The sequence below is a fragment of the Nycticebus coucang genome, chromosome X (genome assembly GCF_027406575.1).
Source record: "Nycticebus coucang isolate mNycCou1 chromosome X, mNycCou1.pri, whole genome shotgun sequence".
Lineage (NCBI taxonomy): Eukaryota > Metazoa > Chordata > Mammalia > Primates > Lorisidae > Nycticebus > Nycticebus coucang.
In genome coordinates, this window is record NC_069804.1 from 187,142,092 (window position 1) to 187,286,270 (window position 144,179).

At 39.2% G+C, this 144,179-nt stretch overlaps 1 protein-coding gene and 1 non-coding gene across 3 annotated transcripts; both read left to right on the top strand.

Moving 5' to 3' along the window:
• Positions 1-1,687: 1,687 nt before the first annotated feature.
• On the top strand, positions 1,688-96,686 carry VAMP7 (vesicle associated membrane protein 7). 2 transcript variants are annotated; one of them, XM_053579730.1, is made up of 9 exons: positions 1,688-1,856; positions 9,415-9,569; positions 13,950-14,007; positions 16,474-16,611; positions 19,520-19,610; positions 22,297-22,344; positions 62,695-62,762; positions 92,636-92,728; positions 94,797-96,686. In XM_053579730.1, the coding sequence occupies exons 2-9, from the start codon at positions 9,424-9,426 to the stop codon at positions 94,863-94,865; spliced, it is 711 nt and encodes a 236-aa protein (XP_053435705.1). In that variant the 5' UTR covers positions 1,688-1,856; positions 9,415-9,423; the 3' UTR covers positions 94,866-96,686. The 2 variants fall into 2 exon arrangements, with proteins under 2 accessions (XP_053435705.1, XP_053435706.1); XM_053579731.1 differs by lacking the exon at positions 22,297-22,344 and having other exon boundaries at positions 1,692-1,856.
• LOC128578902 (U1 spliceosomal RNA) lies at positions 48,982-49,142 on the top strand. Its single transcript, XR_008377993.1, has one exon. It is a non-coding gene; the product is annotated as a U1 spliceosomal RNA (small nuclear RNA).
• Positions 96,687-144,179: the final 47,493 nt, after the last annotated feature.

A 144,179-nucleotide genomic window follows, 5' to 3' on the forward strand; every position in this document is an offset into this window, starting at 1 on the left:
TAGTAGCTATAGGAACTGAAATTGCAAGTGAGACCTTTTCTCCATAAACTCAAACTATCTAAAATCATGGCTTACAGAGATTACATTCTTTGGTAATGTGATGAAATGGTAACAGGGGAGGCATTATGTGCAAAGGCCTGAAGTAAAGGACATTGTCTGTCTTGTTCACTGCTATATGTTCAGCATCTGGAACAGGCCCTGGCTCATTGCCGGCACTTAGTATATATTTGTTGAAGGAATGAATGGATGAATGAATGAATGTCTCTGCGTTAGTCATAATTCTCCAGAGAAACATAAGCACTAGAAAAAAATACACACACACACACACACACACATATGGTTGGACAATCCTAGAAAAAGAGCTACATACCTTGTTGCTGAATATTACTATGTTCACCTTTGAAGTACTCCCCTTGGTCATCTGGCATTTAAAGACTGTCAAAATTTTTCATATATATGTATGACATATACAGAGTGGCCATAAAATTCATGTGTCTAACGAGAGAGAGCGAGAGAAAGAGAGAGAGATTGAGATTGATTTAGTATGACGTATTGGCTTGGATGATTAAGTAGGCTGTCTCTACTTAATCACAAGTCCCACAATGTGTCATTTGCAAGGAGACCCAGGGATATAATTCAGTCTGAGTTTGAATGTCTGAGAAATCAGGGGAAACTACTGGTGTAAATCCCAGTCCAAGTGCTGGAGAAGATGAAATGAGATGTTCCAAATCCAGTAGTGAAGCAGAGGGAAAAAACGGAGCAGAACCCTAAGGAACACAAACATTTCAAAAGAAAACAAAGAGCTGCCACAGAAGTGGGAGTTGAATCTGGAGGGTGTAGCATGTTGGAAAGAGCTAAGAAAATAAAAGGTTTCAAAAAAGAGAGGATAATCAATGTAAAATCCTTTAGAAACTAAGTGTGGTAATGGCAGGTAATGGTATCCTATTTTGTTTCAGCTACACTGTTGAAAATTTGGGCTGGAAAGGTGGGAGAAAGATCACTAGCTTAATCCTGTGAGTGGTAAGAGGGCTTTGGGTGTGGGGTTGAGAAAGGTGACTTTGGAATGTTTTAGATGAGAAAAAATTTGACAGTCTTTAAATGCTAACAATAAAGACCAAGTCATCCATCCAAAGCCATTGAAGAGTCAAGGGACAGAAGGGTTCATCAGAGAAGCCAGATTCTGAGTCAGCAAGACTGAATAGGGGTGTAAGGGGGCGGGGTAGATGAAAGGAAAGTAATTGTTATCATTGTTGTTGCTAAAGAATGGGAGAAAGGATTGGTGAGGAGTACAAAAAAGTTAGAAAATTTCATGGCGAACGTGGCGTGGGTTTCCGTCTTAATGTGTCTGTGAAGTAAAAGGCAACGTCGTTACCCGCTGAGACTAAGCAGGGAAGATGGACAAACTTGGTTATGATTTATGTCTCTGGCTCAATTCTGGTAGATTCTTTTTGTAGCTCTGCATCCTCTTGTCTTCCCGGACTACTCTATGGTGTTTGACGTTAAAGCTACTCTATGGTGTTTGACGTTAAAGCGAGTGTAGCTAACCCAACGTGTTACACTCAGAGATACTCCAGTCATTCCAGTCGGAACTACCACTCCCGGAATGCAGTACGGCTCCTGGGACGTGTATGTGGGTTTAGGTGGGAGACTTTAAATGTGATAGGCCCCGCCTCAACGCCTGCTCACCATTGGAGGAGAGCTCGCACTCCCAGGAGGCCACGCGTAGGCGGGGCGCTTTACGCGGAAGTCAGCAGCGTCGGGTACTATCCTCCCCTGGGAACCCGCACTTGGGGACCCGGCACTGACTCTCGACCCTCGGTCCACAGCCCACGCGCCTTTAGAGGGTACCTGGACAGGTAAACAGAGCTGGATGCACTCTGCTGAAGGCAGGGAGACAACGGCGGAGGGAGGGCGGAGGTGTCGACGGGAAGGTGCTGGGGTGGAGCGAGGAAGCAGTGTTAATGGTGACTTGTGCTTCTCTGGTGTGTACAGTTCTAATTGTCTGGCAGGTCCAGCTTTGGCTAAGTGCGTTTTATGCCGCTGAAAAGGCCTCCACTTAAAGAGTGTCAGAATGTGTCAATTAAGTTCTCATTACAGAAGGGAAAAAATGATAACTTTTCCTCAGTTTGCGTTCTGCAAGACCTTTCTGTGGCTTTTGAATCTTTTGAGAGATCGACTGAGTCTCCTAAAAAACTCCGCATCCTTGTTCGATGACGTAACTTTCTGCTTCACCATCTGCTTAATGTTCCTTCATGGGTTCCTAGCCCCTGTTCGCCCTACCGCCACCTCCCACTATTGACATTGCGCCTCTTCCTTAGTTAGGGTAGAAACTGTATCTTCGCCCAAACCTGTTTCCTCAGCTTCAGAACTGTTATTTTTATTACTAGCCAATGTTTATCAAACTCTGACAATGCTGGCTGGACTCTTTGGTAAATGCTTTACATATCCCTCTCCCATAACTCCCACAAACAAGTCCTTTTTATTCTGTCATATTAATTGTTCTCAACTACCTGTGTACCTCCTTTCTCACACCCTTGATCCCAGAGGATGCTGTCATGTTTGGAGCATTCTTTCCCTGTCCGATACCTGTGGTAGAGAGCAGATCCATTCGTATATTTAACAGATATTTATTGAACAGCTAACACATGCTATACACCCTTCTAAGTGCAGGGGGTACAGCTGTAGAGAAGACATAAGAGGTTGCTACTCTTACAAACATATATTTGGGGAGGGTGCAAACAAGAATAATCAAGACAATGTTTTACGTTGGTTAATGCAAAATAAAACGGTTGAATTGACAGGTTAGGATCCTATTCTGATACAGTCAAAAGGATTGAGCTGAGTAGGTCTAAGAGCATTGCTGCCCCCCTAAATATTTGTAGTACCAATAAGAATAATCTTTATCTGAAACCTGACTTTTCATAAACACCTCTTCTTTCCCCTTGTTATAGCAGTTTCTATTCATCATTCTCCTTCAAGGTTATTGCATCAGAATTAATGGTTTATTTGTCATTGGCTTGTTTCCTTCTAAGACCCAGACAGAAGAGTTGCAGATTGGATTACTATCAGCTCAGCTCAACTGCTTTATCTTACTGAGAAAAACAGTTTTATAGTGAAAATATTCTTACTATGCCATACTGAGTATATAATTATCATATATGTAAATCCAAAGTATGCTTAGTGTGTACTTATTTATTTAAAAAATATTGAAGGCAAACACTGGAACTTTAGTTACTTTGCAGGACAAAGGGCCACGTACTGTAGGATGTGGGGCCTGCCCACCATGGGAACATCCACAGAGTTGGACAGTGTGGATAGCAGGAGACAGAGGAAGGGGGACAGGGTGTGACAGCTAAGCGGGGAGGTGCTTCTGTTGTGGGTCTTAAGATGGACTGGGATTAGAGAGTGTTAAGGGGTGTATATACCCATAAATGTGCTTAAGCCACTGAATGACACATCTTTCAGTGGTGAAATTTGTGGAATGTGAATTATACTTCCCTCCAAAAATATAAAGGGCTGGGGGCTTTCTGGATGCAATATACTTTCAAGTGATTCAGAAAATGAATAAACTTTGTATGCACGTGGAAAAAAAAAACAAATATTGAAGGAATATTACATGACAAGCCTTATGCTGAGCACAGGGGAAATAGAATATAATAGTCACAGGCCTCTCTTCCAAGGAGAAAGAATCCTGACAGTATTCTGAGAAGACTGCTAAGGGCATACATAGGCTGACATGCACATTTCTTTCTTCCTCCAAGATGAGATAATCACAAAACTTTAAGAAATCCTCTGAACAGTTGTGAACATTTTGGCATTATTCACTCTTTTTACTTTATTGCATTTCTTTTTAATCTGTCTTCTCCACTGTACTATGGCTCCATTAAGTAGAGGAGTCCTTTCTTCAATTTTATACCTCCAGTGTCTACTTTGGTTATCATATAGTAAACCCTCAATATGTATGTGTTGAAATGTGTTGAAATGTCATAGACTCTCTGTTTGATCAAATTCAAATGACTTAATTTATACAAGGCCTTTTTTAGGTAAAGCCATCAGCCTTATTCCTAAGCTTTCTCATTCACCAGATGTGGACCATTCCATTTAATCAGGCTAGTTTATTTACCTTTCTTAGCTTGTTCTCACCTCTTTTCCTTCCTTGTTTTGTAAGTTTCTTCTAAAATGAGTTCCCATCTCTTTCCCAAGCACCTGTACACCCCCCTTTAATTTAATGGACCAATTAATTTAATAGTATGCTGATGATGTAATGATAGAAAAAAACTTAGTTTTCATTGTGTATTTCCTATGAAAAATTCTGTTAATGAAGTTTTGCAAGAATTAACATAATACAGCCCCTTACAATAATATAAATAATGATACGGAATGATTTCTTTTGATTTTTCACTATTACCATGTGCTATGTGATGAATTAATTCTTCCACTTCTTTATTTGAACATTCGTACAACCTTTGTTCATACAGCATGTTATGGTATCATTTGGTTTCCACTTGGTACAAACATCTTTTTTTTTTTTTGTTGCTGTTGTTTTTTTTTTGGCCGGGGCCGGGTTTGAACCCGCCACCTCCGGCATATGGGACCGGCGCCCTACTCTTTGAGCCACAGGTGCCGCCCTTGGTACAAACATCTTTGAGTATTATTTTCTCCTTAGTCTGGGATAATTTATGTGTTAATGTTATTCTGTCACATTGTCGTTTTCAGAATGTCAGAAGTCTCCGTTCTTAAAGTGTTATTCCATACAGGTATCTTTCAGTTGTAAATCATTACTGCAAAAAACACTGTCTTTATAGATCATTAAAAGCACATAGGAATACAATAGTGCTTAAGTAATGACTATCATGACTTTAGGATATGCCAATCTAATATCAGCCAGATAACTTATAAGACACTAAAAAATAAACATCATTTTAGGGGCGTTCTTGACCCCCATGCCTTCATAGACATGAATGCAAGTGCAACACTGAATTGTGTGCCATTGCCCATTTATAAGATACACATGTAGATGATCCAAAATATTTTTATACATTTTTGGTGTTATCAAATAAAAATACAGAATTCAAAGATGTCTCAGAACACTTGGACTTGAGTGTGAGAAACACTGAATTGACCTTTCACCCTACTTAGTTTCCTGAAACTATCTTTAACTTCTACTCGAAGATGGTTCCACTGAGGAGGAACATTTTCATCATTGCTGGTCTGTTTTATTACCAAATTATTTTATGCAAGCAGCCCTTACTCACAAAGGGGCATATTCCAAACTTAATTTTATAAGCTTATATGAAACTCTGGGTGCATCTTCCTCTATAAATAATGCTATCCATGACAATTTAGATTGTTATGACAACCAGTAGTACTTTTAATTTTAATTTAGTGGATTTCAAGATCTTCCCCACAATTTATAATCATTCCTCTATTAAAAAATGCATCTAGAATTCTCATTTGAATTCCCCTATTCTTTTTTTGGAATTCCAGCAACTGGAACAAAAATATCCTTTTCTTAGAACCTTAACACAGTTAAGAGACAGGCTTTTCTTACTCCAAGCTCTTGTAATTTACCTTTCTTGTTTATAGCTCTAACGACAGGCCTCAAATATCAGTGACAAAAAAGATGAGATAGACATTTTGAAGAGGAAAGGGAGGCAAGTTGGGGTGATGAGTATATGGAAAAGGAAAAGTTGGATTGATTTGGAAAGAATGGTGAGTTCTAAAATGGAGTTTTGCATTGCTTTCCAGCTTTTGGCCAAAGTCAAGTGTATTATCTGTTCTTATTAGTTTAAAATGGTGGTTTGTTATGAGTCAATTGTTTTCTCCAAAGAGCTGTGTTGAACACCTAATCCTTGGTGCCTGTGAATGGGACCTTGTTTAGAGATAGGGTCTTTGTAGATGTAATTGAGGTATAATTTAAAATGAGGTTATACTGGAGTAGAGCGGGCTTTTGATCCAATATAACTGGTGTCCTCATAAGAGGAAAAGAGACACAGAAAGAATGTTATGTGACTTAAAAGACAAAGGTTGAAATGCTGCAGCTCCAAGCCAAAGAACACCAAAGATTGTGAGCAAACTATCAGAAACTAGAAAGTAACAAGGAAGAATTCTGTCCTCCAGGTTTCAGATGGAGCAGGGCTCTGCCCACATCTTGGTTTTGGATTTCTGGTCTTCAGAACTGAGACAGGAAAGTTCTGTTGCTTTAAGCCACCTAGTTTTGAATACTTTACTATGGCAGCCATGGAGAAGTAATATGAGATTCTTAGTAGGAATGAAGTAGAATTGGGATGATGGCTCTTGGGAACAAGTGGGGAGTGAATAGGAGAACAGGGAGGAACATTGTGGAATCAGGGCTTTCCTTTACATTGCATTATCTTTTTTTTCTTCTCTGTGGCTTATCCTTTTATTTTCTTCTGGATTATTATCTTTATATAGAAGTTTATGGCTTAAATACTGGTGTTCACTTACTGCTAATAATTAGCAGAGCCAGGTTTTCTGACTTCAAATGTAGTGTTCTTTCTACTGCAGTGGTTTATATTACCCCAGTATTCATCATGACATTAAAAATCCTATTGCAAGAGAGTTACAGTGGGGGCAAGTGAGACTTTGATTATAGGCAGCATTTTTAGTAGTATAGAAGAGAGGAAAGAATTCCTATTAGTGACATCTGGGAGGATAATAAAGTTTCTGTTTCTATATACCCAGTGTTTAATAGACATTTTACTTGGGGACTACTTTTATTGAAAAAAAACACTGCGTCTGTATAACTTACAGCCAGTGTTCCTAGTTATACTCTGAATAATGTGCTCCCTGTTCCAGGTGACTATACTTCATGTAAATTTGAAAAATTTGAAAACTACTGTCATAAACCTTCTTTGACGTTAAATATTTCTAGCTCCTCCAGCCATTCTTCAGGTGACACTGTCTCCATGTCTTTCAGCCATAGTGTCTCCTTCAGTCTAATCTGAAAATATTATACCCAGAATTGAATTTATTATTCCACATGTGTTCTAACCAGCACAGGGTATAATGGCAGTAGTACTTAACAAGATCAGAACACCCTATTTCTTAATATAATTTTAGATAATGTAAGAATTTTCATCAGTATCTCATGTTGTTGGTTTATAAAGATCTTATGGTTCATTAAAACACTGGATCATTTTGTATTAATTGTTGCCAAGCTCAGTTTTCTTGAAGCTGCTCAGAGACTTAGGTTGATACTTTTTCATATCTCTGGCTCAGGGACAGATATGATTTCTTATCTCTGTTTCTCTTTGTGTGTTTGTTACCCTCCACCTTATATCTTTTTCAGCCTAAGCCTTCTTTGTTATAAAACTTCATTGCCTAATTTGTAGTCTTCATTGTCTGCATGAGTAAAGACAGTTAGGAGCTGATACTTGTCCTTCATGAGGCGAATTTCCCTTTGGCTTCTGGGCTACCACACTTACCTAGCCTTTTTCACTTTCCTAGTTGGAAAGAGTCCTCCTCACTCTTCTTTGTGAGTCTTTATCTGTCTTTCAACTGTTGGTTGTGCTTTGGGTTTTATCTTTGGTACTATTCTATTTTTATTTATGCAGTATATCTTCAGCATATAATCATGTTTAAAATGGAAGGTCTAGATGAGTTCACCTGGAAATAAGAGTGCATAGAATCACTGCCTGAGGAAAATCAGCAGTTAGAGGTCAGGAAGAAGAGGAAGAATGAGCAAGAAGAAAGAACAGCCAGAGATGTAGAAGTGTTTCAAAAAGGAGGGTTGGTCACTGGAGTTGACTGTTACTGAGAGATTGAGTAAGGTAAGAATAGAGAAGTGACCACTGTACTTTGCAACGTACAGGCTTTTGATGATGACATGGTTTTGTGGAGTGTTAAGGGAAAAAACATTATATTAAGTTGAAGAGTTAAAAGGAGATAGAGAAACATAGCTAGTGTGTAGACAATGATTTTAAGAAACAGAACAGTATGATACATGGTCAAGGGAGGCTTTTAGGATCAGAGGAGTTAAAGTCTCAGACAGTGATGTGGAAACTATAACTTGCTACATATGTGTAAGAATTCTGGAAAGAAGATGGCTGAGGACATGACCCTGGTTAGCAACCTAATTCACAGAGAATAAAGACAAGACTCTGAGAAGGGTTCGCCTCAAGAAACAGATGAGAGCCTTCTGCTCTGTGTGTTTTCTTCAGTTCTGGGATTCCAATAAAGGGTCAGCAAATTTCCTGACCTCATTAACTTTATAGTCTGGTGCCATGTTTCAGAAAGTATTATTGTGTCAGTAACCTTCATCCAGACAGGCTTGTTTTAAATACAGATTCCAGGACCCCACCTTAGGCCTACAGAATCAGAATTTTAGGGGATGATGCTAACCAAGCATTTGCATTTTTAGCAAGTAACTCTTACTCTGCCACCTAAAATGATTCATATTCTCACTATAATTTGAGAACCACTAGTATGTTGAGTAAAACTGAACATGTTAACCAATAACATTAAGTTTAGCAGTTAACTGAAGACTAGTAAGGCATTTTGTTCATCTCTTATAAGTTTATTCCATTGAGAGAAACTGGGATGTTGTGTGGAGAGGAAGCACATATTCATAGCCAAACATAAGGAAAATAATCTTAAATTGTTTTAGTAATGTTTTGTTTCTAAAGGGTCTTACCATAATTTTTAAAACTCTCCCTATCTTGTGGAAAGTTTGGGTTATTTTCGCTTTGTTTCTATTATGTATAAAGCCTTAATACTAGAGAGTGTATATAATAAAGGGATAAGAATATGGATTCTAGAACCATACTGCCTGGGTTTAAATAGCAGGTCTGTCACTAGTTCTGTAATTTTGGGCAAATTAAAGTCATCTGTAATAGAAGTGTCATAATAGTGTGTAATCTCATTGAGTTGTGAGGAGTAAATGAATTAATAATTTTAAAGTACTTAAAAGGGTGGATGATATATAGTAAACAAATATAATAGACATGTTAAATATTGGCTATTATTATTGTTAATAATTATCTTTGTGAATCTAGAGTCTTAACTTCTGTTGAACTATTTCCCTAGGATAAATTTTCGGAGTGGCATTAAAGACTGAGGACTTCTATATGTCCCTTTGCTATCTGTGGTTATTGCTTTTCAAAATGTGACATCACTTAGTGCTGTATAATTTGCAAATGCAACATATTTATCAATGGTGTGTGTGTATGTATCTTGAGTATCTCTTTATATGTATGCATATTTTCACAGCTTAGGTTATAAGCTTGTAGAAAACTGTGACCTTCTTGTTAACCTGTTATTAAGTATGTTGTTAAGTTCCATGTTATAGTACCTTGTTTGATACCACAGGTAGATGTTGATAAATGATAGTTAATTTTTGAAGATCATATCAAATAAATTTTCTAAATCTGTGTCTTTTTTTCCTTTTATTAGATTGAAGCCATGGCCATTCTTTTTGCTGTTGTTGCCAGGGGGACCACTATCCTTGCCAAACATGCCTGGTGTGGAGGAAACTTCCTGGAGGTGACAGAGCAGATTCTGGCTAAGATACCATCTGAGAATAACAAACTAACATACTCCCATGGCAAGTGAGTTCTGCTTTGCATGTGGTAGGGGCTGAAAGGAGGGCATTTTATTATTATAGTTAGAATAGTAGAAAACTAGAAAATAAGCCTCTAGGTAGATAATTTGAATAATCTGACAGAATGGTAACATTCACCAGCCTTGAAAATATCTGGTTTTATTACTTATAAATTTAACTTGTAATTATTTTATTCTGTCATTGAAATTATATTATTTTAAAGAAAGACAAAGAAATGTTAAATGTAAAAATGACTTAGCTCTAGAGCTTTAGGATATGGAAAATGATATAGATAATATAAATAATAGTCCTTTCTTCATTCTTTTAGTAAATACTTACTAAGCACTTATCTATTGCCAGACACTTTGCTAAGTGCTGAGGATATAAAAGAAATACAATATTTGTCCTCATAGAGATTATAGTTTAATGAGGGAGAGTGTCAAATCTATAGATATTTATTTATATGTGTAGTAGGGGGTGGGAGGTAGTGGGTACAGGGATGGCATTCCAGGTAGAAGGAATAGCACGTAGAGAAGTATGGTGAGATCATAGGACATATTTGGGTAACTACAGGTTGTTCTCTGTGGGTACTGCCCAGGATGGTGATGATAAAGCTAGAGAGATGGGTAGAAGAAAAGTCATATAGGGTCTGATAAATATGTTAAGAGATTGAACTTTATCCTGTGGACAGTGGGAAGGCATTGAAGGTTTTCAGCCAGAGTATGATGTGGTGAGGTTTTGCTTTCAAAAGATTACTCTGGTGGTTGATTACAGAGGGCATAGATGGGAAATCTTAATAATCAGATAAAAAATACTTCAATCTTTCTGATCAGTATGTGAAAATCTCTTGTTACATAAGCCATCCTTATTCCCTTAGTTCTTATCTTAGAATAAGGTCCTTATTTCTTTCTGGAGCTAACCTGTTATACAATTTAGGGTCTAGTCTAAGCTATTATGAGAAAGACCCCAAAATACAATGTTAAATTAAATGAGATAGTCTAGAGGTGAGTGGTTTGGCGATTTGGGGGTGGCTCTGCCATTCTCAATTAGAGCTTCCCAACTCTTTCTAAGGCAGCCTCTTCAGTTCTTATGATATCCCAGTGTTTGCCCAGAAGTGGCCTGATGTTTTATTATTAATTATAAGCAGAACTTCCTGCTTATATTTTATTATTCACTATGTAGTCATATAGATAACCTAGCTAGAAGGGAGGCCAGGTCATCTCTGGCTATGTACTCATAACTCTGTTACTCTGGAGGAAATTGTAGGATGTCAAGGGATCATTTGTAGTCTTTTACTCGACTCTTCTGGCCATCCAAATACTTGGAATAAACTATTTTTCACAAACATAGAATATGTCTCTTCAATGAGGAATGAAGCTCCAAAAACATATCTTGTCACATATTCTTCTTAGTAAAGTATCTCAAGAATGGGGAAAAAAGTATCCAGTGTACTCAATACTAATATGAAACCAATATATAACGAACTACATGTTCACAAGAAAGAAAAAACCACAAATATAGTTTCCCAAGGGGGAGGGGAGAGGAAAGAGAATAAGTGGGAGAACAGTTAGTTGGGGGAGGGAGGGCAAGTGGCAGGATCTCACCTAAGGTGCACAATGTGAGGGTGTTCAGCATACTTCCTGGGTGAAGGGCTCAACTACAACTTGAACTTTACATTAGAATTAAAAACAATGTAACCTAAATATCTGTACCCTCATATTAATTTGTAATAAAAATATAAAGAAATCTAGTAGAGAGAAAAAACTTTCCAGAAGAAGGAAGTGGCTAACAATTATCAAATAGTTCAGAGGAGTTTATTGGTGGAATTGGTGTGAACAGTTTCAGAGTAGTAGAGAAAGATATTTGGCCTGAGTTTCTGTACTTCCTCGTAATTTATGTCAGGACTCTATGTGGTCATTAATATAATTTAACGGGTTGCCCCTGTCTGTTCACTTGCTCAAAGTAGAGATCTGGGAGGCAAAATTTAGTTATCCTTCTGTCTCTTCCCCAGCAGCCAGTCACTAAATGGTATCTCCTATATCTCTTCTGTCTCTTCTTCATTGCCCATATGACTTTAGTTTATTTCCCTCATTATTTCTTTTTTTAAATTCTTTTTTAAAATCATAACTGTGTACATTGATGCATTTATGGGGTACAGTCTGCTGATTTGATACACAATGTGAAATGCTTACATCTAACTGATTAACATAACCATCTCCTTGCTTATTTGTTGTGGCAAAAACATACTCTATTCTTAATAGCATAGAAATGTATCATTGCATTATGCACATTAGGTTGGATACCCCCCAAAACCCTCCCTCCTCCCGAGTTCCTCCTCCTCTCCCCTCTCTTTCCTCTTCCCTCCATCTTTCCGGACTGTAGTTAGGTTTTACCGTTCCTATGAATGTGTAGGTGATTATATACTGATTTCATAGTAGTATTGAATACATTGGATACTTTTTTTTTTTCCATTCTTGAGATACTTTACTAAGAAGAATATGTTCCAGCTCCATCCAGGTAAACATAAAAGATGTGAAGTCTCCATCTTTTTTATGGCTGCATAGTATTCTATGGTGTACATATACCACAATTTATTAATCCATTCATGGGTCGATGGGCACTTGGGCTGGTTCCATGACTTGGCAATTATGAATTGGGCTGCAATAAACATTCTGTTGCACATGTCTTTGTTGTAAAATGATTTTTGATCATCTGGGTAAATACCTAGTAGAGGGATTGCCGGATCAAATGGTAGCTCCACTTTTAGTTCCTTGAGTATTCTCCAAACTTCTTTCCAGAAAAGCCATATTAGTTTGCATTCCCACCAGCAGTGTAGAAGTATTCCCTTCTCTCCACATCCATGCCAACATCTGTGGTTTTGGGATTTTTTTATGTGGGCTAATCTTACTGGAGTTAGATGATATTTCAAAGTGGTTTTGATTTGCATTTCTCTGATGATTCAAGATGGTGAACATTTTTTCATGTGTTTGTAAGCCATTCGCCTGTCTTCTTTAGAGAAGTTTCTGTTCAAGTCTCTTGCCCAGATAGAAATGGGGTTATTTGTTTTCTTCTTACTGATTAGTTTGAGCTCTTTGTGTATTCTAGTGATCAGACCTTTGTCAGAAAGCATAACCTGCAAATATCTTTTCCCATTCTGAAGGCTGTCTGTTTGCTTTATGTACTGTGCTCTTGGCTGTGCAGAAGCTTTTTAGTTTGATCAGATCCCAGTAATATAATTTTGGTGTTGCTTCAATTGCCCGGGGGGGTCTTGCTCATAAAAAATTCTCCCAGGCCAATTTGTTCAAGCATTTTCCCTGCATTGTCTTCTAATATTTTTACAGTTTCATGTCTTAAGTTTAAATCTTTTATACAGTGAGAATCAATCTCTGTTGTAGTCTCCTGTCCAGACTTCCTTTCAGCCAGTTCTCCACAGTTTAACCAAAGCATCTTTTGCAACACGCAAATCTGATCATTATTTTCCTGGGCTAAAACCTTTTGATGCTTAGTCATTACTTTTAAGATAATGCACAGTGTGGTTTATAAAGTCTTTATCACCTGGTATTTGCTTACTTCTCCAGCTTTATCTGTCCAGGCAATTATCTTTTCCTCATATGGTATACCATAAGTCATGTGAGCCAATTTTACTTTCCTATGTGCTCTTTTATCTCAGGCCCTTATGCTTTCTGATTCCTCTCTAGAAAACTCTTTGCTCACTCTTCACCTTGATGTCTCTGACTTATTCTTCATGACTCAGATAAGATATCATTTATTCTAGGAAGTTTTTTCTGTTACCCTTTGGCAAATCTCCATTATCTGCCTCTTTTATGTCCCCAGGGCACCATGTACTTTTTTTCTCTGCTATCCCATTTGTCACACTACATTGTAATTCCTTGCACTGTGATCCCTGTGAAGACAAGGACTGATGGTTTTTCTTCTTCCTATCTTTGGCGTCTAGCACAGTAACTTGCTAAAAGTAGATACTCAAAAAATTGTTGGTAATTTGGTAGAAAAGGTGTTGGCTTTGAGATCTTAGGTAAAAGCAAGGAAGACTATATGGCCTCTTAGGGTTAATCTTAATTACATGCACCTCCTAAGATGTCATCTCTTGTTTAGGCCTTAAGAGTCCTATTATTTTTTTGCGGCTATCATTTTAATGGGTAAGGCACATGCTGTTATGCTTTGTAGCTAGGGTAGAGACCTTCTTTTAATTTCTTATTTATTCCTATCAGTTTGACTTGAAAGAAACAAGTATATGGGGGAGAATAGACTATATCTGTAAATAATACAATGATGTTGACAGTATCAAACTTGCTTATACAAAGACAGAAGATAGAAGTAAAAGAGATGTTGCTTGTAACTACAGTAAGTTTTATCTTTTATTCTACAGTTATTTGTTTCATTACATCTGCCAAGACAGGATTGTATATCTTTGTATCACTGATGATGTAAGTAACTTGAAGACATATTGCTGTTTAACTATGTCCACTGTTAATATAGTCAGTTCATAATTATCTATACTTACGGTGGGTAAAGGTTATACAAAGCTTTTTATAGCTGCAAAATTTTTATGTATTTTGGATTTGCGCTAAAGAGCAGCAGATAACAACAACAACAACAACAACAACAAAAAAACATGGTATGTGGGTATGTGTGTATTAGCTTTGTTTTGGTAGAGGTTTAGCCTAACCTCTTGCAACTTCTACATTTATCCTATTATGTAGTAAAAACTGATGTTCAAAAATATGATTCTTTGGTATCACAGCTTCTCAAAAATTGTTTAACTGGAATTAGATAAAGTCAAATTATTTCTCCAATCAATAGTTAATGAACTTTTTAATGTGCAAGGACTTTGGAAAAACAAAATCACAATACATTGTGATCAGCTGTGTGAAACTGTAGTTTACATTGGTTGGATTGTTTTTTGAATATTTGTAGTCTCTGCCAGGGGTCCCCAAACTGCGACCTGTGGGCCACATGAGGCGGTGTGATTGTACTTGTTCCCGTTTTGTTTTTTTACTTCAAAATAAGATATGTGCAGCGCGCATAGGAATTTGTTCATAGTTTTTTTCTTAAACTGTAGTCCGGCCCTCCAACGATCTGAGGGACAGTGAATTGGCCCCCTGTTTAAAAAGTTTGAGGACCTCTGAAATGCTCAATAACTTGATGATGTCATCAAAATCCCTTCTCTCTACTGCTTTCCTTATTGTTGACTTCTCAGATGGGTTACCTTATTGTGTAGAGCTATGTTCTTATTTATTCATGTCCTGGGAAAAGGGACTGTGTCTTCTTAAGTCTCTTATTGTAGAAATGAGGAAACTTCCCAGACATGTGCTCTCTCCACTTTCTTTCATGTCTTACTAGCTACATGCTTATTTTTAAACTGATCACTGACAAGAGGTGTGGAATTGGCATGATTTTCATAGATCGAGGTTCCTAATTTTTATGATGTCACAGACCCCTTTGTCACTCATTGGCCCCTCCCAGAATATTTTTAAGTAAAATACATGATTATAAAAAAAAAGTTATATTGAAAAATATATATGTATAGTATTTAAAAAATTTTTAAAAATTGATATAGTAATGTATATGCTTCTTTATGAACTCAATAACATCTAATCATGGTCTAATAACTAATAATTTTGAAATGGTGATGAGTATAAACAGTATTTCAAATATCTGTGATGGTATATGAAAAAAGACATATTTTGGTGACAGAGTTACAATACTGTTTAATACTCAGGTTGTGAATATACTGTCTATATTCACAATTCAAATTTAGGTAAAAGATTGGTAAAAATAATTATGTGATTTTTTTTTTTTTCCTATCCGAGTACAAAGGCCACTTGAATTGGCTGACCACAATTTAAAAGCCCTTGGCTTAACTTAAACATCTTGGATGAAATGGAAATGACTGTCAGCCATAGTGATCATCACAATGATTTTTAAAAATTTCAGATTAATATAAAGGTACAAATAATTAAGTTACATTGTTTGCATTTGTCAGGTTAAGTCCAAGTTGTAGTTGAGTCCTTCCCCCAGGAGCTGTACCATATACCCCTACATTGTACCCATTAAGTAGTTTACAAACCCCTCTCCCTTTTCCCCCTGCCTTTTTCCTCCTTGAATTTAATTGGATCACAGTGGTTTTTATTCCTGGCTTCACAGTATTCTCTAAAATCAGGAAAAAATTCTAGCTATATCTGATATGACTGATATGAAAGCTTGGAGTAGATTAATAATATTGTGAAATCTGGGATAGTCAGAGTTAAGCCTTATATTTCTAATTTGATACACACACGTATACATAAACACACATATATACCTACTTTTTGACTGCCTGGGACTAGACAAGTTTATGTCATTTGATCTTTTCAAATGTACTACCACTTTTGAAAAAAATCAATGTTTATGTCAGTAGCATTGTCTTTGTGTATGAAAGACTGTGCTATTATTAGGGATTTATTGAACATCTTGTGCTGGGCCTTCTAATAGATCCTAGGAAAGATATGTAGGAAGTGAAACCCAATTTCTGACATCAAGAAGTTTTTTAACTGGGCGGCACCTGTGGCTCAAAGGAGTAGGGTGCTGGCCCCATATGCTGGAGGTGGTGGGTTCAAACCCAGCCGCAGCCAAAAAAAAAAAAAAAAAAAAGTTGTTTAACTTAGGTACCATTATCTTGCTAGACATATCTGGATTAGACTTTCAGCTCTGTTATTTATGAGTTGTTGGACTTTTGGTAAGTTAGTTACCTTTTCAGAGCCTTTGTTTCCTTATCTTTAAAATGAAATCAATGCTAGTTCCTTCTCAGAGTTACTGCTCAGTAAATATTAGCTGTTTTTATTATTGTTGTTGTTAATTATCCACATCATCTTTACTTTTTAAATGGGAGCTCTGTTTTGGTCTCTTCCAAGGATTTTGAACGTTCCCGAGCATTTAATTTTCTGAATGAAATAAAGAAGAGGTTCCAGACTACTTATGGTTCAAGAGCACAGACAGCACTTCCATATGCCATGAATAGTGAGTTCTCAAGTGTCTTGGCAGCACAGCTGGTAAGATCTTTCTCAGGATAAAGTATTTTGATTCATATTTCTTTTTTATTATATGAAAATATGAACATAGGGGGCCCTAATCTTTTTTTTTTTTGTAGAGACAGAGTCTCACTTTATGGCCCTCGGTAGAGTGCCATGGCCTCACACAGCTCACAGCAACCTCCAACTCCTGGGCTTAAGCGATTCTCCTGCCTCAGCCTCCCGAGTAGCTGGGACTACAGGCGCCCGCCGCAACGCCCGGCTATTTTTTGGTTGCAGTTTGGCCGGGGCCGGGTTTGAACCCATCACCGTCAGTATATGGGGCCTGCGCCTTACCGACTGAGCCACAGGCGCCTCCCGGGGGCCCTAATCTTCCATATACTTTTCTGATTATGTTACTGTATGCCAACATAGTATATGTAAAACTTCCCTGATTTAAAAAAAAATGTAAATGGGCCATTTTAGGGTAGAAAGCAGTGATGTTCTCTATTAATAGTGGTCAATGTATCTCAGGAATAGGAAGAACATTAAAGGTAATCTAGTTCTACTCATGTAATCATAAACGCAGTCAGCATGCCAAATGGCCTTTTAACCTATACATAAACTTTCTACTTTTCCTTGAGGCAATTTAATGTTTGAAGAACTCAGTTTAATCATTTGAAAGTCTGTTCAGGCTCAGGGCCCATAGCACAGTGGTTACGGTGCCAGCCATATACACCAAGAGTGGTGGATTCGAACCCAGCCTGGGCCAGCTAAACAACGGCAACAAAAAAATAGCCAGGCATTGTGGCAGGTGCCTGTACTCCCAGCTACTTGGGAGGCTGAGGCAAGAGAATCGCTTAAGCCCAAGAGTTTGAGGTTGCTGTGAGCTGTGACACTATGGCACTCTACCGAGGGCGACATAATAAGATTCTGTCTCAAAAAAAGAGAGTCTGTTCAACTGTATGAATCCCTAATTGTGAGCTCAATGAAGGTTTACATAGGTGTGTGTGTGTGTGCGCGTCTATGACTGTAGTCAAGACAGAAAGCATTTCTATGACCCTAAAAATTCTCTCATGTCCCTTTCCAGTGAATTGTCTCCCCTATACTCCACCCCAGGCAACTGCTGATCCGTTTTCTGTCACTATAAATTAGTTGTGTCCTCTCTATGGTTTTCTATAAATGGAATTATACAGTATTTACTCTTTTTATGTCTTGTTTTAATTATTGTAAGACTTTTCATATTTCATCCATGTGTAAATCAGTTTTATTCCCTTTTTTGCTGAGTAGTATTATATGCATATACCACAGTTTGTATAGCTATTCAACTGTTGGTGGATATTTGGGTTGCTTCCAGTTTTCAGCTACCACAAATAGAGCTGCTCTGAAATGCCACATAGTACAAATCTTTGTGTGAATATATGTTTTTATTTCTCATTGATAAATACCTAGGAATGGAATTGCTGGGTTATATGGTAAGTGAGATGTAATTTTTAAAGAATCATCACACCCTTTCCCAATGTGGTTGTACCATTTTACATTCTCACCAGCAGTTCCAGGCTTACTGCATCCTTACCTATACTTATTGTGGTCTTTTTAATTTTGTCCATTCTAGTGGGTGTGCTGTGGTATTTCATAGTGGTTTTAATCTACGTTTTCATGATGACAAATGATGTTGCATACCTTTTAAAATGCTTACTTTTGACCCACAAAACCATTTGATTACAAAGACATAAGCTCTAGCTGTGATTTTGTTGTGAATGAAAATAAAGATGTATTGTAATTGATTATTTTTTATTTCTCCTGTATATTTTTAATTCTTTTTGAGTATTATGCTTAAGTGTGTGTGTGTATATATATATACACAAGTGTGTGTGTGTGTATATATATCTCCTTTGAAATGAAGTTCATTTAAATTGGTAAATATAAACCTTTATTATTAAGCAATTGATTTGTTTCATGCTCTTCATTTAGGAAATGTTCATCTATGTGAAATTGTATGCAACATTACCAAAAAAAAAAAAATACCAATGCATAATCAAAAGTAAATAGGTTCAGCTGACAGCAAAACTTTTAAATTATCCAGTTTGTCATTAGCTCCAGATCTGTGTGTGACCCTCTGAACAAATCAGTGCCAGTTCCCTCTATAAATAGAGATAATGATATCATCTTTATCATAGAGTTTGGGTTTAGATTAAATAATATCCTATTTGAAATACTTAGTACAGTGAAGTGATTGGAACATTGTGTATTAATCCCTTTATAATTGTTAGCTGTAGATAATAACTTCAAAATGTTTATTACCAGTATCTTAGATTCTAGATCCTGTGAAAAGCTAATGAAAATAGGATGCATGCTGTGATCCCAGAAGATATAATAATAGGTGCAAAGAAACTGGGCCAGCTCTTACCTCACCATACTCAAGAAATGGAGAAAAAATTTTGGAAAGCCCTGCCCTGTCCTCCATGTTCCAGCTATAGTCCTTTTCTCATTTCTTCTTTGAGCACAGATTATGTAACCTATGTTTCCAGAACCTCAGGTGTATATTTGATACATTATAATACATTTATCTCTATTTTATTTAAAATAAGGTGACATTTTTAAACCACATTTATAGTTCATATGGAAGCATTTTTTTTGAAATTTATGCCCTTTTTATTAGATCATAACTGTGTACATTACTACAATTATGGGGTACAATGTGCTGACTATATATACAATCTAGAATATTCACATCAAACTGGTCAATACATCATCGATACAAAAGAAAATGTTACCAGACTTAGGAAAAAATATGGGCAGCATAAAAAAATGCTTCGTCTCCTACTGTGGAGGTATCAATAGAGACATAACTTATTATTTCTCAGTGTAAGTTGTCAGTCTTCTTATTTTTGTTTTCCTGTTATAAATAATGTCTAGGTACCATAAGTTCAAACTTGTTTTCTTATAGAAGCATCACTCTGAGAATAAGGGCCTAGACAAAGTGATGGAGACTCAAGCCCAAGTGGATGAACTGAAAGGAATCATGGTCAGAAACATAGGTATGTTCCATGGCATAGTTTCATGTGTGTGGGCAAAAAATGATAGCAGATACTTGATTGAGGTCAAATTATTCTAGAGAGGCTGAAACAGAACTTTCTTATCCTACTATTGGCAATTGTCAGCTGAAATATGGAGGTTACTTAACCTATGATACGGTCTGTTCGGATGAATGGTTTCTTAGTACTGTGACTGTTCTTTTTTTTTTTTTTTTTTTTTTTTTTTTTGTAGAGACAGAGTCTCACTTTATGGCCCTCGGTAGAGTGCCATGGCATCACACAGCTCACAGCAACCTCCAACTCCTGGGCTCAAGCGATTCTCCTGCCTCAGCCTCCCAAGCAGCTGGGACTACAGGCGCCCGCCACAACGCCCAGCTATTTTTTGGTTGCAGTTCAGCCGGGGCCGGGTTTGAACCCGCCACCCTCGGTATATGGGGCTGGCACCTTACCAACTGAGCCACAGGCGCCGCCCCTGTGACTGTTCTTCATTCTAAATTTGTTAGTGCGCTTAGCAAGGCCAAGTTCCAAAAACTTTGTGATAGTTCATTAGTGTAGAATAATTTGGTCTGTTTTGGCTGGAGATACCCAGATAACTTGGAAAGTCTATAGCTCTTGATTGAAAGAAAGAATTGGACCAAAAAACTATTGTATACTTCAAAATAATAAATAATAATTTCCATCTAATGGCCTATGTTAATTTTATCAAAAACCTAGCTAGCACATTCAAATAATATAGAAAATTACATTAAGTTTATTTTTAATTGTTTTATGTGGTGGTATATAGATTTAGAATGATGCTAGTTTTTTTTTTTTTTTTTAAAGCTCTGGTTCTTCCAGTGTGGTCTCTAGACTAGTAGCATCAGCATCACCTGGGAACCCGTTAAAAATGCAAGTTTGGGGGCCCTACTTTAGACCTACTGAATCAGAAACTCTGGGAGTGGAACCCAACATTTTTTTTTTTACAAGCCTACCAGAGGATTCCAGTGTATACTCAAGGTTGAGGACCACTCTTTTAAATACATCTTCTGAGGGGTAATAACTTTTACAAAATTGAATAAAAATGATTATATAATTGCTTTATGAGATATTTAGAGACATTGTTAAATTTCATGTCTGTTTATAATCTTAGATTTAGTATTTGAATTATATTCTTAGAACAGTTAAAAATCATAAGACTTTTTAAAAAATTTGCTTAGTTTCACCATCCTAAATATTCCTCTCCATTTTCTTTAAGTTTTTATCTGTATGTATACATACATAGTTATGATCATGGTTTATATTCATTTATTTGGAGGATGTATAATAAAGTGATTAAGATTTAGATTTTTGTGTGCCTGAATTTGAGTTTCAGTTTCACTTCCCACCTGCTCTTAGCTCTTGAGCAATTCTCAAACCTCTCTTAGCTTTATTTTCTAATCTGCAAAAAAGAGGTAACAGAATCTAAGGTTACCAGTATATAGGAAGTAATGTGCCTGTCACATAGTAAGAGCTGAATAATTTTTAGATATTATTAGTTCATTTTATGCTCATATTATTTGAGTTAATACAGCACAGGCTACCTAACCATGTCCTTATTTTGGACACATAGGTTATTTAGGGCAATGTTACTCAGAGTGCTGTTTTGCAGCCAGATAAGGTATTTGCTGAAAAAAAAAAATGTAAATCAGTGCTGTGCTTCCTTCATTGAGAACTTCTTGCTGTGAAAATATGATCAATTGGACTGAACAGTATGCTTAGAGACTTAGTTGAACCAGTTGCAAACACTATAATAACAATAATACATAAATAATGTAATAATACAATAACAATAATACAATAAACAATAGTACTGTTAAGTTTTTGTGTTTGTTATGTTTTCTTATTTTCTTGATATTCTCAGGAATGGGATTAATAATCAAAATGCAGAAACATTTTTATGGCTCTTGATACATATGTCTCTTGGCTATTGAAAGTGATTTCCTTTGATTAATTTTAGTTTTATATATCTAGATGGAAATTAGAGAATCTATTGAGAAAACCATTAATACTTATTTCAACTCTTTTTTGTTACCAAATTCATTTATTTTGCCTGAAAGTGGAAGAGCCAACTGCTACAGTATTATTTATTGCAGATGCATAAAGTTTCTAGAAAATCAACCTTTTTATAATCAACTCCTTTTAAATGACTCATTTATTTGTAGAATTATAGAAACAGCAAATTTAAGATGTAAGAAAAACATTTTCAATTATTTCCCTTTGATTTGGGGGAGCTTAATTGAAATATAATACATGTGCCATACAATTCACCCATTTAAAGCATGCAATCCATGGTTTTTATTATATTCACAGAATTGCACAACCATTGTTGCAGTCAATTGTAGAACATTTTTATCACTCCAAAAGGAAATCCTGTGCTCACTTGCAGTCACTCCTCATTTTCCCTCAACTCTGAGACCTAAGCAATGATCAATCTCTTTTTTGTCTCTATAAATTTGCCTATTTTGGACATTTCATGTAAATGTACTCATATAATGTAGGCCTTTTATGTAATGTGTGGTACTTTATGTATTCTGGATACTAGACCCTTATCAGATACATGATTTACAAATATTTTCTTCCATTCTGTGGGTTGTCTTTACTTCCTTAATGGTAGCCCTTGAAGCAATAAAGTTTTAATTTTTATGAACTCAAATTCATTTTTTTTTTTTAGTTGCTGTGCTTTGGATGTCATTTCTAAGAAACTGTTGCCTAAGCGAAGGTCGTGGAAATTTTACTCCTATCTTTTCTTTCAAGAGTTTTATAGCTTTAGCTCTTAAATTTAGGTCTATGGTTAATTTTGAGTTAATGTTTATATTATATGTGAGGTAATAAAAGGGTCCAACTGAATTCTTTTTAGTGTATTATCTAATTGTCCCAGAACCATTTGTTGAAAAGATTTTTTTTTCTCCATTAAATGGTCTTAGCACCCTTATCAAAAATTACTTATCCAAAGATGTATGGCTTTATTTTTGAACTATGAATTCTGTTCCATTTATCTTTATGCCAGTATCACACTGTCATGATCATTGTAGCTTTGTACGAGGTTTAAAAATTAAGAAATATTAATCTTCCAACTTTGTTCTTTTTTTAAGTTTCACATGATGGTACATTTATGGTATCCCTTGTTTCTCTGAGGTCCTGTTTGGTTTTCTTCATTCCTTTTTTTCTCCCTGTTCTTTAGACTGGATACTCTCAATTGACTTGTCTCAAGCTTGCTGATTCATTCTTCTATCTGCTTCAGTCTACTGTTGATCTCCTCCAGTGACTTTTTCATTTCTGTTGGTGTGCTCTAGAATTTCCATTTTCTTTTTAATAGAGACAGAGTCCTTCTCTATCGCCCTCGGTAGAGTGCCGTGGCATCACACAGCTCACAACAACCTCCAACTCATGGGCTTAGGTGATTCTCTTGCCTTAGCCTCCCGATCCATTTTTTTCTTTTTTTTTTTTTTTTTTTAGTTTTTGTGCATTTAAAAAGAGATATTTATTACTTTATAAACTTTTTAACTGTTTTTTAAGTAAATTGACTTCAGGTTAATGTGGGAATACTAGCAACCAGGTCAAAATAGTTGATTTAGTTAGGTAGAGTTTGCCTTGTGGTTATGTCCCAACCCCCCACCCCATGTCCATTCAATGAGAGCACTCCAACCCTGTCCCCTTCCCTCGTTACTCCTGCCCCCAATTTGAACTGAAGTGAGTTTTTCTCCTATTTGGGCATGCATTGGATTGTCTACTGCCTTCATATTAGTATTGAGTACATTGGATGTTTGCTTTTCCATTCTTGGGACACTTTACTAAGAAGAATGTGTTTCAACTCCATCTAGGATATTACAAAAGATGTGAAGTCACCATCTTCTTATGGCTGAATAGTATTCTGTGGTGTGCATGTACCACAATTTATTAATCAAATCCTGAGTTGATGGGCATTTAGGTTGTTTCCTGGCAATTTTAAATTGAGCTGCAGTAAACAATCTAGTGCAAATGTCCTTATGGTAAAATGATTTTTTTTCTTCTGGGTAGATGCTTAATGGTGGAATTGCGGGGTCAAATGAGAAATCTAATTGGAGATCTTTGAGGATTTTTCGTATTTCTTTCCAAAGAGGTTGTATGAGTTTGCAGTCCCACCAACAGTATAAAAGTATTCCCCTCTCTCCACATCTGCGCCAGCACCTGCAGCTTTGGGACTTTGTGATGTGGGCCATCCTTACTGTGGGTAGGTGATATTTCAGGGTAGTTTTGATTTGCATTTCTCTGATAATTAGGGATGATGAGTATTTTTTCATATGCTTGTTAGCTATTCATCTGTCTTCCTTAGAGAAGGTTCTGTTCATGTCTTGCCCAGTAATATATGAGCTGTTGGCTCTTTTTTTGTTGATTAATTTGAGTTCTCTAGAGATCCTAGTTATCAAGCCTTTGTCCAATTCATAATATGCAAATATCTTTTCCCATTCTGAGGGTTGTCTATTTGCTTTGGTTGTTGTTGCCTTAGCTGTACAGAAGCTTTTCAGTTTAACTAAGTCCCATTTATTTATTTTTGTTGTTGTTGCAATTGCCATGGAAGTCTTCTTCATAAAATCTTTGCCCAAGCCATATCTTCAAGTGTTTTCCCCTCTCTTTCTTCGGAACCAAATAGAAAACCACAAGATGAACGTAACATCTTACAGCCACCTGATCTTTGATAAACTAAACAAGAAAGTACACTGGGGAAAAGAATCCCTATTCAATAAATGGTGCTGGGAAAACTGGATGACCACACGTGAAAGACTGAAACTAGACCTACACCTCTCACCACTTACAAAAATTGACTCAAGATGGATAAAAGCTTTAAGTCTAAGGCATAAAACAATAAAAATCCTTGAGAAGAAATGAAACAGGAAAGTATGACCCACACACAGGAAAAATAACAGGAATAGAAACTGACTTTTGAGGGGATTCAGTTATTGGACTTAGAAAAAACTTCAAAGCAGTCATAATATGTTCAGTGAACTAAAGAAAATCTCGCTTAAAGAACTAAAGGAAGTTATAAAGACAATGTCTTACAAAATAGATCAATAGAGGAATAGAAATTATAAAAAAAGAACATAAAATATTTCCCCAGGCTGATATCTTCAAGCGTTTTCACTGAAATCTATTTCTCCCAGAGTGTGTATCCTCTAATGTAACTCCTCAGAGGCAACAGCCTTGGGCATGCTTATAGTCACCCTGGAATTACACAGTTCTCTTTGAGTGTCTCCTTTTTTTTGTTTTTCCTGTTTAGCTTCTAGCTGTTCTGCCTCTGGTACCTCACCCAGCTGCTAACCTGCACTAATTGCTGGCTATTTTCTCTATTGTTTTAGTGCCCCAGACATAAATTGCACCATTTATATCTAATTAGATTTGGGCTTCATTGTAAGCAGTCCTGGAGACTTGCTCTGACCCCAGGAGAGCTCTTCTTAGCTACCCTTTTCCTTCATTCTTTCCATTAAACTTCCGTCAGGCCTATAGTTTAGCTTGTTCTTAATGAAGCTGCCAGTCTCATTTTACTTGTTTATCTCCAAAATCTCCACCGTTTTAACAGCACCCTTAGGATTGAACTTCCTAATATTCTATTCCAAATAAAGTTTTCCCCTAGGGAAAACTCTTTGTTCTTAAAGTGTACCCCTCCCTCTGTGAAAAATCTCAGAGCCACTACTGTAGAGCTGTGAGTAAGAACAGTGGACTGCTTCTCTTATAATGGTACCCTTGCTTTACCAGGGTAAAGGTGAAGAGAAATCTTGTTCTTCTTGGCTTTCTTCTCTCAGCATGGAAACTCTTTACCCTATGAGTAAGTTGGAGTAGGGACAGTCAGGACCCAGTATTCTTGGTCTGTCACCCAAGGTAGAGCTTCTGTTCTGTACTAGGAGGAAAAAGGAGTCCTAGACCTGTCAGCTAAACCTTAACAGAACAGAGCTTCTATAATACAGAACTAGGCGAGGGGTGGGATGAAAAATGCTAGTGACCTATCCCTCCTGGGGAAGAGTATAACCCTCAACTCAAGCCTAGGGGATCAGGATGCTCCAAAACTATACTTGCCAAGGTTAGAGCTCCCATCTCACTGAGCTGAGGGAGAGAACAGGTCATGACTCAATGTCATAGATTCACAGTTCTTGCAGAGAATTAGCTCACTTTCATGTATAAATGTTTCTCTATTTGCTGTATGTCATTAGGATAGGGCATATGCAATTTCTAGAGACTTTTTTTTAATTTTGGGTTAATATAAAGGTACATATGATTAGGTTACATTGTTGGCATTTGTAAGGTAAAATTCAAGTTGTAGTTGATATACCCCTCCCTACGTTGTACCCATTAGATGGAAACTTACTGAACCCTCAGTGTCGATGCCCACTGTGGCACCCCATCACTGCGTGAATAAAAACAGCGCGGACATGGATTGAAGGTACATCCAAGAGGTGGACTTGCCTATCTCCAGGGAAGCCCTGAGTAACCTCTGCCATGGCCATTTATTCAAGCATTATATAACAGGTGTGGGGGCCCACATACTAGGATCACATGTTTAATGGTCGCTACATGCTCTTTCCCCACGGGCTCGACTCCCACCCTGCTGCACCACAAATGTTGAAAGTATAACACCTGCTTGCTAACAAGCGACTTATCTTATTAATGCCTGCAGCTGCTTGAGGGCTTGTCTCCGGGCTGCAAAACCTTTCCATGCGGGCTAGGAGATTGTCTCGCTCCCAGTGCCTTTCTCAAGAACCAGTGGCCGCTTCTATAAGCCTGGTGCTCAGTCTCCTACATGTCCCCCCTTTTTTTCATTTAAGATATTCTTGTACGAGGTAAGGGAGAGACCCAGTATCGCAGTTGTCTGTTTCGTCTGTTGTTCTTATCAAATAGCTCTCCTTCCAGTTAAAGAACAAAACAGCTATGATTTAATATTAATAAAAATAAATTTAAAAAAAGAACAAAAAGCACAAAATAATTAACAAAGCTATTCCAACAAAACCGGTGAGGGCCCTCAAAGAAGAAAAAGGAGAAGGAGCAGCCACACTGTTGACAGTATTTAGAACTTCCATTCTTGTGACAGATTACACTCTTAAGGGTGAGAGGACTGGGGATCACTTCCATACATGATAGATTCAACAAATGAAATTCTCTCACCTTTGCCAATGTCAATGCAGTTATTGCCAGGAACAAGAAGTTTGCTGGTGGGGATTTACCTCGCATGTCAACCACCTCAAGCTGCTTGCTTTTGTTCATGATCTTGTTAGAGCCCAGAGGATGCATGCTGAGCTCACCCAGGCTTAGATAATGGGGAGCTCCCTAAAGGGTGGAACCCTGTATCAATCCTTCCTCTCTGAACAGAAGCTCTAACTGCCATTGAGAAAAGGATGCTGACCACTCCAAGCTACTTCCTGCTGAAACTGGATGATGATATAGAGGAGCAGTTAGAGGTTCCTCAGAGGAGGTCGATCTAGGCTTCACAGTAAATGGAAATCTGGGTTGATAATTTGGAGTAAAGTACTAGGGTATTCTTTTATTGAAATTTACTCAGACCCAGGAGATTGGAGTTCCCGGTTTAGGCTGGGATGAGGGAACCTTGTATCAGTAGAAGGGGTCAAAGCACTGGTGAGGTCTCTTGTTCATAATGAGGTTTAATCTGGCAGGCAGGAAGTCATTGCTTTTCTTGTTGTTCTGTAATGACATGAGCAAAACCTTTACCCCACTGAAGCATGTAGCCAGGTTCCCATTCAGACATATCAGGATTTTTATAGAAAATGGGTGGTTGTGGGCAATGCCTGTGGCTCAGTGAACAGGGTGCCAGTCCTATATACCAAGGGTCGTGGGTTTGAACCTGGCCCCGGCCAAACTGCAACAAAAAATAGCCGGGCATTGTGGTGGACACCTATAGTTCCAGCTACTGGGGAGACTGAGGCAAGAGAATTGCCTAAGCCCAGGAGTTGGAGGTTGTGGTGAGATATGATTCCCCGGCATTCTACCGAGGGTAATAAAGTGAGACTCTGTCTTTAAAAAAAAGAAAATGGGTTGTTGTATCTGACAAGGTGGTAGCTGGGTAAGAGATGTCCACTGACATTTAGCAGCTTTATTTCCCTCATTGTTGAGATTCAAAAAATTAAGGGTGAACAGAGCTTTAGTAAGAATATATCTAGGACTGTTATTCAAGAAGAGTATACAATCTCCCCCTTTCTGTTTAAATATCATGTCTTTTAATGTTTTGTGGTGGTGCTCAATAATGGCTTGACCTTGAGAATTATAGGGAATACCATGAGAAAGTTGAATATTCCCAAAAGATAAGAAGGTATTTTATCTTTGAGCAGAATATGAAGGTGCATTGTCAGTTTTAATAGATGTAGGGAGTCCCATAATATTAAAACATTCTGGTAAATGTTGAATGACATGGTGAACCCTTTCTCCCAATAAGGTGGTAGCCCAGGAAAAATGAGAGAAGGTATCTATGGAATGATGAACATATTTTAATTTACCAAAGGATGAGACAATGGTCATATCCATCTGCCATATTTGGTTTGCTGTTTTCCCTCTAGGGTTAGTACCTTCATGAGAGGAGGGCATGTGTATTTTTTTTTTTTGAGACAGTCTCGACACACGTATTTTTGAACAAGGACAATTAGAAATAATTCGTTGTGACTGCATTTTTGTAAGGTGAAGTTTCTTGCAAAGCATTTTAGCATTAGCATGTGTATAGGAATGAAAAGTAGATGTTTCTTGGCTTGATCTATTTGAGAATTTATTGAAGTCACAGGACCCGGTAGAATGGTGTGTGCTCTAAATTGAGTAATATAAGGGATGAATATGGTGTCTAAGGAGTTTCTGGATAGACTGGAAGGGGGAAGAAATTTCATCAGTATGAGTAATAGTTGCTGTTTCAAGCTGTCTAAGAGCCAAGCTGGAATATTGGGAGTCAGTGACAGTATTCAAAGGGCAATGAAAGTCCTGGAGTAGAACAAATATAGCAAACAAAATATCCAAGTAATGAATATTTCTTTCTAATGAACTGTAATGGTTGATCCACAAAATGCTGACACAAGGTGGGGCTATTTAACATGCCTTGTGGCAGAACTGTCCACTGAAAACACTGGTAGGGTTTCTGGTGATAATAAGAAAAAATATAGTTCTCTTTATAGAGATCTTTCACGTCTTTTGTTAGATAAACTCCCAAATATTTCATCTTCTTTGGCACTACTTTGAAAGGAATAGAGTCCTTGACTGTTTTTTCGGCTTGGCTATTGTTGGTATATATAAAGGCTATAGATTTATGGGTGTTGGTGGAGACTTTACCTCTTTCATGCTTACATGGATGGAGCTGGAACATATTCTTAGCAAAGTATCTCAAGAATGGAAGAAAAAGTATCCAATGTACTCAGCCCTACTATGAAGCTAATGTATAGCTTTCATATGAAGGCTATAACCCAACTATAGCACAAGAATATGGGCAAAGGGCCAAGGGAGGGGGAGGGAGGGTAATAGGTGGGGCCACACCTATGGGCATCTTAGAATGGGTACAGGCGAAACCTACTAAATGCAGAATACAAATGTCTACATAAAATAACTAAGAAAATGCCATGAAGGCTACGTTGAACAGTTTGATGAGAATATTTCAGATTGTATATGAAACCAGCACATTGTACCCCTTGATTACACAGATGTACACAGCTATGATTTAACAATAATAAAAAGAAAGAAAAAACAGAGAAGGCAAAGCGAGGTCAGTCTTCAGGATGTATGTATATAGTGAAAAAAACCATCCTTTAAATCAATAACATACAAATACCAATTGGAAAGGATCATAGAGGGTAAAGGGAACCCTAGTTGTAGGGGACCCATGGGAATAAGGATTTCATTGACTTTATGAAGATTGGTAAGGATTCTCCATTTACCTGATTTCTGTTTTATAACAGAAGACTGGAGAATTCCAGGGGCTGGTAGATGGTTCAATATGTCCTTGCTCAAATTGCTCTTGGATCAAAGATTGTAAGGCATCCAGTTTTTTAGTTAACAGCTCTGCTCCACCCACACTGGATTATCGCTCTTCCAATATAACTTGAGAGCATATTTCGGGGCAGTGGCCTCTATGCTAAATTTAACGCCTGAAAAGAATTATTATGAGAGGAGGTTATGGTAACCACTGTTCTCCATTGTTTAAGCAAATCACGACCCCACAAGTTAATGGCAATATCAGCTGTGTATGGTCGAATTTGAGCATTTTGATTATCTGGTCCCAAACAGGTTAAAGGCAATGTACTTTGAAAGACTGAATTTAAAGTTCCTACCCCTATAAAAGTAACATCAACTATCTATTTAGGTCATTCCTTAGGCCATTGATTCAAAGCCATGACAGAGACATCAGTGCCAGTATCTAATAGGCCAGTAAAAAGTTTAACTTTCAAGGTGAGTGTCAATTGAGGCAGATTCTTATCAATAGATGTTTACGAAAAAATACTGTTTGTACTGCTGAGATCACTAGTAGGTTTTCTGTCAGGGCTTTGTAGCTTAATGTAAGGTAGGAGCAGCAATTGGGCAATCTTTTGTCCAGCTAAAATTTGAATTGGCTGAAGTACCAAAATCATGATTAGTAGTTCCCCCAAAAAGTCACTATCAATAACACCTGTGTGGACAAGCGCCCCATGAGGTGTTAAATAGCTTTTTCCTGGCAATAATCCAATAGAATCCGGGGGAATGGGACCACATATTCCTGTTCTTAATTTTTTTATTCCCATGTTGGGAAGTAACAGGACATTATCACTTATCATATGCTGATAAGTCTAAAGCAGCACTACCTGGGGTGACAGGCGAAAGGGATTGGATGCACTGAAGTTGTTGGTGAGTATAGCCCCATACCTATATTTTTTTGCCTGTGGACCCCGAGTTGGGCCCAACTGATAGTTTCCCTGCTGTAAAGGTGTTCCATTCTTATTGCGAACGGTAGTCTTTTGCCCAGTGGAACCCCTTTTTACACCTGGGGCATATACCTGGCGGTTTACCTTCTCTTTGTTTCCTTTGATTACCAACTGAAAGGTGGCCATTCTGATTATTCTTCCCTTTCCAACACTGCTTTCTTACATGGCCCAGCTTCCCTCAGCTATGGCATTTAACAAAATCTGGTTTGAACCCAACTTTTAAGGTGGCAGCAAGAAGATTAGCTTTACAGAATTAGGTTCCTATATCAGAGCATGCCCATATATGTTCCTTGAGAGGAGCATTTTGTGCCCTCAGAGGACACAAAACTCTTTGACACTCAGAATTAGCATTCTCAAATGATAAGGTCTGGAAAAGCATGTCTCTAAGTTCTGTCTGGGCAACAGCTTTATCTACTGAGGTTTTTAATTGAGCCAGAAAATCAGTGTAAGGTTCATTTCCAGAGCCTGAACCCTTTCCCAGGCTTGGAGATAGCAGAACCTTGTCTGTACTAACACTATGTCATCATATTGGATTTGCCTCTGGATCCCCATCCACTGACCCACACCAGTGAGCTGTTTTGAAGTTATGGGAGCGTTCCTCTGTTGGTTCTGGTGACTCATCAAATCAGCCTTCTTCTTCCACCTGGTCTTTTTTTTTTTTTTTCTTTAAGAGACTGAGTCTCACTCTATCGCCCTTGGTAGAGTGCCATGATAGAGTGTCACCACTCACAGCAACCTCCAACTCCTGGGCTTTGGCGATTCTCTTGCCTCAGGCTCCCAGGTAGTTGGGACTACAGGCACCTGTCCCACTGCCCTATTGGGCTATTTTTTGTTGCAGTTTTGCCGGGGCCGGGTTTGAACCTGCCACTCTCAATATATGGGGTTGGCACCCTACCCACTGAGCCATAAGTTCTGCCCCTTTCCACCAGGTCTTAAACTGCAAATATTGTCCAGATTCAAGAACAATTCTGGCTATAACGTCCCAGTCATAGGAATAAGTCACTGCTCTTGTGCAAGTCCCTGTAATAGGCCTCTAGAAAACGGAGACTGCGTGCCATACTGTGTTACATCCTGTTTTAAATCTTTTAGAATCTTAAAAGTATTTGTATGGTGATTAAAGTGTTGACCCCCCCCTTGAGAATATTGTGGGCTAGGAGGAATATCAGTAACTGTAACAGGGAAACCCCCAAAGTATCTTCAAAAGTAAAATTACCTGTTTGTGGACCCTCTAAACAGAGCCTCCATAACCGAAGTCGTGGTGGGAATATCCTCATAAGGGGGTGCTGTGGGTAGTGTTGAGTGATCTGTAGTGCTTCTGTCTGTGAGACTATTCACCTGGTCTTCCAACTGTTTAATCTGGTTGCCATAATAGTTATTAAAGTATCTCCTTGTTCGTTAGTATGTGTAACGTCTACTTCCTTCTCAGAAGTGTCATGTTCATTCTTTACAATTATGCTAAGTTTATTATCCTGTTCCTCATTGATGGTCAAAGGTGACAATGGATGAGAGGACACAGAGTCTATATACTTGCATGCTTGCATATCATTACCTTCCTCATCAGTTTCGTCCTGTTGCAACTCTGTGGTCAGAAAATTACCAATTGTTTCTTACTGTTTGCCAAAGGTCCTGCTTACTCTGAGTGGCGCCTCCCCTCCAGTTGAAATGGGCTAAAGATCGCACTTAGTCCAAGTGCCACTTCCCTTTGGCTAAAAGGGGCCAAAGGTCGCACTTACTCCAAGTGCTGCTCCCCTTTGGCTGAAAGGGGCTAAAGGTCGCACTTACTCCATCTGCTGTTCCCCTTTGGCTGAAAGGAGCCAAAGGCTTCACTTACTCCAAGCGCAGCTCCCCCTTTGACTAAAAGAGACTAAAGGTCACACTTAACCCAAGTGCAGCTCACCCTTTGGCTGAAAGAGACCGAAGGTCATACTTAACCCAAGTGCAGCTCCCCCTTTGGCTGAAACTCCCTCTTGCCATTTGCAAAGGTTTCACTTACTCCAAGTGTAATTTCCCCTTTTGGTCTGTGACCTGGTCCAGATTCTGTCAGATCCTGCTGACTTACGCCATTTGTCGATGCCTGTTGTGGCACCCTGTCACCGCATGAATAAAAGCAGCCGGGAAACAGATTGAAGGTACATGCCTGTAAGAGGTGAACTTCCACTATCTCCTGGGAAGCCCTGAGTAACCTTTGCCATGGCCTTTTATTCAGGCATTATACAACAGGTGTGGGGGCCCCACATGCTAGGATCACGTGTTTAATGGTCACTACGTGCTCTTTCTCCACGGGCTCAACTCCCACCCTGCTGTAACATCAATATTCTAAGACTAACACCTGCTTGCTAATGAGCGACCAATCTTATCTCATTAACGCCTGCAGCTACTTGAGTGCTCGTCCAGCCTGCAAAACATCTCCATCCCAACTCGGAGATTGTCTCGCTCCCAGCGCCTTCCTCAAGAACTGGTGGCCGCTTCTATAAGCCTAGTGCTTGGTCTTCTACACTCATTCCCTCCACCCTTCTTAAATTTAATTGTGTTTTTCCTCTCATGTGGGCGTGTACTTGTTAATCTACTAGTTTCAGGTTAGTACCAAGTACATGGGATGCTTTTTTTTCTCCCATTTACAGATACTTTACTTAGGAGAATGTTTTCCAAATCCATCTAGGTAAATATGAAAGATCTTAGGTCTCCATCTTGTTTATGGCCGGATAGTATTGCATGGTATACATACAACACAGTTTATTAATCCATTCATGGGTTGATGGGCACTTGGGTTGTTTCCGTATCTTTACAAGTATAAATTCAGTAGTTATAAACATTCAAATACAATGTCCTTAGGTAAAATTATTATTTTTCTTCTGGGTAGATACCTAGTAATGGTATTACAGGATCAAATGGGAGAGATCTACTGACAGCTCTTTGAGGATTCTTCATACTTCTTTCAAAAAAGGCTGTGTTAGTTTTCAGTCTTACCCAATGCTGTATAAGTGTTCTATTCTCTCTGCACCCACAAAAGCATCTGCAGTTTTGGGATTTTGTGATGTGGGTTATTCTCACTGGAGTTAGGTGATAGCTGAGGGTGGTTTTGATTTGCATTACTCTGATATTGGGGATGATGAGCATATTTTCATATGTTTGTTGGCCATACATCTGTCTTCCATAGAGAAGGTTCTGTTCATGTCTCTTCCCCAATGACTAATGGGGTTTTTTTCCTTTTCTTGTTGGTTTCCTTGAATTGTTTGTAGATTCTGATTATCAACCCTTTGTCAGATTCATCACATGCAATATCTTCTTCCATTATGAAGGTTGTCTATTTGCTTTGTTGATAGTGTCTTTACCTGTGCAGATTTTTTTAACTTGATCAGTTCCCATTTATTTATATATCTGTCTGTCTGTCTGTCTATCTACCTACCTATCTATCTATCTATCATGATTCTTTGAGGGTACAAATAATCAAATAATACACTAATTGTATTTGTTAGATAAAGTCCCTTTTATAATTGTGTCCCATCCCAAGAGGTCTGTCACACCCTGTGACTCCCCACGCCCCTCCCTCCTTACCTCTCCCTACACCCCCAATCATGTACTAGGTCATCAACTGTCCTCATATTAGAATTGAGTACATAGGATTCTTGCTTCTCCATTCTTGTGATGTTTTACTAAGAGTAATGTATTACACTTCCATCGAGTTTAATACAAAAGATGTAAAGTCTCCCATCTTTTTTTAATAGCTGAATAGTATTCCATGGTATACATATACTAAAACGTGTTAATCCATTCCTGGGTTGGTGGGCATTTAGGCCATTTCCAAATTTTGATGATTGTAAATTGAGCTGTGATAAACAGTCTAGTGCAAATGTCCTTATGATAACAGGACTTTTTTTGATTCTGGGTAGATGCCTAGTAATGGGATTGCAGGATCAAATGTGAGGTCTAGTTTGAGTTCTTTGAGGATTCTCCGTACTTCCTTCCAAAAAGGTTATATTAGTTTGCAGTCCCACCCGCAATGTAGAAGTGTTTCCTTCTCTCCACGTCCACGCTAGCATCTGCGGTTTTGAGATTTTGTGATGTGGGACATTCTCACTGGGGTTAGGTGGTATCTCAAGGTGGTTTAGATTTGCATTTCTCAGATAATTAGGGATGATGAGCATTTTTTCATATGTTTATCAACTATTTGTCTTCTTTAGAGATGGTTCTCTTCATCTCTCTTGCCCAGTGATATAAGGGATTGTTGTCTCTTTTTATGTTGATTAATTTGAGTTCTCTGGAGATCCTAGTTATCGAAGTTTTTTGTATTTTTGATACAGAATCTCACTACGTTGCCCTAGGTAGAGTGCTGTGACGTCACAGGTCACAGTAACCTCAAACTCTTGGGCTTAAGTGATTCTCTTGCCTCAGCCTCCCAACAAGCTGGGACTACAGGCGCCAGCCACAATACCTGGCTATTTATATTTTTGTCATTATTGTTTTTTAGCTGGCCCGAGCTGGGTTCAAACTCACCAGCCTCAGTGTATGTGGCTGGCAGCCTACCAACTGAGCTATGGGCACCACCAGTTATCAAGCTTTTATCCGATTCACAATATGCAAATATCCTTTCCCATTGTGTAGGTTGTCTATTTACTTCTTTTTTTTTTTGTAGCAGTCAGTATTCACTTTTATTCTGATATCTAAATGTTAGAACATAATTTGGTTGAAAAAGTTGACATTTGAGCTGAGACATCCGTTTGTATGCCAAAGTAAAAAAAAGCATGAGGTACACTGATGTTTTTCACTATCCATACATGTTTAAAATGAATAATCTTAGAAATGTTTGTGTGGCATCAGTAAAAAGATAAATGTGTTAAAGAACATATGTGATATGTCCATACCACAAACAATAACAAATTTGAGAATATTTGAAAAGTCAAATTTATATTTTTCCACCTGTATTCCAAGCAGAGTATCATGTTCCAGTTAAGAAATGTGGTATAACTTAGCCTATATGCGAAACTTGGTAAATGTGGAATGTAAATGTCCCAGCACAGCAACTGAGATAATGCCAGGAAGGCCATGCCAACCAATGTGATGAAAGTGTGTCAAACGGTCCGTGAAGCCAGTGCACGATGCCTGATGATCATATCAATGCACACAGCCACGATTCAACAAAAAAATAAATAAATAAAAAAGCTTTTCATTATAAATTGTGTTTTGACTTTGTATCCATTCAAATTATTTTAACCTCTAGTGCAGACGATTTTATTTTTTTTTATTAAATCATAGCTGTGCACACTAGTATGATCATGGGGCACCACACACTTGGTTCACAGACCATTTGACACATCCTCATCACACTAGTCAACATAGCCCTCGTGGCATCCTCCCAGTTATTCTGCCAAGACCTTTACATTCCACATTTACCAGGATTCACACATACCCTTGTAAGATGCACTGCAGGTGTAATCCCATTAATCCCCCTCCCTCCACCTACCTCCCCCCTCCCTCCCCTCCCTTTCCCCCTTCTCCCTATTCTTAGGTTGTAACTGGGTTATAGCTTTCATGTGGAGGTCCTACATTAGTTTCATAATAAGGGTGAGTACATTGGGTACTTTTTCTTCCATTCTTGAGATACTTTACTAAGAAGAATATGTTCCAGCTCCATCCATGTAAACATGAAAGAGGTAAAGTCTCCATCTTTTTTTAAGGCTGCATAATATTCCATGGTGTACATATACCACAATTTATTAATCCATTCGTGGATTGATGGGCACTTGGGCTTCTTCCATGACTTAGCAATTATGAATAGGGCTGCAATAAATATTCTGATACAAATATCTTTGTTATGATGTGATTTTTGGTCTTCTGGGTGTATGCCCAGTAGAGGGATTACAGGATTGAATGGCAGATCTATTTTTAGATCTCTATGTGTTCTCCATATCTCTTTCCAAAAGGAACGTATTAATTTGCATTCCCACCAGCAGTGCAAAAGTGTTCCCTTTTCTCCACATCCACGTCGAGATCTCTGGTCTTGGGATTTTGTGATGTAGGCTAGTCTCACTGGAGTTAGATGATATCTCAAAGTAGTTTTGATTTGCATTTCTCTGATGATTAAAGATGATGAGCATTTTTTCGTATGTCTGAAGGCTGTGCGCCTGTCTTCTTCAGAGAAGTTTCTCTTCATGTCTCTTGCCCACAATGAAATGGGATCACTTGTTTTTTGCTTAGTAATAAGTTTGAGTTCTCTGTGGATTCTGGTCATCAGACCTTTATCAGCAGTATAACTTGCAAAAATCCTCTCCCATTCTGAGAGCTGTCTATTTGCTTTACTTAGTGTGTTCTTGGCAGTGAATAATCTTTTTAATTTGATCAGATCCTAGTAATGTATTTTTGATGTTGCTTCATTTGCCCGAGGTGTCTTCCTCATGAACTATTCTCCCAGGCCAATTTTCTCAAGCGTTTCCCGTGCACTCTCTTTAAGAATATTTATAGTTTCATGTCTTAAGTTTAAGTTCTTTAACCAGTGAGTCAATTTTAGTTAGAGGAGAAAGGTGTGGGTCCAGTTTCAGTCTTCTACAAGTTGTCAGCCAATTCATCTAGCACTATTTATGGAATAGGGAATTTTTCTACCAATTTATAATTTTAATAGACTTATCAAAAATCAAATGACGAGGCTTGGTGCCTGTGGCTCAAGTGGCTAAGGTGCCAGCTACATAAACCTGAGCTGGTGGGTTCGATTCCAGCCCAGACCCACCAAACAACAATGGCAGCTGCAACCAAAAAATAGCCAGGCGTTGTGGTGGGCACCTGTGGTCCCAGCTACTTGGGAGGCAGAGACAGGAGACTCGCTTGAGCCCAGGAATTGGAGGTTGCTTTGAGCTGTGATGCTACGGCACTCTACCCAGGGCAACAGCTTGAGGATTTATCTAAAAAAAAAAAAAAAAATCGAATGACGATATGTGTCTGGGTTCACCTCTTGGTCTTCAATTCTGTTCCATACATCTTCCTCTCTATGTTTGTGCCAGTACCATGCTGTTTTGACCACGATTTATAATATAGTCTGAAGTCTGGAAGCGTGATTCCTCCCGATTTGTTTTTATTTCTGAGTAATGTCTTGGCTATTCGAGGTTTTTTCTGTTTCCGTATAAAATGACGTACTAATTTTTCCAGGTCTTTAAAATATGAGAGAGGTGCTTTAATAGGGATCAGGTTAAATCTGTATATTGCTTTAGGTAGTATAGATATTTTAACAATGTTGATTCTTCCCAGCCATGGGCATGATATATTTTTCCATTTGTTAACATCTTCAGCTATTTCTTTTCTCAGAGTTCCATAGTTCTGTTTATAGAGATCCTTCACATCCTTAGTTAGATACATTCCCAGATATTTCATCTTCTTTGGCACTATTGTAAAGGGAATAGAATGTTTGATTTTTTTCCCCCTTGACTATTGTTGGTGTATATAAAGGCTACAGATTACGAGTGTTAATTTTGTATCCTGAGACGTTACTATATTCCTTGATCACTTCTAGGAGTTTTTTCGTTGATTCCCTGGGGTTTTCCAGATATATAATCATATTGTCTGTGAAGAGTGACAGTTTAATCTCCTCTGGTCCTACTTGGATCCCCTGGATTGCCTTCTCTTGCCTGATTGCAGTGGCTAAGACTTCCATTACAATGTTCAAAGGCAGTGGAGACAGTGGGCATCCTTGCCTGGTTCCTGATCTGAGTGGAAATGATTTCAATGTTACTCCATTCACTATGATATTGGCTTTGGGCTTGCTGTCGATGTCCTCTATCAGTTTAAGAAATGTTCCTTCTATACCTATTTTCTTAAGCGTTCTGATCAAGAAAGGGTGCTGGATATTGTCAAAAGCTTTTTCTGCATCAATTGAAAGAATCATATGGTCTCTGTTTTTAATTTGTTTATGTGATGTATTATATTTATGGATTTACGTATATTGAACCATCCTTGGGACCCTGGGATGGGTCGTGGTGTATAATTTGTTTGTTGTGTTGTTGGATTCTGTTTGCTAGGATCTTATTGAATATTTTTGCATCAATATTCATTAGAGATATTGGTCTATAATTTTCTTTTCTTGTTGGGCCTTTTCCTGGTTTGGGGATTAGGGTGATATTTGCTTCATAGAATGAGTTGGGAAGTATTCCTTCTTTTTATATGTTTTGGAAAAGATTAAGTAATATAGGTACTAGTTCCTCTTTAAAGGTTTGGTAGAATTCTGATGTGAAGCCATCTGGTCCCGGGCTTTTCTTCTTGGGGAGATTTCTTATAGTTGATGCTATTTCAGAGCTTATTTATAGGCTTGTTCAACATTTCCACTTCTTTCTGGCTAAGTCCAGGAGGGTGGCATATTACCAAGCATTGATCTATTTCCTTCAGATTTTCATATTTCTGAGAGTAGAGTTTTATGTAGTATTCATTAATTTGTTGAATTTCTGAGGAGTCTGTTATTTGGCCTTTCTCATTTCTGATTGATGAAATTAGGGATTTTACTCTTCTACTTGTGGTTAGGTTAGCCAATGGTTTATCTATTTTATTGACCTTTTTAAAAAACCAACTCTATGATTGGTTGATTCCAACTCTTTGTTGTATGATTCTTTTGTTTTCAGTTTCATTTAGTTCTGTTCTAATTTTAGTTATTTCTTTTCTTCTGCTGGGTTTAGGGTTGGAAAGTTCTTCCTTTTCCAGTTGCTTGTGATGTCCCATTAAGTTATTGACTTCTTATCTTTCCATTCTCTTGAGGAAGGCTTGTAACGCTATAAATTTTCCTGTTAGGACTGCCTTTACTGTATCCCAGAGGTTCTGGTAGTTTGTTTCTTCATTATTGTTTTGTTCCCCAAATTTGGTATTTTCCTTCTTAATCTCGTCTATGATCCAGCTATCGTTCAGCATGAGGTTATTTAATTTTCATGTTTTTGTATGCGTGTGGAGATTCCTGTTGTTACTGAGTTCAACTTTTATTCTGTGGTGGTCCGAGAAAATACAAGGAATGATTTCAATTCTTTTAAATTTGCTGAGGTTAGACTTGTGACCTAAGATGTGATCAACTTTGGAGGATGATCCATGGGCTGATGAGAAGAATGTGTATTCAGTTTTGTTAGGAGGAAATGTTCTATAGATGTCTGTTAGATGCAAATGTTGAATGGTTAAGTTTAATTATAAAATTTCTTTGCTCAGCTTCTTTTTTGAGGATCTATCCAACACTGCCAGAGCGGTGTTAAAGTCTCCAACAATTATGGTGCTGGGGGAAATCAAGTTGCTCATGTCAGTTAGAGTTTCTCTTATAAATTGAGGTGCATTCTGGTTGGGTGCATAAATGTTGATAATTGAAATCACCTTATGTTGAGTGTTGCCCTTAACAAATAAGAAGTGACCATCATTGTCATTTGTTACTTTGGTTGGTTTAAAGCCTATTGTATCTGCAAGTAAAATTGCAACACCTGCTATTTTATGATTTCCATTTGCCTGAATTATAGATGAGCATCCCTTCACTCAGAGTCTATGTTTATCTTTTAAGGTAAGGTGAGATTCTTGAATGCAGCAGATTTCTGGCTTGAGTTTTTGTTTCCAGTCATCCAACCTGTGTCTATTTAGAGGACAATTTAAGCCATTCACATTAATTGAGAGTAATGATAAACCAGACAGGGTTTTGAGTATCGAGTTTTTCTAAAGTCCAGTGGACATTTTTAATCCTTTTGCCACTATGGAATTTAGAATTTGATCAAAAGTTTCTGAGTGATTTTACTTTGGTGGTGGAGGATTGTGTTGTTAATTATGGAGGATAAGTCTGAGAATATCCTGGAGAGCTGGTGTAGTTATGGAAAATTTCTTCAACATGTAAATGTCATTAAAGTATTTACTTTCTCCATCATAGATGAAACTCAGTTTAGATGGATACCGGATCCTGGGTTGAAAGTTATTTTGTTTAAGGAGATTAAAGGTCGATGACCACCCTCTTCTGGCTTGAAAGGTTTCAGCAGAGAGATCTGCAGTCATTCTAATGTTCTTCCCCATGTATATAATGGTTTTCTTACATCTTACAGCTTTCAGAATTTTCTCCTTCATATTAAATTTAGCAAACTTAATTATAATGTGTCTATGAGAATTTTTATTTGGGGTAAGTTGTGCCAGTGTTCAAAAACTGTCTGCTATCTGAATTTCAGAATCTCTGGGCATATCTAGAAAATTCACTTTAATTATTTCATGAAGCAAAGCATCTGTATCCTTCACAGCAACCTCATCACTTTCAGGTATTCCTATAAGGCGAATATTAGACCTCTTTGAATTATCCTAGAGCTCTCTGAGAGAATGATCCATTTTTCTTCCTCTGGAGTAAGTAGTCTCCACTTCCTACTGCTCTCACCCGTGGGTTGAGACAAGAGATCCTCAGTTCATTGCACGCCTGTAGAAAACCCACAGGAGCAAACGAAGAGTGAAAGGAAAAGGAAAAAAGAACCCACAGCTTTCTTGGGGGAGGGGTCAGGCACTTTTCCTTTCTATTGAGCTTTGTACCTGAAGATTGTTGTCTTGGAATCGCAGCTTGCCTCAGCAGGGGTGACCTGCAGTTATCTCTCTTCTCTCTTGCGGGGGGTCCCTGTTTTCAGCTCAATTGGATGCTTCCTGGACGTTATCCTTCTCTCTGGACAGGACCTTCTGTCGGAGGCTGCTTCCAGTCAGCCATCTTGCACCTCTCTCCCATAATTTTCTTTATGTAGGTCTTTCACCTCCTTTGTTAGGTATATTCCTAGGTATTTCATTTTCCTTGATACTATGGTGAAGGGAGTTGTGTCCTTAATTAGCCTCTCATCTTGACGGGTTTTTTTTTTATTTGTTTTTATTTGTATTTTTTGTTATTAAATCATAGCTGTGTATGCAATCATGGGGCACCATACACTGGTTTTATATACCATTTGACATATTTTCATCACACTGGTTAACATAGACTTCTTGGCATTTTCTTAGTTATTGTGTTAAGACATTTATATTCTACATTTACTAAGTTTCACATGTAACCTTGTAAGATGCACCATAGGTGTAATCCCACCAATCACCCTCCCTCCGCTCATCCACTCCCCTCCCTCTCCCCCTTCCCCATTTTTAGGTTATAACTGGGTTATGGCTTTCATATGAAAGCCATAAATTAGTTTTATAGTAGGGCTGAGTACATTGGATACTTTTTCTTCCATTTTTTTTTTAAATACAAGAAACCAACTTTTATTTTATTCTTTTTTTCTCTTTGTGAAAATGTTTCTTTATTTTCCTTTTCTTTTTTTATTGTTAAATTATAGCTGTGTACATTAGTGCAATCAAGGGGTACAATGTGCTGGTTTCATATACAATCTGAAATATTCTCTTCAAACTCTTCAACATAGCCTTCATGGCATTTCTTTAGTTATTGTATGTAGACATTTGTATTTTGCATTTAGTAGGTTTCGCCTGTATCCATTCTAAGATGCACCGTGGAGTGTGGCCCCACCCATTACCCTCCCTCCACTCTAACCCCCCTCCCTTTCCTTCCTTGACCCTTTTTTCATAGTCTTGTGCTATAGTTGGGTTATAGCCTTCATGTGAAGGCTATAATTTAGCATCATAATAGGGCTGAGTACATTGGATACTTTTTCTTCCATTCCTGAGATACTTTGCTAAGAAGAATTTGTTCCAGCTCCATCCATGTAAACATGAAAGAGGTAAAGTCTCCGTCTTTCTTTAAGGCTGCATAATATTCCATGGTATACATGTACCACAATTTGCTAGTCCATTCATGGGTCGATGGGGCACTTGGGCTTCTTCCATGACTTAGCAATTATGAATCGGGCTACAGTAAACATTCTGGTACAGATATCTTTGTTACAATGTGATTTTTGGTCTTCTGGGTATATACCTAGTAGAGAAATTATAGGATTGAATGACAGGTCTATTTTTAGATCCCTAAGTGTTCTCCAACATCTTTCCAAAAGGAATGTATTAATTTGCATTCCCACCAGCAGTTTAGAAGTATTCCCTTTTCTCCACATCCACACGAACATCTCTGGTCTTGGGATTTTGTGATATGACAGTCTACAGACATGAAAAAATGCTCATTATCTTTAATCATCAGAGAAATGCAAATCAAAACTACCTTGAGATACCATCTGAGTCCAGTAAGATTAGCCCATATCACAAAATCCCAAGACCAGAGATGTTGGTGTGGATGTGGAGAAAAGGGAACACTTCTACACCACTGGTGGGAATGCAAATTAATATATTCCTTTTGGAAAGATATGGGCTAATCTTAATGGAGTTAGATGATACCTCAAAGAAGTTGTGATTTGCATTTCTCTGATGATTAAGGATGATGAGTATTTTTTCATATGTCTTTAGGCCGTGCTCCTGTCTTCTTCAGAGAAGTTTTTCTTCAAGTCCCTTGCCCAGCCTGCAATGGGATCACTTGTTCTTTTCTTGCTTATACGTTTGAGTTCTCTGTGGATTCTGGTTATTAAACCTTTGTCAGAGACATAACCTGCAAATATCTTCTCCGATTCTGAGGGCTGTCTGCTTGCTTTACTTACTGTGTTCTTGGATTTGCAGAAGCTTTTTAGTTTGATCAAGTCCCAGTAGTGTGTTGTTGAAGCTTCTTCAATTGCCCGGGGGAGTCCTCCTCATAAAATGTTCACCCAGACTGATTTCTTCAAGAGTTTTCCCTGTACTTTCTTGTGCTATTTTTATAGTTTTATATCTTAAGTTTAAACCTTTAATCCAGCGAGAGTCTATCTTAGTTAATGGTGAAAGGTGTGGGTCCAGTTTCAGTCTTCTACATGTTGGCCAGCCAGTTCACCTAGCACCATTTTTTAAACAGGGAATCATTTCCTCACTGAATGTTTTTAATTGTCTTGTCAAAGATCAAATAACTGAAAGTAGCTGGGTTCATCTCTTGGTTCCTATTCTCTTCTATACATCTACCTCTCCATTTTTGTGCCAGTACCGTGCTTTTTTGATCCCTATCAATTTATAGTATAGTCTGAGGTCTGTTAGTGTGATTCCTCCTGATTTGTTTTTATTTCTGAGTAATGTGTTGGCTATTTGAAGTTTTTTCTGATTCCATATAAAACGAAGTATTATTTTTTCAAGACCTTTAAAGTATGACAGTGGAGCTTCAATAGGGATTGCATTAAAATTGTATATTGCTTTTGGTAGTATGGTCATTTTAACAATGTTGGTTCATCCCAGCCATGAGCATGGTATGTTTATCCATTTGTTAACATTTTCAGCTATTTGTTTTCTTAGAGTTTCATAGGTCTCTGTATAGAGATCTTTCATGTCTTTGTTAGATAAACTCCCAAATATTTCATCTTCTTTGGCACTAGTATAAATGGAATGGAGTCCTAAACTGTTTTTTCAGCTTGAGTATTGTTGGTATATATAAAGGCTACCGATTTATGAATGTTGATTTTGTAACCTGAGATGCTGCTGTATTCCTTGATCACTTCTAATAGTTTTGTAGTAGAATCCCTGGTGTTTTCCAGATATACAGTCATATCATCTGGGAAGAGTGAAAGTCTGATCTCTTCTGACCCTATATGGATACCCTTGATAGCGTTTATTTCCCAGATTGCGATGGCAAAAACTTCCATTACAATGTTAAAAGAGCAGTGGGGACAATGGGCAAACTTGTCTGGTTTCTGATCTGAGTGGAAATGATTTCAATTTAACTCCCTTCAATACGATATGGCTATGGATTTGCTGTAGATGGCTTCTACAGTTTAAGAAGGGTCCTTTCTATACTAATTTACTTAAGTTTTCTGATCATGAAGGGATGCTAGATATTATCAAACCTCTTTCTGCATCAATTGAGAGAATCATATGGTCTAGGTGTTTTAATTTGTTTATGTGCTGAATTATATTTATAGATTTACCTATATCGAACCAGCCTTGAGAACCTGGGATAAAACCGACTAGGTCATGATGTATAGTTTGTTTGATGTGTTGCTGAATTCCGTTTGTTAGGATCTTGTTTAATATTTTTGCATCTATATTGATTAGTGATACTGGTCTATAGTTTTCTTTTCTTGTTGGGTCTTTTCCTGGTTTGGGGATCAGGGTGATGTTTGCTTCATAGAACTTGTTGGGTAGTATTCCTTACTCTGACATGAAGCTATCTGATCCCGGGCTTTTCCTTTTAGGGAGATTTTGTATCATTGATGCTATTTCAAAAGTTGATACAGACTTGTTCAACATTTCCACTTGATTCTGGCTAAATCTTGGAAGGTGATGTGCTTCCAAGTATTAGTCAATTTCCTTTAGATTTTCATATTTCTGAGAATAAATTTCTTATAATATTCATTAAGGATATTTTGAATTTCTGAGGAGTCTGTTGTTATTTTGTCTTTGTCATTTCTGATTCATCAAGTTAAAGATATGACTCTTTTTTTCTTGGTTAGGTTAGCCAAAGATTTATCTATTTTATTGACATTTTCATAAAACCAACTTTTTGAGTTATTGATCTGTTGTATAATTCTTTTGTTTTCAATTTCATTTAATTCTACTCTAATTTTGGTTGTTTTCTTGTACTGGATTTAGGCTTGGAGTGTTCTTCCTTTTTCAGTTGCTTCAGATGTCCCATTAAGTTGTTAACTTCCTCTCTTTCCCTTCTCTTGAGGAAGGCTTGCAGTGCTATAAATTTCCCTCTTAGGACTCTCTTTGTGGTATACCAGAGGTTCTGATAGTTCATGTCTTCATTGTCGTTTTGTTCCTAAAATTTGGCAATTTCCTTCTTGATCTCATCTCTGACCCAGCTATCATTCAGCATAAGGTTATTTAACTTCCATGTTTTTGTATGAGTATGCAGATTCCCGTTGTTACCGAGTTTAACTATTATTCCATGGTGGTCTGAGAACATGCAAGGTATAATTTCTATTCTTTTAAGTTTACTGAGGTTAGACTTGTGACCTAAGATGTGATTGATTTTGGAGTATTTTCCGTGTGTTGATGAGAAGTATGCATATTCAGTTTTGTTGGGATGAAATGTTTTGTAGATGTTTGTTAAATTCAAATGTTGGATAGTTTGGTTTAAATCTAAAATTTCTTTGCTCAGCTTCTTATTGGAAGAAGAGCAGTGGGGACAATGGTCTATCCAACACTGCCAAAGGAGTGTTAAAATCCCTGACTATTATGGAGCTGGACAAATCAAGTTGCTCACGTCTGTTAGAATTTCTCTTATAAATTGAGGTGCATTCTCGTTGGGTGCATAAATATTAATAATTGAAATCTCATCATATTGAGTATTACTCTTAACAAATATGAGGTTATCATTCTTATCTTTCCTTACTTTTGTTGGTTTAAAGCCTATTGTATCTGCATATAGAATTGCAACACCTGCTTTTTTATGATTACCATTTGCCTGAAATATGGACGACCATCCTTTCACCCGGAGTCTATATTTATCTTTTAAGGTAAGATGAGATTCTTGTATGCAGCAAATATCTGGCCTGAGTTTTTGTAGCCAGTCAGCCAACTGTGCCTCTTTAGAGGATAGTTTAACCCATTCATATTAACGGAGAATATTGATAAGTCTGTTAAAATTTTGGGTATTGAGTTTTTTGAAATCCAGTGGATATTTTTAATCCTTTCACCGCTGTGGAAGTTGGAGTTTGATCAAAAGTTTCTGAGTGAGTTTACTTTTGTGGTAAAGGAATGGGCTGTTCATTATGGAGGATAGTTCTGAGAATATCCTGAAGAGCTGCTTTGGTTATGGCAGATTTCTTCAAAATGTGAATGTCATTAATGTATTTAGATTCTCTATCATAAATGAAACTCAGTTTAGCTGGATACAAGATCCAGGGTTGAAAGTTATTTTGTTTTAGGAGATTAAAAGTCGATGACCACCCTCTTCTAGCTTGAAAGGTTTCAGCAGAGAGATCTGCAGTTATTCTCATATTCTTCCCTTTGTAGGTTATGGTTTTCTTATGTCTGGCAGCTTTCAGAATTTCCTTCTTCATATTAACTTTAGTGAATTTAATTATGATGTGCCTGGGGGATGTCTTATTCTGATTGAATCATGCTGGGGTTCTGAAAGTGTCTGCTATCTGAATTTCAGAATCTCTTGGCATGTCTGGATAATTCTCTTTCATAATTTCATGGAGAAGAGCCTCTGTCATTTGAGAAGCCACTTCAGCACTTTTAGGGATTACAATGAGGAGGATTTTAGCCTTCTTCGAATTATCCCAGAGCTCTCTGAGAGAATTATCCATTTTTGCCCTCCATTTCTCTTCCTCTTTGAGAGTTTGGGAGAGTTCAAAAGCTTTGTCTTCAGTGTCAGAAGTCCTTTTTTCTACTTTCTCCACTCTGTTACTGAGGGATTCTACTGTAGTTTTCAGATCTTTGAAGGCTGCAAATTCTTGCTACAATGTATGAAAATCTTTGGTTATCTTGTCTCTAAATTTGTTAATTTCTTGAGACAACTTTTCCTCCTTTCTATTAATCTTGTTTGTAATCCAAATTCTTAACTCGATTTCTTATATGTCAGCTATCTGTTTATGAATGGTATCTTCAGTTACATGTGCCATATCTTTCTTTGGGGCGGTTGATTGCCTCTGGTTATTCATGTTACCAGGGTTTTCCAACTGATTACGCCCCATGGTTATTTTACACTGTTTGAGTAGATGGGTGGATAATGGAAAGTTGGGTTCGGGGCTCTAGGAGTAGTGATTAACCAGCTATTTGCCCAAAACCTGGGACTGGTGTCTGTACCTCTTCCCCTGGAGCTTTGCCAAGAATCCGTATAGTAGTACTGTCTGAGAAACTGGTGACCTGCTTTCTGTGGTGGGGCTAAGTCTCTCTGTCTGTTTTCAGCTGGTCTCTGTCCGACCCTAGTGAATCAGTTACTCTGGGTTGAAGTCTCAGCTGCGGAGAAATACTAGCAATTAAGTCACCCCGCCACCTACAGGTAACATTTGGAAAAGGAAAATCAAACCTTCCTACAACCATACACCCAGGGTACCACTTGGATAGCCCTCTGTTTATTGGCCTAGTTCAAGAGGTCTAAATCAGTTGTCTCAGTCAGCACCTGTCTCAGGTGGGAGATTTTAAAAGGTCTCTGGCAACTAGATTGCAGGGGTCTGCTGACAACTCAAATATGACTTGCTCCGGTGCTCCTTGAGGTCAGGAGGACCCACCCAGAAAATAGATTAGTCTGGGAAGGTTGATGCCTCTTTCCCCACCTTGCACCTCTGTCACACCCAGTCACTGATAGCCCCACAAGGCTGTGACCCAGTTGCCTCCAATAAGCAGATACTCCAGTGGTTTGCACCTGCCTGAATCACAGGGAGATCTCTGTCTTTTCAGCCAGGCCGCTGCTCTCTGCCACTATCCCGCAGGAGGAGGTGAGGCCTGTCAACCTTTGACTCTTGATGGAGGGTGGGTGTGTTCACTCAGTTCTAGCCCCGTCCCTGATTGGTGTTACTGATAGAACAGAAGAAATTTTCAGGATTCGTTTCTGTCCTGGCTAAATTCCTCTGCAGAAGAGAAGCTTTTTTGAATTCACAGAACCTGCACCTCAGGCCCTGTGTTTGCTGCTGCCCAGTAGTGTGTATTTGCAGCACGGTTAGCTGTCAGTTCTAGCCTCCTGACTTCCTTTCTAGGCTGATTATCCCCCAAGGGCCAAGTGCATCTTAGGCTCAGTAAAGCAGTCCTCCTGATCAACCCCACCCTGGGAACCTGCCTACTCTTTGTGTGTGTTTTCTAGTCCCCACGCACCCCCCAGGCCAGTACTGTCTCAGGCAAACCCTTAACTCACGGGGCCTGCATTTCTGTCCCAGATGTTTTGTGCCAGTGGCTGCCACCAGAGAAGATGCCCGTCCTCTTCTGGTTGCCCAGAGAGACCGGGGGCATGACTCCAGAATATCCAGGCGTGAGCCCTATAAATGCCATAAATGGCTGTTGCTCTGCACCTCGGGGCAATGCCGCTCCGGTGTGGTTCCCTCTCAACCAACCGTCCTCTTCTCACTCCCATTCTGCAGAATCAGCATTGGCCAGCAGCAGTACATGCCCTGTCCGCACCTCTTGAGATAATATCCAAGTATCTGGACTCCTGGGTACAGTCTTCTAGACCTCAGAGAGTGGAGGGGAGTGTTGGGAGCTCAGAATTGCAGGTAGGGAATATATACAGTTTTATACAGGTTTATGCCTAGCAGTAGAGCGCCATGGCACCCTAGTAGGGGAAGTAGGTCCAGTTTTTAGAGGGTCTCTCCCGTGGGACATAATGGGAGGACTTTTGAACTCTGCTCGTTTGTTTATGGGGTACTCTGAGCCATTCTCATGGGGGAGGGGACTTTGGTGATGGATTTTGTACCTTTTGTTTGTATCCTTGGGGTCGCAGCTCACCTCAGCAGGGTTGATGTGCGTTCTTCAACCTTCTCTCTTGGCGCAGCTCTAATCCACCAGCTTACTTGCTAAATTTCTGTCCTTTATCTCTTCTTCTGGATGGGAGCCTCTGGCAAGGGAGATACCATGATCATGAAGGTGGTTTTCCCAGGGCGAGGCTGATCCATTGCACTCCGGATGTGCTGACCCCTGAGATTTCCCCAAATGTGGGAATCTCGACTGCATAAATTGTGGTAGTGGGGGACTGTGTTCACGCTTTCCCCCAAAAGAACAAAAAATGCACACACTTCCCAGTGTGTGGTGTAGCTACCAGGCAGGTGGGCGTACAGGAACTCAACTCACTCAGCATTCTCTGAAGTTACCAGTCAGCCCCCTCATGTTGATTGTTATTGTATATAGAAAGGTAACTGTGTTGTGGACATGGATTTTATATCCTGAGACCTTACTGTATTTTTTGATGACTTCCTGGAGTCTTGTGGTCGAGTCTTTGGGGTTCTCTAAGTATAAGATCATGTCCTCAGCAAAAAGGGAGCGTTTGACCTCCTCTGCTCCAATTTGGATTCTCTTTATTTCCTTGTCTTGCCTAATTGTATTGGTTAGAACTTCCAGCACTAGGTTGAAAAGTAATAGTGATGGAGGACAACCTTGTCTGGTTCCAGTTGTAAGAGGAAAAGCTTTCAGTTTTACTCCATTCTATAAAATATTAGCTGTGGGTTTGTCATAGATAACTTCAATCAGTTTAAGAAATGTGCCACCTGTGCCTATGCTCTTCAGTGTTCTAATTAGAAAAGGATGCTGGATTTTATTGAATGCTGTTTCTGCATCTATTGAGAGGATCATATGGTCTTTGTTTTTGCTTCTGTTGATACAGTGAATAACCTTTTTGGACTTGTGTATGTTAAACCAGCCTTGCGTCCCTGGGATGAAACCTATTTGATCATGATGTATGACTTTTTTGATGATAAGCTGTTAATATATTGGGTAGGATTTTGTTGAGAATTTTTGCATCTATATTCATTAATGAAATTGATCTGAAATTCTCCTTTGTAGTTGGGTATTTTCCTGGTTTCGGTATCAGGTTGATGTTTGTTTGTAGAATGTGTTGGGAAAGATTCCTTCTTCCTCCATCTTTTAGAATAATTTCTGTAGTACAGGAATAAGCTATTCCTTGAAGGTTTGATAGAATTCTGGTGTGAAGCCATCTGAACCAGGACATTTTTTGTTGGAAGCTTTTTTTATTGTTTCTTTAATCTCTGCATGAAATTGGTCTGTTACGGAGCTCTATTTCTTCTTGCCTAAGTCTAGGGAGAGGGTGTGATTCCAAATATTGATACATTCCCTTCACATTGTCAAATTTCTGGGCATAGAGTTTCTGGTAGTATTCAGAGATGATCTCTTGTATCTCTGTGCATCAGTTGTTATTTCCCTTTTATCATTTCTGATTGAGGTTACTAGAGATTTTACTTTTATGTTTCTAGTTAGTATGGCCAAAAGTTTATCTATGTTATTTATTCTTTCAAAAAAACAACTCCTGTTTCATTAATTTTCTGAACAATTATGTTGTTTTCAATTTCATTAATCTCTGATTTAATTTTGGTTTATTTCTTTTCTTCTACTGGGGTTAGGCTTAGATAGTTCTTCTTTTTACAATTCCGTAAGATGGCTTGTGAGTTTGTTGATGTGCTCTTTCTGTTTTTCGAAATTAGGCATTTAAAGTGATAAAGTTTCCTCTCAAAACTGCTTTTACAGTATTCCACAGGTTTTGTTGGCTTATGTCTTCATTGTTGTTATGCTCAAGGAAGTTAATGATTTCCTCTTTTATTTCTTCCTGCACCCTACTGTCATTCAACAGAAGGTTGATTAATTTTCATGCCTTTGTGTGGGGTTGAACGTTTTTGTTGGAGTTGAGTTCCACCTTTAGTGCCTTGTGGTCTGAGAAGATACAAGGTAAAATTTAAATTCTTTTGATTCTGTTGAGGTTTGTTTTGTGTCCTAGGATATTGTCAATTTTGGAGAATGTTCCATGGGACTATGAGAAGAATGTATATTCTTTATCTTTGGGATGGAGTGTTCTATATGCATCTATCAAGCATAGTTGTTCTAGGGTCTCATTTAAGTCCCTTATATCTTTGTTTAATTTCTGTTTAGAGGATCTGTCCAGCTTTGTAAGAGGAATGTTAAAGTCCCCTGTTATTATGGTATTATAGGGTATCGTATTGCTCAGACTAAGGTCTATTTCAAGAATATGGTAGCATTTAAATTGGGTGCATCAATATTTAGAATAGACATGTCTTCTTGTTGTATTTTTCCATGGACCAATATAAAGTGACCAACTTGGCCTTTTTTGACTTTAGTTGCTTTAAATCCACATGTATCTGAAAATAAGATTGCAGCTCCTCTTTTCTTCTGAATTCCGTTTGCCTGAGAAATTGTCTTCCAACCCTTAAATTGGAGTTTTAATTTGTCGTTTGAAGCTAGGTATGTTTCCTGTAGATTTCAAATGGATGGCTTGTGTTTTTTTATCCAATCAAGCCAATCTATGCCTCTTCAGTGGGGAATTCAAGCCATTAACATTCACTGAGATAATTGATAACTATGGTAGTGTTCTATTCATCTTATTTTGAGAGTCCATTGCTTAGTTTTATCTTTTGCATTAGTGTGGAAGTTAGGTTCTGTCCTTTATTTGCTGAGTTCTTACTTTGCTGTTTATCCATTGTGATGGTCAGTGTGTAGAACATGTTGAAATATTTCCTGTAGAGCTAGTCTTGTTGTGGGGAATTTCCTCAGTGTTTGTATTTCAGTAAATAATTTGATTTCTCTGTCAATTTTAAAGCTTAGCTTAGCCGGATGTAGAATTCTGGGCTGGAAATTGTTCTGTTTAAGTAGAGTTAAGTCACATGACCATTGTCTTCTTTCTTGGAAAGTTTCATTAGAGAAGTCTGCAGTCACCCTGATAGATTTGCCCCTGTAGGTCAACTGGCGCTTACTCCTGGCAGCTTGAAGAATATTTTCTTTTGTCTTGACTTTGGACAGGTTCATCACAATGTGTCTTGGAGAAGCTCTGACTTGAGGTGACCTGGGGTCTGATATCCCTGTGAAAGGAGTGTGTCAGAATCTTTGGTGATATTTGGGAAATTTTCATTTGTAATATTTTCTAGTATGTGTTCCATTCCCCTGGGGCATTCTTCTTCCCCTGTGGGCTACCTATAACTCCTATGTTTGAACGTTTCATAAAGTCCCATAATTCTGTCAGTGAATGTTCTGCTTTCTCTCTCTTCTTTTCTGCCTTTTCAACTATCTGAGTTATCTCAAGAGCTTTGTTCTCTACCTCTCAGATTCTTTCTTTTGTGTGGTCTAATCTATTGTTTATATTTCCTATTGCATCTTTAAGTTCCCTAATTGACTGCTTCAGTTCCTTCAGCTCTGGTACATCCTTTCTATATTCTTCATAATATTCCTCTTATTCGATTAAGTTTTTGGATTTCCTTTTGGTTATTTTCCACTTTATTAGCAGTTTCCTTCATTGTTTCCATCATTTCCCTCATTGTTTTCATCATGTGTATTCTGAATTCCCTTTCTGTCATTCCTAATATTTCTTTATAGGTGGAATCATCTGCAGTAGCTACCTCGTGATCCCTTGGAGGGGTTGCTCTGGACTGGTTCTTCATGTTGTCAGGAGTTTTCTGCTTATTCTTCCTCTTGAGTGATTTCTTTTATCTGTTTCCTTGCCCTAATTTTCTTTTTACTTCCTTTTGCTCTTTAAGTTACTGTGCCTCTGGACTAGAGTTTCGATGTTTCCTTTTTGGTACAGGACCAGAAGGGTGAGAAGGTTGAAGAGGAAGAAGGGAAAAAAGAAAGAAAAAAGAAGAATAGACAAAGGAGAAAGGAGAGGGGGTGGGTAAAAGGGAATATTGACAAAAAGAAGAAGGGCACATAAAGAGGGAGACAGAGCAATATAGGTTTACAGTAGGGTAGTTTGACCCAACCTTAAAAACCCCCAACTTCTGGGGGTGCTTGGTTTGGTGCTTCCCTTGAGGTCATCACCTCTTTGCTAGCCTGTTCAGACACAGTACTCCACCTCCACCAAGTAGAGAGAAAAGACAAAAATGCTGTAAATCAAACCAAAACAAACAGAAAAGTTTACAGGATAAAATTGGGGCGGGGGAACCAAATAATAGAAAGACTAGCAAAAATGCAGTTCTAATTGTTGAAAAAGGTAACAATGGGAAATTATATTTATACTAGACAAATGAAGAAAGAACAGATAGGGAAAAAATGAAGAAAATAAAAATGTATAAGGAAAATTTTGAAATTAAAAACCAAAACAATAACAACAAAAACAAAAAACAAAGCAGTATATATAGCTTGCTGAATATTGTCTGGGCATCAGGTGATCCTCTGAGGTCCAAGATGTTAATCACAATGCTGATACACCTGTACGAGTTGGAGACTGGAGGCCTCTGCTGATTTGTCAAACCCTGCAGGGTTTGAGAACCTAAATCTCTCTTCAGCACTCTCAAAAGGAACTTTAAACTGCTAACCTTGGCTAAGTAGAAGCTTTCCCAGGAATGTGCTTGTCACTGGGATCACTCCTGAAGTGGCTATGCACTTAGCCAGTGTGCCAAAACCAGTCTCACTCTGTGCCCCTGTGGGCTAAGGCTGTAAGGAGTCTCAGTCACTAGATTACTTGCTCCCACCCAATCCTTGCTCTGCGACCCTGAGGGCGGAGTTTGCCAGGACTCTTCTCCCACAATGGCTTCACATGGCCCATAGCCGAACACTATTAGCTCCATCTGGCTCAGTGGCTCAGTCTGGGGCCCTAGACAATGCTTAAAGTCCTCCGCATTCTTGCCCAAGTTCTCCCAAGGTAGTTCAGCTGAGTGGCAAGACCAAAAAAATCAAAGCAGCTCATAGGTAAAGCCTTTCCAGTTTGCAATCTCACTGCTGCTGTACTTACAGCTGCTGGCAGAATTAGACCAAATGAACACACACAACTACTTGCCAGTTTTCCATTGCTTTTGTCCTCCTCATGGGGTCCAGAAGTCTCTCGCTGACTCCCTGTGTCCTCAAAGGCATGTTTATGGGCAGATTCCACCATCCAGAGATGCCTGGAGTCTTGTCTCCCCAGACTCACCGTGCCCAGTTGCAAGGAAGCTGTTACTTGGCTGCTATCTTGTTCCTTAAACCTGAGTTTTAATTTTTCATTTGAGGCTAGGTGTGTTTCCTGTAGAAAGCAAATGGATGGCTTGTGGTTTTTAATCCAGTCAGCCAGTCTGTGCCTCTTCAGTGGGGAATTCAAGCCATTAACATTTATTGTAGTAATTGATATTTGTGGTGGTGTTCTATTCATCTTGTTTTGTGAAAGTCCATTGCTTAGTTTTATCTTTTACATCATTGTGGAAGCTAGGTTGTGTCCTTTATTTGCTAAGTTCTTACTTTGCTGTTGATCCATTGTGATGGTCAGTGTGTAGAACAGGTTGAAGTATTTCCTGTAGAGCTGGTTGTCTTGTGGCAAATTTTTGTCAGTATTTGCCTATCAGTAAACGATTTGATTTCTCCATCAATTTTAAAGCTTAGCTTAGCAGGATATAGAATTCTGGGCTGGAAATTGTTTTCTTTAAGTAGATTAAAGGTAGATGACCATTGTCTTCTGGCTTGAAAATTTTCATTAGAGAAGTTTGTAGTCATGCTGATGGATTTGCCTCTGTAGGTCAATTGACACTTACTCCTTATGGCTTGCAGAATTGTTTCTTTTGTCTTGACTTTGGACAGGTTTATCACAATGTATCTTGGAGAAGCTTGATTTGAGTTGAGACTACCTGGGGTCCAATATCCCTCTGAAAGTAGTGTGTCAGAATCTTTGGTGATATTTGGGAAATTTTCATTTATAATATACTGTATTATGTTTTTCATTCCTCTGGGACGTTCTTTCTTCCCCTTCTGGGATACCTATCACTTATATGTTTGAGTGCTTCATGATGTCCCATAATTCTGTCAGTGAACTTTCTGCTTTCTCTCTCTTCTTTTCTGCCTCTTTAACTATTTGAGTTATCTCAAGAGCTTTGTCCTCTACTTCTGGGATTCTTTCTTCTGCATGGTCTAATCTGTTACTGATACTTTCTACTGCATCTTTAAGTTCCCTAATTGACTACTTCCATTCTTTAAGCTTTGCTGTATCCTTTTTATATTCGTCATTTAGTTCATTTCTTATTTGATTCTGGTTTTGGATTTCCTTTTGATTATTTTCCACTTTCTCAGCAATTTCCTTCATTGCTTTCCTCATACATATTTTTAGTTCCCCTTCTGTCATTTCTAAAATTCCTTGATAGATGGAATCATCCTCTGTAGTTGCTACCTCATGGTCACTTAGTGGCTGGGGGTGGGGAGTTGTTCTGTTCTGGTTTTTCATGTTGCCAGGTTTTTTATGCTATTTCTTGTTCAAGATTGTTTTCTTTTTGTCTGTTTCTTTGACCTAATTTTTCCTTTCACTTCCTCTTACTCTTTAAGTTACCATGCCTCTGACTTAAGGTATTGATATGTCCTTTTGGTACAGGAGTAAAAGGATGAGAAGATTGAAGAGCAATAAGGGATAAAAGATTAAAAAAAGAGAAAGGAAAGGGGGTGAGTAAAAGGGAAGATTGACAGAAAGAATAGAGGCATAGAAAGAGAGAGACAGGAGTAATCGAGGTGTACAGTAGGGTACTTTGACACCCACACCTTTGAAACTCCAACATCTAGGTGTGCTGGGTTTGATGATTCCTTTGACATCTGCAGCTCTTTGCCAGTCTGAGCAGACACAATACTCCACCTCCACCAAATAGATAAGAAAAACAAAAATAGTATAAATCAAACCAAACCAACCAAAGAAAAAACCTTACAGGATAAAATTGTGGGAAAAAACAAATAACAGGGGCAGAAAAACTAGCAAAAATGAACTTCTTATTATTAAAGAAGGCAACAATGAAAAATTATATTTATATGAGAAAAATGGAGAAAAAGGAAGAAAAATTGAGGGGGGAGAAGTTGAAAAAAAGAAAGAAAACAAAACAAAGTTATCTATATATCTATAGCTATGTCTATATATCTTGTTGAATATTGCCTTGGCAATAGGTGATCTTCTAGGGTATGAGATGGTAATCACAATGCTGATACAGCTATATAAGATGGAGGCTGGTGGCCTCTGCTGACTTCCTTGTCCTAAAACTCCACAGGGTTAAGAACCTGAATCTCTCCTCAGCCTGCTGAATAGACACGCCTTGACCTTTCCAAACCGTGACCATTTGCTAAGCAGAGGCTTTCCCAGGATAGCATGTGTCTCTGGGATCTCTCCTGAAGTGGCTGCCTGCTTATCAGGTGCCTCACTCTACACCCCTGAGGGCTGAGGCTGCAAGACAGCTCTCCTGCTGCCAAACAATGAAAGATCTGCTCTTCCCTGGTGTTGCAGTCCTGGTCTCTGGGCACTGTTCAAAGTCACTTGCTCACTCACCCAAGTCTCCCAGCATGGGCCTCACTCTGGGACCCTGAGGGCTGAGCCTGCAAGGCTTCTCTCCCACAGTGGCTGCATGCAGCCCATAATCAAACTACGAAAGCTCTCTTTCAGCCCAGCGGCTGAGTCCTGGCCTCTGGGCTCTGCTCTAAGTCACTTGCTTACTTGCCCAAGGTTTCCCAAGGTAACTCAACCAAGTGCCAAAGCCCAAAAAAAACAAAAAAACCCTCAAGAGAAGTCCTTCCCTGTTTGCAAACTCTCACTGTTGCTGTAGCTGCAGCCTCCACAACTTCAGACTGAATGCAAACACTTACTACCTGTGCAGTGCTTTCGTCCTCCTCCTGGGGTCCAGAAGTCTCCCGCTGCCTCCCTGCATCCCCAAAAGGATGTTTTTGGGTAGAGGCCACAAGTCAGAAGTGCCTGGAGTCTTCTCTCCCCAATCTCACCTCGCCCAGTTGCAAAGAAGTTATTTCTCATCCACCATCTTGCTCCACTTCCCCCATTTATTTATTTTTGTTGATAGATTGACAAGAGGATCTTCTTCATAAATTCTTTCTGAAGGCCTATATCATTAGGAGTTATTCCCTCTAGGGTTTTTATCATTTCACATCTTAGATTTAAATTTTTTATCCAGCATGAGTTAATTTTTGTAAATAGTGAGGTACAGGTCCAGTTTTAGTCTTTAACATGTGGCTAATCAGTTCTTCCAGCACCATTTATTAAATAGGGATTATTTTCCCCAGTGTAAGCTTTTGTTTAATTTATCGAAGATCAGATGCTGCTATGAGGCCGATTTAATCTCTAGGTTTTCTGTTCTCTTCCATAGATCTATGTCTCTATTTTTGTGCCAGTGCCATGCTGTTTTGATTGCTATAGACGTGTAGTATAACCTGAAGTCTGGTAACATGATGCATCCAGATTTGTTTTTATTTCATAGAATTGTGTTGGTTATTTGGGGCTTTTTCTGATTCTATATGAATTCAAGAACTATTTTTTTTTCTTTTTAATTCTTCAGAGTATGGCAGTGGTGTTTTAATGGGGATTGGGTTAAATCTATAGATCGCTTTGGGTAATATAGGCATTTTAACAATGCTGATTCTTCCAAACCATGAACATGATATGCTTTTCTGTTTGTTAATGTCTTCTGCTATTTCTTTTCTCAGTTTCGTAGTTCTGTTTATAGAGATCATTCATATCCTTTGTTAAGTATATTCCAATACATTTTATTTTCTTTTGTGGCTACTGTGAACCGTACTATATATTTGATTTGCTTCTCATCTTGACCATTATTGATGTATATGAAGGCTACTTATTGTGAACATTGATTTTATATTGGGAGGCATTATTGCATTTCTTAATCACTTCTAGGAGTCTCTTTGTTGAGTCCTTGAGATTTTCTAAGTATAAGACCATATGACTGGCAAAGAGTGAAATCTGTCCTGAGTGAGATATGCTTGATTGCCTCCTCTTGCCTGATTACATTGGCTAGGACTTCTGGCACTATTTTGAATAGTAATGGTGATAGTGGACATCCTTGTCTGGTTCCAGTTCTAGGTGGAAATACTTTCAGTTTTACTCCATTCACTTTATATTGACTGTGTTTGTCAAAGATGGCTTCTGTGAGTTTTAGAAATGTTCATCTATGCCTATTTTCTTATGCATTCTTATGAGAAAAAGATGCTGCATTTTATTAAATGCTTTTTATGTGTCTATTGAGAACATCATATGGTCTTTTTTTTGCTTCTGTTTATGTGGTGAATTATGTTTGCCTATGTTGAACCAGCCTTGCATCCCTGGGATGAAGGGCACCTGGTCATGATACATATATTTTAAATGGATAGCTGTATTCTATTTGCTAAGATTTTATTGAGTATTTTTGAGTCAATATTAATTATATTGTTCCATAGTTTTCTCCTTTTTTGTTGAGTCCTTTCCTGGTTTTGGTATCAGGGTGATACTTGCTTCATACAAAGTGTTATGGTGAATTCCTTCCTTCTCGACGTTTTGGAATGGGTTCTGCAATATATGTATGAGCTCTTCTTTGCAGGTTTGGTAGAATTCTGGTGAATTCCAGGATTTTTTTTTTTTTATTGTGGGAAGCTTTTTTATTATTGTTGCAATTTCAGTATTTGTTATTGGTCTATTCAAGAGTTCTATTTGTTCCTGGTTGAGTCTAGGGAGGTGGTGTGATTCTAGGAATTGGTCTGTTTGCTCACGTTTTCAAATTTCTGGGCACAGTTTTTTGTAGTAATCAGTGATAATCTTTCATATCTCAGTGGTGTCTGTTGTTATGTCCTCTTTTTTGTTTCTGATTGAGGTCATTAGAGATCTTACCTTTCTGATTCTGGTTAATCTGGTGAATGGTTTATTGACTTTATTTCTATTTTCAGAGAATCAACTTTTTTGTTTCATTGATCTTCCAAATAGTGCTTTTGTTCCTTATTTCATTTAGTTTGTATCTGATTTTGGATATTTCTTTTCCTTTGCTCAGTTTGGGGTTTGATTGTTCTTCCTTATCCGGTTCCTTGAGATTATTCATTAGATTTCTGTTTTATGCTCTTTCTGGCTTTTTGGTTGTAGACATTTAATCTGATAAACTTCCCTCTTAGGACTGCTTTTGCTGTATCCCACAGGTTTTGATGGCTGTGGTTTTGTTGTAATTTTGTTCAAGGAATGTAATGATTTCCTTCTTTATCTCCTCCTTGACTCACCTGTTGTTCAGCATAAGGTTGTTTAGTTTCCACAACTATGTGGGGATGAAGGTTTTTTTTGGAGTTGAATTCTTTTATTGCATTGTGTTCCATAAAGATACAAGGTATAATTTCTATTCTTTAAATTTGATGGGGTTTGATTTGTGTCCTAGGATGTCATCAATTTTGGACAATTATCCATGGGCTCATGAGAAGAATGTACAATCAGTATTATTGGGGTGAAATGTTCTGTATGCATCTGTTAAGCACATTTGTTCTAGAGTCATGTTTAATTTCATCGCTTTTTTGTTTAGTGTCTGCTTGGAGGATCTGTCCAATTCTGTCAGTGGGGTGTTGAAGTTCCCTGTTATCATGGTGTTTCAGGGTATCATATTGTTCAGAGCAAGTAGGGTTTCTTTTATAAATCTGGGAAGGTTGAAGTTGGGTGCATAGATATTTTATTTGAAATGTCTTCTTATTGTATCATTCTCTTGACCAGTGTACAGTGTCCATTTTTGTCTTTCTTTACATTTATTGCTCAAAGCCAAATTTATCTGCAGATAGGATTGTGACTCCCACTTTCCTTTGATTTCCATTTGCCTGAAATACTGTTTACCATACCTCATCCTGAGTCTTCTTTTGTCCTTGGAGTTTAGACGTGAAGACAGCATATAGTTGGCTTGTGCTTTTTTATCCAGTCAGCCAGCCTGTGCCTCTTCAGTGGGGAATTGACATCATTCACATTTATTGAGAGAATAGATAAGTATGGTGGTGTTTTCTTCATCTTGTTTTGTGGAGGTCTGACGTCTGCCTAGTTTTATTCCTTGGGCCACTGTGGAAGCCGGACTTTGTCCTTTAGTTTCTGGGTGTCTTTGCTGGTGGTCCATTGTGAAGGTCTGTGTATCATACAGGTATGAGTTCTTCCTGTAGAGCTGGTCTTGTAGTCACAAATTTCCTCCAAGTTTACTTGTTGGTAAAAGATTTGATTTCTCCACAGAATAGTCTAGCAGGATATGGAATCCTGGCTGGAAGTTATTTTGTTTGAGAAGATTGAAGATAGGCAACAACTCCCTTCTGGTTTGTAAAGTTTCAGCTGAGAAGTCCACTGTCACCCTATTGTTTTTGCCTTTGTAGGTAAGCTGTTGCTTATGCCTGGCTGCTTTCAAAATTTTCTATTTTATTTTAAATTTGACCAGGTTAATACAATGTGTGTAGGAGATGCTTTTTTTGAACTAAGTTATCCAGCAGTTCGATATTCATCTAGTTTCTGTATTTCTGGGTCTCTGTCCATGCTTGGACAATTTTTCACTATAATGTGTTCAACTAGAGCTTCTGTGCTTTGGGGACTCTTTCTTCTCTTCCAGGGATACCTATGAATTGTATATTTGTATGCTTCATGTAATCTTATAACTAAGTGATTGCTTTGCTTTTGCTCTCTTCTTTTCTGCCTCTTTGAATGGTTGGGTTAGTTCAAAAGTCATGTCTTCACATTCTGAGATTCTTTCTTCTCCTCGTACTAATCTGTTGCTACTGTGTTTTGAAACTCCTTGAATGCCTCTTACCACTTTTTTAGCTCTGTTATATCCTTCCTAATTATGTCTGGATCCTTAGTGACTTTGTCTTTAATTTTGTTGATTTCTTAAGAAAATTTTTGGACTATTTTTCTACCTTCTCATCAATTCTGTTCATCTTATCTGCTATTCATTCTCTTAAATCCGGTTCAACAGTTTCCTTACAAATGGCATCTTTATCTGCAGCTGTAATTCAGTGGTTCTCAACCTTCCTAATGCCGCGATGTATTTTCATTGTTACAAAGGGGTTGCAACCCACAGGTTGAGAACTGGTGCTGTAATTTCTTGAGGGAATCAGGCTGCTCTCGATTTTCATGTCACCAGTATTCTTTTGCTAATTCCTCACCATGTATGTTTTCTATTTATTTTTTTTTTTAATTCTAAGCTAATAGATTAGGGTGTTCCTAAATTGTAGTTGAGAGATATTCTAGTTGAGCTCAATTAGTTGGCTCACAGGAAGCAGTGGGGGCCTGGAGGGCAGAGTCTGGGCCAACCAAGTGGCATAACAGTCTGCTTGCTTTAGTGCTATTCAGCAGGCTCTAGGGCTGTTGTGTGCCCAGTCAGAAGGCTAATGTTGGCGTCTGCTGCCCCAGAATGTAGAGCTCTCCATGCCCCATCTAGGATTTGCCAGAGTGAAGTTGAACCTCCTTGTTCCACCAGTTTCTCTGTAGGTTTTAGGGTTGTTTGGTTGCCATATCCAGTGGGCCAATATCATTTTCAGAGGCCCTGAGGATGGAAGTTTCCATACCTCTTCCAGGATCTGCTGAAGCGAAGTGGCAACTTGCTGTTGTGAGAAATGTTCAGCAGTTTTTAGGACCGTTAGGATGACAAATTTTCAGGGCTGATATTGGTTTCAGAGGTCCCAGTTGTGGATTCTCCACACCCCTTCTTAAGACCTGCCAAAGTGAAGTGGCAGCTTACTATTCCACTGACCCACTCAGGATGGTTTTGGGGCCATTTACATACTAAATCCGGTGAGCTGATATTAGTTTCAGAGGCTCCAGGATGTGCAGCTTATCATTCCCCTTCACCACTGTCCATTTAAATGAGCCACAGCTGTTTCCTGTGGCTCTTCCCACTGATAGCCTGCCAAAGCTGCCTTTCAGGGCTTCATGGTCTCCTGAGCCCCAGCTTGATTTCCTCTAAATTGGGAGCGGTGTGGCTTGGGCAGGGCTTCCAGATGAACCCTCTAGGCCTGTGGTTCTCAACCTGTGGGTCGTGACCCACAGGAACTATATTAAAGCACCAGGTTCCCTGTAGCCTGTACCCACACCAGATCCCCATGTGGAGTCTCTACCTCTCTTTCACCTCCACTTCACCTCTTTCCCTGGTTGGGTTCCCTTCCTGATTCTCCTTTCCACTCCTGGGGTCCTGCATAGTCACTTCATGTTCTCACATTGTTGTTTTTGAACTGGCAGTCTGAATGGCGACACCTGCACACATTTCTCCCCACTGTTGTCAGGAGAGGCTGCAAGGAGACCACCACTGTGCTGTCCTCTTATCCCCTCCTGTTTCCAGAGACTTTAAAAAATGGGGGTGGTTGCTGGTTGTTATTTTATAATTTTCACTAGTTATGGTGGTTTTGTTGAAGAGAGATTCTGAGAATTCTTCAAACTGCAATTCTGGAAGTGTCTTTTACTCAGTTTAGGAGTCTTTTTTTTTTTTTTACCCTCAGATCATACCCTTAGTTCAGAGGTTTTCAAACTGTGGCCCTTGGATTAAGTCTGGTCTGCTGCCTATTTTTCTAGGTAAAGTTTCATTGGAACACAACTGTGCCCATTTATTACATATTGTTTGTGTCTAACAGAGTTAAGTAATAACAACTTAATCATGTGGCCCATAAACCCTAAAATATTTATTTCCTGGCCCTTTACAGAAAAAACTGCCAGTTCACACTTTAGTTGATAAGCTTTACTAAAAGCTCTTATTACTTAATTATATAGCACATCTGCAAAACATATGAGCTATCAAAAACACCAGCTACAATTAAAATCATATTTACATTAGAATAAAGACAAAAATGACAGATATGTGATATAAAACTTGACCTTTCTTTCCTACTATTTTCAGATCTGGTAGCTCAGCGGGGAGAAAGATTGGAACTATTGATAGACAAAACAGAAAATCTTGTGGATTCGGTAAGTATGGAATATGATAATATTTTTTAGGATATAAAGCAGAGAAACTACAGAAGATTGCTGACATAATAGGGAAAACCCTTAAATTCCATACTTTGAGGGTATTTTTCCTTTCTCATATCCATTATGTGATTCATTGAGGCATAGGAAAAGCCATGATTTTTTGTTGTTGTTGTTGCTGGGTTTTTTTTTTCAGTTTTTGGCCAGGGCTGGGCTTGAACCCGCCACCTCCGGCATATGGGGCCTGCGTCCTACTCCGTTGAGCCACAGGTGCCACTCAAGCCATGATTTTTTAATAGCCATTAAGGTAGCTTTGATTTGAAAAACATATTCAGTATATAGAAATAATTTTCTAAGTGTCCAACTGCAGACCACATGCAGATAATATGAGGTTTTTTTTGCTTATCTATGGTGGTGAATATCATGAAAATTATGCACAGACCTTTTTATTTTTTAGTTCATCAGCTTTCATTAGTGTTTTTTTTTTTAACGTTCTAGCTCACAGAAAGTGCTCAGTATTGTTTCTATTACTGTTGTTTTGAAGATCATTAGTATTTTTATTTAATGTGTTTTAGTGTTTAAAAGCACAAGCTCTAGAATCATGCTGCCTGGATTTGAATTTCACTTCTGTCACTTACTGGTTGTGTGACCTTTAGACAAATTACTTAGCCTCTTTGTTCCTCAGTTGTCATCTTCTCTAAAATGGATATAGCATTTTGAGAAATAAATTAGATAATACATGTAAAGTACCTAGCAGTAACACAGTCTAATATAGTATCTAGTATGTAGTAAGATCTATTTAAGTGTTTCTTGTTATGAATTTTATAGGGACATCTCTTAACAATAGGTCTTGAGAGGATTATACAATACTGGATTTTGTAGCATTTAATAAATAGTTTTTCATTGACGCATGTGGTAATTGAAGAAGGAAAGAACCGTGCAGAAAGTCAAAACACATGGTTCTAGATCTCACTTTGTAACCCATTCCTTGTGGGGATGGCAGAAAGAAGGACAAAAACAGCAAAAAATATCTGATCTCAGATCTGCAAGCCAGTTTCATTGGTACTTCCAGTCTATCTCTTAGTCATTCTTAATCCCTGAAAATTACCCTATTTAGAATGGTCTGTGTTTGACCAGTACTGGTATAGCCTATACTTTCCAAATAAAAGTCTTCTGAATTTTTTTGACTACATGACCCAGAATAACAGAAGGCACTAATGAACTATTATCTCTCTATAGTAGAATAACATACATGCAGAAAGTGCATCAAGTGTACTACTTTTAAGTGTACAGCTCAATTATTTTTTACATATGTCTGTATTCACATAACCATTACCCACATCAAGATATAAAACATTTCTAACACTCCAGAAGGGTGTCTCGTACCCTTTCCAGTTAATAATTCCCAGTAGAGGTAATCATGTTTCTGACTTAGATCACCATATTGTTTTTCTTGTTCTTGAAATTTATAGAGTTCTAATCATATGTCATATACTATTTTATCTCTGGCCTCTGTCATTCACCGTTATGCCTATGAAATTTGTCTATATTATTGATTACAGTAATATTCTTTTTATTGTTTTCTACTATTCCATTGTATGAATATTCCTACCACAATTGGTTTATTCATTCTTCTCTATGAGGCTTTATTTTTAGATGCTTTATTTTGTTCCATTGATTTGTTTGTCTGCCTTTATGCCAGTGTCACACTGTGTTACTTACTGTAACTTTATAGAATTCTTAAAATTAGGTAGTGTAAGTCCTCCAACTATGTTCTTCCTTTTCAAAATTGCACTCTTATAGGTCTTTTGTGATAGGTAAAAACTGAAAGGAGCAGAACACTCAAGACCAAAGTGTAACAAGGAGATAATGTTTATTTTGACACTTGGTGCGAGTGGGCTAAGATCTAAAGGATGTCAGCAGCATTAGTGAGGGAGCCAGTTCTATTTATGGCAGGCGGAAAAGCAGCTGCCTTTACATACAAGTCTTTCTCATCAGGGTGCCAAGGACATGCAGCTCATTATTGGGACTCTCTAGGTCAGCTCTTCTTATCAGGGGGTCAGAGGCTTGTGGTGTGAACATGTTTCTTATGGGTTTGTAACTGGTACAAGGTGCAAAGATGTGATGAGCCTGCAGCATGCCTCCCTTATCTGGCTTAGGACAACCTGTAACAGAATCTCACAGAATGGGTTTTTCAGATCTAAGATGGAGTTAGCTTGGCCGACCTAACATTCCTGACTATTTGTTTTACTATGTTTTGGGTTTTGGGGCGTTGTTCTCATAAACTCCTTCCTGCATGACTTTAGGGTGGTATGGAAACCTAAAGGGAAGCATTGTTAGGGTATGGATTATATCTTGGGTGAGCTTGCAGGAGAAAAAGTTCTCCTAAGGATTTGTTAGTGATATTTGGTTATTAGGTGAAGGAGGCAGTGAACAAATAGTAAAATAAGAAGAAAGGTTATTATGGGTCCTATAAAAGGTAAGACCTAGGTTAGTTTTGGGAAGGTTGATTATATGGTTAACCAGATGGAGTCTTCTATCCTTTGTTGGCTGAACTTCCTGAGCCAGGCAGAATTTTCTAATTTTCTGGGTCCTCTCTTTAACCTGGACTATGACATTGATAAAAAAGCAGCAAGAGGTGTTACCTAATGTGCAGGCTCTACCTTCTTTTGTTACAACATAATCTGAGGCCGTCCTATTATCTGCTATCATGCATGTTAGGGAATTTAGGGAGTGAGTTAATAGTTTAAAATTTTCTCATGTGTCCTGGTGGATACTGGCTATAGTTGTTGTTATAGTTTTTGTGGTGATTCTATTATATGTAACTTCTGCCAATCCTGCTCTACACATTAGGGTTGTAACACCTGCTATGATAGGGCCTATTGTTTTCTTAAGTAAACATGAAAGTTTTTTGTTTTGTTTTGGAAGGTATGTATCTATAGTTTCAGGAGGTGGCGAGGTATATCTTACTGCCCACATCCCTGCTATTTATGTCAGGTCTAAACATTCCTAAACAGCTATTTCTTTTTTTGGATTGTCATGAACATTAGGCTGGGAAGGAAACAGATCATCTTAGGTGTGGATGGAAGTAGTAAAGTGTCTTAAAGAGGGAGATTTTGTCACCAACTTAAATAATCAGCAGAAAGATATGGCCTGTAGCAGCCAGTAGATGTGCTTTCTAAGACAGATTAGTTATGCAGACTAAAATGGGATAATGTGATCTAGTAGGACTTCGGTGACTTCTAAGGCTTTCTCAGAAGTGCTTGGAAAGGCTTTGACTTATTTTGAAAAAGGTATTTACTAACATTAATAAGTATTTGTGTCATTTACGTGTGGGCATATAAGTGAAATCAGTCTGCCAATCCTGGCAGGGGCTATAATCTGGCCTGGTGCATAGAAAATGAGGGAGGTCACAGGCCTTGGGGAAGAGACCATGTAGCAGTTTTTGTAGTTTCCTATTCCTATCATGGTGGTGAGGAGTTGGGAAAGATTTTTATAGGTGAGTATGGGCTTTAGGAATTGAATGAGAGGGCGATGGCCAATGTGAAATGAATTATGTAAGTGTTGGAGGATTTGGGGTGCTTAATTTTTAGTAGGATATACTGGCCGTCTGCCTTTATTGGTCACTGGGGACAGAATAAAAGTTACTGTTTGGTTGTTTCCCAGGAACACTGGCCGTGAAGCATTCCAGGAGTTAGGTGGGGGTGGATGGGGTGGCGAGTGTTGCTGTGACCATGTGATTTGGTTTCTGGCCTTCTCCTTCCCAACAGCTGTTTCTGATCAGGAGGGGCAGTGTTTATATTGGGAAACAGAGATATAAGAGCATAGGTGTCTGTTCAGTTGGAGGGTAGGCAAGAATATGTTTTGTTTTTGCAAGCAAAAATAGGCTTTTGTGTCAGACATGAGCTAAGGTGAAATTAAGAAGAGGGTGGAGAAAATTGTAAATTTTCCAATTTTGTCCTCCTCTGTTACTTGAAACTGAAAAGTAATCGGCAAATGATCTCTCAAGAGGGGAGATTGGTCCATTTGTTTGTGGGGGACAACCGAGTGTGTGGATTCTGCATGTTAGGTCTGGGGTAAGAAAGCGGAGGAATATAGTGAAGTTGGGGATGGGTTCTGAGAAGAAAGTGGGTTGTAAAAATAATCTACTGGCAAGAGGTGACAGTGTATAATCTATCTGTTGGGATTGGAAAATGTTGGGTGGAAAATTGTGGTAAAGATTTGGAGGTAAGGTGTTCAGGAAGAGCCCAGGGCCAATGAGGGTCATGTAAAAGGGAGATGGGTTGAGGTTTGTGGTTGATGTTACCATTCCAGAGATGGGATTTGCTGTGTAAGGGTGTGAGTAGATGTTTTCCATAAAGGTCTGGAACATTTTTATTGTCCTGTTGGCTATAGTGGTGGGATAATTTCTTAAGCAGGGTGTCTTCTCAGTCAGAGCACGAGGCTCCCTTCTTGTGGTAGGTTAAGTGTATGGTGGATGTGTTTTAAATGTAACCAGGAACTGAAATGGCTTATCATTTAGATCGAGGTAATGAGGATTAGTTTAGTAAAAACTGATTGGGTTTAGTAAGTACTGAGGTATAATATCAGGGAAGTTTACAGGGGCTAAAGAGGGTATTAAGGTAAGGAAGAAGGCAGTTTTACCTAAAGAGTACAATCTTGTTATGAAAAATTCAAGAAGTCTTCCCTGGAGGTAAGGGTTTTAGAGAAGTGTGAGAAGGTTTCTGACCAAGGAGGGTTAGAGATTATTACAGATAAAATTAAATTATATAAATGTCCCAAGAAGGGCATCTTGATGCCTTGTAGCCTGGCTGTTGTTGGGTAGGGAAAGAGTTATCTGATTTGGGGTCAGGGGTTTTGGTGGAAGGTTTTGAGATACACCCAGTTTCCTGGTTGGAGGGGGCCATTCTGAAATAATGGGCTTGATGAATCTTCTTGGTTAACTGAGAGACAGGTTTCCACATAGCCAGTGCAGTTAGCTGTTGCAAGTAGTTAACCAAGAAGGTGACTGTAAGAGGCTTGACCTCTTACAGAAAACATAAACTAATGTCTGGTGTCTTTCTGACTACTTTTTAGTAAAAAATAGAAGGGAAGAAATTAAGTTCTGAAATGTAATGTAAATTAAAAGAATTCATTTGTTAAGAATTTGCCCAGCTACTAGAAGAGTTAGACACAGTAGTGCCAATTAGGAAATAAAAGTGGCTGGTGTTTTAAAAGTAAAAAGGGTCCTCACACCTTTCCCCACTTAACAAAAATTGACTCAAGATGGATAAAAGATTTAAATATAAGACATAAAACGATACAAATCTTGGAAGTGTGGGGAAAACTCTTGGTGTCATCCTGGGGACAGGTTTTATGAAGACTTCAACAGAAATCACAAGAACAACAAAAATAATACAAATGGGACTTAAGCTGAAAATCTTCTGAATATCTAAGGACACAACAAGTAAAGCAAAAAGACAGCCTTCACAATGGGAAAAGAGACTTGCATGGTATGAATTTGATGAGTTGATAACTAGAATCTATGGAGAACTCAAATTAATCAACAACAAAAAAAAGCAAACAATACCATCTATCACTGGGCAAGATACATGAACAGAACCTTCTATGAGAAAGAGAGACAATGGCTAACAAAAACATGAAAAAATGCTCATCGTCCCTGTTCATGAGAGAAACGCAAGTCAAAACCACCCTGAAAAGAGCCCACACCACAAAGTCTCAAAGCTGCAGATGCTGGCATGGATGTGGAGAAAAGGAAACACTTTTACTCTGTTGGTGGGACTGTAAGCTAATACAGCCTCTTTGGAAGGAAGTATGGAGAATAATCAAGGAACTCAAAATAGACCTTCCATTTGATCCTACAATTCCACTACTACGCATCTACCCAGAAGAAAAAATTCATTTTATTGTAAGGACATTTACACTAGAAGGCAGTTTTACCTAAAGAGTACAATCTTGTTATGAAAAATTCAAGAAGTCTTCCCTGGAGGTAAGGGTTTTAGAGAAGTGTGAGAAGGTTTCTGACCAAGGTGTTTATCACACCTAAATTTATAATTGCCAAGATATGGGAATAACCTAGATGTCCATCAACCTAGGAATGGATTAACAAACTCTGGTATATGTATTCTGTGGAGTACTATTCATCTATTAACAAAGATGGAGACTTTACATCTTTTATATTAACCTGGATGAAGCTGAAACGCATTCTTCTTAGTAAAGTATCATAATAATGGAGAAGCAAGAATCTAGTGTACTCAATACTAATATGAAGCCAGTAGACAATCTAATACATGCCCACATAAGAGAAAAACTCAATTCAAAGTCGGGGGCAGGGCAACAAGGGAGTGGGGAGAGGGGGATGTGTGTGCTCCCACTTACTGGGCACCCAGTTAGGGTATATGGCACACTTCTTGGGGGTGGGACACAATTATAAGAGGGATTGTACCTAACACATGCAAATATTGTAACCTAATTATTTGTACCCTCAAATTAACCTGAAACATTTTTTTCTTTGATACAGAGTCTCACTGTGTTGCCCTTGGTAGAGTGCCATGGTGTCACAGCTTACAGTAACCTCAAACTCTTGGGCTTAAGCGATTCTCTTGCCTCAGCCTCCTAAGTAGCTGGGACTACAGGCTCCCGCCACAACACCTAGCTATTTTTTTTGTTGCAGTTGTCCTTGTTGTCTAGCAGGCCCTGGCCTGGCTCAAACCTGCCAGCCTCTGTGTATATGGCTGGCGCTCTACTCACTGAGCTACAGGCGCCGAGCCCTAAAACAATTTTTTTTTTTTTTTTTTGTAGAGACAGAGTCTCACTGTACCGCCCTCAGGTAGAGAGCCGTGGCGTCACACGGCTCACAGCAACCTCTAACTCTTGGGCTTACGCGATTCTCTTGCCTCAGCCTCCCGAGCAGCTGGGACTACAGGCGCCTGCCACAACGCCCGGCTATTTTTTTGTTGTTGTTGTTGCAGTTTGGCCGGGGCTGGGTTTGAACCCGCCACCCTCGGCATATGGGGCTGGCGCCCTACTCACTGAGCCACAGGCGCCGCCCCTAAAACAATTTTTTAAAAAAGTAAAAAGGGTCTTTTTTTTTTTCCTTTGGTTTCAAATGAGTGTCTGATCTTGGGTCTTTTGTTGAGTGCTGGTACCTTATCTTAAGGATACCCATAACTTAGTAACCATAGTTTTTAGAACACAAAAAAATAATTTAGAAAATGAACGTGTCCACCTGACCAGTGACCAAGCAAAGAATAGAATATTAATGGTAACCCAGAAAGTGCCTTCAGGCTTCCACCTTCTGACTTCTTCTCAGAGGTAATTCTTATCACAGATTATCACACCAGATGTTAGTTTGACCACTTTTTCAACTCTCTATAAATAGAATCACAAATAGGAACTATTTGTGCCGGGCTTCATTTGCTTAACATGTTCAGCTTTTTACTTACACCTTGTGCACTTTCGTGTGTGTAATGCTTTAATTAAAAAGTTAAAATTTACTAAAGGCAGAATACAAATGTCTATATACAATAACTAAGAAAATGCCATGAAGGCTACTTTGAACAGTTTGAGGATCACACCTGTGGTGCATATTATAGGGGTATTTGCGAAACTTGGTAAATGTAGAATGTAAATGTTTTGGCACAGTAACTGAGATAACGCCGGAAAGGCTATGTTAACCACTGTGATAAAAATGTGTCAAATGGTTTATGAAGTGAGTGTATGATGCCCCATAATCATATCATTGTATACAGTTATGATTTAATAAAAAAAATTTAAAAAAAAAAAAAAAAAGAATATTTCAGATTGTATGTGAAACCAGCACATTGTACCCCTTGATTGCACTAATGTACACACCTATGATTTAACAATAAACAAAAAAAAAGATAATTTAACAAACTTTGTATTTTAACTCTGTACTGGCAGATTGACTTTTTGAGTTCTGAACTTTTGATGCATCTACTTGTTAGTTTAAACACATATGTAGGAATATAAATCTTAAAGGCTTCAAATATAATATTTATAAACTAATAACAGAGAATTTTGTTGTTTTAACCAGAGATTCTTCTTTCATTATAACTAAATTACATACGAAATTCTTTCTAAATTCTCTTTACACACTTTACAACTTACATGAACTATCTTTCAACATCCTTCTTTCTAAAACTACCAGTTATCTTAGGACAAAAAATTTTCACATGAGATTCCTTTTTATATAAAATTATTTTCTTTTTTTTTTTTAATCCTTCTTTGCCAAAAATCATCTTCATACCCATGTCATTCTTCATCTCTTTCTTTCCCTTACTTACTGATTGCTTTTACATCCAAACTCAGAAAAAGAAGATTATAAAGTCTCAGTTGAGTTTTTCTCAAGAGTTTGAGAGTTTCTAAGAGTTTGAGAAAGGAAGTTTGCAGTGTTAAAGGAGTTAGGTATTTTATTTAACTTTAAGATTTCATTCAAACAGTGAGGTAGGGCAATTGGAGTTGATCTCCTAGCAGGCAGACAAGTTATGGAATACACAGGAGGTTGTATTTTACCTTTCTCTCTAACAATAGATATAGGAGATGGAAACAGAGATACTGAAAATTCAGGGAGAGCAGAGGAAGTGGCCCTGGTATTATTAAAATCAGCTTGCTTACCTGCAACAGAGTTACCTGAGGCTCAGCCATGCCATTGTGATGAAGTTGAGCATGTTCTGAGGCCTGGGTCTGTCTGTTCAGACTGAAGTAGTCCTAGAGGGTCTGTGAGTGTGGAGGATGCTGGCTCAGGGGGGCTCTGCAAACATTGGCTGCAAGCTCTGCTGCCTAGGACATTTCTCTCCAGAGACCCAGCTGGCTGTAGAGGAAGCAGGGTGCATTCTTGACATCTTTTCCAAGCCTCCAATGTAACTCTTTATTGAACAATTTCCATGATAGTTTTACCCACCATTTGAAAAGCTTCTTTATGCTCCCAGGGCCTGTTGTTGCCCCATCTCCTCTCCCCCTAGTTTCTGTCTCCATCCGGTTATCAAAGACCATTGGAGGCCAGGTTTGAAATTTTGCTTGTGGAATCTAGGCTCCTTTGAAAGTTTTTTGAGTTTATACCAAATATTCAGGGCCAACTGAGAAATGAAGTGCACTGTCAAGATAGATTGTTCCTCCCTAGGGTCAGGAGCTAAAGTGGGAAGGAAGAAGTTGAAAGAGACACCTTATCTGGAAAGTGAAGGCTGTGAGAGAAGGCTGAGTGTAGATCATAAAGTCCAGGTCAGACAAAGAAAAGGGAACATGGACTCTGACAATGCCCTCTGCCCCAGCAACTTTCCTAACAGGGAGTAGAGGGGCTGGGGGAAAAGGAGCATTGTCTGGCAGGTGGGGACCATGGCTACCCATGGAACAGGTGTTAGGGGGAGAAAAATTAGGAGGGGGTTTGGGATCAGCCTCTGGAGGGGGAGTAGGATTTATTTCTTCCAGACTTGTTGGTCCATAAAGGGGAAGGAGAGCAGTAGGGGGTGGCCAGTGATCAGCTGAGTCAAAGGATATGATTTCTAGAGGATTTCTGGGGTGTTCAGGTTGGGAAGGGAATAGAGGGATGGACACTGGGAGTGAAGGAGGAGAATTTGGGAGGGAGAACAAGAGTCATAAAAGAGTGTGTTCTGAGTACACAAAAGGCCTTTATATAGGACTTTAAAACCACTTTTTTCACTGGAAAAATTATCAAGGTCTGTTAAAATACTGAAATTGAAAGTGCCATTTTCTAGTCATTGAAATTGATTGTCTAATTTATATTTGGGCCAAATTTTATTGCAGTACTAAATTAAGCATTTACTATTACTGTGGAGATCTTGACTGAGCCCACGGGCCTGTAAATTTGGAAGAGACAAATTAAAGATACCGCCCTGGGGATATTTGACTGAGAATTTATTGAGAGGGTAGGTGAGTTGACCTGAAGGGCCTCCAGGAATAAGGGAAAAGGGAGCAGATCGGGAAGAAGGCAAGTGTCCTCGCCTTTTCCTTATGCTACTAATGGTAGTTAGCTGCCAGTCAGGCACCCCTGTGATCAGATTTTTGGACCATCCTGGATAGTAGAAAAATAGGACAACAGAACCTTGGATTGGGAAAAGGGAAAAGCCCAGAAGGAAGACTCACTCAGAATTATATGCATGCTGGTGTGGATGTAGAGAAAGTGAAGAGAAATGCATGAAGAGGTAGTGTTGATCTATCCTCATTTGAGAGGGGGTCCTAAGGAGTCTCCTAGAAAGACAAAAATGTGTCAGGAAAATATGAAGAGAAGGAATAAGGTGAAAGCCTTGACATCAGCCCTTCAGGCTATCTGCAAACTGAACGGGTACTTCAGGCCACACCAGGGAGTGCCCTGTCCAGTGGCTGTCAATTAAGCACCCTCTTCATTCTAGCAGACAGATATCAAGCAGGGGAGGGCGGGAGAAGAAGAGCAGGGAAAATGCTCTTCTAATATATAGGTCAATTTAGGATGACTTGATATCTTTTTTTGTTGTTGTTGTTTGAGACACTTTTTTTTGAAATCCCTGGCGTTCAGCACTAGGTGATAGGTAGAAACTGAAAGGAGATCAGAATGTTCAAAACCAAAGTGTAATGTGGCGGTAATGTTTATTTTGACACTTGGGTGCAAGGGGACTGAAATCTAAAAAGATGTCAGCAGCATTAGGGAGGGAGGCAGTTCTAGTTATGGCAAGCTAAAAAGCATCTGGTTTTATGGACAAGTCTTTCTTAGCAGGGTGCCAAGGACATGCAGCTCATTATTGGGACTTTCCGGGCTGGTTCTTCTTATGAGGGTGTCAGAGGCTTGTGGTATCACATTTCTTATGGGTTTGTGATGACAGATGCAAGGAGGTGACAAGCCTGCAGCATGCCTCCCTTATCTGAGTTATGACCACCTGTAACAGAGACTCACAGAATGGTTTTTTCACATCAAAGGTAGAATTAGCTTGGCCAACCTAACACTTTGTATTTCCATTTAGAATAGCTTGTTATTTCCCATTCCTTAAAACACACACATGACAACTTGTATCTTTGTGACACTTCATTTAATATATAGGTCAATTTAGGGTGACTTGATATCTTTTTTGTTGTTTTATTTTATTTTATTTTTGAGACAGTCTCACGATGTCACCCTCGGTACAGTGCTGAGGTGTCACAGCTCACAGCAATCTCAAACTCTTGGGCCCAAGTGATTATCTTGCCTCAGCTCCCAAGTAGCTGGGACTACAGGCACTCGCTACAATGCTTGGCTATTTTTTGGTTGCAGTTGTCATTGTTGTTTAGTAGGCCCGGGCCAGGTTCAAACCTGCCAGCTTTGGTGTATGTGGTCAGCGCCCCGCTCACTGAGCTACGGGCACCGAGCCAGGTGACTTGATATCTTGACAGTATTGAGTCTATCCATGAACATAGTATATCATTGCTTTAACATAGTGTTTTTTTTTTGCCTGTGGCTCAGTCGGTGGGGCACCGGCCCCATATAATGAGGGTGGCGGGTTCAAACCCAGCCCCGGCCAAACTGCAACCAAAAAATAGCCGGGCGTTGTGGCGGGCGCCTGTAGTCCCTGCTGCTCGGGAGGCTGAGGCAAGAGAATCGCTTGAGCCCAGGAGTTGGAGGTTGCTGTGAGCTGTGTGAGGCCACGGCACTCTACCGAGGGCCATAAGGTGAGACTCTGTCTCTACAAAAAAAAAAAAGTTTTCTCTGAAGTGGTTTGTAGTTTTTGATATGTATGTTTTACACATAGTTTGTTAAATTTACCATTAAGAATTTTGTGCTTTTTAAATTCTTTTATATATATATTTTTTTCAGTTTTTGGCTGGGTTTGAACCCACCACCTCCAGCATATGGGGCCGGCACCCTACTCCTTTGAGCCACAGGTGCCACCCCTTTTACAAATTTTTAAATTTCATTTTCATGTTTTATTGCAAGTATATAGAAATAAAATTGGTTATTGTACTATGTATATTGGCCTTGTTTGTATCCTGCAACTTAGCAAAATTCAATTAGTAGTTCTAGTTGGCTTTTTTGTAGATTCCTGCCTTTTATTGCTTTTCCTTGCGTTATTGCACTGTCTAAAACCTTCTACCCAATATTCAACACAAGTGACAACAGTGGACAACAGTAGTCCTTGCCTGTTGACTATCTCATGGGGAAAATATTGATACTTTCTCAGTTAAGTATGTGGTCAGCTATTGATTTTTTTTGGAGCTACCCCTTATGAGTTGTAAGAGTTTCCTTCAATTCTTCATTTGAGAATTTTATTCAAGATTTTATTGAATGCTTTTTCTCCATCTATATAGATTATTGTTTGCTTTTTCTCCTTTATTCGGTTAATATAGTAAATTACATTGATTTTTGAATGTTAAACCAACTTTTCATTCCTGTGAGGTCATGGTGTATTATCCTTTTTATGTTACACTTTATTTCATTTGCTATTGTTTCATTAGAGAGTTTTGCATCTATGATAAAAAGGGATGTTGATCTGTAATTTATTTTCCTTTTAGGTTTTGATATCAGGGATATGCTGGGCTTACCGAACAAGTTGGGAAATGTTACCTCTTTATCCTCTGAGTTTAGGTACTGTCATTATTATCTGTTCTTAGATGTTTTGAAGAATTCATCACCAGGAAAGCAGACTGGAACTAGAGTTTTCTTTGTGGGAATATTTAAAATCTGCCATCTTGCTTTTTGTTTCCTATTTGTCTCATCCATTCTTTGTTTCCTTATTTCCTTTTCTGCCTTTCATTGAATTGAGAATTTTTTTTTTATTCCACTGTAACTCCTTTGTCAGTTTATTAGGTATGGCTCTTTGTTTTGTTACTTTCTGATTGCTTTATGGTTTATAGCATGAGTCCTCAGACTTTTTAAACAGGGGGCCAGTTCACTGTCCCTCAGACCGTTGGAGGGCCAGACTGTAGTTTAAAAAAAAGAAAGCTATGAACAAATTCCTATGCTTACTGCACATATCTTATTTTGAAGTAAAAAAACAAAACGGGAACAAATACAATCACACCGCTGCATGTGGCCTGCAGGCTGTAGTTTGAGGACCCCTGGTTTATAGTATGAATCTTCAACTTATTGTGGTCTACCGTTAAGTGGTATTATTCCACTTCATGAACAGTATAAGAACCTTACAATAGTATTTTCATTTTTCTTTCCTGTCCTTTATGCTATTGTTGTCATGCTTTTATTTACACATATATTATAAACCTCACAATATATTGTTATCTTTTAATAAAAAAATTGTATTTACTTAGAAGCATTAAAAATGTCAACAAAACAGCTGTAACTTTTTTTTGTAATTACAGAGTAGTATTAACAAAACAACAATTATTTTGTGTAAGCTGCATCAGGGACAACTGAAGATGAAAAACTACCATCCCCATTAATTAATTAATTTGTGCTGTTCACCAACAAGAACCTGCTTTAAATTTCCATGCCAATTTACAACCCCTATACTGTACCCGGCAACGTTAGTGACTATTGAAAATACCACCCGGACAGGGCTATCTAAAGACACATTCAGTATTGTGTTAGCTATACAAAAAAAGACACTGTGCATTTTAAAAACAAATCTTACATAGCCTTACATTTCAGTTTTTTCCTTTAAAAGAAGTAAGTTGTATACAGGGGGTTTAAATGCTTTATAGACAAGAAAAAAAACTGCACTAGAACCAACTTATTCATTGTCATCTTCTTCTTCATCTGCCACCTCCTTCTTTTTCTTGCTTTTTTCAGCCTTGGCGACTCCCTTTTTTGCTGCATCAGGCTTTCCTTTAGCTCGGGATGCAGCAATATCCTTTTCATATTTTTCTTCCAGCTTTGCAGCCTTCTGTTCATGAAGCTGCTTGTCATCTGCTGCATCCCACATCTCTCCCACCTTCTTTGCAACATCACCAAATAGGTAGGCCGGGATGTTCTTTTGATTTTGGGATGATACTCAGAACAGAACAAGAAAAAGGCCAAAGGAGGCCTTTTGGGTGCATTGGGATCCTTGAACTTTTTTTTTGTTTCCCCTTTAGGAGGGATATAGGTTTTCTCTTTCATAATGGGCCTTGTCCACCTTTGCCGTATCTTCAAGTTTTCCTTTCTCTTTAGCAGACATGGTCTTCCACCTGTCTGAGCACTTAGAAAACTCCGAGAAGTTGACTGAAGCATCTGAGTGCTTCTTCTTGTGCTCCTCCCAAAAAGTTTGCGCAGAGAATGCATGTGATGACATTTTGCCTTTCGGCTTCTTAGGATCTTCTTTATCCACGTTTAGTTAGTTTTCCTCAGTGAGGCACAGAGTCACCCAGTGCCTGTCTGGCTCTCACGTGACTTGGCGCTGTCTCTATGGAGCCCAATGTACTTCAATGGGCTGTCTGTTATTTTTGCTTAAACAGTTGATTATCATGTAAAGAGATTTAAATAAGGAAATTCTTTTCTATTTACCCATATAGGTATCATTTTGGTGCTTTTAATTCTTTTATGAAGATCCAGTTTTCCATCTGGTGTCATTTACTTTCTGCCTGTCGGATTTCCTTTAACATTTCTTTTTTTTTTTTTTTTGGCCGGGACTGGGATTGAACCCGCCACCTCCGGCATATGGGACCAGCGCCCTACTCCTTGAGCCACAGGCGCCGCCCCTCCTTTAACATTTCTTATAGCACACGTCTGCTGGAAATGAATTCTGTCAGCTTTTTTGTATGTCTGAAAAGCTTTATTTGCATGATGCAATGGTACATTTCAAAACAATTCAGAAAAGAGTACAATTGTTGATGGATGTGTTAGTTCAATGTAAGCATTTCACACTGTATATCAAATTAGTACACTGAATCCCATAAATGCATCAATGTACACAGTTATGATTTAATAAAAACAAAAAAAAATTGTACAAAAAGAAAGTAAAGTTTTATTTTACTTTTTATGAAAGATTATCCTCTGAGTATAGAATTCTAGGTCAAAAAACTTTATTTTTTAGTATTTTAAGATGGTTCATCTTGGTCTTATACATTGTTTCTGACAAGAATTCTTTTGTCGTTCTTACATACATAATGTATCTTTTTTCCCCTTCTGGATGCTTTTAAGATTTTCTCTTTATCTTTGGTTTTAAGAAATTTGATTATAATATGACTCGATGTAGTTTTTTTATGTACTTGGTGGTGGGAAGTGATATAGTTTTCTTTATATTTCTTCACCTTTGGGTTTGTTGAACTGGGTATTTGTAGTTTTTCTCAAATTCTGAAAATATTTTCCTCTTTCTAGGACTCCAGTTACATATATGTTATGCTACTTCAAGTTGTACCACAACTCACTGATTTTCTTATTTTTAGTCTTTTTTTGATCTTTTTTCTCTTCTGTGTTTCTTTTTTTTTTTTTTCTTTTATTGTTGGGGATTCATTGAGGGTACAATAAGCCAGGTTACACTGATTGCAGTTGTTAGGTAAAGTCCCTCTTGCAATCATGTCTTGTCCCCATAAAGTGTGACACACACCAAGGCCCCACCCCCCTCCCTCCGTCCCTCTTTCTGCCCCTCCCATAACCTTAATTGTCATTAATTGTCCTCATATCAAAATTGAGTACATAGGATTCATGCTTCTCCATTCTTGTGATGCTTTACTAAGAATAATGTCTTCCACGTCCATCCAGGTTAATACGAAAGATGTAAAGTCTCCATTTTTTTTAATGGCTGAATAGTATTCCGTGGTATACATATACCACAGCTTGTTAATCCATTCCTGGGTTGGTGGGCATTTAGGCTGTTTCCACATTTTGGCGATTGTAAATTGAGCTGCAATAAACAGTCTAGTACAAGTGTCCTTATGATAAAAGGACTTTTTTCCTCTGGGTAGATGCCCAGTAATGGGATTGCAGGATCAAATGGGAGGTCTAGCTTGAGTGCTTTGAGGTTTCTCCATACTTCCTTCCAGAAAGGTTGTACTAGTTTGCAGTCCCACCAGCAGTGTAAAAGTGTTCCCTTCTCTCCACATCCACACCAGCATCTGCAGTTTTGAGATTTTGTGATGTGGGCCATTCTCACTGGGGTTAGATGATATCTCAGGGTTGTTTTGATTTGCATTTCTCTAATATATAGAGATGACGAACATTTTTTCATGTGTTTGTTAGCCATTCGTCTGTCATCTTTAGAGAAAGTTCTATTCATGTCTCTTGCCCATTGATATATGGGATTGTTGGCTTTTCTCATGTGGATTAATTTGAGTTGCCTATAGATCCTAGTTATCAAGCTTTTGTCTGATTGAAAATATGCAAATATCCTTTCCCATTGTGTGGGTTGTCTCTTTGCTTTGGTTATTGTCTCCTTAGCTGTACAGAAGCTTTTCAGTTTTATGAAGTCCCATTTGTTTATTTTTGTTGTTGTTGCAATTGCCATGGCAGTCTTCTTCATTAAGTCTTTCCCCAGGCCAATATCTTCCAGTGTTTTTCCTATGCTTTCTTGGAGGATTTTTATTGTTTCATGCCTTAAATTTAAGTCCTTTATCCATCTTGAATCAATTTTTGTGAGTGGGGAAAGGTGTGGGTCCAGTTTCAGTCTTTTACATGTAGACATCCAGTTCTCCCAACACCATTTATTAAATACAGAGTCTTTCCCCCAAGGTATGTTCTTGTTTGGTTTATCGAAGATTAGGTGGTTGTAAGATGTTAGTTGCATTTCTTGGTTTTCAATTCGATTCCAAGTGTCTATGTCTTTGTTTTTGTGCCAGTACCATGCTGTCTTGAGCACTATAGCTTTGTAGTACAGACTAAAATCTGGTATGCTGATGCCCCTAGCTTTATTTTTGTTACAGAGAACTGCCTTAGCTATACGGGTTTTTTTCCGGTTCCATACAAAACGCAGAATCATTTTTTCCAAATCTTGAAAGTACGATGTTGGTATTTTGATAGGAATGGCATTGAATAGGTAGATTGCTTTGGGAAGTATAGACATTTTAACAATGTTGATTCTTCCCATCCATGAGCATGGTATGTTCTTCCATTTGTTAATATCCTCTGCTATTTCCTTTCTGAGGATTTCATAGTTTTCTTTATAGAGGTCCTTCACCTCCTTCGTTAGGTATACTCCTAGGTGTTTAATTTTCTTTGAAACTATGGTGAAGGGAGTTGTGTCCTTAATTAGCTTCTCATCTTGACTGTTATTGGTGTATACAAAGGCTACTGACTTGTGGACATTGATTTTATATCCTGAAACATTACTGTATTCTTTGATGACTTCTAGGAGTCTTGTGGTTGAGTCTTTGGGGTTGTCTAAGTATAAGATCATGTCGTCAGCAAAGAGGGAGAGTTTGACCTCCTCTGCTCCCATTTGGATTCCCTTTATTTCCTTGTCTTGCCTAATTGTATTGGCTAGAACTTCCAGCACTATGTTGAATAGTAAAGGTGACAGAGGACAACCTTGTCTGGTTCCAGTTCTAAGAGGAAAAGCTTTCAGTTTTACTCCATTTAGTAAAATATTGGCTGTGGGTTTGTCATAGATAGCTTCAATCAGTTTTAGAAATGTGCCACCTATGCCTATACTCTTAAGTGTTCTAATTAGAAATGGATGCTGGATTTTATCAAATGCTTTTTCTGCATCTATTGAGAGGATCATGTGATCTTTATTTTTGCCTCTGTTAATATGGTGGATAATGTTTATGGACTTGCGTATGTTAAACCAGCCTTGCATCCCTGGGATGAAGCCTACTTGATCATGATGAATGACTTTTTTGATGATAAACTGTAATCTATTGGCTAGGATTTTGTTGAGAATTTTTGCATCTATATTCATGAGTGAGATTGGTCTGAAATTCTCCTTTTTCTTTGGGTCTTTTCCTGGTTTTGGTATCAGGGTGATGTTTGCTTCATAAAATGTGTTGGGGAAGATTCCTTCTTCCTCAATTTTTTGGAATAATTTCTGCAGTACAGTAATAAGCTCTTCCTTGAAGGTTTGATAGAATTCTGGAGTGAAGCCATCTGGACCAGGGCATTTTTTGGTTGGGAGATTTTTTATTGTTTCTTTGATCTCAGTGCTTGAAATTGGTCTGTTCAGGAGCTCTATTTCTTCCTGACTGAGTCTAGGGAGAGGGTGTGCTTGCAAATATTGATCCATTTCCTTCACATTGTCAAATTTCTGGGCATAGAGTTTCTGGTAGTATTCAGAGATGATCTCTTGTATGTGTGTGGGATCAGTTGTTATTTCCCCTTTATCATTTCTGATTGAGGTTACTAGAGATTTTACTTTTCTATTCCTCATTAGTCTGGCCAATGGTTTATCTATTTTATTTATTTTTTCAAAAAACCAACTCCTTGTTTCATTAATTTTCTGAATCTTTTGTTTTCAATTTCATTGATCTCTGATTTGATTTTGGATATTTCTTTTCTTCTACTGAGTTTAGGCTTCGATTGTTCTTCTTTTTCCAATTCCGTAAGATCTCTTGTGAGATTGTTGATGCGCTCTCTTTCTGTTTTTCGAATGTAGGCATCTAAAGCGATGAATTTTCCTCTCAAAACTGCTTTTGCAGTATCCCACAGGTTTTGGTAGCTTGTGTCTTCATTGTTGTTATACTCAAGGAAGTTAATGATTTCCTGTTTTATTTCTTCTTGCACCCATCTGTTATTCAACAGAAGATTGTTTAGTTTCCAATGCCTTTGGGTGGGGTCGAGCATTTTTGTTAGAGTTGAGTTCCACCTTTAGTGCCTTATGGTCTGAGAAGATACAAGGTAAAATTTCAATTCTTTTGATTCTGTTGATATTTGTTTTGTGTCCCAGGATATGATCAATTTTGGAGAATGTTCCATGGGGTGATGAGAAGAATATATATTCTTTATTTTTGGGGTGGAGTGTTCTATATGCGTCTATCAAGCACAGTTGTTCTAGGGTCTCATTTAAATCTCTGATGTCTTTGTTTAATTTCTGTTTAGAGGATCTGTCCAGCTCTGTAAGAGGAGTGTTAAAGTCCCCTGTTATGATGGTATTATCAGATGTCATATTGCTTAGACTGAGTAAGGTCTGTTTCAAGAATCTGGGAGCATTTAAATTGGGTGCATAAATATTTAGAATTGAAATGTCTTCTTGTTGTATTTTTCCCTTGACCAATATAAAGTGATCATCTTTGTCTTTTTCGACTTTAGTTGCTTTAAATCCACATGTATCTGAAAATAAGATTGCAACTCCTCTTCTCTTCTGAATTCCATTTGCCTGAAAAATTGTCTTCCAACCCTTGACTCAGAGCTTTAATTTGTCTTTTGAAGCCAGGTGTGTTTCTTGCAGACAGCAAATGGATGGCTTGTGTTTTTTAATCCAGTCAACCAATTTATGTCTCTTCAGTGGGGAATTCAAGCCATTAACATTTATTGAGATAATTGATAAGTGTGGTAGTGTTCTATTCGTCTTATTTGGTGAGAGTCAATTGCTTAGTTTTATCTTTTGCATCAGTGTGGAGGTTAGGTTCTGTTCTTTAATTTCTGAGTTCTTACTTTGCTGCTCATCCCTTGTGGTGGTCAGTGTGCAGAACAGGTTGAAGTATTTCCTGTAGAGCTGGTCTTGTTGTGGCGAATTTCCTCAATGTTTGTATATCCGTAAATGATTTGATTTCTCCATCAATTTTGAAGCTTAGCTTAGCAGGGTACAGAATTCTGGGCTGAAAATTGTTCTGTTTAAGTAGATTAAAGGTAGATGAACATTGTCTTCTTGCTTGGAAAGTTTCATTAGAGAAGTCGGCAGTCACTCTGATGGATTTGCCCCTGTAGGTCATCTGGCGCTTACTCCTGGCAGCTTGCAGAATCTTTTCTTTTGTCTTGACTTTGGACAGGTTCATCACAATGTGTCTTGGAGAAGCTCGGTTAGAGTTGAGGCGACCTGGGTTCTGATATCCCTCTGAAAGCAGTGTGTCAGAATCTTTGGTGATATTTGGGAAATTGTCTTTTATAATATTCTCTAGTATGGCTTCCATTCCTCTGGGGCATTCATCTTCCCCTTCTGGAATTCCTATAACTCGTATGTTGGAACACTTCATAAAGTCCCTAATTCTGACAGTGAACGATCTGCTTTCTCTCTTTTCTTTTCTGCCTCTTTTACTATCTGAGTTATCTGAAGAGCTTTGTCTTCTACCTCTGAAATTCTTTCTTCTGCATGGTCTAACCTGTTGCTGATACTTTCCATTGCATCTGTAAGTTCCCTAATTGACTGTTTCAGTTCCTTCAGCTCTGCTATATCCTTTTTATATTCTTCATATCGTTCATCTCTTATTTGATTCTGTTTTTGGATTTCCTTTTGGTTATTTTCCACTTTATTAGCAGTTTCCTTCATTATTTCCATCATTTCTTTCATTGTTTTCAACATGTGTATTCTAAATTCCCTTTCTGTCATTCCTAACATTTCTTTATAGGTGGAATCATCTGCAGTAGCTACCTCATGGTCCTTTGGCAGGGTTGTTCTGGACTGGTTCTTCATGTTGCCTGGAGTTTTCTGCTGATTCTTCCTCATGAGTGATTTCTTTTATTTGTTTTCTTGCCCTAATTTTCCTTTCAGTTCCTCTTGCTCTTTAAGTTCTTGTGCCTGTGGACTAAGGGTTACAGGACCAGAAAGGTGAGAAGGTTGAAGAGCAGAAAAGGGATGAAAGAAAGGAGGACTGAGTGATAAGAAAAAGAAAGAAAAATAGAGAAAGGAAGGGGGTGGGTAAAAGGAATATTGACAAAAAGAAGAGAGGCACAGAAAGAGGGAGACCGAGCAATATAGGTGTACAGTAGGGTACTTTGACACAACCTTAAGGAAACCCCACCTTCTCGGGGTACCCAGTTGGGTGGTTCCCTTGAGGTCAGCAGCTCTTTGCTAACCTGATCAGACACAGTACCCCACCTCCACCAAGTAAAGAGGAAAGACAAAAATGCTATAAATCAAACCAAAACAAGCAAACAGAAAACTTTACGGGATAAAATTGGGTGGAAAACCAAATAATAGCAGTAGAAACACTAGCAAAAATGAAGTTCTAATTATTGAAAAAGGCAGCAATGGGAAATTATAATTGTACTAGAAAAATTTAGAAAGAAAAAGGATCTGTATGGAAAGGTTGAACTTAAAAAACAAAACAACCTCAACAACAGCAAAATAAACAAAAAAAACAACAAAACCAAAAAAAGAAAAACACAACCAAAAACAAAGCAGTATGTATATGTTATTGAATATTGTCTGGGCAACACGTGGTCTTCTGGGGTATGAGATGTTAATCACAGTTGTGATACCACTGGAGGCTGCTGATTTCTCAAACCCCAGCAGGTAGACACCCTAAATCTCTCTTCCGCCCACTTAAAAGGCACTTTGAACTTGTTCACTTGCTGAGCAGAAGCTTTCCCAGGAAATTGCTTGTTGCTGGAGTCACTGCTGAAATGTCTATCCACTTACCCAGTGTGCCAGAACTGGTCTCACTCTGCCCCTGAGGGTTAGGGCTGCAAGGCGGCTCAGACCCCACCCTTAGGCTACTTGGTCGCTGGGTTACCAGCTCCCACCCAATTCTAGCTCTGTGACCCTGAGGGTGGAGCTTGCCAGGGCAGATCGCTCACAATGTCTGCCTGTGACCCAGAGCCAAACACTATTAGCTCCGTCTGGCTCAGCAGCTCAGACTGGGGCCCTAGACAACGGCCAAAGTTCTCCGCACTCCCGCTCGGGCTCTCCCCAGGGCAGTTGAACTGAGTGCCAAGTCCAAAGATACCAAAACAGTTCACAGGTAAGGCCTTTCTGGTTTGCAGTCTCGCTGCTACTGAACTTACAGTTGGGGCTGGTTTAGACGGATTGAACACACGCGACCACTTGCCAGTTTTCCACTGTTTTAGTCCTCCTCTTGGGGTCCAGAAGTCTTTCGCTGACTCCCTGTATCCTCGCAGGGGTGATCATAGGTAGATGCCACCAGCCAGAGATGCCTGGAGTCTTATCTCCCCAGACTCACGGTGCCCTGATGCAAGGAAGTTGTTACTCGGCCACCATCTTGCTCCGCCTCCGGTCAATTATCTTCTGTGTTTCATTTAGGATAGTTTGTATTGTTGTGTCTTAAAGTTGACTTTTCTTCTTAAACCTAACTCCATCAATAATTTTATTATATGAGTAGAGTAAACATTTCAATTATAAATGTATTTCACATATTCAAAAAGGTGGAGAAAAGCATTCTCATATTTAAGGAGACACATGGCAGGTATAAAAATGTTTCTCGGTCCGGGTATGGTGGCTCATGTCTATAATCCTACCACTCTGAGAGGCCGAGTTGGGTGAATTACCTAAGCTCACAGGTTGGAGACCAGCCTGAGCTAGAGTGAGACCTCACCTCTAAATATAGCCAGGTATTGTGGTGGGTGCCTATAGTCCCAGCTACTCAGGAGGTTGTGGCAAGAGAATCGCTTGAGCACAAGAGTTTGAGGTTACTATGAGCTGTGATGCCACGGCGTTCTACTGAGGGTGACAAAGTGAAAATCTGTCTTTAAAAAAAAAAATGTTTCTCAATGTAAGTTTAATTCATCTAATTTTTCTTTAATTTCTGTGCTTTTGGTGTCTTTTTCAAGAAATCATTTCCAACTCCATTTCATCAGGTTTTCCTCATATTTTTTTTCTAAGAGTTTTATAATTTAGATCTTAAATTTAGGTCTTTGAATGATCTTGAGTTAATTTTTGTTTACAGTGTATGTAAGAGTTCACCTTCATTCTTTTGCATGTGGCTGTTTGGTTTCCCAGCACCATTTTTTGAAGAGACTGTCCTTTCCCCCTTGAGTGTTCTTGATTCCCTTACTGAAGATCACTCAACCATATATATGAAGTTTTAGTTCTGGGCTCTCTATCCTGTTCTATAGTCTATATGTGTATCCTTATACCAGTACTACACAGTTTTGATTAATCTAGCTCTGTAGTTAGTTTTGAAATCAGAAAGTGTGAATACTTCAATTTCGTTCTTTTTCAAGATTATTTTGGCCATTTGGAGTCCTTTGAGGTTCCATTTGAATTTTTACAAAGGTTTTTCTTCTAAAAAAAAATACTGTTGGGATTTTTATAGGGATAGCATTGAATCTGTATATCACTTTGGATAGTATTATCTTAATATATGTCTTCCAATCCATGAACATGGGATATCCTTCCATGTATTTAGATCAGCTATAATTTCTTTCAGCTGTGTTTTATAGTTTTCAGTGTATAAGTCTTTCTATTCATTGTTTAATTTTGTTTGAAAATACTTCATTCTTCTTGACTCAAATAAATAAAATCAGAAATGGACAAGAAGACATTACAGATGCCACAGAAAGAAAAAGGATAATAAGAGACTGTTATTAGCAAATAAATGCCAACAAATTTGGTAATTTAGGAGAAATGGATAAATTCCTAGAAACATATAACCTATTGGAGGATGGGGCAAGATGGTCAGCTAGAGGCAGCTTTTGTCAGAAGCTCCCATCCAGAGGTGAAAATTATATTGAAGCAAACTCAGAGAAGTTGATATTGTGGGGGGTATATTGCAAAGAGAAGAAATTAAGGTGCTCAACAGCCTAACTGAGACAAACTGCAGAGATGAAGGTAAGAAAGATGAAGGGGTAGAATAGAGGACAGATATGGAGTGGACTAGGCTGGAGGAGCCCAGAGAATAGAAAGGTAAGGGTGGAATACCCAGGGACTCTCAGCAAGCAGTGAAACACAGGATCTCTCACCCCATGGGAGGCTGTCACAAAGGACAGAAGATCCCAGGTTTCCTGCACCTAAGAGTATCCTTTGGCTTGCCATCCTGCCTGGCAGAATAATGAGTAATTTTGGCTTTAGCTGCCTTCCAGCAACAGTCCATCCCTCCTCTTCCTTTGGTTGCCTGACAGACTTCCCCCTGCAAAGGCCTGCTTCCTAATGCCTGGGCCAATTGCTGAGCCCAGACAACATGGAGGGGTTTCTCCACTCTTAGATACCAGAGAGGTGAAGGAGCTTTGGTCCCTACCCAGCGCCCATAGCAATCAAGGAAGCAAGGGTTATACAGGTCACTGTCTCTCTCACCAGCAGCTGGTGGGATCCTTAGCTAGTCATGGGAAGAAAGGGAGACAGGCAGTGCGTCTCCAACATGTCTGGCAGAGACCTCTCCATTGTGTGGCCTGGTGAACTGACGGGGGAAACTGTGGCTCAACTACACTAAGTTTGAGGAGGCAGGGTCTCTCCTTAGTCTCCCTCCTGCAAGAGAGGGGGGCGGACTTTCCCTACCCTCTGGAAGCACCTCTGTCTGGCATCAGTACCCAGGAGGCCCCTCCTGGAAATTTGGCCCCAGCTCCCCTCCTGCTGGGAGAGAGGCAGTCCTGGCCTTAGATAGCCATGCTCTGGGAAATCCTGGGAAGCATATGGCAAGTTACAGTTCTCCTTCCCCCAAATGCAGGTGAAAGCTGCAGAATCTCAAATCTGTTTTGGCTGGGACTTTGGCAAAAACCATAGCTTTTTCAGTTTGTTTACAGGCAGGGCTCACACTTAAGCTGGAACAGTTCAGCAAGCTGCAGACTCTCCACGCCCAACCATAAGCAAAAGCCATGGCATTTAGAGTATGTTGCAGTTGGGACTTCTGTGTAAACAATGGCTTTTTGAATTGGTTTGTGGGCAGGGCTATGACTTTGGCTGGAACAGTTTGGCTCTCTGTGAAGGAGCCATCTTTAGCCTAGGAACATCACCTGGAGGTCCTACCTCCTACCCCACTACAGTTTGGAGAAAGCAAGGCCAGTTCTCAGGGACCCTCACACACTGGGGCCCCATAAGGAACTTTTGGAGGCTGTGTTGGGAAGGGCCATAGGTATAAGCAGCAGCTTATTTGAACAGTGCTGAAGGTGAATGGCGATCTCCATATCCTAGGGCCTCTGGATCTGATGTCAGCCAACCAATTTTAGTTTTTAAACATGTCTCTTGAGTGCTTCTTGAGGCATCCTTACTAGAATATTTCTCAATAACAATTTAGGGACAACCTAACATTCCAGCTTATAAAGTATAATATATAAATAAATTGAAAACACACATGGAAAGAAATCAGCATACGATACCTGGAAACATGAAAAATCAGAATTGATAAACTCCCTCAAAACATTATAATGGAGATACTGCTGTAAATACCATCCATAGAGAAATTGTTGAAATGTCAGAAATAGAATTTAGAATATGGATAGTAAGTAAGATGAACGGAATTGAAGAGAAGATAGAAAAGAAAATCCATAAAGAAGTCCAAAAACTCTCAAGAAATCAATGAAATTAAAGACAAAGTCACCAAGGATCTGGACATAATTAGGAAAGATATAACAGAGCTTAAGGAATTAAAGGAGACACTAGGAGGTTCAAAGCAAAATAGAGGAATAGAGCAGAACATGGAGAAGAAAGAATCTCAGAAATCTAAGACAAGACCTTTGAATTAACCCAAGCATTCAAAGAGACACAAGAGAGCAAAAGCATAACATTTTCTCAGAGAGATATGGGACTATATGAAATGAATGAACATACAAATCACAGGGATCCCTGAGTGAGAATAGAGTCCTAAAAGGATAAAAGTCTACTTCAAGACATCATGGTGGAGAATTACTAAAGCATTCTGAGAGACCCAGAAGTTCAGATACTTGATAGATTCAGAAACCCTGGATGACTTGGTTCAAAAAAGTATTTCCTAGACCAGTGTTTTTCAACCTTTTTAAAATTTCACAGTACATTCGAGCCTATCATTAAAATTTCACAGCACGCTTAAATTATGCTGATCAAAGTAAAGAGTAAAAAGATAAATATACTTAATGTGCTTTGAACTTCTTTCAAAAGTAATTTAATTAATCTTTAAAATTTTTCGTGGCACACCAGTGCATCCCAGCACACTGGTTGAAAATGACTCTCTTAGACCATTTTAGTTAACTTGGCCAAAGTCAAAATGAAAGAAAATTCTGCAAGCAGCCAGGCATAAGCAACTTTTTACATACAAAGGGGAAAACATCAAGTGACAGCAGACATTTCAGCAGAAATTTTTCAAGCCAGAAGAGGGTGGTCATATTTACCTTTAACCTTATCAACGAAAACAACTTCTAGCACAGGATTCTGTATCATGCTAAACTAAGTTTCATATTTGACAGAGAAATAAAAGCCTCTTTGAATGCTTATTGACAAGGAAGCATTGAGGAAATTTGCCACGATAAGTCCAGCTCTTCAAGAAGCACTCAGACCTGTTCTTCCCACTGACCATCACAATGGACCATGAGCAAAGTAGACACTCAGAAACTAAAGGACAAAGGCTAGCTTCCACAATGGCATAAGTGATAAAAATAAGCAACAGACCTTCACAAAACAAGGCTAATAGAACACTACCCTACATATCAATTATCTCAGTAAATGTAAATGGCTTGAAATCCCCACTGAAGAGCACAGAGTGGCTGACTGAATAAAAAGGCACAAGCTAACTATAAGGTGTCTTCAGGAAATATATCTAACCTCTAAGGACAAAACAATACTCAGGGTGAAGGGTCTGAAAACCATATTTCAGGTAAATGGAAATCAGAAGAAAGCTAGAATTACAATATTATTTGCTGATACAATTGGATTTAAAGCAATAAAAATAAAGACAGTCAAAGATGGACACTATATACTGATTAAGAAAACAATACAACAAGAAGACATTTCAATTCAAGTATCTATGCATCCAACTTAAATACTTCCAGACATTTAAAATGAACCCTAACCAATGTGAACAATATTATATCCTGCAACACCATAGTAACTGGAGACTTCATCTCCCCTCTGACAGAAATGAACAGAGCCTCCAAGCAGAAACTAAACAAAGAAGCAATGGATTAAACAAGACTTTAGAACAAGTGAGCTTAACAGACATATACAAAACATTCCATCCCAATTAAATTGATTATATGTTGTTCTTGTCAGCCCATGGGTAATCCTCCAAAATTGATCATATCTGAGAGCACAATCAAATCTCAATAAATATAAAGAATAGAAATTATTCCTAATATCTTTCATACCATTGTGGAATAAAAGTAGAAATACAATCTAATGAAAGTCTTCATCCTTACATAAAATCATAGAAACTAAACAACCTTATGCTGAACAATAGATAGGTCAAGGAGGAGATAAAAAAGGAAGACATTAGATATCTTGAACAAAGCAACAATGAACAGGGTGGCACCTGTGGCTCAAAGGAGTAGGGTGCTGGCCCCATATGCCAGAGGTGGCGGGTTCAAACCCAGCCCGGCCAAAAACTGCAAAAAGAAAAAAAAAAAAAAACACAAGCTATCAAAACCTGTAGGATACTGCAAAGGCAGTCTTAAGAGATTTATAGCATTAAATTCCCACGTCCAGAAAACAGAAAAAAAAAATCAACAACCAAGTTAATCATTTCAAGGAACTGGAGAAGGAAAATAAATCCAATTTCAAAACTAGCAGAAGAAAAGAAATAGCCAAAATTAGATCAGAATTATATGAAATTGAAAACATAAGAGCCACTCAGATGATCAGCAAAACAAAAAGTTGGTTTTGAAAAGATTAATAAAATTGATAAACCCTAGTCCAGATTAATTAGAAACAGAAAAGTAAAATCTCTAATAACCTCATTCAGAAATGCAAAAGGGGAAATGACAACACATACCACTGGGATACAAAAGATCATCATTTATTAGTACAAAAAACTCTGTGCCGGGCGGTGCCTGTGGCTCAAATGAGTAGGGTACTGGCCCCCTATGCCAGAGGTGGCAGGTTCAAACCCAGCCCCAGCCAAAAACTGCAAAAAAAAAAAAAAAAAAACACCTCTGTGCCCAGAAATTTGAAAACATGGAGGAAATGAACCAAGGTCATGCCACCTTCCTGAAGTCAACCAGAAAGAATTAAAACAATTGAACACACTGATATCAAGCACTGAAATTACAAGAACAATATACAATCTTCCAACTGAGAAAAGTCCTGGACCAGATGGTTTCACACGAGAAATCTACCAAACTTTCAAAGAAGAGTTAGTACCTATACTGCAGAACCTAGTCCATAACATTGAAAAGGAAGTTAATCTCCCTAACTCCTTATACGAAGCAAATATCACCCTGATACCAAAATCAGGAAAGGAGCCAACAAAAAAGAAAACTACAGACCAATATCATTAACAAATATTGATGAAAAATAGGCAATAAAATCCTAGCAAACAGAATATGTTACACATTAAAAATTTATCATGATCTGATGGGCTTATCTCAGAGATGCAAAAGTGGTTCAACATACACAAATTCATAAATTTAATATGTCAAACAGAAGCAAAAGCAAAGACCGTATGATCCTCTCAATAGACACAGAAAAAGCATTTTACAACATTCAGCATCCTTTTTTGATGTGAACACTTAAGAAAATAGGCACAGAATGCACATTTCTGAAACTGATAGAAGCCATCTTTTGACAAACCCAGAGCCAATATTCTGAATGGAGTAAAACTGAAAGTGTTTCCACTTAGAACTATAACCAGATAAGGATGTTCACTATTGCTACTACTGTTCAACATAGTGCTGGAAGTTCTAGCCAATGCAATCAGGCAGGAGAAGGATAACAAGGGTATTCAACTGGGGACAGAGAAGGTCAAAGTCTTGCTCTTTGTTGAAGATATGATGTTAGAAAACCCCAGGGACTCAAGCACAAGACTTCTGGAAGTGATGATCGAGGAATATAGTAATGTCTCCAGTGATAAAATCAGTATCCACAAATCACTAGCCTTCATATATGCAAGTAACAGTCAAGTTGAGAATCAAATCAAAGTCACAGTATCCTTCACAGTAGCTTCAAAGAAAAGGAAGTAGCTGAGAATATACCTAACAAAGATGTGAAGGATCTCTGCAGACTTAACTATGAAACTCTGAGAAAAGAAATAGAAGAAGACATTAACAAATGGAAGAACATACTATGCTGATGGCTGGGAAGAATCAACATTGTTAAAATGTCCATACTACCCAAAGTGATCTAAAGATTTCATGCAACCCCCATCAAAGGACCAATGTCATACTTGGAAGAACCTGAATAAGTAATACTTCATTTTATATGGAACCAGAAAAAGCCCTGAAAAGCCAATGTAATTCTAAGAAATAAAAACAGATCTGGAGGTATTATGTTACCAGACTTCAGTCTATACTACACGTCTACAGTGATTAAAACAGCTATTTAATATATATTTATGAAGAGTCTCAGGAAAAACTACCAGAACTTTCTTTTCTAAGTAGTATTTGTGCTTATAAGAAGTCACTTTAGGAGGAGTATTACTGCAAAGCATTCATGTAGTCAGTGCCAGGGATTAAACAATTTATTTATTTATTTTATTAAGTCATATATACATAGATCATGAGTACATTTATCCCTTTGTGGGATTCAATGTGTTGATTATTTGTACAAATTGGAGTACTTACATCCTACTAATTAACATAGCTTTCACCTCATTTACTTAATCACAGTGTTAAGACATTTGTGTTCAATACTTGATAGATTTGACTTGTACCCTTGCAATATGCTCCATAGGTGTGGTCCTACCATTAACCCTCCCTCTGTCGAGCCACTCCCTTCCATTCCCATCTGCCTTCCCTTCCTTCCTTTATCCTGGGCTATAGCTGTGATTCATCTCTCATATGAAAGTGTGAGTGATTATAAATTGGTTTTATACTAGTACTGAGTACATTGGATATTTTTTTTCTATTCCTGAAATACTTTACTAAGAAGAATATTTTCCAGCTCCATCCATGTAAACATAAAAGAGGTAAAGTCTTCATCTTTTTTAATGCTGCATAGTATTTCATGGTATACATATACTATAATTTATTAAGAGAACACTCAGGGATCTAAATGTAGACCTACCGTTTGATCCTGCATTTCCTCTACTAGGTGTATATCCAAAAGACTAAACAATTTGTGATTTCTTTTTAGTCTGTCACCTTTAAAACTACCAGCAGAAATCTTGCTCGAGCCATGTGTATGAAGAATCTCAAGCTTACTATCATCATCATCATCATATCAATTGTAAGTTTTTGTCCCATTAGTGTAGATTTTATTTTTTTCAATCTTTGCAAAATTAGGTTTTGCAGTTGTTTCTCAATGAAACATTCTGAAATGAGCTACAGACATCTTTTAATGGTGAAATACATGACCAATCTGTAGCTTTCCTATGAAGTTACTATGAAGTATGATGTATACTTAAATCCCTCTTTCCTTTGGAGAATTAGTATATGTAAGGAGACATAAAATTGACCCTATAGAAATATACTTATTTTCAATAATATATTATTTTTATATATAATGGGTTTATTATAATTTTTAAATTATGTGTTTGTACAAAATGTAAGATCCATGCAAAAATCAATGTGGACCAGGAAATGAGGGTGGCAGTGTTCAATTGGATTCTAAGACTTAAGTTCTGCATATATCACTTTAGTAAGTAATTGTGGCTAAAGAATGAAATAATTTTCCCTTCCAAAAATTATGTTTTTAATTTTTTTCATTTTTAATATGGTAAATGTTAGTAGTTATAATCTCCCTAAACAAGAGCTCTTTGAAGTCCTCAGTAATTTTTAAGTGTAAAGAGATTTGAGAGCTATTACTAAAGGTGGGGGGTGCTTTACCCTGTTTAATGGCTAGGTAAAGCTGTGTTTCCTCTAAAGAAGCAGATGCCTCCAAGTCTGATTCACTTCTCCACATCTGCTTAAGTTTGAGAGCTGGGTTTATTATTCAAGAGAATAGTAGTCATAGATCTGTAAATTCTATACTAAAAATAGCTACCACACTCTTGAATGTTTCTTTGCCCAAGATCCTCACTCTTAGGGCACATTCAGAGTTTCTGAGCTTACCTTCTTTCTTATTCTTTGGTTTTGTAATTTAGATCGACTTATACAACTGAATTATTGTCAAATTCAGATTATAGTTACTCACTACTTATTACATGCAGAGCACTGCTCTAAGTGCAGTATTAATCTTTGCCAAAAGGTGTTGTCACCTAATATACTGTACTTCAATTTGAAAATCTTTATATTTCAGCTGTAGCAAATAATTAAGTTTATTTCAAGTTGGTAAACTTCACATTTATGGATTATATGTATGTGTATGAATATGAATATGATATAAGTAGCCTAACCTATTCATTAATAACCATAATTTGCCATAATCCCCCCAACCCCAGCAACATTGTCAGGAAGTAAGACAAAATCCTCTCCTCACTTTTAGAGGAGGCTAGGGGGGCATAGAATTCATAAATGCATTTTTCCAAGCATGTAAGTAATGAAATCGATCAGTTAAAGATTTCAAAAAGTTGTAATTTAAATCAGACTAAAATGACTAATTTAATGCAGTGAACCTAATGCTCAAAATAAATCTATTTTTTGGAATGTAATGTGAACAAGTAAAGACTTCATAATATCATAATTTAAAATTACAGTACTACAACTAAAAAACTAACACATTTGTAACAGAACCAGCAGTTTTGCAATGTTACTTGCATCATATTATTTTCTTTGATTTAATAATCATAATTATCATGTCATTATCCACCAGTTTGTAGCAGTATTCTTGCTCATGAGTAGATGTATAGTGTCCACTCATGCTTTTTTCATATATTCCTATCATGATAAGGAAAAATTAAATCCATATTCAAAATCTAAAAATATAGTTAATTAAATCATACTTCAAGAGAATTATGGTTACAGTAGAACCTCTGTAAAGTGACCGGTCTATGAAAATTAGGTCAACCTAAGAAGGTGGTCAGTGTAGGGAGGTGGTCAGCTAGGAAGTTTCTACGATATTTGTGGTGTTACAGCTTATTAACGATACATCTGTAAGAGTTACTCATATAGCCTCAAATCTGCCTCATTACCACTGAAGAGCTTTCTCTCCCACTGAAGAAAACAGTAGAATTCAAGTGGGTGAGAGTCATATTACAAAGGATAATTTTAACTCCACCTTTGTCTTTGAATATACTTGAATAGTGTGTTGTAATGGAACCAGAAATATTTCTTAATAGGGCTTTACTTTCCTTTACATATTATTTAGGAGCATATGATAGATTAAAAAAATAAAATGGGCTTCCTCCTCCATCCAGGTGTTCATCTATATTATTGTGTCACCTCTCTGTGGCGGATTTACATGGCCAAGCTGTGTGAAGAAATAAGCAAGAAAAAGTTATCATTAACCAATGATATGAGAGAACAAGAAGTTAAAAGCAATTTATGTGACTCAAGTCTTTCAGTACTGACAGATAGTGTCTGCCAGTCTCTTCAACTCTCTTCTCACTTTTTCTTTTTTTTAAATCTTTTTCTATGCCTACAGATTTATCTTTGTCCTATCAACTTTTTATTCCAGTGAATGTCAGATTGAACCATTCGTTGTAACAGTAGCCTTAAAGGGGGCTTTTGTTTGGTTGGTTGGTTTGTTAATTACTGTCTTTACTTGGAAAAACATTTTTGTTTTTAATTGTACAAATCTGTCACCAAGGTGGAAACCACCAGTCTTTTGAGCTATCTACTAAAACTATGTAGGAACTTTGTATGTGCACACAAAAGTATTCAAGAGACAGATAGCATCGCTAACATCTCATCTTAATGTCTTTTGTTATTGAGGAGTTGTAGATGCCTCAAAACAATAGGAATGGAGAATAGTTGTTTATTTTTGGAATTGTAACTAAATTGTTGCTGCTGCTTGACACTCAGACAGGTAAATTATGAAACATTCTTATTTCACTCAAATGGGGGACAGTTTGGTAGCCCATTAGAAGCACACAGAATTATCCTTGTCCTCCTAGTACTCACTTTTTGGACTAAAGTTGAGTGTGCTGATCATTCTCAATACAGTAGATAGTTTGATATCCTGTTTCCTCATTATAGTTGATTTGAGAAGATGGTTTAAGTATTGTTGAAGTTTGAGGCTTTTTTATGTATTTCTTTTTCTTCTGTGGATATTTAGGATAATTGTGTTGTCAATAGAAGAGGTGGAAGAGGTGGGGAGGCAAATTTCTCTGACTCACCAAAGAGAAAGAAGGGTACCACAGTGGATGTGCTACCGTTTTTAGCTGTACAAAGGGAGGTAATGTGGAAAAATGTTTCCATTCTGGGAAAAGCACAAACTGAATACAGTCAGCAGTCAACTCCAGAATTTGGGTTTGACTTCTGTTAAACAATAGTTTGAGCACCCTTTGTGGTTTAATAAATTCTTTAATAGGCCTGGTCTTGAAGAATTCTTTTGTGAAACTTGAAAGAGAATAGACAGTATGATTTATAGAAACAATATAAAATAATTTAGCATCCATTTAACTGCAGTGTAAGAAAACTGGATTCTAGTCATACTATTTCAGCTATTCTGGCATCTGTTATCTAATATGTACTTTTGGTGTGTATCTGAAAGGCTGCACTTGATTTAATTGTTTGTCAGTAAGAGCCATTAAGAGGAAATAATGTTACATTTTACTTTTTCCCAGTGAAAGAACAATTAGTCTATAGAATCTAGCCACCTGTTTACCTTAGTCATGTGCCTTGAATATATGTATCCCATAATCTGACCCACAGTACCTATTATTCCATCTAAGTCTTTCAATTCATGCTACCTGATTGATTTATTTGACATGTATCTTAGGCACACTGGAATTCTTTTCTTATTGATGATGCATAGCACAAACATTTTTTTTCAGTCTTCTTTATCAACACTAATGTCTTTTAATTACATTAACATTTGCTTTCGAGGAAATACATTTGTTCCAGAAAAACATTTGGCCTTCCTGAATAATAATTTCCAAATGTTTTTAACCCAAAGAGAAAAGCTTAAAGCTTATTTCCCTTTCTTATACACACCTGTATAAAAATGATGTGCATGTTTTAGGGGTCAATTACTTAACTGTTCCTTGGTTTATTTATGTTATAAGAATGCTTTTTAAAGCACATGTCTCATTTTACAGGATGCACAAACTGAAGACATTAATAAAATTTAAGAAATACAATGAGTTGCTTGTTTTAGGAGTTCTTTCTGAAATCTAATTTCTTCTGATGACATTTTGGCATAATATATAGAACAAAAGTATTTTACTTATGCTGAATATATTAAGTGTTACTTGAAGCCCTTAAGTAAAGATCTATAACATAATCTCAGGTGTATAGAATTTCTTCAAAGCCAAAAGACAAAAATAAATAAATAAAATAAAGAATATATAGGCCGTACTGAAACTAGTAAAAAATTGTGAAATGATCACATAGCCTCCACAGCTATGATCCTGAGCCCATGATTTAAACAAAACAGAAAAAAGAACCATTTAATTTAGGACAATTCTGAAAATTCATTCTGAGAGAGGATACCCGGGAAGGGTAAGGTCTAGGAGAACAGAGGTCTTCTCAAGGAGACCCCAAGAGTACACCCGCAATCCGGTTTGGTGAAAAGTAGTTTTTTGAGAGTAAGAGAAATAAAGCAGAAAGGAAAATGACTTCATGTAAGAAAGGATCTTGTGTGGTAAATTTTGTCCTAAAACAGAATGGTTATTTAAGAAAATGAAAGGCAGGGTAAAAAAGAAAGGAGGTTTAGAATGTTTGCAAATTGTCTGTGAGGATTAAATATGGCTCATAAAAGGAAACTTGTGAAGGAATTTGCATGTGATCCAGTTGACTATTCATACTGCCTTTAGAATCTTTGGCCTTGAAATCCTGTTTGAACAAATGTGTTAAGCCTTTGATATTTGACAAACCTCCCAAAATCAAAACTCTAACTTTGGTCTTTTTGAAATATTAAGACCACTTGAAAGTCTGAGAAAGACATATTAGGCTTATTTGGTATGTTAAAAATGTATAGGAAATGTTGTCAAATATGAAATGGTGGTTAATTTTTTGTGGATCATGTTTAGATATGTATGTGCCAATATTATAAAATATTGGTCTGTCTTAGGGTATGTTGTCAGTAATAATTTTAATTCATCTCAGAAAGTGTTTTCTTGTAACTGGCTGAGTCCAAAGTTTGTCCTTCAAAGAAAATATTAGGAAAGGCTGACAAATTCTCTTGAATTCAAATTTCTGATGTCTTTGGAAATTAAATACCATCAGGCTAAAAGCAAACTTCTAGGACTTTAATTAGAAAGCTAACATGTCCCTGAGTATTGCTAACCTAAATTCAAACAGAACAGAAATCAGTTACATGGAACCCAGCTGATTAGTTATGGCTTTTTGTTTCAAACATTGATGATTCTTTCTGTGTTCTGTTTTCCAGAAGTCAAGAAAACTACTTTTTGTCTCTTGAGCTATTTGTAGCTTTCTGCAATGTAGGTATTTACAGGCAGAATTTGAAACATTTATTTTTCTTTCTCCTTGATTTCTCCAGGATTTGAAAGCCATTTGTAAGTATTCTTAATTTCTGACAATGTAGCTATTTGCATCAGTTCAATAAGAATCTTTTTTCTTGGCTCAGCGCCCATAACTCAGTGGTTAGGGCACCGGCCACATACACCAAGGCATACAGGTTTAAACCCGGAATGGGCCTGCTAAACAACAATGAGAACTGCAACAACAGTAAAAAATACCTGGGTGTTGTGGTGGGCACCTGTAGTCCCAGCTATTTGGGAGACTGAGGCAAGAGAAAGGGTTAAGCCCAAGAGTTTGAGGTTACTGTAAGCTGTGACGTCATGGTACTCTACCAAAAGTGACATAATGAGAATCTGTCTCAAAAAAAATAATCTGTTTTGTTCTATAGGACATGATGAAGGCACTGGTTATTTTACTAAGGCTTTGGCTGGAATAGCATTTTCTGAGGTGTCCAGACTGCATTAAGGAATTAAGGTTGACTGTATAAGGCTAATAAAAAAAGCCCATTGGAAAGACAGGCCAGATACCTTACCAATAACATTTCCTGATCTTCACTGAATAAAAAAATATCACTTTCTGACATGTTCGGCAATCATAATGTGCTTGGGGACCTCAAAAGAAGAGGAATTTACCCAATGCATACAGGTATCTAATGGCACAGATGAAATCTGAGCTCGTGGAAGGCCTTCAAGTCTAACCTGAGATTCCTTATAAAAGGTTTCTGCAAAATCAATTTTAAAAGGAAGAAAAGCCTAGATGGCTAATAATTATTCTTGCTGCACTTTGTGCAAATAATCAGACCCAGTATACTAAAAGTACAGTTTATTTTGGCAATTAAATTAGTTCTGCTATAATTTGATTTTAGATAATAAAGTGATAAATTAGAGAAAAATGGTTCAAAAGAGAAAAAAGCTGTGGCCCACCAGTATTAGATTCCAGCCTGTCTGCAATGCCACTCATAAAATGAGACATACCTGTTTTACTAAACTCATCTGTTAAATGAGACTAAGAGACTAGCCAATGAATATAGAATTATATACAGTAGTTATATTTGCTCTGAAACCTTAAGGTTCAACAAAGGTCGACTATTGGCCACACTGGAAAATTTGTGCAGTATTAAATACTATCTGCTGGGTCTATATAGATACCCTAGGAAAAATTGAAACCTTAATATTCACTTGAATTGCTCAGAACATTGGGTCAGTTCTGTAAAGAATTAAAGCTAGATATTGTCTTAAGATCTGTGCTAAGTCTATAAATAGGAATATTAATGTTGTCATTGTGTGAACCTTAGCCCTAAATTCAGAATTTGTAGATACTCATAGGTGATTGCTAAATTGTTTCATTCTCATATGCTGAACCCAACCTTGACTTCATCCCTGTCAGTTTAGGAAAGCCAGAAAGCTACAAATGTATTCAATGTGGCTGAGGTCATGCAGAAGCCAGATGAAAGCCCTAGGGATTTCTATGAAAGACTGTGAAACATACAGACTGGCCAAACCATTGTATGAAGTTATTAAGAGGGTAGAGACCAGGCCAATCGAATAGAAATCCAAACAACCAAAAGCCTTCAAGAGGCTAAAGGAAAAACCGTGGGCAGCCCTAGTGCTAGGCCTCCCTGACCAGGCCGAGCTTTTTGAACTGTAGGTATCAGGAAGAAATAGAACATCCAAGAGAATGCTCACCCATAATGTAGCATCCCGGGCAAGACCAGTTGTTTCTCTCTCTAAGCAACTTGATGGGGTCTTGAAAGGATGGTCCCCATTCCTAAGAACACTTGAAGCCACTGCCAGTGCAAGAGGCTGATAAGTTGACTTTGGGACAAATCTTAAGAGTCTGGGTGCCATACACAGTGGTCACCCTTAGGAACACCAAGGGGTATCATTGGTTGACCAACTCATGCCTCACCGAATATCAAAGCTTACTATGTAAAAATCCGAGATTGGTTATATATGTATGCATGAGGCCAGACACTTAGGACAGTGGAAAAAGAAAATTAAGAGACTTCTGGGGAGATACTTTTACATTCCCCCATTGGCCACCCTTGCCAAGAAAGTCAGCCAGCATTGTGTGACACCAACCAATACAGTGCTAGTCAGGGGCCATCCCTGCCGCCTGAAATTCAGTCTTATAGGGAAGCCCCTTTTAAAGATACGAAAGTGTACTATACTGAGTTGTCCAGACATACAGGAAACTGGTGCTTACTAGTTCTAGTCTGCATGTAGTTGGGATATGTGGAAGCCTTCCCCACCAAGATAAAGTGGGCTCCTAAAGTAGTAAAAGTATTGCCCAGAGAAGTCATCCCATGGTTTAGGTTGCCACTCTGGTTTAGATTTGACAATGGGCTAGCTTTCATAACAGAAATAGTGCAAATGATAGATAAAGCTTTGAGTATCACCTGGAGACTATATGTGACATATAGGCCGCAGGGCACAGTGCATGAACAGGGCTATAAGAGCAGGAATTGATAAATTATGCCAGGAAGCAAAGCTTAATTGGATATAGGCCTTATCACTGGTCTTGTTCAAACAGGCCTCCATCAATCCTCTGCAATTTAGCAGGGACTCCTAAAAGAACTGGGAGAGATTGAATGGAACAGGCAGTTAGAAGCACTAAGGTGGAGTAGCAAGGAAGATCTCCACTCGGGTAATTAACCATGTTCTGTTTAGTCTTTTGTGTCTGTATATCCTTTCTCTCTGGGGTACCAAGGGGATCAAATCTAGGTCAAGGATCAGAACCTAGTCCCCCTCAAACCAAGGTAGAAGGGACCCTACACCATCATCCTGACCACATGCACAGTGGCGAAGATGGAAGCGATCCTCGCCTGGATTTGTCACAGCTGGCTGAAGAGAGCTTCACTGCCCTGTGGGAAGCAAAGGTAACTTTTAAGACAGCCAACATGCCCTGCTCCAACCTCATACTGGGGCCTAACAGGTCAACACATAGCTAAAGCCTGAGGAAGCTCCTCGTGGGTCTTGTCTTAATTGGACTTTGGACCTTGGGAAAAAGGGAGGAAGGATTTGATCTGTGCACCCACAACACTAAGATAGGACAAAAGGTGACTCCTTTATAGGTTTTATGAATGTGAAGGCACCCAGAAGGGAGCTTGCACTCATAATTGGACACAGTACTCAATATGTGACACAGGGAAAATTGAAACCACATACGTCTATCAGCCCCCCACCATGGTACAATTAAGGCCCGGGTAGAAACCCCAAAAGGAGTCACAGTCCCTGAAATCGGAATGCTGGTCCAGATGAGGGAAATAGGAAAGCCCAGCCAGGTGACTCTGAAGTTTGATGCCTCCAGCACCTTCACATGGGTGCAGCAGAAGGAGCTAGGAAAGAAGTTACAGGACAGATCAGAAATACCTCTGTGCCTTAAACTTTACAGAAAAATGGTGTGAGGTCTGATGTAAAAGGTGAAAATTTATGATAGAGAGCACCTGAAACAGTGAGAACTGCAGCAAAGGAAATGTGCTCATGAAGACAGATGGCTCCATAGAGTCAGTGTAACCCCTAGAGCCAGTCTTGCAAATTAATACCGGCTCCTGCAGAAGCAAGCTGATACTGAGACCCCAAATTAAAATGTATATGAAGTCTTAAAAGGGAGAATGAGAGACAATACCCAGGAAGGGTAAGGTCTAGGAGAACAGAGGTCTTCTCAAGGAGACTCCAAGAATATATCCTCCCCATGATGACTCAGATCTTAGGAATTTGTAAAAACTTAACTTCTTGGGACTTGGAGGCTGACGCTTGTTTCTGCTTTGGTGAAAGCCCACGATACTGTAAAAGCCAGAACCCACGTCTGCAGCTTTATTTATACTGACCAATGAGAAAGTTACCCATGGGCTGGGACTTTTTGACTGTGGATAAAAGAAGACCAAGCGAGTTGGGGAGTGTGGCCATTTTGAATTCTTCCATGCCCATTCACTCCACCAGCTGAATCAAAGCTTTATTCCTCTTAAATAGGGTGTTTGGGTCCTCTTTCTCTCCATTAGGCCTTGTTTTCCTGCAACAATTCTATTTAAAGTTAAATGAGTGTGAAAGAGATAGTTCAAAGGAAGACATAATAGTATAGGAAAGAATAATTCATGATAGCAAACAGGCATAGCTAAACAGAAAAAAAGGAGGGGGCAAATATACAAAAAGGTAGGCCACAACAAAATAGTCACTTGTGGCCTCTGAACCTAGGTGTTTGAATTCAGGTATTCTATAAGAATATGTTTTTGTGCAGGCTATAGTAACTTAAAAACAGCCTATTTAAGTTCTCCCTAAGTCTCATACAGGTTTCAACTAAAATATGCATTCTCCAACCCAACACTTATAGAAAAAAATAAAAGATGGTTCCTTGGTTGTTATGAACAAAGAAAGAGATAATACCAGCTATTTTTCATCAAACCCTTGGCCCCAGGGTCAAAGCTTTTCCTTAAAAATGAATGGTTGTGGCTTGCATTAGGTGATGGTTCCTTCTTGTTTGACTATACTGGTACCTTTCTTTCCTGGCCTGGAGAAAAAGATATTGGATTGCTTCCCAGGTTATCTTGATGCAAATGAATGTTACAATAATAGCAACCCTAGACCCTACAACTGTGTTCTATATTAGAAACAGGTGTGTTTCTCACCGCTCCATCAAGAATAATAAATGGAGTGATGGTTGTGGTAGACTTGTGTATCAGTTTGAATTCAGTGAGGAAAACTGAACTAAGATAAGTACTGTGTAAACAGAGTGTTTAGTATTCAAGCTTACACAAATGTGTGACAACCTGGGAAGTGAAGGTCTGAAAGTGAGGCCCCAGAGGATCGGAGGAACACTCCTAAGTACTTCTATCTGAAGTGCTGACACAAGTAGCCAGGTTGGAGCTTGCTGGAAAACCTGAGAATCCCTGTATGTCTGGTTGCCAAAGTTCATAGATAAAAGAGGGATATGTGGAAAGGTTCATGGAAGAGACCATGGTGAGTGAGACTTCCATGTCCCCAGCCCTGGGGTCACCACTTGGCTGGGGAGAGCCAAGGATGGTGAATGAGACCTTTCTTTCCCAGCTGAGAGGGCACTACCTCGCTGGGGACAGCTGAGGATGGTGAGTAATACCTTCCTATCTCAGACTGGAGTGCACTGCCTCCCTAGAGACATCCAAGGATAGTGAGTAATACCTTCCTTTCCACATTCTTGAGGGTGATGCCTTGTTGGGGATGGCCGAGGACGCTGAGTGAGACTTTCCTGTCTGCAGACCCATCATACACTTTCCACTTTGGCCCAGGTCACTAATGGGAGCTTCTTTGCCATGTGAGAGGAGCCTCCTGTCACTGAGGCAGCTCATAGCCCTTGGCCCTTCCTGTCCATAGGCCCCCTGATCCCACCCTAGGGTCAGACATACAGCACTTTATTGGTGTGTCCGTCTTTCTCCTGCTGACCTATATCCTGTAACAGATGTCACTCAGGTAGGTAGTCTGTGTGTGTGTGTGTGTGTGTGTGTCCATGTGCATATGTAAGTGTATGTGCGTGAATTCATTAATGTGTGTATGTGTGAGTATGTGGGGAAGGGATCAGTGCCAACCCCACACTCCTCCCCTCCCCTCCCCTCCCCTTTCCACTCCACTTTATGGTCCTGAATGGCATAAACTGGCTCAGGGTAGAAACCCTGAGCCAGTTAAGGGTTAAGTTGCCAGGGGAGAGAAAGGAAGTGGGGTTTGTGGCAGAGGCCAAAGATTAGCTTGGCCTCCAACCAGACCCAGAGTTACCTAGACCCAAAGCCTGAGGTCCTGGTGTCCTGCCTCTGGAGGTCTTTGGTGGAGCCAATGTGATCTAAACTGGAAAGTTTGTGATGGATTTGAAGGTTTGTGTCATACCTACTGAAATATTATATCTTGGGAGATTCACGCCCCTGGGTTTCACCCTTCTTATGTTCCATAGGCCAGTCTTGGGCTGGGCCACTCTCACTCCTAATGACAGCCAATAACTACAGGTTCCTAGGAAACCCATAGTTCAGCAAGTGTTTGTTTCCTCCTTATACATCTCAGACCGCCAGAGAAAAGTGGCCAACAGAGATATGACCACCTGGATGAGGAGCTTCCAGGAGGGTGAAAAGGCAAAGGAGTGGGATGAACATGGCAGAGGGGGCCCATCTCAGACTCTGGAAGTACAGCAGCCGCAGCAGCACCATCCTGGCCTCTGTGGGGAGGAGTAGTACACAGGCTGGCTCCACTACCACCACGAGCCCAAGTAATGCTCTCCATCCCCCACATCATCCTCCAGTGGGGACACACGGACATGAAGCCTGGCCCCATATGTGAAGCCAGGGTCCAACTCAATGTCTTCAAGGATGAGCCACATCACCCCAACAAGGTGGCCTTGTGCTGGGCCAACTGTGGGGTTGGGGACAGTTAGCACATGCTGAGTACACACATGCTGAGTGTATTTGTACACTCTAATACCACATACCTGTGTTCACATAAATATACCTATGAACACACAGGCACAATGTATAGGCATACTGTTTGCATGCACACTCATACATATGCACAGACACACCACACTCACTGCTGTCACATTCATGAACATAGGCACACCTATGTACCCACTCACACATATAAAAAGGCACAGGCACACTCATGGATGCTTACAAGCACATCTGTGTGTACATACACATAGCATGCATATGCACATGTACAATCACCACATTTAGATGTATTCACAGAAACACAGGTATACTCACACTCACCATGCTCTCATAAACACACACACATACATGCATACAAAAATGTGTGCAGATAGGAAGGTCTCACTGTCTTTGGCCCACCCCAGTAAGGTAACCCCCTCAGGGCTGGAAAAGAAGGTCTCATTGTGAGTGCCTCAGCCATCACCATTGAGATAGCACCCTCAGGTCTGAGGACAGGATGGTCTCATTCTCTACCCTTGCCTCAACCATCCCAATACAGGTAATACTCTCCGGGCTGGGAAAGAAAAGTCTCACTTACCATATTTAGCTGTCTCCAGCAAGGCTATGCCCTCAGAGCTGAGACAGGAAGGTCTCACAGTTACCAGACAGTGTCTCTGGGCTGTGCTGAGGAGGCATTGTGATGTCCTGTCATGCTGGCTGGCACTTATGTTGTGGGCGATACAGGCAGTTTGCCCCCTGATAGCTGTCAAAGGCACTACAGCACCTTGTCCGTCACAGGGCTGCAGTGCCAAGTGGCCCCTCCTGGCCATCCTGCGGAACCAGTTAAATTCAGAGTTTAAAGATTCAGGCCACAATTTTGGAAATTCAAACTGAAATGGACTCTTTCAGAAAAATGGTGAGTGAGGGAACAATTAAGTGGAAAACACAAGGAATGAAATAAGTATAAACATAAACTTTACAAGAAACACATAAATTCACTCACAACCATTCTCAGACCTAATATGCAAAACTATGAAGATTCTAGAATAAAGCATAAAAGAAAATCTGAATGTCCTTGGGTCACTTTACCCCTGTGTTCTACTTCCCCAAAACCAACAGCCCCAGAAAAAACATCAGGTAATAACAATGGGAGACATTCTCAAAAGTACCTGACCAATCCTTAAAGTCATCAAAAGAAGGAAAGTCTGAGAAGTTCTCACAGCCAAGAAGAATCAAAGGTGACATGATGACTAAATGTCATGTGAGATCCTGCATGAGACCTTTCCTTCTACAGGGACAGGCAGAACTAAGGAAACAAATAAAACAGATTTTAGTTAATATTATCCACAGGGGAGAGAAGATGCCAGGATACAGTTATCCCTCAGTATGAAGCCCTCTATCCCTTGCCCAATTTTTGTAAGCTCCTCCTCCTGTTCTGCTTAGCTCCATACCTACCCAGCCTGCTAGCTCCTTCCCTAGCCTGCCTGCCCATTAGCAGTAGTCTTGCTGCCTAGGATTTGTACCTCATTAAATAACTCATATTAAATAGCTCTGTAGCCCTGTAGCCCTTGCCAAAGGTCACCGAGGTCACTGTACACGGCATCTTCTCTCCTCTATGGCCTCGCATGGTGTGTGGCATGAAATGAGCAGGAACTAAGGTTCCATAGGACTTGGGGGTGGCACAGAAGCTAGCGGGCCGTCCAGGCGGAGGGTTGGAGAGAGTGCGTTTTCCTTTGGGACAGAATGAAGGCTAGGGTCTAGGGAGCTGGAACGCAGGTTTGGACGTGGAGCTGACTCAGCAGGAAACCCGTCCCCAGCGCCGCTGCCTCAAGAGAGCCGCAGGAGAGGAGAGGAGAGGGAATCCCTGACACCTTCAGACCCCGGGCCCAGTTTCCAGTGGCTCTCCAGGGTCCCAGGGAGCAACCAGTTGGGACGCTGCCACCAGGCTGAGACAGCACCCTGAGCTCAGCCCGCAGAAGTGGAGTCAGCAGGAGGGGGAGGCCTTGCCCGCAGAAGCCCTGTAACCACCAGGTGCAGTTTGCAGGGCTGATAATAGTCCCCAGGAGGTCAGGCGGGGTCTTCTGGACTGTAGCCCCCGCCCCTCCGGGATGCCACTCTGTTGCCCCCCCAATCCCCAGGCCCAGAATAAAGTCAGGAAAACAGGATCCGTCTCCACAGCAACCAGCTAGCAATTTCTGGCCCCACCTCATCCAGAAGCTGATGTAGCTTTTCTTTTCTAATCCTGCGGTGCCGCCTCGTGTCCAACCACAGAACGTTTTTATCATTCTTTTCCTAGAACTAGAGAGCCGCCTAGTGTTCACACAACGTAAGTATATATTTCTTATATTTTTTTCTGTCTTCATTACTTGTCTGCTCACCATAGTCCACTCTCTGTCTCTCAAATATCCATATCCATTCCATATGCACAATATATTTATTCTAAGGTCTTCCGGAGCATCAACCCATTCTAGCAGCAACTCAACTCTAAAATCCTATCTAAATCTCATCAGCTCAAAAGATCCAAATTTTATCCATCTAAATTATTTAACGTAGGTACAGTTGTGACTGTGGCTATGAACCATCTTGAGGAAAAATTCCCCTCCATCTGTGAACCCTTGAAACTAGAAAACAAGTTATCAGTACCCAAGGTACAATAGGGGGATAGGTCTAGGGCACTGGTCAAAGACATTCCTGTTAATAGAGACACATGAGAGGAAAACAAAGTTGTCTCCTACCTCAAGTAATTTCAAAATACAACCTGTCAAATTCCGTTAGATTTCAGACTGGCAGACAGGCTGGGCGAGAGGTAGGCAGGCAGGGTAGAAGTGGAGCTAAGCATAAAATTGGGAGGAGCCTAAGAAAATTAGTGAAGGCTAGAGGAACCTCCTTTGAATATTTAGTGAGATTAAAATCCCTTGCAGGAAGGTTATCCTAGGTATGGGGGCCCACAGGAGGAGCCAGAGAGGCAGGGTAGGGGTGGAGCTAAGCAGAATAGGGGAGGAGCTTAAAATTGGGCAATGGCTAGAGGGTTAGAAGACTCCACGTATACTGAAAAACAACTGTATACTTGCTATTCTACTCAAAATTCTAAATATTTGTTTGTAGTTTATTTCAGACTTCCTAATCAGACAATCACATCTCCAAACAACGGTAGTTTTGTATCTGCTTCCACCCCTACTTCTCTACAACTTTTTGTTTTCCCACAGTATCTGGAACTACCATTACATAAAACTAATGGGTGTTCTTGTAATTTTCTTAATTTGAGGGAATATTTCTGCTGCTTTATCATTAAGTGTGACATTGGTGTTTTTGGAATGTATTACCTATCTAGGTAATGGAATCAAATTCCGTCCTTTTTAAAACAATATCACCAATACTTGGGTCCTGCAAAAGACATTAAGCTTAAGTAAGAATTAATTAAAAATCATTTAAGATTGTCAATGCATTGTGTGGAATTATCGAACATGACGGTTTGCACAATCAAATACAAGTGTATAATAAAGATACTATTGATGGAAAAATATCAAAACTGCATAGAATTAATAATTCCTTTAAAAAATCTGGAAATAGGAGAAACTAAAAGACAATAATAGAAACTTATTGTATCAAAGTTGAAACCTTGAGAAAATGGGCGATTCCTGATAAAAATACACATTAGGCTGGGCTTGGTGACTCACGCCTGTAATCCTAATACTCTGGGAGGCCAAGGTGGGTGGATTGCTTGAGCTCAGGAGTTTGAGATCAGCGTGAGCAAGAGCGAGACCACATTTCTACCAAAAATAGAAAAATTAGGCTCAGTGCCTAGTACAGTGGTTACAGCACCAGCCACATACACCAAGGCTGGCGGGTTCGAACACGGCTGGGGCCAACTACAACAAAAGAATAGCCGAGCATTGTGGTGGACACCTATAGTTCCAGCTACTGGGAGGCTGAGGCAAGAGAATTGCTTAAGCCCAGGAGTTAGAGGTTGCTGTGAGCTGTGATGCCATGGCACTCTACCGAGGGCAACATAATGAAACTCTGTCTCAAAAGAAAAAGAAAAAGAAAAAAAAAGCAGCTAGATGTCATTCTCAGATACTTGGAAGGCTGAGGCAAAAGGATCACCTGAGCCCAAGAAATTGAGGTTTCTGTGAGTTGTGATGATGTCATGGCACTCTTCCCAAGGTGACAGAGTGAGACACTGTCTCAACAACAACAACAAAAAGGTACACATTAACAAAATGGACCCTGAAATAAGGAAAATACAAACAGGTCAATTATCATAGAAAAGCCTAGAATAGTGCTTAGAATAATGCTTAGAGATCTCCTGCTAGAAAGGACCCTGGGATCACCCAGGTTCACAGCTGAGTGTTACCTTTCACAATTTCTGGTATTACTTAAAATACTCAAGGCCTAGAGAGGAAAAAAGCAATGACTCTCTTCAGTTGATTTTATGGTATGATAGCAAAGCTTAATGTAGTTAATATATTTCATCTATATGTGTGATGTCAATTTTTTTAAACAAAACAATATCTTATGTACCATTTCAAATATATAGTCAAGTAACTGACTGTCACAGAGAAAACAAATGTTAATGAGTTTACTTCCACTAAAGCCACAAAATGAATTAGTAATAAAATCTGATTTTGGTATAAATAATACATTTAAATGTAACTAATGTTGCAATTTTTAACATGACAACTTTTCAACTTTTCAATATCATTTCAACTACCTTAATACTAAGAAAAATGAAACATTGAAACAGTAATAAAGCAAGCATATATTGGTGCACATTGGCCCTTTCCCCTTAGGCTCCAAGGGGTGTCTATAGGTCCTACACACATCCTCAACTTTCCCTGGGACCATTCTAATGTTGTATTACAGTGTGTATCCTTTGTCTGTACTGGGATTTATCCCTAGAAACAAACCCGAATCTATAAAAAGTAGTTTGGCATGGTATAAAGATGAGCAGTCAAGACCTAAATAAATGGATACTTTTATAAAATAAGTCTTGCTAAAATATTACAGGAGAAAGTTAAGTACACAGCAAAGCTCCCTCCTCAGCACTCAGGGCCACAGATTGGCCCAGTGTTTTCTCATCTTTTCCTCATGTGTACTGAAGCTACTGCAGTATCTTCCCAGGCTAGTCTTAAGAATGAAGTTCTGTTCTGCACTGTGGCTCTTCCTCTAGATGTTACCAGGTGTGTCTTGAGGGTAATGAAGCTCTGGCTCTCACTATGGATGCAGCCCAAATGTCTGTTGGTAGAATGCAGAGGCTTCACATAGGCCATAGGAGATGAGTTTTCATGCTTCTTGCCCTCTGCCAGGATGTACTACAGAATGCTTGGCACTCCCTGCTTGGCAGTGATCATGTTCCCCCTCCTGTAGTCCTGGCGAATTCTTGAAATTCAGTGCTCTGACTATCCCACACTATAATGTTGGAAAATCAAACCGAAATAATCTCACCGTTCCATGCACTAATTAGAATCGATGGAGATAATAAGAACCAAAGTTGATGGCAGTAGTCAAAAGTGTATTGATTTCTTCCATATCAGAAATAATGTGTAGGAATTGTTGAAATTTTCTTTTTTTTTTTTTATACACAGGTGGCTTTATTATTTATTCTTTTCCCCCCTAGATTCCCAGGAAGGAATATGAAGGGGAAGTCTCCTCCACTCCCCACCAATCCTTGAACAGTTGATTTGCAGCTTGCACTACCACAGGCAGATGACCCATAAAAGCCATGAGGCTTTTAATAAAGGCCATGGATGGTTCTAAAGTCTGGTAGAGTTTTTCTTTTCCTGATGCCTTTAACTCATTGCTTAGGTCATCCTGTAATAGGCTACCCAGGTGAGTTTACTTTTGAACTTCATTCATTCTTGCATTTCTCTACTACTTCTTGGTTCCAAGATCTTAGCAGGCCATGGCCTTGAGAAGGTTTCTCTAGCTCTTCGGTCACAAGTCTTCCCAGATTAGGAGCAGATATTTGCAGGTTATGTCTCTGACAAAGGTTTAATAACCAGAATCCACAGAGAATTCAAACCCATTAGCAAGAAAAGAACAAGGGATCCCATCGCAGGCTGGGCAAAGGACTTGAAGAGAAACTTCTCTGAAGAAGACAGGCGCACGGCCTTCAGACATACGAAGAAATGCTCATCATCTTTAATCATCAGAGAAATGCAAATCAAAACTACTTTGAAATATCACTAACTCCAGTGAGACTATCCTATATCACAAAATCCCAAGACCAGAGATGTTGGCGTGGATGCGGAGAAAAGGGAACACTTTTGCACTGCTGGTGGGAATGCAAATTATTACATTCATTTTGGAAAGATATATGGAGAACACTTAGAGATTTAAAAATAGGAATTGTTGAAATTTTCAATGTTAAAAATACCATTCCAAACAGCACACCAAAAAATGAAGTCCTTAAATATTAATGTTAAGGTGGTCAAGAGCAAGCTTGACTCCATTTTGCTGTTTACTCCTTCTCTGTTACATTTTATTAGTCTCAAAACTGGTTCCTCTTGTTTGCCCTCCCCTTGTGTAACTGTAAATGCCTTTAACTAAAATTACCATTTTTTTTTTTTTTTTAGAGACAGAGTCTCACTTTATCACCCTCAGTAGAAGGCCATGGCGTTACAGCTCACAGCAACTTCCAACTCCTGCACTTAGGCAATTCTCCTGCCTCAGCCTCCTGAGTAGCTGGGACTATAGGTGCCCACCACAACACTGGGCTATTTTTTTGTTGCAGTTTGGCCAGGGCTGGGTTTGAACCTGCCACCCTTGGTATATGGGGCTGGCGCCTTACCCACTAAGCCACAGGCACCTCCCACCTTTAACTAAAATTGTTACTGATATAAGTTACTGACCACAGCTTGTGATTACTTATAGCCCTTGTGATTATAGCTTTTTATGATCGTGCCCTTTATGGCCCTTAACTGTAAGTTCCTCTCCCTGCATTCCCCCCTTAGGACATTGTGGTGTGTACCTATTTTGTAAGAAAAAAATCACTAAATGCTCTCATAATCATAGCATTGTGTAAAATGACTAACTGCCCTACCCTCGTGATTCCCCCTACCCCTTTAACTGCTATTTTCGCTTCTGTAATAATGCTTGCTTGCCCCCCAGAAAAGTTTTGCCCTATAAAAACCAGAGCCACAGACAATCAGGGCTGCTTTCGGAAATCCCACTTGGGGGAGGGAGTGAGTCACTGGCCAGCTCTTCAATAAAGAACTGCCAGCCAAATTCAGCTTATTTGGCTGTGTGGTCTCTGGGGAAACTCCTGGGTATAACATTAATTTACCAAAATATTCAGAAAACCCTGAAACACTGGTGAGTGAAATTAAAAGAAATATAAATGCAGACATATTCTTTATTCATTCATTACTGGTAAAATTACAATTCTAACTTGATCTACAGATTCAGTAAAATCTCAATCAAATGCCCACCAAAGATAAAGACAAACTATTTCTAAACCTGGAACACATGATACAAGACTGAAGAAGGACAAAGTTAAAGAACTTACAAATCTCATCTGAACACTTACCACAAAGCTAAAGTAATGAAGAGACTGTGATGTTAGCAAAGGAATAAGTGGATAAGTAAATGGAACAGAATAGAGCCCTAAAATAGATCCATGTAAATACAGTCAGTTGATTTTGTCAAAGGGACAAAGGCAAATCAATGGAGAAAGTAAAGTCTGTTGCACAAGTGGCAACAGAACACATGAAAACTATTTGTGGAAAAAAATGAACATAGACACTAAATTTATGCCTTACACCAAAATTCACTCAAAACAACCCATAGACTTAAATTTTGCAAAATTGTAGAAGTCACAGAAAGAAAAAACAGAAGAAAATCTTTGCGGATTTGGTGATAACTTTTTAGATACAATACAAAAAGGCAGCCTATGAAAAAATTGATAATGTAGACTATTGAAATGTCTACTCTGTGAGAGATCCTGGTGAGAAAAAAACATAAGCCACAGATGGAGATAAAATATCTGAAAACATATCTGAAAAAGGACTGGTATGCCAAATATGCAAAGAAACTGAGACTAAACAACTTAAGTTAAAAAAGATAAAGAAGCTGGTTGTGGTAGCAAGCACTTGTAGTTCCACTGACTCTGGAGGCTGAGCTGGGAGGATTGCGTGAGCCCAAGAGTTTAAGGCTGCAGCATGCTAAGTTCATGCCACTGCACTCCAGCCTGGGTGACAGAGTGAGAGCATATCTCCTATAAAAAAGGGAAGGGAAAGGTGCCTCTCAGGGCTGGGTTTCCTCCAACACTGACTCCCCTTCCAGCCCTGAGTGGGGCAGGAGGAAGGCCAGGGGCTTGGTCCCCACCTGTTCAGAAAGGAAGAGGTTTTCCGTGGGGTAACCCAGCCTGTCCCACCCTGTGCTTTGAGGGAGGTCAGCTGGCCTAGGTTGGAGGTGCCTTTCTAGGTGCGCACTTGCTCTGGGAGGCCCACAGGGCTGCATGGAAGGCATGGATGTCACAAAGTACCTGGGCTACAGCCAATTCCTGTGAGGCTCTGCATGATGACCTGGCCTTGGGGCTTGAGTTCTTTCACACCTGTGTGACCCCAATGTGGGGCCTGCAGGGGAAACCCTGTTGGGGACCAAACCCCTCACCAGAATTGTGGGGTACCTACAAGAGGAATTGACCAAATGGGGAAAATGAAGACACAAGACACAGAGAGAAAGTGTATAGGTGGGCCCAGGGGACCTCCATTAACCGTGGTGAGATACAATGGAGGCCCCAAATGCTTTGACCACTCAACTTTTATTGAGTTCTGTCAATGCCAATTTTAGGTGGGAGGTCCATGAGCTAAGAGATAACTGAGCAAAGATCAGCCTGTAGGCTATTTGTGTCATGCATTAGCAATTGTATGAATACAAATACTTTTTTCCATTCTCTTCTCTTCCTTAATTGATAATTAACTATATTTAGCCCATGCATTCTTGAGAAACAAGGATCATAACCTTAAGGCAAACAGAATGTGCCCATATCTGCTTGGTTGGCCTCCCTCTTAAGGAGTCCAAAGGGGATGGTAGACCACAGAACAAACTGGCTGGTGCCAATGCCCACATTGAAAGCTGGGAGAGAAGTCCTTCCTTTTATCTCTGCCCAAGAGGTCCTTCCTTTGTTTGTGTGGGTTCTGGTTGCACACATTGTTCCCAGTGACTTGCAACACCCACCTCTCTCCCAGGGTTTCTGTATTCCAGCCCCCTTCAGGGCTGGAGCTTTATCCCTTTACAAGTAGTTCTGCAGCCCCCAGGCTTGACGGATTACCTGTCAGGCCTTGCCAAGTTGCAGGTGCACACATCCATTTGCATTTCAATGAGCCTGGGCCATTTAACCTTTAAGCAGGCAAGTTGCAATGGCTAGTTCCTTACTCAAACCTGTTATCTGCAAGAAATGCACAAACTTGTTATTAATCAGCAAAGCTATATTTTTTAACCTAGCAATGTATTTCTTATATTTATTTATTTATTTGTCTTTTTTTATTAAATCATAACTTTGTACATTGATGCATTTATGGGGTTCGGTGTACTGCTTTGATATACAATGTGAAATGCTTACATTGAACTAAGTAACACATCCATCACAATTATACTCGTTTCTTAATAGTTTTGAAATGTACCATTGCATCATGCACATTAGGTGAGGTCCCCCTAAATACCTTCTCTCCTCTCAAATCTCCCCTCCCCTCCCCTCTCTCTCCTCTTCCCTTCTACCTTCTGGACTAGTTATGTTTTGCCAATCATATGACTGTGTAGGTGATTATATATTGATTTCATAGTAGTATTGAGTACATTGGATACTTTTTTTCCCACTCTTGAGATACTTTACTAAGAAGAATGTGTTCCAGCTCCATCCAGGAAAACATAAAAGATGTAAAGTCTCCATCCTTTTTATGACTGCATAGTATTCCATGGTGTACATATACCACAATGTGTTAGTCCATTCATGGGTTGATGGGCACTTGGGCTGTTTCCATGTCTTGGCTATTATGAATTGGGCTGCAATAACATTCTGATGCAAATGTCTTTGTTCTAAAATAATTTTTGATCATCTGGGTATATACCTAGTAGAGGAATTGCAGGATCGAACAGTAGGTCTACTTTTAGGTCCTTGAGTGTTCTCCAAACTTCTTTTCAAAAAGGTTATATTAGCTTGCATTCCCACCAGCAGTATAGAAGTATTCCCTTCTCTCTGCATCCATGCCAACATCTGTAGTTTTAGGATTTTGTGATGGGGGCTAATCTTACTGGAGTTAGACAATATCTCAAAGTGGTTTTGATTCGCATTTCTCTGATGATTAAGGATGATGAGCATTTTTTCATGTGTTTGTAGGCCATGTGCCTGTCTTCATCAGAGAAGTTTCTGTTCAAGTCTGTTTCCCACATGGAAATGTGGTTATTTGTTCTTTTCTTACTGATTAGTTTGAGTTTTCTGTAGATTCTAGTTATCAGACCTTTGTCGGAAGCATAATCTGCAAAAATCTTCTCTGATTCTGAAGGTTGTCTGTTTGCTTCACTTACTGTGCTATTGGCTGTGCAAAAGCTTTTTAGTTTGATCAGATCACAGTAATGTATTTTTGGTGTTGCTTCAATTGCCTGGGGGGTCCTCCTCATAAAATATTCTCCCAGGCCAATTTCTTCAAGTGTTTTCCCTGCACTCTCTTCTAGTATTCTTATAGTTTTTTGTCTTAAGTTTAAATCTTTTATCCAGTGAGAATCAATTTTTGTTAATGGAGAAAGGTGGGGGTCCAGTTTCAGTCTTGCACAGGTCACCAGCCAGTTCACCAAGCACCATTTGTTAAATACGGAATCTTTCCCCTACTGAATATTTTTGAAAGGCTTGTTGAAGATCAAATGATGATAAGTAGCTGAGTTCATCTCCTGGTTCTCTATTCTGTTCCATAAATATACCTCCCTGTTTTTGTGCCAGTACCATGCTGTTTTGATCACTATAGATTTATAATATAGTCTGAAGTCTGGTAAAGTGATACCTCCTGATTTGTTCTTATTTCTGAGTAATGTATTTGCTATTTGAAGTTTTTTCTGATTCCATATAAAATAAAGTACTATTTTTTTGAAGTTCTTTAAAGTACACCAATGATGCTTTAATAGAGATTGCATTAAATCTGTAGATTGCTTTGGGTAGTATGGACATTTTAACAATGTTGATTCTTCCCAGCCATGAGCATAATATATATATATTTCCATTTGTTAACATCTTCAGCTATTTCTTTTCTCAGAGTTTTATAGTTCTCTTTATAGAGATATTTCATGTCCTTTGTTAAGTAAATTCCCAGATATTTCATCTTCTTTGGCACTACTGTAAAAGGAATAGAGTCCTTGACTACATTTTCAGCTTGACTATTGTTGGCATATATAAAAGCTACTTATTTGTAAGTATTGATTTTGTAACCTGAGACACTGCTGTATTCCTTGATCACTTCTAAGAGTTTTGAAGTTGAGTCCCTGGGATTTTCCAGGTATTGGATCATATCATCCGCGAAGAGTAAGAGTTTGATTGCTATGGCTAAGACTTCCATAACTATGTTGAATAGCAGTGGAGACAGTGGGCATCCTTGCCTCGTTCCTGATCGGAATAGAAATGTTTTCAATTTGATATTGGCTGTATGTTTGCTGTAGATGGCCTCTATTAGTTTAAGAAATGTCCCTACTATGACTATTTTCTTAAGTGTTTGGATCATGAATGGATGCTGTATATTAAAAAGGCTTTTTCTGCATCAGTTGAGAGAATCATATAGTCTTTGTTCTTTATTTACTGATGTGATGTATTATATTTATAGATTTATGTATGTTGAACCAACCCTGTAACCCTGGAATAAAACTAACTTAATCATGGTGTGTAATTTTTTTGATGCGTTGTTTCTGTTTGCTAAGATCTTATTGAATATTTTTGCATCAATATTCATTAATGATATTGGTCTATAATTCTCTTTCTTTGTTGGATCCTTTCCTGGGTTTGGGGATCAGGGTGATATTTGCTTCATAGAATGTGTTGGGAGGTATTCCTTCTTTTTTTATGCTTTGGAAAGGTACTAATAATTACTCTTGAAAGTTTTGATAGAATTTGTATGTGAAGCCATCTGGTCCCAGACTTTTCTTTTTAGGGAGATTTTGTATTGTTGATGCTATTTCAGTGATTTATATAGGTCTATTCAAGATTTCTAATTCTTTCTGGTTGAGTCTAGGAAGGTGGTGTGCTTCCAGGTATTGGTCCATTTTCTTCAGATTTTCATATTTCTAGGAATACAGATTTTTGGAGTAATCATTGAGGATTTTTTCAATTTCTGAGGTGTCTGTTGTTATTTCTCCTTTATCATTTCTGATAGATGATATTAGAGATTTTACTGTTCTGTTTCTGGTTAGGTTGGCCAAAGGTTTATTAATTTTGTTAATCTTTTCAAAAAACCAACTTTTTGTTTTGTTGACCTTCTGAATGATTCTTTTGTTTTCAGTTTTATTTAATTCTGCCCTAATTTTTGGTTATTTCTTTTCTTCTGCTGGGTATGGGGTTGGAATGTTCTTCCATTTCCAGTTGCTCGAGATGAACCATTAAGTTGTTGGCTTCCTCTCTTTCTGTTTTCTTGATGAAGGCTTCTAATGCTATAAATTTCCCTCTTAGGAGTGCCTTTGCAGTATCCCACAGGTTTTGATAATTTGTGTCTTCATTATCATTTTGTTCCAAAAATTTGGTGATTTCCTTCTTAATCTCATCTTTGACCCACCTATCATTCAGTCTAAGATTATTTAGCTTCCATGACTTTTTTTGACTATGACGATTCCTGTTGTTGTTGAGTTCAACTTTTATTCCATGATGGTCCAAGAAGATACAAGGAATAATTTCTATTCTTTTAAATTTCCTGAGGTTAGACTTGTGTCCTAGAATACGATCTATTTTGCAGGATGATCCGTGGGCTGAAGAGAAGAATGTATATTCAGTTTTATTAGGGTGAAATGTTCTGTAGGGGTCTGTAAAGTCCATTTGTTCTAGGAGCTGGTTTAAGTCTAATATTTCTTTCGTTAGTTTCTTCTTGGAGGATCTATCCAAAACTGTCAAAGGGGTGTTTAAATCTCCAACTATTATAGTGCAGGAAGATATCAAGTTGTTCATATCCATTAGGGTTTCCTTTATAAATTGAGGACCATTCTGGTACGGTGCATAAATGTTAATTATCTAAATGTCTTCGTGTTGGGTGTTTCCCTTGACAAATATGTAGTGACCATCCTTATCTTTCTGTATCTTTGTTGGTTTAAAGCCAATTGTTTCTGCAACTAAAATTACAATCCTTGCTTTTTTTCCCGGTTTCCATATGCCTGTATTATACAAGTCCATCCATTCACACTGAGTCTATTTTTATCCTTTAAAGTAAAATGAGATTTTTATATACAGCAAATATCTGGTCTCAGTTTATGTATCCAGTCAGCCGGTCTCTGCCTCTTTAGAGGACAGTTTAAACCAGGGGTTCTCAAACTGCGGCCTGCGGGCCACATGAGGTGATGTGATTGTATTTGTTTAGGACCCCTGGTAAACCATTCACATTAATTGAGAGAATTGATAAGCCTGGTTGTGTTTTGGGTGTCATGATTTTTGGATATCCAGTGGACATTTTTAATACTTTCACCACTGTGGAAGTTGTGTTTTGTTCAAAAATTTCTGGGTGAGTTTTTTTGGAGGTAGACCATTTCACTGGGCATTGTGGAGGATAGGTCTGAGGATATCCTGGAGAGCTGGTTTAGTTATGGCAAATTTCTTCAAGGTTTGTATGTCATTAAAGTATTTGATTTATCCATCACAAGTGAAACTAAGTTTAGATGGATACAGGATCCTGGGCTGGAAGTTGTTTGTTTTAGGAGATTGAAGGTTGATGACCATTGTCTTCTGGCTTAAAATGTTTTAGCTGAGAGATCTGCAGTCATTCTGATATTTCTCCCTTTGTAGGTGATGCTTTTCTTACATCTAGCTTTTTGCAGAATTTTCCTTTTCATCTTAACTTTGGCAAAGTTAATCACAATGTGTCTAGAAGATGCTTTATTTCAGGGGTCCTCAAACTTTTTAAACAGGGGGCCAGTTCACTGTCTCTCAGACCATTGGAGAGCCGGAGTATAGTTTTTAAAAAAAACTATGAACAAATTCCTATGCACACTGTATATGTCTTATTTTGAAGTAAAAAAACAAAATGGGAACAAATATAATATTTAAAATGAAGAACAAGTAAAGTTAAATCATCAAACTTACCAGTATTTCAATGGGAACTATGGGCCTGCTTTTGGCTAATGAGATGGTCAATGTCCGGTTCCATATTTGTCACTGCTAGTCATAACAAGTGATGCAAGTGTGTATCAGTTTGTCTAGATCTGGTTGGAGATTTCAGATGTTTCATTCTGGAAAAAGTCTGTTCACAGACATAAGTGCTGCCAAAGATGGTTGCCATTTTGAGTGCATGGTTCCTGAGATTAGGATATGTCTCAGAGGGGAGAGATGCATAGAAATTAGGAAGGCTGCTTGACTTGAATGCATCTTTCAGAGAGTCACAATTCTGCAGTTCAGCCAGTTCATTTGGTAAATTGTATCCACATTTTCAATGTCAATTGAAAATGGGTTCCGGAAAAGCTGTATGTCCTGTTCATGAAGATGAAGCTCTTTAAATGTAAATTGGAACTCCTTTTGAAACTTTTCCAGTGAATCCACACATGTTTTGTTTGGGAATGCAACCAATGTTTTTTCTGCTAACAGATTTTGAGTTGTGGGGAGATGGCAGAAATTTTCCTCCTTCACTTGTTTGATGAGGAGGCCTAATTTTACTTCAAATGCTTTCACATGTGATTGCATATCACAGATGAGCTTCCCCTTTCCTTGAAGTTGCACATTGAAACTGTTGAGTAGCTCTGTTATATCTGTCAGAAAGGCAAGGTGCCATTTCCAATCTGCATCATCGAGCTCTGGTACTTCTTTGTTTTTTGAAAGCAGAAAAGCTGTAATCTGTGGAAGTAAATCATAGAAATGTTTCAAAACTCTCGACTCAGCCAGCAGAATTCTGTGTGGTACAGAACATCTTCATAGGCAACATTTAGCTCAGACAGAAATTCCTGAAATTGTCTGTGGTTTAGTGCATTACCTCTAATGAAGTTAACACAAGATACCACAATTTCATAACAGAGTCCCACTTCAGTGATTTACTACACAGTGCTTGTTGGTGGATGAGGCAGTGCATGGCTATTGGATGACAATGGTTATGTTTGTCCATCTCTTGGTTAATGCAAGCAATTACTCCTTTTTTAGACCCCACCATGCTAGGAGCACCATCAGTTGTCACACTGGCTAGTTTAGCCCAGTCCAGCTCCAAATCATTCACAGTTTGGCAAACCTTTTCATAGAAATCCTCTCCTGTAGTTGGTCCTTTGATGCTTTGCAGTGCAGCAAGCTCTTCTGTGACTTCAAAGTAGTCATTTGTCCCACGAATAAAAATTAGAAGTTGTGCAGAAGCATGAATATCATTACTTTCATCGAGTGCCAAGGAAAAATAGGAAAAATTTTTGGCGGAGTTTTGCAAATGCTGATGCAAATTGTCTCCCATTTCTTCAATCCTTTGTGTAATTGTAGGTCCTGAAAGACTCACTGTACTAAGTAAATCGTCCTTCTCTGGACACATCTCTTTGGCAACAGAAAGAAGGCATTCTTTAATAAATTCTCCCTCCATGAATGGTCTGCCAGTGCACGCTATTAGCTTGACAACTTGAAAACTTGCTCACAGTGATGAAATATGTAGCTGCTTCTGCTTCACAAAAATATTTTGCTGAGTTGACAATGTATTTTTCAGTTTTAATATTTTATCTTTTCTCACTTCTCTGACCAAACAATCATATTTATCTTTATGTTGAGTTTGATAGTGTTGACGCAAATTGTATTCTTTGAGCACAGACACTATATTCTGGCATATAAAACACACAGCTCTTTCCTTGTACTGCATGAAAAAGTAATCATAAGTCCACTGTTCTTTGAATATCCTACACTCCGACTCAATTTTTCTCTTTTTTGATATCATTGTTTCCTAGGGATTCCAAATTGCTATTAGTAAAATACCTATATATATATATATATACAGTGCTACAAAAACAATATACCAGCAATAACTTTGCCCACACAGAGACATATAGACTGCACTGCCCATCAATGTAGTCTGATCATTGTTCATTGATGCAGCCTTGCCAGTCCACATCATTTCAGCCTCACCAGTGCCCATATTGGTGGAAGTTCACTTTTACCTCAGGCTTACATTGGTGCTGTGTGGGAGCAAGCATGATTACAGAGCCGGTTCCTCCACCATTCCAGTTCATACTACCCTGTGTGAACTGCACTGCAATCTGTGAACTTGCACAGGAATCTGATCACATGGGTGAGAAGACACATGCAATCAGATTCCACTGCAGGAAAAAAGAAGGCACATATGCCTTTTTTTCCCAAATCTAATGTGAGTTCAGCCATACAAGCATATGGCTGAACTTGCATTGCTCAGAGATTGCAACAGTGTGAACCGGGGCTTACACAGCACACAACATACAAAATGATACACAACTGAATAGCAATCAGAATATAAATGCACTTACTGTCAATTAAATTGGGTTTCCTACACCTCGGCTGTCTGCAGAGCCGGATTAAGTTTCCATGGGGTCCTAGGCAGATTACCAGTTTGGGGCCCCCATGCGATAACACTGAGCACTGACCATTTGCATTAACACTGACCACTGGCCATTTGTGATAACACTGAATGCTGACAATTTGCATTAATACTGAGTGCTGACCATTTGCATTACCACTGAGCACTGACAATTTGCATTAGCACTGAGTGCTGACTATTTGCATTATCACTGTGATGCAACCCCCCCTAGAAACCACCCCCAACCAACTAACCAACTTTACAAAAAAAGGCTCTCCTAACTTCAAAAAAAGGCCCCTCCTAACCTAAAAAAAAAAGGCCCTACTAACTGCAAAATAAAAAAAATAGACCTCCTAACTTAAAAAAAAAAAAATCCTAACTTGTTCTTACCTCAGTCCTCAGGCAGCAGCAGGCTCTGCACAGGCAAGCTCTTGACTTGTCCCATCACACCCCAGACTGAGAGGAGGTGTCGAGAGACAGAGAGAACTAGGGGAGTTGGAGAGTGTGGCGCACATTCCACACATGTGCAGTGTGGGCCCGGGACAAGTCGGCTGCTAAGCAAAACAGGCAGCAGCAGCAAAAACACCCAGAAGGCCAGATAAATGTCCTCAGTGGGCCGCATGTAGCCCATGGGCCGTAGTTTGAAGACCCCTGCTTTATTTGGATTGAATCTTGCTGGGATTCTGAAACTCTCTACTATCTGAAGTTCTGTATTTCTTGCAATGCTTGGGAAATCCTCCTCCAAGATCTCTTGGAGTAGTGTCAGGGTCCCTTCATGGTTGCCACTTATTGGGGCTGGGACTGGCCAGGTCTCCAACCCCTGGCTTATTTAGGTTCCAGACGCAGACTGCTAGGCTACCTTTCTTGGGAACAATTGCTCTTAGGTGCCTGAGGGCTATTTGCTTCAGCAGAAGGGAGAGAGAGAAAGACAGTATTTGAGAGAGTAAAGCAGTCTTAGTAAGAAGAATACATCTTAAAAGTCTTTCATAGAGAGAGATGCCATGCAGGAGTTCTACCAACAGGAGAAGTGACAGAGTCAGAGTGGGCAGGTCTGTGATAGAATGCACACCCCCAACTGCCTTCTCCTCCAGCCTCTTATAGACACACTTTCATGGCTCTTAACACCACATGTTTAGAGATTGCCAATCACTGATGCTCTTGTCTCATGAGCTCTCATGTTTGTTAGGAGAGCCAAATCCCCTCCCCATGCCCTTGTCATCAAGGTGTTAGGTTACCAAGATATACAGGTGTTTCTTAGAACTCCCTCTTCCTTTGCCATACGCTTTATGGGCTGCTGTAGAGTAAAGCATCTGTACCTGTAGGACCATCCTCTTCTCCTTTGGGAATTCTTACAAGACGAATGTTTGATCTTTTGGATTGATGCCACGTCTCTCTCAGGGAATGATCAGTTTTTTGCTCTGCCTCTTTGAGCATTTGGAAACGTTCAAAAGCTTTGTATTCAGTTTCAGACATCCTTTCTTCTGCCTGGTCAACTCTATTACTGAGGGAATCTACTGTATTTTGGAGCTCCTCAACTAACTTTTTCATTTCCTTGAGCTCTGCTATCTCCTTTCTCATTATGTCCATATCTTTAGTGACTTTGTCTTTGAATTTATTAATTTCTTGAGACAATCTTTGGAGTTCAATTTCTATCTTTTCTTCCATACTATTTATCTTATTTGCCATCCATATTGCAAATTCAATTTCTGACATTGCTGCTATTTGTCTATGCATGGCATCTTCAGTTTTATCTCCTTTGTCATTTCTTGGGGGATGTTGATCTACTCCAGTTATTCATGTTACCAGAGTTCTTCTGTTGGGTCCACACCATGTTTATTTCCCACTGTTTGGTTATTAGAACTGGTAGGATGAGATTGAACTGGGGTTCCCAGGTAGTAGAAATAGCCCCTTACCAAAATGCTAGGCATTGTAATTGTGGCTTATCTCCTACAACCTTACAAAGGCCCCTTTCAGAGTTTTGGCCAGGGACTCTGAGGACCTACTTGGTGAGATAGTGCAAGCTCTCTCTGTTTTGATATCAGCTAACATCTACCCTATCCTAAGAAGCCACGGTATTAAGTTTAAATCTCATCTGTGAAGAGATACAAACACCTGCAGCACCCAGCCCCTACCCTTAAGTTCTTGTCCACTACAGAACTTCAAAGGTCAACCTCAGAATGCCCCGCAGTGGACAGTCCCAGACACAAGTTCCAATTAAATCATCTCAGGCAGTACAAACTCTGTTCAAAGGGGAGGGATTCAAGGGTCTCTAACAGCACAATTGGAGCCAGGGATCCATACCCCTACCCACTAGACTCAGTCCACACTGTTGTCCACTTCTCTGCTCACAGGCCCAGTTGGAGCAAGGGGCCACATCCCCACCCACCAGTCTCAGTCCAAACCCACTAGCCTCTGCTTGCCAGACAAGTTTGGAGTCAGGGGACCACACTCTTACCTGCCAGTCTCATTCCACTGCCTGGAAAGCCTCTGTTCTCAGGCTCTGTTGGAGTCAGGACACCACACCCTGCCCGTAGGTCTCAGTCCTCACTCGGTAAGCTTCTGCTCACTGGCCCCACTGGAGACGGGACCATTCCCTTGCCCTCAGGTTTTGGTTGACACCCAGCAAGCCTCTGTTTGAGGGTTCTGTTAGAGTCAGGGGACCACGCCCTTGCCCTCAGGTCTCAGTCCACGCCTGGTAACCCTCTGTTTGAAGGCCCAGCATGGGCTGGGGAGCAGCCCTGCCTGCCAAACTCAGTCCACATGGGGAAACCACTCTCCTGCTGTGGGTGCTAAGAGAGAAGGGGGATCTGCACCACATCCCACCAGACACAGCCCAAACAGAAGGTCAACACTACCACTGGCCAGGCGTGGTCATAACCAGGGGACTGCTCCTCCTCCCGCTGAGCATCCCTTTCTTCCTGCACCCTCTTTCTCCCCCATTAGTCACAGATTCTATCCTGATGGTTGGTGGTCCACACTATGCCCAGATCTCTCAGGAAAAGACCAAACACTCTGCACTCTGCAGAGGGCAGAATTTCTGACTGCCATGCAAGGGGAGGAAGGGTGGAATGGGAGTTTGGACTGGTGGGGGAAAATATCTGTTCAATTTTATGCCTGGCGGGGTGGTGTCTAGGGTCATAAGTGGGACCTCCCTGGAGAAAGAGCCCTGGAGCGGCTCTCTCCGGAGAGGTAAAATGAGAGGTCTTTTGTTCCCTGCTTGCTCACAGATAGCCTGCAGCAGGCCTCCTGTTTGGGGAATGGGTCGCCTGTCCTCTAGTTGATAGGCTTTGTACCTGTAATTTGTTTTCTTGAATGCTCTTCCTTTGAATTACAGCTTGCTGAACTTCTTCTTGAATCAGCTTCCCATGTTTGGCTTTGTAGAGTCTGATTCCATCCAGTTTTTCTCCCTCTGGTCAGGGGCCTCTGCTGAGGGTTGCTACCTGTTGGCCATATTCCCAGAATTCACCTTTTTTTATTTATTTAATTTATTTCTTATTAAGTCATAAATGCATAGATCATATATACATTAATGCATTTATGGGGTAGAATGTGCTGATTTTAATACAATTTGAAATGCTTACATCAAACTAGTTAATATAGTCTTCACCTCATTTACTTAATTATTGTGTTAGGATATTTATACTCTATGCTTAATAGATTTGACATATACCCATGTAATATGCACCACAAGTGTGGTCCCACCATTTACCCTCCCTCTATCAAACCTGCCCCCTCCCTTCCCATCCCCCTTCTCTTTCTTCCTTCATCCTGGGCTATACTTGTGATTTATCTTTCATATGAAAGTGTGAATGATTATAAATTTGTTTCATAATAGTACTGAGCACATTGGATACATTTTCTTCAATACTTGAGATACTTCACTAAGTAGAATATGTTCCAGCTCCATCCAGGTAAACCTAAAATAGCCTGTGGCTCAGTCGGTAGGGCACCGGCCCCATATACCGAGGGTGGCAGGTTCAAACCCAGCCCCAGCCAAATTGCAACCAAAAAATAGCCGGGTGTTGTGGCGGGCGCCTGTAGTCCCAGCTACTCGGGAGGCTGAGGCAAGAGAATCGCTTAGGCCCAGGAGTTGGAGGTTGCTGTGAGCTGGGTGAGGCCACGGCACTCTACCGAGGGCCATAAAGTGAGACTGTCTCTACAAAAAAAAAAAAAAAAAGAAAAAGCCTCCATCTTTTTTAAGGCTGGATAATATTCTGTGGTATACGTATACCACAATTTCATTTTTTTTTTTTATTGTTGGGGATTCATTGAGGGTACAATAAGCCAGGTTACACTGATTGCAATTGTTAGGTAAAGTCTCTCTTGCAATCATGTCTTGCCCCCATAAAGTGTGACACACACCAAGGCCCCACCCACCTTCCTCCTTCCCTCTTTCTGTTTCCCCCCATAACCATAATTGTCATTAATTGTCCTCATATCAAAATTGAGTACATAGGATTCATGCTTCTCCATTCTTGTGATGCTTTACTAAGAATAATGTCTTCCACGTCCATCCAGGTTAATATGAAGGATGTAAAGTCTCCATTTTTTTTAATGGCTGAATAGTATTCCGTGGTATACATATACCACAGCTTGTTAATCCATTCCTGGGTTGGTGGGCATTTAGGCTGTTTCCACATTTTGGCGATTGTAAATTGAGCTGCAATAAACAGTCTAGTACAAGTGTCCTTATGATAAAAGGATTTCTTTCCTTCTGGGTAGATGCCCAGTAATGGGATTGCAGGATCAAATGGGAGGTCTAGCTTTGAGGTTTCTCCATACTTCCTTCCAGAAAGGTTGTACTAGTTTGCAGTCCCACCAGCAGTGTAAAAGTGTTCCCTTCTCTCCACATCCACACCAGCATCTGCAGTTTTGAGATTTTGTGATGTATACCACAATTTCTTAATCGATTCATGGGTCGATGAACACTTGGGCTTCTTCCATGTCTAGGCCATTATTAATTGAGCTGCAATGAACAATATGGTGCAAATATCTTTGTCGTAAAGTGATTTTTGGCCTTTTGGATATACACCTTATAGGCAGAAAGCCTATAAATAAATCTTTAAATGGTTCCATTTTGTGAACACAAGTTTGAAATCTTTTGTGAGTTAGAAAGGAAAACAAACCTGGATAGAACTCCATATGTGGCTAAAGGACTGGTCATGTAGAAGCGATTAAAGGTTTGGCTTCATGGGGGCAGGCCTGCAGGCTGGTACCTGTATATCTCAGGAATTTCCAGACTACTCCCTAAATATGAATGACTGCCTCCAGATGGTCTGTTAAAGTTCAAGCATTCAGACAGTTTATTCCCCCAAAACCTTGTTTTGTGGTTTTATTTTTGATTACTTAGCATAAGAATAACTTTAGATAATGCTAGTGAAGTGGTTATTGGTTAATCCGTAGACTCGTTGGCGCCAGGCAGTGAGAGGCCTGGGGCTAAGGTTTAAGTCATATGTTTATTGATTAATTGTATGTATGTGTAGTATTGCCTACATAAGCTTTGATGGAAGAAATAAAGTTGCTGCATGTCATGAGAGAGCTATGGCCTTCCTTATTCACCATACAATTTCATTGTAGGTCTTAATCTCTGTGGCACCACACCACACAACCTTCGCACAATATTTTGGCACAGCGAGCAGGGTGAGCTTCATGAGGACAGCATGGGCCCGCTTCCTTGGGATGACTTCTCTGTTCAAGCGGTTGTCAGCTTAAGGTAAGCCAGGTACTTTGAAACTGGAAGAAAGGTTGTCACACCATAAGTATGTGAGACTTCCAGCAATAGAATAAGGAAATAATGGGAAATTCTCAGTCCTTGCAGGACCAGTATGTGGCCCTATTAAAGACTCTGTTAAAGTCTACAGGCACTCCTGTTAAAACAAAAACCTTGCAAGGACTGTTTCAGGTAGGAGCTAAACATTGCTACTGGTTTACCCTATAAAAGAAAAATCAATTAAATTTAAAAGTTTGGAAGAGTGGGCGGCACCTGTGGCTCAGTCAGTAAGAAGCCGGCCCCATATACCAAGGGTGGCGGGTTCAAACCTGGCCCCGGCTGAACTGCAAACCAAAAAAAAAAAAAAAAATAGCTGGGCGTTGTGGTGGGCACCTGTAGTCCCAGCTACTCGGGAGGCTGAGGCAAGAGAATCGCTTCAGCCCAGGAGTTGGAGGTTGCTGTGAGCTGTGTGATGCCATGGCACTCTACCAAGGGCGATAAAGTGAGACTCTGTCTCTACAAAAAAAAGTTTGGAAGAGTGTAGGCAAAGCTCTTAGATGCACCCATCAGAGGGGAGAATGTATAAGTAGAGATATTTGGGCCGCCTATCACTTGGTAACTGTGGCATTGGAACCCTTACAATCTAGTTTTGATGCAGAAAATGTTGAAAAATTTCCTCCCCAGCCTCCAGAAGAGGGAAAGCTGTAGAAGAGCCTGTGTATAATGATCCAGAAAGTCCAGAAGTTAAGAAAGAGTCAGAGAAAGATCAAACCAAAAGTGACTTAGATTGTACTATAACCAATTTTTCTGATAGCGAGGACATGACTAAAATTAAGAAAAAGTTAACCCAATATTGCCAGGCCATTGAGAAATGTTATTCAAAACCTCCCAATTTTCTGACCTTATAAGATAAACCTTTGACCCCCACTGCTCCTCCAGGTTGCTATCCAGTGTGGCCAAATCCTCTGGATTCCCAATTCATTATTAAACTGCATTTTCCTGTTGATCTGGAAACTTTTAATACCATCCAAAATGCCAAGTCTTCCTCAGTGCTGCCCAAGCTTCTAATGCTCAGTTCACCAGTGCTTTCGCTTTCCCACTACTTAAGGAAGCACTTGAGGATGGACAGGTACAAACTAGTCATATTTCTATTCAACTAAAAGTTTTAACTATATTAAAAGATGCTTTTCATACTTACAGCCCTAATTCACCGTATGTTGTAGGGATTTTAAGATCCTATTATGCAAACTGTTTACTTATTCCCATAGATTGGGATACTCTAGCACAGACTACTTTGAGTCCAGGACAATACATTCAATTTAAGTCCTGGTGTATGGAGGAAGTGAAAAACAAGCTCTCTGTAATAGACAGGACAATCCTCCTACTTTTAAGTTTGATCAGTTAACAGGAACTGGAGCCTTTGATGGTATAAATGCTCAAACACAGAATTCTAATGAATTACTGGCTCAAATTCGAGATAATTGCCTTACTGCATGGCAGCATCTTGTTGAAAAGGGACAGTTTAAACAATTTTTCACAAAAATATTTCAAGGAAACAATGAACCATATACTGAATTTGTTGCTCATTTACAATCAGCAATTGAGAGATCGGTGCCTGGAGAAGATGCCCCAAAAATGTTGCTTCTGCAACTGGCTTTTGAAAATGCTAACATTGATTGCAAAAAAGCCATGGCCAGACTCAAAAATCAGGATAATGTCACCATTGATCAATATATTCGCATTTTTCACAAAGTAGCCTCAGCTTTGCAACCCAGTACTACAAGATCTAAATGTTACAACTGTGGAAAATTTGGCCACATTCGGAAAGAATGTAGAAAAAGTGAAAGTGAAACTAAAACCGAGACCAAGCTGCCGGGCGTTTGTTGCCAGTGTGGTAAAGGCAGACACTGGACAAATGAGTGTCAGTCAATTAAGGACAAAGACGGAAATATTTTGCCTTCTACCCAGAATCAGGGAAAGTCCAATGCAGGGCTAGCTGGAGGCCCCCAAAGAAACAAGTCAAGCAGTGAGCGACGGCCAGGCTTGCACTCAAATGAATCAGAACTAGGTTCTGTTAACAAAGTTCATGTCCAGGATTTATTTCATGCCACTCAAGGATGTGCAGCCTTGGATCTCCCTTTATTAACAGATGTTAACTTTAATAGTGGGGAATCTCCTAAAAAATTACCCACTGGAGTTTATGGTCCCATACCTTCAGGGACTGTAGGATTAATACTAGGAAGAAGCAGTTTTACTATGTAAGGACTTCGTGTACACCCAGGAATAATTGATGAAGACTGTAAGAAATTTTAATAATGACTTCAGCCACAAAAAATATCCAATTGTCTGCAGGACATCGTGTGGCTCAAATTTATTTTTACCATATCATAAAGGCAAAACAGCTCCTGTTACCAGGGACAGTGGTTTTGGAAGCACAGGAAAACATGTCTTTTGGCATACTTTCCTAAATGATGCTCACCCTCAATGTAAGGTGACATTTGAACATAATATTCAAATTGAGGGGCTAGTGGACACAGGAGCAGATGTCTCTATTATTGCTTCTCACATGTGGCCAGAAAGTTGGTCAAAAGCTCGAGTAAAAGCTACTTTTGTCAGGCTTGGAACAATGACTAACATTGAACAAAGTACTTCTGATTTACATTGTCAAGGACCTGAAGGAAAAGCAGCTCGTATCTGCCCTTATGTTGCACTCATAGCCATTACCTTGTGGGGTTGAGATCTATTACAACAATGAGGAGCTATGCTCACTATCCCCACAATTTCAAATGCTGCTAAAAATATAATGTTTAATATGGACTACGATCCAACCCAGTCCAGCCCTTCTAGAGAGCTTGAAATAACTCAAATTGGCCATGATATAAAAGGCCTGGGGCTTCCTTCTTTATCAGAGGATTTTTCTTAGGGGCCTCTGCCCAGCACTTCGCCCTTTCCTTGCAGTGGAAAACAGATAAACTGGTTTGGGTAGAGCAGTGGCCTCTTCCTTTGGTAAAATTAGAAGCACTATGTCAATTAATTGATGAACAATTACAAGCTGGACATATAGAACCCACTACCAGTGCATGGAATTCTCCAATATTTGTAATTAAAAAGAAATCAGGCAAATGGAGAATGTTAACAGATATAAGAAAAATTAATGCAGTCATTCAACCAATGGGTCCTTTACAACCCAGAATTCCTAATCCAACTTTAATACCAAAACATTATCCTATAATTAATATTGACTTAAAAGATTGCTTTTTAAATTTCATTTGCAACCAAAATATGCAGAACGTTTTGCATTTACCATTCCTGCTTTAAACAATGAAAAACCTACTCGGAGGTTGCACTGGAAGGTATTGCCTCAAGGTATGCTTAACAGCCCTACCTTGGGTCAATTTGTATATCAATCTTTAGAAGAACTTAGGAAATATTTTCCAGAGGCCATGTGTTTACATTATATGGATGATACCTTGTTGGCTCATCCATGCCGTAATAAATTACAAGAATTATACCAATTAGCATGTTCCACATTTAAAGAATATAACCTTCAATTGAACTTTATTAGAAGATAAAGTTCAAACTCAGGAACCTTGGAAATATTTAGGATATAACATTACTGCTCAAAATATTGTTCCTCAAAAAGTGCAGATTAGAAAAGATTCTCTTCGAACTCTAAGTGACTTTCAAAAATTATTAGGAGATATTAATTGGGTATGGCCAATTTTAGGAATCCCCACTTATTCTCTTATTAATTTATTTTCCATTTTGGAAGGGGATCCTGATGTTCGCAGCCCCAGACAGCTTACTCCTGAGGCTGAGAAAGAATTACAGTGGGTTGAGAAACATATTCAGGATGTTCAATTAAACCAAATCTCTCAAATCAATAATTTTTATATCTATGTCTTTCCATCAATGCACTCTCCTACAGGACTGATTGTGCAAAAAACAGCCTTTGTTGAATGGTGCTTTTTACCTAATAAAGCATCCAAAAGGATGGAAACCTACATACAAAAAATGGCCTTTATAATATTAAAAGGAAGACAGTGCTTAAGACAATAGGAAGAGATCCTAAAAAATTGTTGTTTCTCTAACTAATAATCAAATTTCTGATTTACTTATGTTGAATATTGAATGGCAAATTGCATTATCAGATTGTATTGGAATAATAGGCAATCATTTTCCTCCAGATAAAATAATTCAGTTTCTTAAAAATACTTCTTGGATTTGACCTAAAATAGTAAAATTAGAATCCATCCCACATGAAGAAACATTTTACACAGATGCAAATAAAATTGGAATATCTGGATATTTATGTCCTCATACTCATAAAGTACAACAATCCCCTTATTCTTCTGTACAAAAAGCAGAGCTATTTGCTATTATATTACTTCTAACAGATTTTCCTGACTGACCCCTTAACATTATTTCTGATTCACAGTATTCTACTCATATTGTAAAAACTATTGAAACTGTTACTTTGCCATTTAATTCACAAGAACCTACTTTATTGTTTTCATTCCTTCAGCAGTTAATTAGAAATAGATCTTATCCTATATATATTACTCATGTTAGAGCTCACTCCAATTTACCAGGACCCATTTCATTGGGCAAACTATTGATCAGTTAGTAGGTTCAGTTTTATCTGCTCAACATGAGCATATATTACATCATACTAATGCTAAAGCTTTAAAAAGAAGACATGACATTTCTTGGCATACTGCAAGAACTATAATACGCTCTTTCCCTACTTGTCAGCCTTTAACGGCTCCCCATATACCTATGAGAGTCAATCCCAGAGGATTATTATCTAATCATTTATGACAGATGGATGTTACTGAATTTCAAGAATTTGAAAAATTAAAACATATCCATCATTCTGTAGATACTTATTCTCATTTTTCTTGAGCTTCAGCAATGACATCTGAGAAGGCTGATGCTGTAATTTCTCATTTATTAGAAGCCTTTTCAGTCATGGGCAAACCTTTGACTATAAAAACAGAGAATGGTTCTGCTTATATTTCTAGCAAATGTCAAGCTTTTTTAAAATTACATAATATAAAGCATGTTACTGAAATTCCTGGTCATAGTATAGGAAAGGCCATTATCAAAAGACAATTGAACTTTAAAAGAAATGCTGTTAAAACAAAAGAAAGGGGGAGAACAGAGATTAGAGAGAAATAGATTATTGGAGAAATAGATTATCTTTGGCTCTTTTTACTTTAAATTTTTCGAATGACAAAAATGAGACTCCAGCTCATAAGCATTGGATCAAAATTACTTCTCCATTAAATCAACCCATTTATTATAAGGATACTCTAATAAACTCATGGACTCTGGCACATGTTATACATTGGGGAAGAGGCTGTACTTATATTTCTACAGGAAATACTAAACTTTGGGGTCCATATAAAAACTTGAAACTCTGACATGGCCCCTTGGACACATACCTAGAAATCGGAGAAACAAATGATGTCCTGCTTGAATGGACTAAAACTGGCAACACTGCTGCCTTGGAAAAAGGAAGTACCCCCTTTGACTTGGGGTCAGGTAAAGAAATTGTGCCATCAAGTGGAGGAACTGGTAAATTACACTCACCAGCAGATGAATGCCTCCAATATATTTCTGGCAATCATGGCCCTTTTGACTGTCCAGAGTCAAGGACAAAAATATGAATATTGGACTTACATTCCTAACCCTCCTTTACTTCGACGTGATAGCTGGCTGGAACCTACTGTTCCTATTTATGTTAATGATTCTTCTTGGCTTCCTGGTCGTTATGACACCAGAGGGCTGTTCCGGCCTAATGAAGTAGGCATGGGAATTTCTAATTATACTACTGGGGTGATTGGTCCTCCCATATGTTTTGGAGACCACTACCATTTCTTTAACATGTCTGTTCAAATGTGGGCTAGTTTGTATAAACATAAGCCTGAAAACAAAGAACAAATATCTGAAATGTTTATGTTAAGTGCTTAGTCTCTAGACAAGGTCCGTATTGATAAGATTTCTTCCAATCCTGAATTACCACCTTGTAAGGCATATGTTTTCAGAAATTCGTGAATGGGTACATTGGACAAAATATGAAGGAGATTTTGCACATATGCTTATTAATACGACAGGTGGAGAAGTCATGGATTGGGGACCTATGGCTTACTTAAGATCAGACTTGGAATCATCTTTGTCTTTAACAACTTTATATAATGAGAGCAAAGTGTCAGCTTCAGCTTCTGAGTATATTTCATGGATAAATGGAGAGTTCCCCCCCCATACCTGGAATCGCAGCATATCCTAAACAAATGCATTTGTGGAAAATTGCTGTAGCTTTACAACCTCTTAAGGTTTGGACTGGAAGATTATTTTTCCATAACAATCTGCAAGAATATGAAATGAAGTTTGTGGTAAATGATACCAAGTACATTTAAGCCTATTTACAACTTCCTGTTGTATGGCTAAAAGGAAACGTTACTTGGAATAAAGTAACAGGAGAATTATTTTGTTCTACTTGCCAAATCCATCTAAGGAACATTTGTATTTGCTGAGAGCTTGCGCCAGAGTTTGGCTGTTGATCAATGTAATCAGACCTTGGCAGGACTCCCCAGCATTGTCCATTCTGCAACTTGTAGCTGATAAGATCCTGAAAAGAAGCAGATGTTTCATTGGTCTGCTCATTGCTGAGTCTTAGGGATTATCACTGTTACTGCTGCCCCTGCTACTGCTGGCATTGCATTAACTGAAAATATTAAGACTCAAAACTTTGTGGCTCATTGGCATAAGAACTCTTAACAATTATGGACTGCCCCAAAACAGATTGATACTGAAATGTATAATGAATTATCAGATTCAGAACAAGCTGTTATGTTAGGTGATGAATTGGTCAGTTTAAAAAGACAGATAAAATTGAAAATGTGATTGGAATATGTCATCTTTTCGTATTACCACTGTTATGTACAATGAAGCTAAGTTCTCTTGGGAAAAACTGAAAAAAACATTTGTTAAACCATGAAAATTTAACTGCTGATATTGTTAATTTACAACATGAAGTGTATTCCACTTTTCAGCATAAATTGGAAAAAGTGGATGAAGATGCGATTTTAAAAGGAATTGCTTATGGAATAGAACTGTTAAATCCAAAAATTAATGGTCTAATTGGAAGTTCTGTAGGATCATTTGCATTGTTATTAATTTTGTGTTTGATTTTATGTATTGTGTATAAGAGAATTAATCAATCTAAGCAAGAAAATGAAAGACATGCTGCAATTTTCGCATTAATGATGAGTGATATAAATGCTCAAAACCACAATAAAAAAGAAAGGGGGAATTATAGGCGGGAGGCCTATAAATAAGTCTTTAAATGATTCCATTTTGTGAAGGCAAGTTTGAAACCTTTTGTGAGTTAGAAAGGAAAATAACCTGGATAGAACTCCATATGTGGCTAAAGGCCTAGTCACATAGAAGTGATTAAAGGCTTGGCTTCGTGGGGGCAGGCCTGCAGGCTGGTACCTGTATATCTCAGGAATTTGCAGACTACTCCCTAAAGATGAATGACTGCCTCTAGATGGTCTGTTATAGATCAAGCATTCAAATAGCTTATTCCCCCAGAACCTTGTTTTGTGGTTTTGTTTTTGATTACTTAGCATAAGAATAACTTTAGATAAAGCTAGTGAAGTGGTTATCGGTTAATTCATAGACCCGTAGGCACCAGGCAGTGAGAGGCCTGGGGCTAAGGTTTAAGTTATATGTTTATTGATTAATTGTGTGTACGTGTAGTATTGCCTATATAAGCTTTGGTGGAATAAATAAAGTTGCTGCATGTCATGAGAGAGCTACAGCCTTCCTTATTCACCATACAATTTCATTGCAGGTCTTAATCTCTGTGGCACTGCACCATGCAACCTTCACACAAAACACCTAGTAGAGGAATTGCAGGATTGAATGGCAGGTCTACTTTTAGGTCCCTGAGTATTCTCCAAACTTCTTTCCAAAAGGAACATATTAGCTTACGTTCCTACCAGCAGTGCAGGAATACATTGCATCCATGCCAACATCTGTAGTTTTGGGATTTTATTATGTGGGCTATTCTTACTGGAGTTAGATCAGGGGTCCTCAAACTATGGCCTGCAGGCCACATGTGGCCTGCCGAGGACATTTGTCTGGGTGTTTTTGCCACTGCTGCCTGTCCTGCTTAGCAGCCGACTCGTCCCAGGCCTGCAGTGCACATGTGTGGAATGTGCTGCACTCTCTGACTCCCCTCATTCTCTCTGTCTCTCGACTCCTCCTCTCAGTCTCGGGTGTGATCCAACAAGTCACGAGCTTGCTTGTGCAGAGCCTTCTCCTGCCTGAGGACCAAGGTAAGAATAAGTTAGGATTTATTTATTTTTTTTTGAAGTTAGGAGGTATATATATATATATATATATATATATATATATAGCAGTTATTAGGGCCTTTATTTTGCAGTTAAGGGAAGCCCTCAAGCAGCTGCAGGTGTTAATGAGATAAGATTGTTCACTCATTAGTAAGCAGGTACTGTACTTTGAACATTTGTGGTGCAGCAGAATGGGAGTCGACCCTGTGGGGAAAGAGCACGTAATGACCATTAAGCATGAGATCCTAGTACTTGGGCCCCCACACCTGTTGTATAATGCTTCAAGAAAAGGCCTCAACAAAGGTTTCTCAGGGCTCTCCCTGGAGATATGGGAAGCCCACTTCTTGCAGGCATGTACCTTCAATCCATGTCTTGGCTGTTTTTATTCATGTGGGGATGGGGTGCCCACAGCAGACCCCAACACCCACACTCACAGCAGGGTCTCTCTGGAGGAGTCCCAGCCTCTAGCAACTCTCTCCTGTGGGGTGAGACAAAAGGTCCTTAGTTCACCGCTCACTTGTAGAGATCCCACAGCAAGCAAGCAACTCTCTTGGGGGAGGGGACAGACACTTGTCCTCTTTGGGATGGGTTGTGGACCTGAAATTTACTTCTTTGGAGTTGGAGTTTGCCTCAGCAGAGATGATGTGGAGTTATCGATCTCTCTCAGCTTGGCTCCTGACCTTCAGCTTTATTGGGTTCTTTCTGGCCATTATCTCTCCCTCTGTGTGAGAGCTTCTGTTAAAAGCTGGCTCCGGTCGGCTATCTTCCTCGTTCACCCGCTTCTCTTGTTGAATGTAAAAATTGGAATTAGAGAAAAGAGCCAGCCAGAGGACTTAGCAAAACACACGACACATTAAAACAAAACAAAACAAACAGAAAGCTCAAATAGCCTGATGTAAGCCATCTCAGCAACCATCAGAGGAAGGGAAGAAGAAAGAAAAAAAAGAAAAAGAAAAAAAATTAACAACTCCTACAAGAAAGAAAAAAGCGAAAAGCACAAGAAAAAGCAAAAAAAAAAAAGGAAACAACAGGAAAATTTTATATATATATCATAGGGATCAACTTTAATAGGAATATATTTATGTTACAATATACTTTCTGGACACCAGGTGGCGCCATGAGTGGTTCCCAGGCTTATACCTGTTTCCCAGCTTATATATATATATACACATATATATATACACACACACATACACATATATATATATATCCATATATATATATATTTTTTTTTTTTGGTCTGGGGCTGGGTTTGAACCTGCCCCCACCCCATATATGGGGCTGGCACCCTACTCCTTGAGCCACAGGCACCACCTTTAGATTGTTCTTGATGGTTGCCCATTTACCTGCTTGGCACTTAGACCCTGCTTAACTGGTGATTCCACAGATCTCAAAAAAATCTTCAGAGGTAGGTTTCACAAATTCCCCCTGCAGCAGTTCCCGTGGAATGTGGGATATATGGACCTGTTCTGGGTATAGGACAATACCCTGCAGGTGGAACTCAGAATGCTGTGCCGGGCCCTCACTGAAAGATGCCTGCACACACCACTGTCTCATGAATTGTATAACAATGGCTGCCTCCTATCCAAGGAACTTTTCCCCTATGAATGACTTGCCTGCCACCAAACTGCAGGAGAGCCGCTCGATGGTACCACACTCAGGCCACTCAGGAGTCTGCACTTCACCACTCTTTCCACACAATACCTAGTTTCCCCACAAACTGAGAACTGTAATCCTCCATGGGGCAAGAGGGCTGGCTGCTGCCCACTGCCTGATGCCACAGCACAGAAACTTGCCTGGCAGCCTCCACAGCTCCAGATTACATTACAAGTCCAGTAATCCGCCACCTCACTGCACACCCTGAACTGCTACTCCACATCAAAGTTCCATGCTGGGAATGATCTTGCCCATTCACTCTTGCCTGTTGTTCCAGGAGAGCTGGGCTAAACCTCCTGTCTGCCATCATGCTCCACCTCCAGCAAAGCTATTTTTATTAAAAACCAACTAAAATGCTAAAGCAAAGCTGCTGTTCCTTTGCTCAGATAAACTCTTAAGCTCTATTTTGCTCTTGGATGTTTTCACTTGGGGGACTCAGGGTCCCCAATCTCTAATTTACCCACAAAACCCAGTAGGCTCCATGCGATCTGGGGATCTGCAGACTCCAGGGTCTTCCTGAAGACTTGGAAAATCCTGAGGGATCCCAGAGTTCCACTGAATCCATGACCCTGTGTCAAAAGTGACCTGGAGCCCATTTTGTCATCAGGCTTTGGAAGAAGCAAGGAGCAGGGCTCTGCTATAGGGTGTGGAGAGGGAGGGGCACTGCAGACATTCCCCCCCCCACTGTCCCACAAGGGATAGAAGCTGTAACCAAGGACAGACACCAACCTGCTGTTCTGTGCAGCCAAAGTTGGGCTGGTCACAGTTGTGTAGGGCAGACACCCCCTCCAGGAAGAATGGGGATGGAAGACCCCATTTTGGGCAAGGGAAAACACCCCCAGAAAAGGGGGAAAACAGAGAAATAGGCTGAGCAAGGTGAAATAAAAACAGGTCAGCTAAAGCAGCTGCTAAATTTCTTATCTGAGTAGTTTCCTAGAAACCTGGCCTGTAGAGGATACAGCTTGAAAACACCCCTTCCAGGGGTGGCGCCTGTGGCTCAGTCGGTAAGGCGCCAGCCCCATATACCGAGGGTGGCGGGTTCAAACCTGGCCCCGGCTGAACTGCAACCAAAAAATAGCTGGGCGTTGTGGTGGGCGCCTGTAGTCCCAGCTACTCGGGAGGCTGAGGCAAGAGAATCGCTTAAGCCCAGGAGTTGGAGGTTGCTGTGAGCTGTGTGATGCCATGGCACTCTACCGAGGGCCATAAAGTGAGACTCTGTCTCTACAAAAAAAAAAAAAAAAGAAAACACCCCTTCTGGGTCTGTGAACACTCTGAAGAAACAATGGCTGCAGAGGAAGCTTCATGCAAGGTCTGAGTAGAAAGATTAACCAGACCTTCTCCTGCCTAGTCAACACTCAAAGAAAATACCCATTGTGGAGATTTGTATTTGACCAGGGCAGTAATCAAGGGAATAGTTTGAGCCCTGAAATACAGATAGGAGAGCTTATATCCCAACAGAGGAAGATGCCTCTGGGTGGAGATCAGAGAAAAAGTCTTCCTCCCACCAATTTTTCAGAGGAGACTGACGCTGGTGGTATTTTACTCCACAGTGAATTAGTGGGGATTAATACCTCTCCCCCAAGGACTCTGTGTGTGTTACCACAGACAGGAGCCTGCACCCATACAAGGCTCAGGTTTTGGATTTCTCAAGACTGCTCAGACCCTTAACATTAATAATTATAGAAACAATAGGAGCTGACATGTTTACTCAGAGAAACGCTGACATTTTTGCTCCTTTCCTCAGCTTACCCTTTGGGCTAATGAGAAAACAGCCTTCAATAAAATCTGAGTGGAACAAATGCTCAGGTTCATTTGCCAGAACCCCAATAATGAGTGATGGCTCCCTATGTTTCCCACCTTTGAAAATTATATTCTGTGTGTCCTGTCTCTGTTTCTCACCACTTTTTCTTCAGTCCATCTCTGCCAGCTCCATAGATCTTAAATGACCCTGCCCCCAGTGCAGGACCCCAGCACCCTCGCCCCTGCCCCCTGTGGGGTTTTCCAACCCAGACCAAGGAGACAGCACCTGGGTCCCCATGGAGTACTGAAGGGGCACGCTTTTCAGCACCCCAGAATGGTGGCTGTCTCATATGTGCTCCTTGAGGTACGAGAACCTGGGAAGGGAAAATTCCATTCTCTGCCATAAGTGAGACTCGGGGGCTAATTCCTCCCTGCTTGCTAAAAAGGCCTTGAAAAATGATTCCCTGAAGTCCCCGCCAAGTCGTAGCTGGAGATTTAGCACCTTTCTGAGGCTGAATTGTTGCTCTTCATCCCTAACTTCAAATTACACAAAAGTTTCATTTAACCTTTTAGGGAGGTGGGTGAACAGAACAGACAGCCTGGTGTCCTTATAGTTTATCTTTAAGTTAAATGCTCCAGACTTAGAAATGATGTGTACGTGCTTTGTAACATTTATGCTGAGGAGAAATTTTTTATGGCAGTCTCCACTAGTGCTTTTGTTCTTTATTCTTACTTATTCTTATCTGATGAGTTTGGATATATAATACAGTGAATAAAGATAAACAATTGCTGTGGGCCTGAGCGAGCCCCCAGTCTTCCCTTAATAAATAATTCATTCCATCTGCAGTGATACTTCTGTGTTGTTGATTGGGCTGGTGGACAGCAACAGAGTTCTGACCTTAGTGGCTAGAAAGGACCCCCTGTAGCTGGGCACTGCAAGGTGGTCCCCTAGGAAAAGATCCCAGCAACCCACCCCCAGCTGACCATGTGAATTAAGCCTGGGGAGATCCAGGGCAGGGGTGGTTCTTCTGCCCTGGTCAAAAGATGGTTGAGAATCACCAGACTGCCAACACCCTTGCTGTGATACATTCTGACCTCTCTCCTTGTGGAGCTTACAGTTTTATAAGTTGTCTTATACAGTAGGTGCTGAAGGTGCTCTAGAAATGCAAGGACAAGAGGACTTGAGTTGGTTTTTAAAGGGTGGTCAAAGTCTAATAGGAAAGACAAAATTCTCTGACATCATAGCTTATCCAAAAGACTTGGGCAGAAAGACGAACATTTCAGTGTTTGTTCCAGGGAAAATCTGGAAATTAAGTGTCTGATAAAATATTTACTTAATAAATCATGATTCGGACAGAGGATGGGCTCCTGAAATGTGGTTTGTAATTATGGTTGAGAGAGGATACCTGGAAAAAGTAAGGTCTACAAGAACAGAAGTCTTCTCAAGGAGATCCAAGGATACACCTGTGAGGTCCTCCCCATGGTGACTTAGCTCTTAGGAATTTGTAGCTTGCTTCACTTCTGTAAAAGCCTGCTGTTCTATAAAATATGGAGCCAGCTTATCCAGCTTGATTCAAACTGACCAATGAGAAAGGTACCTGTGGGCCGGGACTTTTTGACTGGGGATAAAAAGGAGAAGACTGAGCCAGTCGGGGAGCATGGCCATTTTGAATTCTTCTGTGTTGTCACCCTCCTGGATGAAATAAAGCCCATCCTCTTTTAAACAAGGTGTTTGGATGTTTGTTCTCTCCATTGGGCCTCATCTTCCTGTGACATGTCTGGTTCCCCAACTGAGAAGTGAGAGCACTTGAGGAGAGAACAGGCTCAGACACACCTGGTTGTTGGCACAAACCCTCTGGACATCTATGGGGGCCCCTGATCAAACTGGGTAATGTGAACCACTGAGCACTCCAGGGGACAGCTTTGCCTCTCTGTGTGGATGCCTCCACTGGGCAGAGAAAGGACCCCCTCAGCGAGTAAGTATTCAAGGAGTCAAACACCAGGAGGAACTGGTATGCAGAATCTGGCACCTGCACTGGGAGATGTCTGAGGCAAGGTAGGACTGGTTAGGGGCCACTGTATTTGAGTAGAAGAGGGTTCTAATCAACCCCTGGGCATTAGATCAGCCACAGGACAGGTGGGAAACATGAAAGTGTGGGTGTGGTGTGACTGAGATTGACACTGAGGGTGGGGTTCCAACTTCCCCTCACAGGGCCTAGGGGAGTGTTGGTTCCCAACTGTGGTACCGGAGGACACCTTGTATGACTAAGTGGCAGTTTGAATAGGAAACCGAGGCTGATCAGGTTAGGAAATGTGTTGGAATTGTGTGTGTGTGAGACCTTGGAGACTGACTGAGACAGGTAACAATAGGCAGGCATCCACACCCCCTTCACAAGGCCAAACAATTGTGTGATTGCCCCATTCGTATCCCCCTTTTTACAACATCTGTGATGTGTTTGTGATTTGTCTGAGGGAAGGAAATGGGAAACACACCAGGAAAGCCCACCCCATTGGAAACTATGCATAAGCATTTTAAGAAAGAGTTTACAGGAGACTATGTGGTAATGTCTCCACAGAGATTGAGAAATCTGCATGAGTAGGAATGACTCAAATGCCTTGTTATTCAGGTTGAATGTGGTATCCTTAGACATAAAATTAGTTTTAAACCTGTCAAATGTTTGAAGATTATAAAACTGACACCACTGTAATATTTCTAAATTTGCTAGATTTGACTGTGAGCTTATGTTCTTGATTTTAAGCCTCTGAATTCTGAGGTCTAGAGAGGTGTGTGTGGTGGGGCCTAAGGGCATGTTCCCTATGCTTAGGCCAGCAGCTACAAGGCACAGTCTAGCACACATGGCCCCTTCTTCCCTGCTCCAACTTTCCCCCTGGCTATTCTGAGAGAAACTGGATGCTCCAGTTTCCTGCTTTCTGTCTTGAACTCTGCACCTGGTAAAGGAATTAAGGACACAGGTCCTGTCCTTTATGGCCATCTTTGATGCCACATGGCTATGTGAGACTTAGGGGGGAAATGAAAAGACATCAGAAATAATGCCTATGTTGTGGTTTCAGAACATTTTTTGATAACTTAAAACCTTAAAGTCATGTTATATTGCATGAAATGTCTCTCATTTGTAAAATGTAATATTTTGGTTGTTCAGATTGTTTGGGAAACTGAGTCTTTGTCAAAGAATAAGAATCTTGCCTTTTAAACCTTCTATCACTTTAGCCAAGTGAATAATTAACTTTGTAGTAAACTGTGATCCTGTTTTGTGAAAAGTGGTTTTTTGAGAGTAAGAAAAATTAGACAGAAAGGAAAGTGGCATTGTGTAAGAAAGGATCTTTTGTGGTAAATTTTGTCCAGAAACAGAATGGTTATTTAAGAAAATGAAAGGCAGGGCAAACCAGAAGGTTTAGAATGTTTGTAAATTGTCTGTGAAGGTTGAATAAGGCTCCTATAAAGAAATATCTGAAGAAATTTTCATGTGACCCCATTGACTATGTATTACCTTTAGCATCTATTGGCTTTTAATCCTATTTGAACAAATGTTTTAAGCCTTTAATATTTGACAAACCTTCCAAAATCAAAACTCTACATTTGGTCTCTTTGAAATAGTAAGACCACTGAAAGTCTGAGAAAGACATATTAGGCTTATTTGGTATGTTAAAATGTATAGGAGATATTGTCAAATATGAAATGGTAGTTAATTTTTGTGTGGATTATGTTTATATATGTATGTTCCAATATTATAAAATATTGGCCTGCCTTAGTGTATGTTGCTAGTAATAATTTTAATTCATCTCAGAAAGTATTTTTATAACTGGCTAAGTTCAAAATATGTCCTTTGAAAAAGTAGTAGAAAAAGCTGGCAAGTTCTCTTGAATTCAAATTTCCAATGACTTTGGAGATTAAATACCATCTGACTACAAGCAAACTTCTAGGACTTTAATTAGAAGCTAACATGTCTATGAGTATTGCTAACCTAACTTCAAACAAAACAGAAACCAGTTACATGGAACCAAGCTGATTAGTTATGGCTTTTTGTATGAAACATTGCTGATTCTTTCTGTGCTCTGTTTTCCAGAAGTCAAGAAAACTATTTTCTGTCTCCTGAGCTATTTGTAGCTTTCCACAATGTATGTACTTATAGACAGAATTTGAAACATTTAATTTTCTCCCTCCTTGATTTCTTTTCCTTGGCAAAAGTGTATCTAGACAACTAAGAAAAGGATGCTACAAGTTGCAATTTGCCATGTCTTGGAAAGAATATTTGACTTTGGTATTAGATTAGTTGGTTTCTGTTCCAATTCTGCTTGAAATAGGGTGTGCCATCAGCTAATCCTCTTCAGTTTCCTGATCCATAACTTGCCATACATGCTAATTTTTAGTGTCATTATGAACATCAAATGTAATAATGTTGGCCAAAGTGTTTTTTGTGAGCTATTTAACAGTATAAATGTCAGAGTCATAATTTCTCTCATGGTATGGATACCAATTTCCCTTCTCGATCATCTCTACAGTTTCAATCTAATGAAAAGATACTATCTGAAGTATCCTTTGATCCTGTTTTTTTTTTTTGTTTTTTTTTTTTTAGCTAGAGTCTCACTATGTCACCCTTGGTAGAGTGCCATGGCATCACAGCTCACAGCAACCTCAAACTCCTTGGCTTAAGTGATTCTCTTGCCTCAGCCTCCCAGGTAGCTGGGACTACAGGCACCTGCCACAATGCTGGGCTATTTTTTGTTGCAGTTGTCATTGTTTAGCTGGCCTGGGCTGTATTTGAACCGGCCAGCCTTGGCATATATGGCCGGCACTGTAACCACTGTGCTATGGGCGCCGAGCCATGATCCTGTTACTTGTTCTTTAATTTGTATGTTTGGAATCACTCATTCAAAAAACACTCAAGTGATGCTCACAGCATTCACAATGCAAAGGGAGCAGGTTTAAACAAGAGATTCCAAACAGAATAGAGGAAGGAGCCATTATTTCCTCCTATAGGAATAAGCATTTGGAATCAGTTCCAGAAGGATATATTTCTACTAAATAGTGTATTACCCTTATGAAATCCTTAGTTATTTTACTTGTTGTTTGTTCGGTCTTCAAACCTGAAGCTCCTCAGGGCTGGGACTTAGTTGCTTTTATCAGAATGAGTCCTTTAAGAGGGGAGTGACCCCATTCCTTGTCATCTGGGAAAATCTCCAGTGCACCCTGTCTGTATATCTGTAAGCTTCCCTGATCAGAGCATCTTCCTGCATCTCTCACTTGACCATAACCTCAGGAAAAACAGGTTGGAAACTCAGTCAGATGAATGATGCAGGAATAAGACAGAATAAACTTTATAGAACAATGAACCTTTTAATGAGCTTCCAAGTGCTTTAGAGGAGTTTTGGATTATACTGCAGAAACCCTAAATGTGATCTCAGGCATATAATTGAATACTTTTGTACCACAGGTTCCTCATCTATAACATGGTTATAATTTTAGTGCCTAACTCAAAGGGTTATTAGGTTTCAGTGAATTCTTCCATTGAAATGCTTAAAATAATTCTAAAGTATTTCAAAAATAAAACAATGATAGCAATTATTGCTACTGTTGTTATTAACTCTTAAAATGATGATGATGATGT

Excerpts from the sequence above, each read along its gene's own strand:
- VAMP7 (XM_053579730.1), top strand. The coding sequence starts at position 9,424 with ATGGCCATTCTTTTTGCTGTTGTTGCCAGGGGGACCACTATCCTTGCC. Across the intron at positions 9,570-13,949 it reads CTAACATACTCCCATGGCAA|TTATTTGTTTCATTACATCT; the intron begins GTGAGTTCTGCT and ends TTTATTCTACAG. Across the intron at positions 16,612-19,519 it reads GTGTCTTGGCAGCACAGCTG|AAGCATCACTCTGAGAATAA; the intron begins GTAAGATCTTTC and ends GTTTTCTTATAG.